Here is a 144,179-nt window from a genome sequence, read left to right as displayed (position 1 = left end):
AATAAATAAATAAACAAACAAATAGAACAAAAACAGACTACGAAAATAAAACAAGAAGCAGAACTTGAAGTCAAACAACCTAATGAACAGAACAAAACCAACAAAATTAAACTTTTTTTTTAAACTCATGACAAAATGAGGGATGACTAAAGACTTTTCTAGCTGCCACATGTCTGTCTAGGATTGTGAACAGACTCTCTGAAATTAAGATTTTGAAATTTGGAAATGATTAAAACAGCTAAATTGCAATGTTTACATCTGTTACTCACAGCAAACTGACAGTTCATTGCAGTGCAGTGGGTCAGCTCACTGAAATCAGTTTCTTTTGAACACTCTGTTTCCAGAACAGTGAACTCTACAAAGTAAGACGGTCCAACAACCCACTGGCAAAACACACAAAAGCATAGCACATACAGTATTAAATTGACATTCATACTATCTTTCCTGACACAATCATATAAAATTTTAAAATTGGGGAATCAATTTTACAATTATATTTTATTGTTTGGCCTCCCAAAATACATTGAATTTTGAGGTTGAAACAATATATGATGCAAGAAGTTTTAAGGATAAGAATATTTCTCAAAGAAACTTGTCCTGGATCTGAAGTTTGATTTATTTGTAAGTTTGGTAAGGTCCATGCACTTGTTTTTACCTGTAAGCTGGCTTTTGTAATATTTTCTAGAGTGAAGTAGTTGACAAGATGACTTTCCTTATTAAACTTCTGTAAAGCGAGCTTGGCTGTCTCCTTGATTACTGGTTCATTCAAATTGTCAGCCATAGGGCAATCCGGACACACATGCACAACAGCAGTAGCTGCAACTAAACAGGGATTAAAGGTGCAAAGTCAAAGAAACATAGCAAAAGAAACCAAATGCACCACAGTGATAGGAACTCAAGTCTGAAAGGTTAATTTGATTTCTCATCTGTGGAACACAAAACATGAATAAACTCAACACAAGAAAAAAGAAAGCTAAAACCTAAAATATTAATTACCACAATCCTGCATTGCAGATTAATTTTTATGATCAAGTTCCTGGAGCAGAAAATACAGTAAATTTTTCCCACAATATAATTATGTTTCAATTGTCTCACAAAAAGTTGGAAAATGGCCTTGGTATTTTAGTACAAAAGGCCTAATTACCAGTTGTGATTTCAAGTAGCTGCGACAGACTGGCGACCTGTCCAGGGTGTACCCCGCCTCTCGCCCGGAACGTAGCTGGTGATAGGCACCAGCAACCCTCCCGACCCCATTAGGGACATGGGTGAACAGAAAATGGATGGATGGATGGATGGATGGATTTCAAGTAGTTCTTACTTGAAAACACTTTCTTACTGAGGTGATCAGCAAAGCTAAAATCATCAGTTGTCTATTCAGTCCAACTCAAAAGTGCAAATTGTATTTTAAGTTACTTGCTCAATCATCTCACAAGGATCACATCAGGAGCAATCATTTAGAGCAGAGTTGCAATCAATCTGAAAAAAAAATTGATGCTCAGAACTAACTGATGTGTTTGTTTTAAACCAGGGGACTTGAACCTATTTCTCAAGATCTACTGTCCTGCAGGTTTTAGACTGAATAAGAATTCTTATTTTTAAGGGGATCTTCTTTTAATTTCTCTCAAAGGTTTGTATATATTAAAGTTTTTCTTAAACTTTCTTTCTGGGGTTTATTTTCTAAGCCAGGGAAATTCTACTCCAGTCTCCAAGGGCCTGTGTCCTGCAACTTTTAGATGTGTCCATTGTTCAACAGAGCTGGGTCAAAGTGGTAGTTCTGTTGAACATTTGAACAGTTGTGATGGTTTCTTGGAAACAACTTTGTTGTCTTTCAGCAAATTTACTACTAATTTGATGTTTAATAATGGCTATGATCCATCTGCACCAAAAATCTTTTGCTTTTGATATGATGCAATCTACTTTGTGAATTAAAACTTTATTGTGATTGTTTTTTAACAGCTCATCACAACCTTTAACTTGAAATGACTCAATAGGTCAGTCTAGGAAAAACGTTGTTTTTCAATTTTGCAACTGAAGAGGCCCACTGATAACGGCTGTTTGCTATGTCTGGAAATCTGATTGCATCAGTAAAAGTTCACAAAGACAAGATATAAAGACTTTTTTTCAGTTTTAGCAACCTAGAGCAGATGTTCAGTCTGGAGTTGAAAAAAGTAGAAATTCTTCTGTTTTGGTTGTTTATAATATTCTGAAATACTTCATTACAATATATATATATATAATTTGCATTAACTGCGTATTCAGGAAAAACAAACAAACAAACAAATCAGTTTCAATATGATTACAACGAAATGTTTGCAGAAACATGTTTCTGTCAAGATTTGTATCATTGTGTGTTGTTCATTTTTGGAACCACTAGATGGCGCCAGGAAGCGTGGACGGGACCTATGCAGGTGTGCTTTTATTATCACTAACCAACTGCTGTATATGAAGAGCTGGCTGCCAGCCCTCCTTTGACTTAATAAAAATAAAGCCCAGTTGATTTAGTTAGAGGTGACATTGATATTTAGTTTTGTTGTGTACCATCACACAAAGGAGTAAAAGGCAATGAAAAGGTAGACAAATTAGCTAAAAGGGCTTTAGAGAGCATAATAACTATTACATTTCCTTTTTTGGGAACGGGGAAGGCAAATTAATTAAGAGTAAATAAATAGAAATATGGCAAAAAAGGTGGAATGAAGAAAAGAAAGGAAGGTGTTTAAACAAAAGCCAACGTAAGTTAAAAAATATTAATGAGGGGAAGGGAAGATATAATGAAATTAAGATTAGGTCATACCTGTTAAATGTCATTTTATGTGTTACTGGTAAGAAAAGTGAAAAATGTGAAGGATGTGGAGAAAAAGAAAATGTAGAATGTGTATTGATGAATTGTAAAATATGAGACTGAAAGAGAGAAACTGATAAAAATAGAATTTAATAAATATAAGGTAGCAATGCTTCACAATCGATGGCAGTATTCACCTGAAAGTTGCTTGTGATTAGCCATAACAGAAAAGGAGAAGAAGAAGCCTCTGATGCCTGAGTGTTATTCTTCATGATAAACCAAACCCTCTGTTTACTTGCTTGTTTGAACCTTTTCAGGATTGCTGTGCTCATTTGGTCACTCCATCTGAAGTATTCTGGATTCCCTTGTTCAAGACCTCATCTGCACCATAAATGTCGGAACCCATCTCTGTATCTGGCAGCTTTTACTCACCATCATTCTCCTGTGTTCTTAACCTGTCTATCTTTCCACTATCACTGCTTTCTGTCTTGTCATCTGTCTGGCTCAAGAGTCATCTGTCACTGTCAATACACAAGGAAAAACAACACTCACTTGTCCCTGGCGGCTCCACCTACAATGAGTCAAAGTAAGCTTGTTTCATATTTTATAGTGCATCTCTAGTCAATTCTGATCTAACCTCTCATGTCTCAACAGTGTTCTTGTTGTCAACTTCCAGTTCCTTCCAGAACAGCCTTCATGACTAAGATTCGTTATTAATATTCTTGCAATAAAATTTTTAGATTTTACTTGTCTCCTGCGTGTCTGTGCATATGGGTCAGAAGATTACATACTAACATGACAATTATGACATGACATGATATATTTACTAGAATTTGGGATAATTTAAAATATTCTGAAATACTCCATTACAACATTTAAAAAAATGCAAATGTAAAAACTGCAATTCAGAGTTTAAATGTTTTGTGCACAAAACAGTTTTAATCATGCTGCTTGGGTAAACTGGACCAGCTCGAAGCACAAAGCAACAAACTAAGCAAACTATCTGTTGTGAAAATTATCAGGCAGATGCAACTATTTATTTAAACCCTTGAGAGACACTGGATTTTTTTTTCATTTCAACTCTCTGACACACATGATTTAAAAAATCTAAGTCTAAGTTTTGTCAGCGAGCTTAGTTTAAAAAGACATTTAGGTACAGTCAGCTGTACTGTTGGCGTTTTTACCAATGACCCATTTACAGATTCTGATCTTTTGTTCAGAAGCAAATGGCACAAATTAAAAGAAGTTTAATTTTGTACACTTTGTCTTTATTAAATGGTCAAAATAGGTGGCATTTCACAAGTTGGGTATTCAACAATAACCAGGAAAAGTAGTTGTTACAATACTAAGACAATTAGTATATGAATTCTCGCAGAAGTTTTGCTCTCGTTCAAGAGCAGTTAAGTTTCATCATGCAGCAGGCTTGAACAAGGGATCCTCTGTAAAGAGTTTGTTCACTAAACTGGCTCCTGGTGGTGGATTGGCACACTCTGCTGAGCGAGAGGTAGGGAAAGGCAGGATGGTTGGTTCAGTCTGTCCCGGAATACTGGGGTCAGGTCTGAGGGGCAGAGTGACTCCAGCTTTAGGCCCACCTGCGGGAACGTCAGGGAAAGAAGGCAGGATCATTGGTTGGTCAATGGCAGGCAGAGTCCTTATCAAGCCCTCTGGTTCATCGTGTGGTTCGGCCTCATGTTCATGCAAGTGATGATGGTGGTGATGTTCATGCTCATGCAGGTGAGCATGCTTGTGGTCATGGTCCAAAGCAAGCTCATGGTCATGCTCATGGGTGTGTGTGCCCTCAGGATGGCTGTAGTTATGGTGCTGATTGGGAAAGCCACCAGTGTGGTTTCGTGCCTTGGCATGATAGGCATGAACATGATCATGATCGCTGTCAAGTCCATGGTCATGTGAGTGGGCATGCCCATGCCTGTAGGCACTGCCTGGATTATGATCATGGGTGTGGTGATGTTTGCTGTCATCAGGATGTGGGACATCATGGTGAGAGTGATCCTTGGTGTGGTCATGGATGTGATCGTGTTCACTTAAACGTAAATGACCTATGCCATGTTCATGGCCCCGCCCTTGTCCACGGCCATGACCGTGTCCGCGTTCCCCACCTTGACCATGGTCATGGCCCTGACCATGTTCGTGGCTCCCGCCATGATGACTTTGTCCACGGCCCCCGCCCTGACCGTGCTCGTGGCTCCCGCCCTGACCGTGTCTATGCCCATGTCCATGTGAGTGACCTTTGCCATGCTCTTTGTCATGGTCATGGCCTTTTTCATGTGGATGTGTGTGTGTGTCATTGTGGGGGTGGTCAGTTGCATCACCCAGTAGATGTTGTTTTTTTTCTCTGTCAGCAGCCTGTGAAAAATCAAGAAAATAAAGATTTGCATCATGTGGAATATTAGAGCAACACATTCGAAGCTGGTATAAAAATGACACCAGTAAAAGCCCGTTTAAAATACAGAAACTGTAGGTTACCTCTTGCTCATAGATTTCACATTCTACACTAATGTCTTCTTTATCACCTGGGATTTTCATGAGAGATGCCTTACAGAAGCCCTTGTGCTGAGAACAGAAGCATATTTTAAATGTAGCATTCCACTCCATTCAGGTCACATAGTGAAAGCACATGTAAAAGGACCAATACAGATTTATAACCACATAAATTTTAAGGAAAATATTTTGATATGACTCACTGAGAATTCACATGTCATGATAGGACACTTTTCACCTGCTGGTGGCTGTTTATACTTTCCGCATTCAGTCTCTTGAATAGTGTATTCCACATTGTAATACATGTCCATTGCCATCTGGAGACAAATGTAAGAAAAGAGAAAAGGTTTGTGTTTAAAAGAGGATACAGCAATAGAAAATATATATAATCAGGAGATTCTCGTAGACTGTTCAATTGATGTAACTTGTCAAATTTTCAACTAAAGGCATTTTTTACCTTGCTTTAACTAGAATACACAATAAGATGGGATAAAATAGTATACAATGCGATGTTTGTTTGGTATTACTGTATTTTAATTTTTTTTACTTACGCCGGCAGAAGCGCGTAAGATTTTGAGCAGAGCAAAATGATTGTTCAGTCCACTTTCATTGTTGAACTTCTCCAGTGATTGAGACACAGCCTTCTGAACCTGTTCATTGCCAAAGTCGATGAAAGTTGAACAGTCGGGGCAAATCTCTGTCACCCTGGCTGAAGGAACTGAGTAAATATAAAACGTCCTTTTAGTGATTGGATATTGTAATAATGTGTTGCATTTGCTAACCTCGCAAAGTTCACTTTTATAAAAAATCTTAACTTTTGGCACAAAACCACACACACACAAAAATATTATTATTTTCTTTTTCATACCTGGCCTAATAACACAGTCGTATTTGTAGAGACGAACCACTCTGTGTGGCTTATTGATGTAGATGGCAGCCTTGCATTGTCCATACACCTGCAAAAACACAGTAATGTAGATATATACAAGTATATATGTTTGGATTTTTTTCCCCAAACAATTTTTTTCTGTATTCTAATGGAGTAAGAGTAGAGTCAAAGTAGAAAACAAAAAATATCGTGTGAAGTTTTGTTTTAAATCCTCAATTATTAGGTTGTTTGACAAACAACTTTAAAATTAGAACCATGGTGTCATAACTGTTTTTATTTTTGCTTGAGGCATGCATTTTCATCTTCAACAGCAGTGCTGTTACTTTAAAGATGGATAGTGGAAGGAGTCGTTGTGCAGGAATTGCCTTCATTTGTTTCCAAAGTGGGAATTTGGGTCTCAGAAGGATGTCAAACCTAACTTCATCTAGATGCAACTTGCATGGTAAATCCATGTTGTTCATTTCTTGGGAATTAGTTAGATGTGTTACTTTAAATACTGTAGCAGAACAATACAAAATATTGATTGAGAAGTTCTGTATATACATCTGAATTAATGGGGTATAAACTAGCTGAAGTGCAACAAAATAGTTTTCTACTGTGGCTATGATATAAGAAACAGCCGCTTTTCTTTCTTTATCTGCAAATCTACCAGGTTGTATCTGATGAAACCCAGCACACATAGTGTTAGATTAGATTTTTAAAATATGGATTTGGAAATGCTTATGTTTTACTTCCCCTCAGGCAGAGAAATAAAGATTATTAATTTTTATGCCTGTTCTGCCTATGTACTTTATAATAATTCACTGAACTGCCATTAAGTTGCATCCGTTGCATCTTAAACAGATGACATGAAAGGAGCCTGCTTCTGCTGACACCAAAAGTTAGCTATGAATGAATATGTGATAAAGAACAAGTTGCAGGACAGAATTTACTTGTGTGTTTATGTGTTAAGAGTGAAGATTCGAGTTCTAACCGGCATCTCAGTTTCGGGACGAGCCTCGCATTTCTTCCAGTCCCTCCTACTGAGAACACTGCAGTTGGTCTCCACTACATCCAGATTCAGATAATAAACTACTCCGTTTTCTCCCTGTAACACACAAATAACAATTATTATGTCTGATTTCTACACAGCGTTAAAATGAATATATATAGCACTAATAATGTGTGATTTGTCATATCTCCTAAGTTTTATCTTTCAATCAATGTAAAAAAAAAAGAAAGAAACTCATAGAGTGCTTTATATCTTAGACCAAAAAATACTCATCAGTGGGGCTCAGTTGGTTTTACTTACATGTCTATCCAGGTGGACATTGGAAAGCCGGTGCAGGCTGAAGACGTAGCCATCCACTCGATCAAGGTTGATCTTGCTGAGAGCTAAATGAGCAGCACTCACAACTGATGGATCTTCACAGGAACCTGCCTGGATGCCACCCTGCTCAACAGGCGCGCTGTAGACGCTCCCCACTACCAGCAGGAACAGGACACAGGTCTTCATCACAAAGCCCTGCCTTGACTCTATCTCTGTCAAACTTACTATGCCTCTTTCTCACACACCAACCAAACAGAAGAGAGGTGCCAGGAGAGAGGAAAATGATGACCCTTTATATTCTTGCTCTGACTATCATACCCACTAGAGTCAACACAACCCTCGGCCTCTGTTTCATTCCTAAACAGATTGTCACATCTAAGACTTTGCTCCTGTCTCTCAACCAACCAATCAGCTACAGTACAGACTTGCACAATGGAGTTTATCAGCCCTCTCTCCTCTTTAGGATCAATATGGTCGGAAGGTTGGGAGACCTTTGGTTGATTGGTAGAAGTCACATGATCTCCTCTTGGCACTAACATTTAGTTTACTCAAAGGCAAGGCTGATCCTAAAGGTCTAAAAATTTACATGTGCAGAAAGTCTTTAAAGCTTTAGTCAAAATTCAAAGAGAAGCAAACTGAAGTCTATGAAAGTGATTATTGGTAGTCAGTAGGAACAGGAGACCATTTTGGTTCAGCACATTATCAAATTTTGACTTATTCCTTGCTGATTATCATCTGAATTTGGAAAACAAGTTTATAATTATTTTCAGACTTTACAGAGATATCGTTGACCTTTGTCCAAATAAATAAACAAGACAGAAAACCACCTATTAGAAAGTCAATATTTTTGTGCTAAAGTACACCCATGTAGCAAATTGGTCACAAAGACCTGTTTATGTACATTTTTGAATGGCTCAATTTTGACTGAATGACTGGTAAACATAAACCTCTGAAAACAAATAGCCTATGTGCATTCTACCATCATCTAAATGACAGAATAGTAGAACATCCTTATGGCACTATACTTTTTTATCTGTTCACAAAATTGTATTAGATATGTTTATTGAGTCAAAATTTTTCAGTGGATAAATGCTGAAGATATAATTTCTCTTTATTCATTTAGCAAATCTGCCATTTAAATCGGAGCAAAGATTTAGAAGGTGCAAATTTCTGTTATCAATAAAATTTTCAATCAAATTTTATTTGTATAGCACATTTCAGCAGCAAGGCATTTCAAAGTGCTTTGCATTATATCAAACACAGAAACACAATGCAACATAGAATCAACAATCAAAACACGACATTAAGTCAGGTTCCATCAATAAATTTGTAATTGATTACATTTCAAATACAATCCTAAACAGATGGGTTTTTAGTCGAGTTTGTATCCATCGAAGGTTTACCTGTTACACTCCTACTGTGTTATATGGAACAAAATACCTATTGCTATTTTTATTCCCACTCACGCTCACAATCACACAGTTTAAAACGATGTAAACAGCATTTTAAAGGCTCCTGGCACAAGGCTCCGTACAGCTATCACGGAATTTCGAGCAGGGACTCTGCCATCCCTCATGGATTTTTGTGCAATTCTATGGTACCTGTTAGTGTCTAGAATTTACAGGGTTTGTGTTACGTGCAGTGACCCTCAGTCACTTGCCGTTTTTCTTGCGGCACCAGGCTCCGTACAGGTCTCACGGAAATGACAAGCTATATACAGTGCACGCATAAAGTATGCGCAGTGCTTAAATTTTTTGACATTTTATTTTACAGCTTTTCCAAATTGTAATAAATCAATATTTTTCATCTAACTTCTGACACACACAAATACTCCATTATGACAATGTGGAAAAAAGCTTTTGAGATTTTTGCTAATTTATTAAAAATAGAAAATTAAGAAATCAAATCTAAGTAAGTATTCCCAACTGTTGACAAGGAGATCAAAATTTAGCTTCCACTGATCATCCTTGAGGTGTTTCTATAGCTTACATCAAGACCACTTGTGGTAATTTCAGTTGATTAGACTTGATTTGCAAAGGCTCACACCTATCTATAGAAGGTCCGACAGTAGAGAGTGCATGTCAGGCTGCAAACATCAGGCATGAAATCCAAAATTGTGTATAGAGCTCCAAAACAGGATTCTATTGAGGCACAAATGTGGGACAAGAGGTGAACTCTTCAGTGTGAATGACAGACATCGTGTTTGAAGGAAACAAGGCACGACTCATCACCAGACGAAATACCATCCCTGCACTGAAGCATGGCAATGACCCAAATCACAGGGGCCACTCAAAGGAGTGGCTTCAGAATTACCTGGATTGGCCAAGTAGGAATCCAGATTGGAATCCGATTGAACATTTCTGGACAGATCTGGCTGTGTACAGATGTCTACATGGAACCTGATGGAGAAGTACTGAAAAGAAAAATAGGTCAAATTGTCTTAGGTGAGCTAAGTTTGTAGCATAATATTCAAAATGACTGGAGGCTGTAATTGCTGCCAAATGTGGATCAGAAAAGTATTGAGTAAAGGCTGTAAATACTTATGCAAATGTGAGTTGGTGTTTTTATATTTGTAATAAATAAGCAAAGATCTATAACTGTTTCCCACATTGTCATAAAGGGGTATTTGTGTGTAGCATTTTGAGGAAAGATTAATTTATGCAATTTGGAAAGGCTGTAAAATAACCAAATGTGGGAAAAGAGAAGTGCTGTGAATACTTCCTGAATGTGCTGTAGAAGCTCAAATACAATTGGAAAAAGAAAAATCAACATGCCCTTTTATAACTGTGAAGGCATTGAGTGCCTGAAGCTTAGAACCAATGTCCATAGTCAAAGACCAGGTTTCATTCTCTGTAAATGTTTCCCACATTTTCTGCAGCCGTCTCCAGTCTTTTTTATGTTTCAGTGTTTTTGCTCTCAGATTAATGTTCAGTGGAAAAGATGCAAAATAAAACTCCTGCAGAATATTTTCATTCATCTTATACAAATATTCTAACCTATTCTATTAGCTTGTTTTTAGTAATTTCTGTTTATGCACACACAAAAACAGATTTTTGTTGCTCAATAACTCAAATAAAGAAAAAAAAAGCATATCAACTTTGCTAACCTAATCTGTAAAAATGTTGCTGTTTGTACGTGACTGAAATCACAAACCTTGAGATAAAACCTGTTCAGAGTTAGAATTGCTCAATGGCCAGACTTTGCTCTTTTCACTGATCATTGTGTTTTTCCTCTCTCTGCCATAGTTCCATTGCTTAATTTAAGTACTGTAAGTCTGCGGTTGTTTGTCTGTTTGCTCTGTTTCCATCATTCCCACCAACTTCATCCTGGGTCTGAGCAAAAACACAGCTTCATAAAAGAGCTGGAGGTCATTTGCATCATGTGTTAGTATCCTTCCTTAATCCTGCTTCAAGTCCATTCAGAACCAAATTAGCACAAGGCAGTGTTTCAACATTTTAAAGTATTCTGAACAAAATAAATAAATAAAATTTTCTTTCCTATTCCTCTTGTCATGTAATGTTGGTCATTGGACTGCAAACACCATAAACATGTATCAGCTTAACTAATATTACTTGCCCTCTGCTTTTATTTATTCTAAATCCAACTCAAAAAATGTACAACATAGATCACCTTGTTCCTTCCTTCTGTCCATTCATCCATCTGTCCATCCATCCTTCCATCCATATGTGGATGGATAGATAATTTTGTGAAACTTGTTTCAGAACAGTATTATATCTTGGCATTTCCATGGTATACATACATAATTGTATAAACAGATGATTAAGGCACCTTGTCCAAACATCCATTGCCTGCTGTAGTATCATAAAGATACAAAAGCAACTATTTTGCTTTCCTTGCTTTGTTAACTTCCCACTGAATGGCTTTCAGAACTTCCTCCACATAAGCTATCTGAAACTTACAAAACAATGACATCATCTGTTTTTGCCAAATAGCTTAAAAATGTAGTAGTCATAGTAAACATCCCAATTTAACAAAACTACTGTGAAAATCTAAGGGTTTTTGTCATATCATAGGGATATAACTTTAGTTTCAAAAAGACTTATTTCAAACACAAGATGGTGCTGGAGTCTAAGTCCCTGTGAGACATGCATTCAACATGTTGCTGACAGATTTAAATCAGTGTTGGAGTGAAAAATGATACACTTGTTAAGGTCTACAGTTAAAACACACTGAGCAATATTCACTCCAGAAAAAAGACAAATAACAGTTTCTGTTCTACTCATCAACTTTACTAGAGAGACCAATGGTCATCTTAGGAGAAAAACACAGACGGAGCCCAAATTTTCCCCGCTGAAAATGGTGATTAGAATCGTTTGAGTCTACTCCAGTCAGCATATGTTCAACATTTCAAGCATTCAAAATAGAGGCAGCATCGGTGGTCAGGGGCGATTTGCAAAAAAGGTCTGTATGTGTTGAAACCAGAAATAATGATGAGCTCAGGGGCAGATGAAGAACAACTGTGGCTCTTGGCACAAAGTCGTGACTGTGAAACAGTTTAACTCATCTGAGTTTCAGCTCTTGCTGCTTGCTGCTCACACAGGGAGTATATAATAATCCCCTCACTGTGCCCAAGACCTGGACAGTTTTCAGGCACATTCTGTGCAGTTTATACATCACACATTTGGTTTTCATTGCTTTGTATTCAATTTAAAAGCTAAAAACCCTTTCAACTAATATGAGTGGTAATATGAGAGAGAACACATACATATAGGGGATTGTTCCTTAACCCACAGGTCAGATATTTAAATAAAGACTGATTTCTGCCTTTTTATAATGAGACCTCCAAAAATATTTACAGTATTGCTGATTGTGAAATGACGGCATGGCAATCTGAGAACTTCAATCACTCCAGCAAGACTCCTTATAAAGACATTGTGATGCTATCTCAGAACCTTTAGGCTCCAATTCTTGCCCACATGCCACAAAGTCTATCTGAGAGATTGTTCTTGGAAAAGAAATAATCAAATTATATCACTGAGGCATTTAAAAATAAGTAAATATATTTTAGAAACTAGTGGTTTAGTCTGTGTTCCATTCTATATCAAAAAGAAAGCTTCTTGTTTGTTTCTATTTTCAGAGAAACAAAGAACAGAGTCTCACAACAGATGGTACTATTCCTCTAGGGGCTTGATCAGCAATGAGTCAATCAGTCCCGGGTCAGAATAGCTGACAAAAACTCATTTTTGCATGTTTGCTCATTCCAGATATAAATGTAAGCTGTTTATTTGGTTTATTTAGAATCCAACAATACAAATAGAGCAAATGTGATTGGATTTTTTTTCTTTGTAATGCTGCAATACTTCTACTCTTTCTAAGATTGTTCCCATGAAAAGCCTTGGTACCAAGCTGATTAAGATCACATTTGTCTGACAGATTCTGATCTGCTCACATTATATATATATATATATATATATATATATATATATATATATATATATATAATTTTCATAACAACTGAAGTTAACATACTGTAGTTATGCTTCATTATTCTATAAAATGACACTATGTGCTCAGTTAATAGTTAACATATAACTTAAACACTCTTTTCAGTTGCAATACAAATTTAAACATATATCTACTGCTTAGACTTTAGAGCACAATATTTTTTTGAAATAGCTAATGTAATATGTTGGGTAGGTACAAATAAGAATTTCTAGTTGAGCAACTATGCTGACGATATTTTGAACAATTCTTATCTTTATACTAAACTCTACATTTTGGGCACAGTTAAGAAAACTTCAAAGGGTCAGAAGATACAGCTAAAGATATGCAATACAAGTATTATATATCATGGCACACATTTATTTGAAGAAAGTCCATTGGGTCACAAAAACAGCTAAAATTGAAGAACCATGAGGTGCAGGATTACATGACATCTCTTTTGATTACTATTGCTCCTTCATAATGTCCCTTTGGGATCTGGTGTGCTTTGTGCTGGTGGACGCAGTCTGTTCCCCAAAGGAGACATAGCACCGGTCATTGAATGTTCTCTCTATGTCACTAAAATATCACTGAGTCCCACACAGTTCTTATGAATGTTATATAAAATATCTAGGCTCAAACAGAATTTATCCATGTGAGTGTAATTAATTTCATTAGCCCGGTGACGCACTGTAACCGTAGCCCTGAGCATAATCTGGTTATCTCCCATGTGACTTTAAAAGAAGAAAAACTTCCATAAACAGTGTATAGTGTGCAGTCTACATGTGCTTCAGATCATTTCCACATGTGCTAATTAACTGAAGCGATGTTTACTACTAGCAGTTGCTTACCATAAATATACAGGTTAGTAGTAAATAAAAAAGGTAAAGCAACATTTAGTCTCGAAGTAAAACGTGTTATTTAAAAACAAAAATGTTTTTTTATTTAATACCCCTGTAATATTGTGTATCTTTCTTGTGTTTTTAATTATGTTTATCTAAACATAGCTGTGGGAAAATAACTACCCATTTCCCTTTTTGTGCACCTAAATTGTAGCATGTATAATGCTACTAATCCAGGAGCCACAAGTTTTTTGGTTGTGTTTAAAATTTCAAACTTGCTAAACTTTTTGTTTATTTGAATTGCATTTTAGGAAAGAACTGTTTCATACATATGAAACAGTTCATGAACAGTTGAGTCAACAGTTGAATCTAAAATGATTGATTTCTTAAAAGAAACATGTCTTTTTTTAGTTCATACTCATGAGATGTACATCACAACTCTCACTTGCATTTTATTAAGCTAGTTAAAGTATTTATTTTATCATCTGAACTGTTTTGCAGTGGTATTCACCTGAGCTCCTCTGAGCACCTTTAAAGATTTTGGAGGAATCCATGTGTTGATGGAAAAAAGGGAAGTAGACTTTGTTCTATGGGGTTTAACGTAGATTAAACAAAGAAACTGAAATATTTTAAAAATATTTAGTCACATTTGATGCTGTTTACACAATTATGTTTTTGTATATTGTCTGTTAAGATTATTGTAGGGCTTTTTCTTTCAATTCACAATTATGCATTATTTTATGTAGCTCTAATTCATAAAATTCCCATATATTACACTAACATATATAACACGAAAGACAGTTAATAGGATTTGTTTGTGAATCATTTTTACTAACAACCCAATATTTTGTTCATTTTAAAATGTTTAAAATTACTTTTTCTGCATCAAAGTTTTGTGTTTCAAATTAAGTATATACTGTTATACAAAATGTTCTCATCCAGGTCATTAAATGGAGATATTTAACAAGTGTTCGGAGGAAAATGGGTTGAAATAGGTTTTTTCCATTACAACAAAAGAGAGCCAACATCATCACTGTGGCTTAATGTTACAAATTACACACCTCATGACAGGCTAATGGGGGACTTTGTGTGGCTATTTAGTTGATTGCAAATGGACAGACACACACACACAGCAGCACCTTACCTTCAGGAACAGCAGAGAAGATGCTTAAATGGCATTTCCCTGTGAAAGATATATCCCAAAACAAAAATGCATTGGATTTTTCAAAAATTAGCACTTATTAATAATCATAACTTCAATAAAAATTTTAAATATGTAATTTTTCTTAGATTTACAATAAGTCAATGTTGTTTGTGACAGTTTCAAAATTAGGTTTCTGTCACTGAAATTACCAAGCTATTCCCTGACGTCAAAGTTACTATGATTCAAAATCTTAACATTAGCTGTGAGTTACTCCCCTCACTGATCCTTCCTGTCCCAACATGTTGCTTGTCTTTAACCCGGAGATTGATCTTGTGCTGGTTTGTCTCTCTTTAGCCTGAAGACTTTTGAGACAACACAACCACTTTACCAGACTCATAAATAAAGAAAACTCTATTTTTTGGTGTTCGTTGATTTGTCTCTTTGCATGCCAACTGTTTGCTTTTAAATATTTCCAGAAGTGTTCCCAGTCCTCTTATGTTGTTTACACCACAATATTGTGTTTGTTTCCAATAAAAATGTTTGTGCGAGATAATAAAATAAGAAATATTTGTAAAATAGTCTGGCCTCTTACCCCAAGAAAAACGTTTTGTTTCAGTTTTCTGGTTTTTATTATGATTCAATCATAAACTCTTTTTGCAATGTGATGAGTAGTAGCTTTTGTTAAATCATGAATGTTTGCTTCTGAAATATTCCTAATTTTGTGGAAGCTCTTTTTATCTCTGTTCTGGTACAGAGCCTTCGCACTGGTTTTAAAATGTAATAGATTTAGTTGTTTGTTATTATTACCACCCATTTTCCCTATCAACAAAATATTTTTGACACCCATTACAAAACAAATTCCTCCAGTAATATCTTATCAAACAAAGAAACTATATTGCAGATAGCTTAGAAATAGCTTTGTTCACAAGGGTTTGACAATAAAAAAGCCACATTAAAAATATGAAAGCTTGCAGACTTGTCCCCATATGATTCATATATGAATTCATCACCATATATCTTGTAAACAATGTGCATATGGTTTTGGGAACGAGATAAAATTCTCTTTGTGGTACTTAGTCTCTTTACAAACACAAGCAATTACACATAAGGCTTTCAGGAAATTTTGAGGCTTTTAAACACATTTTTATCCCCAGCAACATGTACTTAAACACCAATTACGGTTGCTCACTAACACTTTGACTCATTCATCATCGCACTGTCACCACGTGAGATCAAAGCTGTGAATGCAGGCCATTCCAGTAGCAGCATTTTTTGATAACTGAACCTACATGCTGTTCCTCACGTAGCCTCATCAGAGCTTATTATGGACGGACATGAATGACTTACTGACAGGGCCAGTAAATAATCACCGTAGTCGCCCTGTATGCAAGCACAGTGAGTTCAATGCCACAGGTCATTTAGCCGAGCCTGGAAAACTGTACCCCGTTGTTTGTGTTCGATATGCCTCTCACAGCTGAAAGGACAGAATGTACCTTTCTAATCAGCAGCTGTGTTTCTCTTTTCTCAAAAAAAGAGAAAATCCTTCCAACTGTGTCTTGATATGTCCTGTAGCCCCACCCACATGTACAGTATGTGAAAGTACAGTGCAGTGAAACTACTCCTAAAAGTAATTCTTTGCACCAGAAAGCGCCTGTGCTTAGGGCATCAAAATGACTAGCAATGACCCTGTTAGTACAGGTTACATGCTAAAATAAAAATAAAAAAAATAAAAATAAAACCTAGATATTAGAGAGTAGCATATTGTACCAATATGCTGGAAGTGCCCTGCACATCAGGGGTTAATGCACAAAGGTATCTGCAAGGGATAAATGTTAGCATACCTGAGTTTCAAAGTGGATTAGAGTTTAAAACTAGATTCAAAGGCAGAACTGCTCCTAAAGTCGTGGCTCATTGCATTGATACACTCTGTTCACATGTAAATAAGGCACCTTTTAGATGAAAAACTGACTATATTTATTTCAACTACCGACAGCATTTTATCATTCTTGCAGATGGGAGCTGTTTACATAATTCAAGTTGCAAAAAAAAACAAAAAAAAACTTTATTGTCAACATTTTTGATAAATTTTAATTCCCTTTCTTGCTCCTTGTTAGCAATTGATGTTTGCAACTTTTTCACACTCTCTGATAAAAAGCCGAACAACAACAACAAAAAAATCTTTAGATTATTTTGTAAACCAAACACCAGGACTCCCCTATCTTCAACTAACAATGTCACCTTTTCCATGGACTTGCTTCCTGGAAGTTTTTTTTTTCTGTGTGTTGACGGAGCTCTTTTCCTATTTTTGTTTTAGCAGTACCACAACTTGGCAAGATTAGATGTTAGGTTGCCTAAGGCTATCTCAGTTTTGCAGCATTTGTATCCTGTCAGAACTCTGCAGTCTTTACATGTCTCTCTTGTTTGATCATTTTGGCCATGTGCTCCTTTTAGTATGGCCTTTTTTCTTTTCTTGAGATTGGAATAAACAGGTTCATCTGTTTACAATGCAGTGTTTTTCTGCGTGTTTTCAGCAATGTGAAAAATTTAGTTCTAACTTGTTTCATCTGACAGTTCAGACAAAGGCAACAACAAAAAATAATCCTGTGGCCATGTCATTCCTTTTACTTCCTTTTAAATATGTAAAATAGGAAGATGTAAAATTCCATGACGTCAAGATGGATGTATTATGAGAGAGGATAATAAAGTGCTTCATGCTCTGACGCACCTTTCAACTGTGTCATAGGTGGGAGGATGTACAGCTCTCTCAACATTTATTACTTCCTTTCCTAAAATTATGTGTAAAAAGTCTTAAACTACATTCATCCTTTATTGCAGTAGCATAATCTCATACTGTTCAGTAGGTAAAGAAAAAATTGTTGTATGAAATAACTGAAATATTGTCAGTCTATAAGCACAAGTTCTTAGAATTCATACTGCCATGTGTAATAGTATAGAAGAAGAAATACAATTGTTCCGCAGTGCAGAAATTTCATGGTAACAGCAACACCTGTGATGAGACAGACTATGGCAGAATGTTTAGAAAAACTTCTGAAGATAGCTAACTGGAGACCTGATGGACACAGTGTAGAAGCTGAAGAGGAACAGTGCAGGCATAATTACCTTCATGGCCCCCATACTGCAGACTAGCTTGTCTGAAACACAGACTTGTGTCCTCACATACTGTGGGTAGTTAGTGGGGCAGGCCAGGATCCACTGGGTGGTAGTCCACTGCTGACATCTCCAGCTTGTCTCTCAGACTGTGGGTGCTGTGCAGGGCTGGACAGGACTGCAACCAAAAAATGGTCCTGGCATTTTGGCCATGGTGGTCCACCATAATTATTTACATGACATGCAAAGGTACATGACATACCAGAGCATATGTTTTGTTTCAGCCTACAAGGAGGAGAGAAACCATATTAAAAACTTGATACATTCTCTCACCACACTTTTCATCTTGGGTCACAATTCTCATCTTGAAATGGATGTCAAAGAAACTGTGCTAGAGATCTCTTTTCAATGTTATTTGAAATAACTGAATGGGCATAAATGGCATATAAATACATTAGCCCCCTCAGCAATAAAATGTCTTAAATATTGCTCTTGCTCCAACTTTAATTGCCTAAAATTTAGTATCATGGCCAATATGGACAGAATAGCTTCATTGATTTCCTTTGCTGCCATTGCCAAACTACAACCATATAGGCAGACTAAAATTATAAACACAGAAAGTTGACTACATTGTTCACAACTTCTCCTCCAAATTCAGTCTGAAAATTGAGCACAATGGGAGAAATCCAGATGGAGTAATGAAGAGAGATGAGAATCAAGCAGAAATGCATAAGGCAGCAGTGTCCAGGTTGGACACCAGACTAGGGAAATGAAGTGATAGAGAATGGAAGCGACTTTTAAGAGTGTGATCATTCTCTAAATGTTAAAAAAATAATAATAATATTTTTTTTAAATCAGTATTTTAAATTCAATGTATCTAAGCTGGAATTTTAACATTACACTGGAACTTGTGGCGGTGTTTCTTTTATTTCCTCATTAATTCTCAGTGTTTGTCTGGTCCTCACTATTATCCTTTCATACCCATTCTCTGCAAAACTGATGACAATAACATAGTATACAAGAGAACTCTATCATGGCGCCATGCAGGAGCAGTTGAATTGAAGAGAGGCGTGCAAAAGATAATTTATTGAAACAGAGCGACTTTACCAAAGCCATCCCTTGTCACCTGATGTTGTCTATGATAATCTATGACCAGTGAATGAAGCTACAATAATTGCTTTTGACCTTTGGCACCATTTAATATAATACTAGATGAAATGAGACCCTGCAGCCTCCATCCATTAAACACACTGTACTTAAACTGATACCTAACTATTACCAAAAAGAAGTTCATTGTTCAGTGACAATAATTACTCTGAGTTAATTTGTTTTGCTCAATATATAAAATCCTGGAATGGTTCAACAGAGATACTTTGCTTTGGATACACAACCTACTGCAAATCTCTTCAAAGTCACATTTTCGAGTATTGGGAAATATGTAGTGATTTACAAAATACCGGTAATGATTTTGTGCCCCAATTTTTGTACCACTAAACAATATTAAAGTTGATCCATAATTAAACAATATCTATGTGGAAAATGTATATTTCCCTTTTTTAAAGATTGTTTTGTAAGAATTCATCCAGGGTTCAGAGATAGATTAAAAAGATTTTTGTCAAAGAAGTTTACCTCTTTAGCCTTTGCACGTTTTGTCCAGGTACATGCATGTAATTGTATTTTATTCAGATTCACAAAATCTAATAAGTAGTCAAGGTTATTTGAATAACAAATTTCAGCAATTTAGGCAGGTCTTCACACTATGAAAAGATAATACAGAAAACACCCCTGCTGTTCCATGAGCAGAGCAGTGAAGGCTGCCATGAGCCGTCCTAAGCACTGCAGTCAGTCTGACACAGTCATCCATCGTGTAGCCTACTGTCGCCAGAGAAGAGACCCATTCCACTCCATGTCAATATTGAAAATGAATCGCTTAATTGCAAAGCTGTGTAATGCTATCGATCAATACTCATCAAGGTCATGCTATTTCAACTCCTGACTCTCCACAGGGTGGACAGGGCTGTATGCCTGAGTGAGATGAATGCTGGACTATGACAAAGTTGTTTCAAGCTGTTGGGCTGCAATCAATAGGGGAATTCAGCTGGTTAGCATTATTCTGCATAGCTCAAGTCTATGGGCTAGCAGCCACAGTCACAACAAACACATCATCAGAATACATATAAGAGGCTGCATGGAGGTTTAGTTAGAAGCGTTATTGCCTTGCAGTTGTGTTTGAGTCTCAACCTGGAGTCTTTCTGCATGGAATTGTTCTCCATATACATGTGTGGGTTCTCTCTGGTTTTCTCCCAAAGTCCAAAAATATAACTGTGTTACAGTGAAGAGATAATAGAATTATCCTTGGGTATGAAGGTGTGGTCATGTATGGTTGTTTGATGTGTGTGTCTCTGTTGCTCTTTATTGGACTGGCAACCTTTCCAGGGTGTACCCTGCCCTCAGTGACAGCTAGAGAAATGCACCAGATAAGCACCAGATAACTTGCAAGGATAAGCAATTGTAGACAATGGATAGATGAATAGGATAACTGTGGGGGTAAATATTAGGGAGCTATAGTCTCATTGTTTAAGTCTCAGTTTTTTCCACATATTCAATATATTTTACTTGGGTTACATTTGCTACAGAAATATAACGGTCAAATATGGAGTTATTTAATTACTTTAAAAAGTAATCTGTGGAAGACGACTTATGCGTTGTACTTAGGGATATGACATAAAAAACAAAAACAAAAGAAAAAAAGAAGAATGCACACTTTATGGTTATGGTTACAGACAAGAGTCAAAAGTCATTTGATCAATGAATATCTATTCTATCAACCTGACAAAACTATCCTGTTGTACAGCACCTGAGAACAGAGTCTCTTTTTTAACAAATAAAACCTCTCACTGGTTTTCAATTTATTTCTCATTTCAAACAAGTAAAATAAGTACTTTTTGGCATTGGGTTTTTTTCTTTTGGTATCAAACCCACACTTTACCAAACCGAGTTATGTACCAAATGTTGAGTATTTATTTACCAAACCAAATTATTTATTTAGTATTTATTTTATATCCAAAAATTATTAACAAAGGAAGCTTAAAATCCTGTTCAAGTTCAAAATTATCTGTTATAATTGTTTTGTTATACAATGCTAATCCATCAAAACTGAATGATAATCCTTATACAAATACAAATATAACTGTTTGCAAATTGTATAATCTGGAACATTATGGTTACTTATGCTTCATTTCCATTTTTTGTTGACAAAAATTCCCAAATTGGATGTTTTTCCCAATTACTTTTCTGTTACACCTGCATGATTGTGTGTGACTTTGTAAGAACCACAACCACACAGAGGCATCATTGTCTGCCTGCTGCGACTGCCTGGCATCTGGGGCTCTAATTACATCCTGCTGTCTGGATCAGTGCTGGTCAGCTGCAGGGGGCTGTGAGGGAGAATTCATAAGCAGCTCTGTTTTGGTAGAAACTAAGCAAACCTCCATTATGTGGGCCCTGCACATATATCTTGAATATCTAACCAAAAGACTGTGAAAAAGACAAAGTGGGTTGTAGACTGTCTCATACAAAAACACACACAATTCATCTAAACCTTGAAAGGCTTGAAACAGTAAAAACTCTTTTGTAGACTTGCTCTAAAGCTGGTGATATGTTGTACATTGTTACAGAACAAAGAGAGATTATAAGAAATACCAAATAAGAAAGAAAAATTGAGAACATGCTTTTAGTTTGCTTCATGGGTCATAATAATCTCTGTCCAGGGTGTGCTGACACCCTGCCAGAGGGTCATTTATGTCCATACAAGCTTTTATTTCTTCTTTCCATTATCAGATAATTGGGATAGAGTGACCAAAACAAATTGGTCACTCTATCCCAATTTGTTTGGCTTGGGAATGATGCTAATTTAGTATCTGAAATGTGTTGTCTAACTCAGGGGTACTATTGATTTCAATGTAGATGCTTGTACAATCAGAAAAAAAACTGCACAAGTTTGATGGAAGATGTACGTTAAGAAAACATTCTTCCTTGAAGATACACATGACAGTAAGGCAAATATTTACCACAAAGAATGAAGACAAACTCTGCACATTTGAACAAAAACCAAAACATTCGTTCTTGAATGGTGCTTATTATTGACCTTTGGCCCAAGATGTAATAGTTTTAAGCACACTTATGCACTGCCTTTTGTTTGTATGTGAAGTTTGTTATGAACAGCCCATGCCTACTGCAGAAGTCAAATTACAAAACACAGCTTGAATTCAGATCGATAAAGATTTTTTTCCCCCAATCAAAAACGAACCTTTCCACATGGGTATAGAAGTCCCTCAGGAATACCACAACATACCTAGATAATACACATTTCAGGACACATCCAGAGACTCCAAGAAGCCGCTGTAATCTGAACTACTGTGTGGTACATAAGCCTGGAGAAGAATCAGAACCATTCCTCTTTTAATATGAAAGAGCAAAGTAAAAACCCTCGAGCTTATTGGAGAGAACTCTAAAATCAAGAAAAGTGACCAGGGCATTTGTGAGTTTTTCTACACACAGGTGAGGCAACTTTTCTTCTCCTACTCAGGAGTTGCCCAATAAGCCCCTATCTATTCATCTTTCTCTCCTCTATCTTTTTTCTATCTCTTCCTTTTAAATTCTTACTCCATCGCCCTTCCTTTACATTTTTCTTTATACCTTTCTTTTCTGTCCGTGTGTCGATTGCATTTGAAATAAGCCGAATAATATCAGTGCATACTAAGTGGAGCATTGTAGTGAAAGTAAAGTCTGCAGAGAATCATTAAAATGTAAAAATAATAAAAATAATTAATGTACTCTTCCCTCTGTTTTCTGTTTAGAAAAGAAAATGTATTTAAATAGTGTGAATTTACAACATGCTATCTCAAGCCACCTTCATCACCCTTGCTTTAAGTTTATTTAGAGAAAAACACATTTTTACTCATACTTAATCTTATTGTGACAAGTTTCACTCATATGTTCTATCAACTGCTATATACATGTCTTTAAGACATATTGTTGGCTGATCACACTTGCATAAGATGAACAAATAATCAGACAGCTAAACTAACTTGGGAGTGAAAACTCACATGTAAATATACAAATCAGATACCTGATAACAGGAGAGATTTTAAACACATCTAATATTGTTCAACAACAGTTTATATGTGCCGTTTGAAATGGGAAGATATTAATAAAAAGGTTAGCCAAATGTTGTAAGTTAACATGCTATTTTGAATGGATTATCCTGACTAAAGCACATACAATGTTATTGAAGGAATTTACCCTTATGTATTTAACTGTGAAAATTCACTGCAGTGACATTTATTGAAAGGGACTTCTTCAATGAAAACAAATGACAATGGTTTTGCAGAAATACCTTGTTAAGTACAATAAAAAGAGCACAAGCATATGTCACTGTCAAAGCTTAGGTTAGATTTACGAAGGACATAAATACTTTTTCTTTTTCTTTCTCCTTCATATGAACACCTTCACAAGTTCCTCAAACACCCGAATGACCTCAATAGGAACAAATCACCTTTTGTTCAGGTTGATTTGAATCCCATCTGTTTTCAGTTTCTATTGTGTCTTCTCCCTTTTTTTTCCCTCCCTCTCTCGGCTTCTACTTCTCCACCTCTCTCTTCCTCTCTCCATCTGTTGTGATTGGCTGCTTTTCTCTGAAAGCTTTCTGCTGGTATAAATCACTGTTGGGGGTGGAGATAACTTCAGCTTGCTGTCTAATGCTGAAGGACAACGCTATAAAAACTCTGCTGGTCACAATTGCTCAGTTGGCTCTCTTCTGTAATTGAGAAAAACAAGTCGTGACTTTTGGATTTTTAGAGTTCCATCATGTGTAAAGGACTTGCAACACTCCCTGCCACCTGCTTGAAAAGGTAAGATCAGTGTAATTAAAACAATAAGAGGAAGTAAGTTGTTATGCTTACGGAAATCAAATCAAATACTATCTGCTCTTTTTCTTTAACTGTTTATTTTTAGAAACAGGATACTACTATTTGAAACCAGTTTGTATATTATATTCATCAATAAAATATAAGAGCTCTTGAACACTTCTATGCTTCTAAGCCATTCTTTTGATGTTTTTTTTTTATGCATACAGAAACTGAAATCTTTGAAATGCATGTTTCCACAGTGCTAAAGACATCAAGCACAAAATAAGCTTCCTACTCCAGAAGCCTGAACCTCAAGCCGCAGATCAGAAGGAGATAAAGGAGAAAACTGCAACCACTGTTACAAAGAGGTCAGAATAATTCAGATGGTTTAGTTTTCTTTTTTTTTATTATTTGATTTGTCCTAAAGTTTAACATGTTCCTTTTCCAGAAGATAAAAAAATATATATATATATAATGCTCATTGTAATACACCTGTTGCATTAAGAACAATACAAATATTAATGTAGGAGAGAGTAATGTGAATAAACATATGTGTTGGTTTGTTTGTTCTATTTTATTTCAGTCTAATATTGTTTAAACACAATTTGTTGATGAACAAAATTACCTGTAAAGTGCTTTCAATGCTTTCTTATTTCACAAGATGTTTTTGCCTCTTTCAATAAATAATTGAAACTGAGGATTCTTTTCAGTAGTGAGAATGCCTTTTATTTTGTAATTTTGGGAGCGATAAAGAGAATTGATTGATTGATGCGTTGATTCATATTACAAAAGACCTTGCAACGATGTACTCAGCCAGAATGCCATTTTATTTAATTAGAAAATCAGTGCTCACATGTCTGAGGTTCTTTACATTCATTTAGTCTACTTGCTCTTTTGTAGCTGTTTGGACCAAATATACTCATACCTTTATTATGATTACTGGTGTTTTGACTGGAGAGTTAAATTTAACATCAACAACTTGCGGAACAACAGATCTTGTTTTGATCCTGATCTGCCCGCAGGTGTAATTCTCACGGGAAGCTTGTAATTGTTCTTTATGAGAAGGTGATGGTGCTGACCTTTCCTTTCCGGTAATACATAACCAATAAATTAACAGTGATAAATAATCAATATTTAGTTCATGGAGTCATTTATATGAATACAAATCATGCTTTTTCCCCCTCTGGACATAGCTGTTATTATTCTTATGACTTTTGGTTTTGCGAAGGCAGAGAGATTTTTGTGGAGGTGTAAGTTTCCATGATAGAAAGGTCAGATGTTATTGTCACTGGTGTCAACACTGAATTCTGAATAATACACGCAATACTTTAAAAATACTCTGGGACAAAAGAAAGCATATTTCATTATGCAATATTGAAAATAAATCATTCATTCTAATCACAATCATATTAAACCTTATTTATTGAGATGGTAGTAATAGAGTTGAAGAATTTGTATGTGAGATAAAACAAGTCTAAAACAAAACAAAACAGTGGAATCTTAAGATAAACCTGAATAAATATCTACCAATAAAAATCACATTTACATTTTTTTGCACATATATATTCTCTGCCAGCTTTTAAAAAAACTATTTGTCATCTTCCAGAGTCCCTAATGCTGCTGAGGTGGAGAAATGGAAGGAGTCTTTCTGTCATGTAATGAGCAGTGAAAGTGAGTATAATATTACAGTTTCACATCTATAAAAAAGACTTTAAAGTAGAACAAGGTAAAGGACATGAACAGCTACAGATATAAATGAAGCTAAAAGCTGATGTGATCCCAATTACATTGCCTCTGACTGTCATGCTGGACTCATTAGTTCTCAGCAGGAGGTCCTTGGGGTTTATGTAAAAGAATAAACTTGTTTATATAAGCTGAATAATGTTTCTCTTGAGACACAGTTGTACTTCAGTCATGAGAACACTATCAGACAGCAGCCTGACAAATACTTTACTCATTAATGGTCGTCAATAGGGTTTTTGATGAGAGCAGCATGCGTGTTATCTCTGCTCCACATTTTGAAAATGTAAACCCAAAAAAAATCCCCAAAAAGTGGAAGTTTGTTTTTAGGGTTTCATTGTCATAATTATTCATTAAGTGACATAATTCTGCATGAAACAATGAAACACTATTTTTCATCAAATGGAACTTAGACTTCACGATGTTGGAGGAACAAATTAAGTACAAACATGCAGAGGCACTTTCCAGTTAATTCTCAGGCTCTGGGTTTTTGCTACGTGTCACGAGGCACAACTGGATGGCCCCTGTGGGTGTTGTGACTAGTGCAGAGTTTGTGTGTGTGTGTATGGGGGGGAAGCAAATGTGGGCGTGTGTATTTGTGTTTGTGCATTTCAGCACTCTGAGAATCTCGTCAAGCGTATGCAGTAGACAGTAGAGCATTGGCCTTGCGGGAACCAGCTGAGTTCTGACATGATGCATCCCATGAACCTAACTACTGACCTCCAACATTGTCATGTCTTCCTTCTGCCTCCAGTCGTCAGCTTCTAGTGAACTGATCTTCTTTTAGAAGACTTTGTTTATCATAAACAGTTTCCACTATCTGTCATTTTAGTTGTGCAGAAGTTTGAAGAAGCACAGCTGTGTCTGTTAAGTCTTTTGGCATTATGTCCCCAGCAGAGGCTCACATCTATTTGCTTTCCGTCTTTAAATACTTTAGACTACTTAACAATTAGCTGATGTTTAGCACACAGATTAAACAAATGCTGATGCAGATGGATTAGTCTTTGTGTGAATACTAATTGATTATGATCAAATGACAATTCATTTTATTCCTTTTGTTTGAACACAAATGATCAGTACTACATGAGCCTACATGGCTTCCTCTGGATTTTCAGATTTGGACAGTAGCAATGCTTTTACTTGCTTTAGATATGCTGTAAAAGTTCAAACTGAGGCTGTAGCACATAGTTATGACAATTACGTCTTCGATATTTAATAGCCAAATGTCTCCATTGTGCATTAGTCAAAGTCAAGAACGGCTTATCTTGTAAAGTGTGACATTTTCTAAAGAAGCCCATATGAGCTATTTTAAGGAGTTTCATTTCCTTAGTCAAAATAGTTTTTAAGATATTTCAAAAAACTTTGTAAGCTTTTCTACCTTGCAATACATTATATATGACCTTGGTTTGGATAAACTGAAAAGTAGATACTGGCTACCTGCTAATTTTAACCTTTATTTGATGAGTTAGGACAATTAAGAACTAGTTCTCATTTACAAAACCAACATGGGTAAGGACCAGCACAAAATAGACATTTTCCATCTTAAGCTATTAAAAGTGTAATTTTGGTTATTTCATTTAATTTGGCATTTACTAATTTTTTATTGGTATAGTCACAGATATGATCTTTTAGTCATGAATTGAATTTTCTATGTAAAATTTGTATGATCCTCTAGGTACTTTGGCTTTCTCCTACAGTTAAAAAATATGGACAGTCCAGAAACATAACAGTCATTGATTATTATTTCCCTTAGATGTTAGATTGTGTCCAAATGGAAAGAAGAACGGATGTTAAGTTGTGTTATCACATGTCTATATAATTTCTTTCTTGCTCCTAGTGGGTCGCACAGTTTTTACAAGGTTCTTGAAGTCAGAGTTCAGCCAGGAAAATATTGACTTCTGGATTGCTTGTGAGGACTACAAGAAGACTCCACCTTCCAAGATGGCAACCAAAGCCAAGCAAATGTACCAGCAATATGTTGAGGCAGATGCTCCAAATGAGGTAACGATTTTTTAATTATTTGATAAAAATACTTGAATGAAATCAGTAAGTTTGCTTATGTAAACATTATACAACACTTACTGTTTTAAACATAATTTAAGACAATAGGTTTTAAATTACGACTTACTCTTGTTTATTTGTGAATGAAGTCTAAAGCACTAGAAAAGGCAACTAAATGAAAAAAACAAAATAAAAAACAGCCAAGGGTAAATATCTTTTGAAAGTAGAAATGCACATAAATGACATGGTAAATAAGTATTTAGTCTATCTAATTAAAACAAGAAAATCTGATCATTAGGAAGGACTTTAATTCCCCCCAGGAAATTCAACAATGAACAGTGTTACCAATCTTGGTGAAACCAGCTTTCTGCTTAGCTCATTATTTTTCTTTGGCTATTTCTTTTTTTTTTTTTTTTACTACATTCTCTGAAAACATAGTGTTTTATGACTTAGAGCAAATAACTATGAGATTTTTTTTTTGCCACTGTTGCATTCCCCCACCCCCTTAAAACATAGTTTTAAGATTTTTCTGGATATGGTCAGCAGTTTACTAAGAAGATGACGTTCCATTTGCACCTGTAAAATTTAATCCAAGTTTCCAGATTTTTACTTTGCCTCTTTTTTTTATTCAAGGTAAACTTGGACGCAGCTACTAGAGAAAAAACAAGGCGGGAAATCGAGAGTGGCAGCCCATCCTGTTTTGATGAGGCTCAGAAGATGATCTACAATTTGATGGAAAAAGACTCTTATAGAAGGTTCCTGAAATCCAAAATGATTCAAGAAATATGCCAGAAAGAGAGCTGTGCTGCTCAAGAGAAGAAAGGCTGTGACTGGCCTGACAGTAGGCAGGTTTTAGCTGGTGGGGCCTAAACACTGGGGTGACATAAAGATTTAAAGCAGGAGCCAAAGATGGAAAGTGCAACAGAGAACTAGACTGAGAGCGACAGATTATCAGAAAGAGTTTATCCTTAATGGCGACTCATGTAGGTTTATCTAGGATGCCTTTTTTTTTTTTTTTTTGACTTATTCAACTTGCTGTCATTCACTTGTAAAGTTTAGTAGTCATATATTTGACAAAATCTAATGCTTTCCATCTCTGAATTCACAATCTGCTGTGTTGTGGTTTTCTGGAGATTGGTATGGATAGACCTTGCATTGTATTTCCATTAATATAAAAAATACAGATTTCACAAATATATGTACTGTATAGTGACTCCAAATTATAACCCTTGTAGGAACTATAGGTCAGACATTAAAATGGATTACGATCAATCTACCTCCAACCAACAAACTAACCTTTAAAAAGCTCTTCACTTTGAAAGACTTTGAACACTTGAAAAAAGGTTAAAAAGACAAGTAAGTACCACAGACTGCTTAAAGACTGCGGGCTGAATTTTAGTGCAGTTCCAGCACAAAGTTAGTACAAAATCAAAACTTTCAGTTTATCAACCTGCCAAGACACTCCTTTGCACTTTAGCAATTTTTTGACTTTTCTTTGGAATTCAAAAACCTAAAATCTGACAAATTTTGAAATAGAAGCAAAAAGAAACATCAATCAGATCTTATGACAATATTACTATTGACATATGGTCTGATTGATTACAAAACTTCAGTATTTCAGATACAGCTAAAAGCACTGTGCAAATACAGTATATGTTTTGTCACACAGTAATGTTTGAATACAGCCCAGCATAACATTATAACATTATATTTGTGTTGACAAGCACAAATATTAAGTATTAAATATTAAGTTGGTTGGTAACTATTCACAAACAAAACAGTTTTACAACATAAAAATATTAGTATAGTGCACCTTAACTGAATGCAAGAAAGATAAAGCCACTTGCTTCAAAATGAGTTTTAGTGGCAACAGTAAACAGAATGTTAGATACAAACACTCTCTATGGCTTAACAATTTAAGTTTTTCATTTTTATAACTTATTTTTAAGTCTATAATCAATGTTTATGGTGGCTTGTGCAACAGCAAATGAATGTCTCTGATGCCTGTTCTCATTGCTTTGTAATTCCCAAAATTCAACAAAACTATCAATTGGCTGTGCTGTATGAACATCTTGACATGAGCTATACACTGTGAAAATATATAAAACTAATATCAGAATAATATTTTCATGCTATATACTCTCTAAACATTTTAGATAATAGCTAATAGCTAATTGTTTTTTATTGAGGTGTTTTCAACATTTATATGTAAGCCATGTTGCATTGCCAAAAACATGGATGGTGACTTGCTAGATATAAAAGGAGACATACGTGTTAAATTAAAATGTATACAGTGATCATTTGAAAAAACTATTGATTCTGTATGTTGATATTATTCAATTGTGGTATTGTCCTATTTATCTGTCTGTGATTGTTCAAAATAAAGTTGTGCTTCAAAAGTTGTGATGTTTTGCTCGCTGTGTATTATTCAATTTACATAAATCCTTCTTTAGTTTAATGGCAATGAAGGTAGTCATTCATTTTTTATGCATTTACTTGTCCTAAACTGCACATTGCAGTAGGAATAGTTGGGCAAATGTTGGCCATGTTTGTAGTCACAATGCTCCCCTTGCTGATTAGACTCTGTTTTTTGCTGTGCATTGTACACAGGTGTGGTGTAACACATAATCATTTGTGGAGATATTATATTAATAAAATATTAGCTTTCACTCAATGCTAAGTATAAGAAGATCAGGAAACCAGTTCCTTCAATTTGATGCATATGAAGTTGTGTCTTCACACTCCGTTCTGCATGCACACTTTTAGAATATTTGATCATTTAGTTACCTGACACATTGGGGTTATACCTGTGGATGTATTTTTAGGGCCACACCCTGAACACACTGCTTTCTTGATTGACATAATGCGAATGTCAAAAGAGATCAGCCAAGATATCAAGAAGAGAATTATGGAGCTGCACAAGTTTCCAGACATTTCTCCCATGTCATACAGTTCACAGGCAATGCAACTAAATACTTAGGAAAGTAAACTCCCGATTTTGAAAGAATTAAAACACTAAAAGTTAAATTGTAGCAGTTATTCTCGAAGAAACAGGCAGCCAGTGTAAAGTGGATAAAACAGGGATGAAGTGCTCTCATTGAGAAAGGCTTCATTTTGTTGATGAGCCTCAAATATGTGTGTACTTGAAGCTGGTAACAACCCATCTCTCTATCCAATGGATAAATATTAATAGGAAAACACAAAGATGCGCTTTGTTAACTTTGCTAGCTCAGGTAATAAGCATCTCCTGACACGCAATCATGGTCGGAAACGAGCAATAACAAAGCATGGTGATAAATTATAGAAAAAGTTGCTGTAATATTTAATCAACATATAAAGAAAAAATAGAAAAGAGATTGAAGATTTTATTATTTGCAAAATTTTCAAATCAAAATGTTTTTAATCTGTTACTGTCAAAACAGGTAATTAGACTCTATTTCTAATGCAATTAGAAATCTAATGCAAATAGAAATTACCAGAAATTGAATAGGCTGTGGTAAAACACAGCCTATATCTGAATAGGCATTTACCACAGCCTATTCAGAGATTTGTTTGCTGCAGGAAAGTGTCTAAACAGAAGACTGATTGATGTTTTGACCAATTTATTAGTTATTAAAGTGTGTATGTACGTGTTGGGGTGTATGTTTGCAATTTAATCAGTTTTATATTACAAATTTCAATCCATCAGTAAATATGGGTTTGATTTGTTTACTTGAAGGTCTTAAAAGTAAAATTGTTCTTTTATTATTACAGTAAATTTCTGTCATTTGCAAACCTACATCATTTCCTGTAGTGACTGTGCAGTGTTTTCAGATTACAGATCATTATCAAAATGTAACAGTATCATCTGATAATAAGCAGAGCACAGGGCAATTTTTGTCCAGAGGAATAAGTGTAGGTGTATCTATTTATGCATATCCCTGACTTACACATATCAGTTGGTTTAATGTTAGAGCACTAGTTTAAGGACAGTAACAGTGGATTGACTTACACTTAAAGCACTGCTTTCATTTAATTTCCTCAAGCCGGTTGACATCTCCATTAACTGTTCAAAAATGGAATAAAATATGCCTCGGAAGGTTTTTAGCTTCTGAATCCTTTTGAATTATCCAACAAAGAAACTTCTACTGGAGCTCCAATAGTAGTTTCTCCTCCATGTTTATCAGTGAGTTATTTACCCTGTTTCAGATTAATTTAAATGACTGCAGTTGCATTTAGATCCAAGCTCATCCATTCAAAGAGCTATGTACAGAAAAATAGAGCGATCTGAGCAAATGTGGTGTTACATCTTTCTGATATGCATCACATCCACTGGTCACATCCACTCATACTCACATCATAGACTGCACATGACTTTACTTCTAAGTAAAAAGCACAAGCACTACTCACTACTGCCCCTATCCCACAGAAGACACCAAATTAAACAAAACAAAGCAAGCAAAACTAGTCATTCCAATTCCTTAGTTAGAAAATTAGTTTTTCTAAGAGTTGATAAAAGTAACTAAAGTAGTTGCAAAATCACCTACTGCATTACTTGCTAAGTTTCTGAAAATAGGTACATATGCTTATTTTGTTTTGTTTTTTTAATTTGAATTTAATTATAGTAAACAATGTTAAATATGGCTTGTGTTTATTTTTAGTCACCCGGGTCAGGTCTACTACAACTTAAACAACTTACGCAGAAACTGAGAGAAATGCTACTCAACTTTAAGTTTAAAACTGTTGTAATGTCTGATAGAGGATTAATTTCATAAAGGTAAAGTCTTAAAACTTAGTCTTAAAACTTTAAAGACTTAAACAAGTCTTAAAACATGTTAAAGAAAGACAAGGACAAAAAAAAGTAAACGATTTCTTGGAAATCGTTTTATTTATTCAGCAGCATGTATCTGAACCCACTGAGAGGGACACTTGGGGTGGATTTCCGTGTTATTTTCAAGGACACTGCGACATTTTCAGAATGGTGGATGGATAATTTTATATAATAAGTATGATGAATGCTCTAAGCCGTCTTAGAAAATTAAATAGAAAATGACCCCAATCCCCCATTGAATCCTTGATAAATGTATTGTAGATTGTTGAAAAGCTTTTTATAGGACCATGATGGAATTGTATGTCTACACAGTTAGGTAATTGTCAATTCCTCATATGAAAAAATAAAAAAGCTGGTACTAAGAAACAATAAAACAAAATCTCTCTCTCTGTGTGTCTTTCTCTTTCTTCCTCTCTGTCTGTCTGGACAATGCTAGCTATTGAATGTTTGTTTACCATCAGGGTAAGTTCACGGACCAAGCTTCATTTCCAAAAGCCTGGATGAGTCTCTGTTAACTGGACCAGTAACTTTGTTACAAAAACATAGCAACACTGAAGACCAACATGAGTTATAAATAGAGGTAATTCTTTTAGCTGAGGAGGTCAGATTTAGGCAGGTGCCAAACATCTAATCTCTTTTAGTTATTGTAACCACTACTTAACTTAATTAGCAATAAATTCAGTAGGAAAGTTACTTTTGTTCTAAGGTCACACAGGAGGATGATAAGCATACAAGTTTTAACAACTCAAGTTTACTTTTCTTTCCCCACAAAAAAAAATATATAATCCAGGTAACACTAGTTACCTTAATGAAATTAAGGTATAAAACTTAAATTGTCCACCCTTATATAAAAATATCAAATTAATATATAGAAAATTGAGGTTAGTTTTTTTTAAACAGTAGCTTTAAAGCTTATTTCAACAAAAGAAATTACATATTCCAGTTAGTCCTTCAATATAACAGTTCAGTCAGTCAGTTCAGTCAATGTGGGTATAAGTTGTCCGTTATGAAAATGTTCATGAACAAATAGTTTGTGGAATAAAAAAAAGATTTGGGGCCCCCTTTTTGTTCAATAAGCTTATCTGTTGTCCACGCAAAACATCCAGCTCCAGCGGCACCAGGCCCTCCGTCTTTCCAGGCTTCAGTCCGAGTCACAAAGATGGCGGAGGAACCATCCTGGTTCTGGAACTCCACTGGCTCGTTCAGATATCGGTCGTCCAAAAAAAAAAAAACAACCGGAGAACTCTCAGAACATTATGTACATTATACAGTTAAAAAATAAACAGATTTCTTTCATATCACAGCAGCACTTATGCGTAGTAACTTCTCTACTTCTGCTGAAATGTGCTTAGTCTGCATAGTCTGCCATTTCTTTTTTTCTTCTTCCCTCTTCTTTACTCTTCTTCTCGTACCGACACAGGAGAAATGTGGGTCTAGTGCCCTCTACAGGACAGTCTAAGAACTAACAAACAAACACATTAAACATACAGACAGATCAGCATAGTTTATGGGGGTTACACTATATATTCACCTTTTAAAGAGGCAGAAAAAAGGGATTCAGCCTTAATGGTTTGCTTTACTTTGTGACTAGGCCAATGCATTTCTGCGTTTTGAACCTCAGCTCTGAGTGGTACGGCTTGTGTAATCCCCGAGACTAATCTTGCGCAAGTCCTGCAGAACACCACAAAGGAAAAACCTCTGATGACCAAAGCACAACAGCAAAGACTAAATGAAAAACATTTTTTACCTCAGGCAACGTTTAGCCCACAGGTTATCAGTCAATGGATGATGTGAGAAAAAAAAACAAATCAGTAGGTTTGAACAAAGTTCAGAAACACTAAACAATATCTAGTTGCTGTTGGGGGGGAAGGAAAGCTTTACAAAGATATGCTTGAAAGAGTTGACATATGGGGAAGGGAATGTTGGAGACAAAGGTTACATTCCAATAGTAATATGATGATAAATTGACAAATACATCATACCAAAGAATTTCAAGATTGGGAAAACAAAACAAACATTTTTAATAATGCCTACCATACATAATAATTTACTTCATGTGTTGTTGCTGTTTTTTAGGTATGTAAGCAATTTAATATAAAGTTGTGAAAAAATTCAGATCTCATATGGTTCTTTTTCAGATTCCACACTTCAAAGATAAACAAGTGAGATGATTAAGTGCAAGAGATGATGTTATAAAGAAATCATCCACTATCTTGGCGTTTGGTCAAATGCACAACAAATACTAAGAACAGCTATGGCTCTTAGTATTTGAGCCACAGCACACAAAGAACAAAGAAAGTAAATGGTATGTGACTTGAAATGAGCGGTGAAAAAACTAAGTTTAAAGGGAAATAATAGGACACAGATGTGACTATTCAAGGCAAGGTCAAGCAATCATGGAGGCATAAAGCACATGAAGTGAATGAGTGATTATGTCTTGTTAGCACAGAAAACCATAAACCCAAAAAGAGACAGAAGAAGAAAGACAACATTGAACAGGACACAAAGAAATTAATCTAGCTTTTTTCAAATACCTTCCTAAGATTATAGTATGCTTTTTCTAAATGTTTCTGCTTACACCTAAATAGTACCAAGTCAATTTATCCAATTGACAAAACTGATTTTTTATTTTATTTTAACATACTATCTGCTTGTAAAAACACTTTCAAATATTACACTAGATAATCATTGTCAACTTCCTTCCCTCACAAGTATTAACATTAGGCAATTCCCCTGGCAGGGTATTGGAAGCAATAAAGAGCCATGTGAAGTTTAAAAACACAAAGTGAATGCTACAAATTAAAAGGAAAAATTATCATGTCAATGTACTGTTGGGGATCCAACCTCAGACAACAGCAGGAGGTGCGTGACTGAAAAAAAGATTTTAATAATCAGAAGTCAGAAAACAATATTTACACTGGAAAGTCTGAGAACTGTATGCTACCTTAGGTGACTAAATCAAGAGATGAGAAACAACTGTGGACAAATATGAAACTAATGCAATAAGGCATAAGGCAGTGTTTTTCAATCTTGGTCCTCAAGGAAAACATATGTTTTAGATGTTTCCCTGCATCAACACAGGCTTTTGCTGAACTACATTAATCTGAATCAGGCGTATTAAAGCTGGGAATGATCTAAAACACGCAGGGCAGTGTGCCTCGAGGATCGTGGTTGAGAAACATAGCTTTAGAGAATTTTCAAAAAACATTAATGAGCAAACAGCAACATGAAGACCAAGGAACACAGAAGACAGATAAGGGATAAAGTTGCAGAGCTTAAAGCAGTGCTAAAAAACATAGCTCAATCTGACTCACTGAGAACTATTCTATCCATATTTAAAAAAAAGAAACAGACAAAGTACTGTAGTATGTACGTTTCCAGCTGCAGTCGCTTCAAAGACTCTACAGTTTTTGAAGGGACTGCAGAGATGCACACCTCAAGCAAGACAATATGTTGACAATATGAATTACACGTGTGGTCGGACAATTTTGTGTGTATTCTGTACTTCTCTTAAAGGTGCCGTGTGTTCTTTTTAATATGTTTTTTTTTTTTTTTTTCACAGTTTGCTATAAAGTTTACCATGTACAATATGAGACAGATAATCTGTGAAAATATTGATCTTCTCCACCTCTTTTCTGAGCTACTATTGCCACCTGAAGAAATTCACCAATTCGTGTTTTTCTCCTCAATATGAAAAACTACACTCAAAGACAACCACTTGAATGAATGAATGAATAATTTATTTACTGGATTAAATGGGGTGCAAGCTAAGGAAAAGGAAGAAGCAACTTTGGAATTATTCATACACTACTACGTATAACAATTTAGTACTGACGCATCAAAGTTGAAGGAATGCAAGATCTTTTTCTGTGCACCTCTATGGTCTTGCTGCAGTTTTTGTTCTAGATCGCCAAGATGCATACAACAACTGGATGAAATCTGCCAGCGGTGTCTCACTCGTGTGGCAATTTACATCAGGAATGGTCAATATAGTTTTTGAGAACAAACTGCTCTAAAGCTCTTCCCCCCTTTTTTCCTAAACATGTAACTGTTCTATTTTGATTTCATTAGGCAACAGAATGTGTCTTGAAAATTCCTTGTTCCTGAGTGCATTTGCAAACTCTAATTTGTCTTTACATATTGCTTTTGGTTCAATAAATTCCCTTTGATGAGTTCTTTAGGCCACACAGGAGTGTTTTTACTGCACATAATGACAATCGTATACGAGGTATCCTGTGTTATCTTTTGCTATTGTTCTAGGGTTAAAATCCTTTTTTGGATTTCTATGGGTGTTTTATGCACTTCATGTGAACACCTGGTTTTATCTGCAATTACCATTCCTTCTCTCTGATGACAAATCAGTTCCCTACAAAGCTTCCTAACGTTGTAGGAAACTGTTTGACCTTTGTTGTAATTTTCTCTTTTGTATTTTGTAGCATTCTCCATCTAATCAGTGTGCTCTGTTCTCCTCCTCCTCCTCTGTCTCTGACTTGTATTGTGATTAGATTAACTTCTCTGTAAACAACACATTGATAAAGAAGTCTGATTTAATATAATCAAGTAAAAAAATCTAACAATAATTACCAGCATTAGTTTGTGGACAACAGAAAAAAGTATAATGTTTTTTTTTCCTGTTGTTTTTCTCTCGAAAAATTTTTTAAAATAGAATTCTAGAGGTTTTGTCTTGCAAGTATGTGTGTTTCTTTGCCTGCAGCTGTAATAATGCCCAGGTCCTGGACGGGCTGAGACACTCTGGCCCTAAGCGGTACTCCATTTTGTATTAACCTGCTTATCGGTGGATTTTTTTCTCCAGGCTTCCAAACGCTAAGCAGCTGTGAGCTTTGATAATTGAAACCTGACAGGAGGGTCTGGAGCTCTAATGTCATCATGCGCACAAGAAAGCACGTACCCTCTGATACACATGGACACAAAGGCACTTATCTCTACCACACAATTATACATGCACCAAGTACATACAAAACACACAGCCCTGCTGCCACATGTCTGGATGTGTGGTATGATGTTTTATTTCTAAACTCTACAGAATAAATTTGATATTCAGAATATGTCTGCACCTTATTGTTAACTATAGAACTGTTGCATAACATTCTTGCAGTCATATTTGCTAAATTATAACATTATTAAAAAGTTTAATTGTTCCCACAACTCATTCCTTGAGGGGAAATAAATGATCTGGATAGCGTGCAGACTATTGTTTTCAAGCCTTTAGTTGTTTTGTTTATATACAGTATATATATATATATATATATATATATATATATATATATATATATATATATATATATATTCTTTTTTTTTTTTAATTAGAATATTGCCTCAGACTTACAATAAGAAAAGATTTGCAGTGATGTAGCCTAAATTACAAGCACACTTAATAACACTTAAAGTTTTATATTTTACTTTGTACAGAAATAGAACTAAAAATTAATTACATGGCATTGTTGGTGGCAACAGCACAGACAAGGAAACACGTTAGGTACTCTCTATGTTAGGAGTGTTATTAAAGGCATTTTCTTTGACAATAAGTCTTGAAGTATTTTAAAGGGTAGAAGTAAGCCACTGGCATTGTAGATCATTTTACTATGTCATAAGCATAGATGAAAACAGTCTGGACTACAACGCATATAGGGAAATCAGGCCCACAGGAATGTGGCATGCCATGCTGACTTGTGGAACTTTATGTTGTGCTACTGTGGATGTTGAGCCTTTAGAAAAATGAAAGACACTTAATGAAACTTAAAGGAGAATGTTTAAGCACCCATAGCGCGACCTCATAAGGGAGTCAACTGCTCCTAATTTTTTTGTTTCCGTAAAGTACATTTTCAAAACAATCTAAAATTCCTAGCTTTTTTTTTTTTTTTCATGAGATCAATGTTTATCCTGACAGAAAAGGTTGCCATAAAACTATGGTTGCAATAAAAATTAAAGCTGCAAGCACAATTGAATGGGTATTTCAAGTCAGTGCCACTCCTGTCTTGTGGCGACCACACCACAAGGCACCATCTCCATCATTGTCGCCCTTGTCAGGGTTCTCAATCTTATAAGTTGTTGTAACCCGTCAGTGCTATTCCTGAACCTGTCCACAAGGTGGCCCTTTATGTGAATGTTCCAAATCACCTTCAGTCCACTTTAGTTCAGGCCCAGGTCAAGCCTTAAAAGATTGGAAGAAATCGAACTTTCCATTTTTGTCACTTTCTGTTTGAGGGCGAATAATTGGCGAGGACTTTCTGTAGGCTTTGGAGCAGATGCCATCACGTTCTCACTAAAACGAGAAAAGAAGATCATATCACCCCAGCTCTAATGTCCTTACATTGACTCCAAAAACAAACTTACATAAAACTCCAAAACAGCTGAAAGACTGACTTCGTTTACATTTAAAAAACCCTCCCATTTAGAGTTGCCTTTGATTAATAACAGCTGGAACATACGTTAATATATTTGATGCATACTTGCTTGATGATGGCATTTGAAGCAATGTAATATTTGCTTGTTTCAGAATTTGTTATGGTATTATATTTGTAAAGAACTTGGAATTCCATGTTGCTGAAATATGCTATGTAAATAAACTTAACTTGACTAAAATAAGGATGATGAAAAGTAATCAAGCAATGTTTTGGGTTTGGGGGTATTTATCCTTTGACATTTAAGCTCAGACAAACTTAAACTGATTTAACTGAATGTATCTTGGGCTTTCTTAAAAGACACATGAAGGTTAATCAGACAAAGAGAAGCAGCTGGGTAAGCTGTAAGCAGTCTGAAGCTGATAAATGGGAGGCGTTAACAGGCAGGTTGACAAACAAAGGACAGCTGGTCAGCAGGTGAGACATTACTGAATATGGCAAACAACGCATCTGCTCAATGCTCTACAGAACGTCACTCCACACTAGGCAAGATTCACATCAGTGACTATCAAGTATTGACTGTCAGCATAGAATCAACAGATTAACAAGTCATGTTCTGCACCAAACATGAATTGTTTGTCACCATAGAAACTGAAAAATATTACACTCCTGATCTTGAGTTTCATAATGTGCTCTTTGTGATTGTGAGATTAACAGACATTGTTTAAAAAATTTTCAGTAAAATATTACACTGAACTTCACAGAATGACAGTGAAATTTAATTTAGACTTGGCCGTCTTTATCTTCTAGGTCAAGTACCTTAATTACTGTGACAGACAAAAACGAATTTTGTGTACGAGGGCCAACGTCACTGTTGATCACTGTGTAAGGGTTTTGAGTTCATCCTATCCACACCATCTGCTTTCAATCAATCTTGCAAACACTAAATAAAGGGAAGATTAGGCAGGGTGTCATTCTAAACCTGACTGAGCACAAAAACTTTGTGAGTTTCATAATTCCATGTGAATTTATTAAATAACATGAGGACATGATGCTCTGACTAGTTTGGGAAAAGCAAGTGGCTTAAAGATTTTGAATTCAAGTCTGAATGAACTTTAATTCAGACTTGAAAAAAATGTGATAATACAAACAGAAGACAAAGCAGCATGTTGATTATTTAACATACATTAGAAAACAGAATAACTAAAAAATACAACCACATCATTCACATGATAAGTCAACTTGTTTTTAAAAGAAGGTACATTGATAACATACTGTAGATTTTACTCGGTTCATAAAAATCAACACTACAATTAAGGTTCTGATGTTTTTTCCTAGTTCAATCATTGAGGGCTTAAAAATTTAATTAGGATTGCCCTCCTGATGTACTGTTGTGACTATAATGCTGAGGAATATATTACAGATTAGAATGCATAGATGTATAGATGACATATAGTGGTGTTAGATTATACAACTATGTGGTTCAAATATAGTGTTGAGAATGGCATATTAGTCATAATTATTGTGGGCATAAATTAACAAGATGCCTTACACAAGATTTGACACAAGAAATCACTACCTCTTCATTTTTAGGGTGTTATGTTGCATTTATGTTTTAACTTTACTTTTCCAAAGGGTTTTAAATCTGACTAGAAGTCTACTAAGCTTGATATTTTATACTATATCATTAGTAATTGCACTGATTAAACTAAAATGGAAAGATAGTGACATAAAATATAGATTCCAACTATGCTTGAGGGGCTGGGTTAGGTAATAATGATGCCTGTAGGGTGGTTCACCCATTGCTTCAAACAGGCCAGCACCACCTCTGGTGCTAGTATAGATGGCGTTGGTGTGTTTCACCACTTATTTCACAGCAGGGAGCTAATTTTGAGTGGTTGAGGGATTTTTTTAAACCACTCTTTCTTGATTGCTTTTCCTCACTTGTGCTGACATTCTACTTTGCACAACTCTCTTTATATAAATTTTTGTCATAAAGTTTAATAAAGACAAAACTTTATGATATAGGCCTTTTTGGATGTGGGGTCTCTGGCATTTGGGTAGCCAAATCCTGTAATGGCCCAGATGTTGTATGTTTTCTCGTGTGTTTGCAACAGCATGGTGAGGGCCATTGTCTCACCTGCCAGGGGATTGGTAAGTGAGTTAATCCTCTCCTGGTGTAGGGTCAGGGCATTTTGTGTGTCTTGGTAACATCTGGTCTGTTGAATATGGTGGCTGGAATGGCATCACATATGCCTTGCATTTGCAGCATTCTATGTGGTGGAGTGAGGGAGGAGGAAGGGGGCTTGGAGTGGGCTCATGGTCCATGGTTGTGTTGGGTTTGGAGCTCTCTTGTGGGGGTGTGCCCTTGGAGGTGGGAGATTTAGAGCTTTGGATGTCTGTGGCTCCGATTTCACCATATCTACCTCGGGGAAACCTTCTCTGTGTCGATCTTCTCCTTGGTAGTCAGGCAATTCTCAGAGCAACAGTCCCAGACAGGATACTTTAAAAGAAACATAAATTTTGTGATATCTGGATGATGTCTACTTGTAACAAAACACATTTTATATTGCAAAGTGAATTCAATAATAATTTTCATAGGAATTACCTGTATACATGAAGTTTATGAATGAATGAACTGTAGACAATAACACGAGTGCTATGGCAGTTTCACATGCCTTGCAAGCCTTAGCAAGATAATAGATATATTGTATACTGGTAAACACAATTACATATATATATATATATATATATATATATATATATACTTCACATTACCAGGTTTCTGGAAATATGTCACTGTACTGTATATGTTGCAGCTAAACAAAGTTTCGGTCAGATAGTCATCGACCTCCTTTGGGGACTAACAGTATGTGACCTTTTCCATTAGGCCCAAGAAATCTTGTAGTAACTGATGCCTCCCTGGAACTTGTAACACTGTTTACAGCCAGTTCTTCAGTCGCATCTGCTTCCGCTCTGCTCTTCGAACCCTCACTGACGTTTGAGTTGCGTACTTCTTACATGCAACATTGTGCTATGTGCAGATTTTGATTTTTGTTCTGTTCAGGCCACCATTTAGACAAAACTAAAGGAGGTGTTTAATTTATTTTATTATGTTCCGACTAAAGTTGTCATAAAATTTGCAAAAGACATTGAATTTTTTCTCTTTTACTATTTTGATAATTATGGTGACATTCATTTAGAAACAAGTTAGGTTTAGTCTCCTTGTAAATGTTGAGAGTAAATGTTGGCGTCTACCTGCAGAGGAACAATAGCCTTAAAATTCTTCTCTAGGTTTTTTTATTTAAGATAACTGCTTTTTCCTTTTGAAGATCATCTCACCAAGTCTTCCAAACCTGCTATAACATTTTCATCCCCAGGACAAAAAATTAAGTCTTTGCATCCAGAAAACTTTATAGTTGTCTAGTGAAGAAAAACAAAGTGACAAAAGAAAGTCAAATTTTGTTTTTATAACAGTAGAAAGATTCTATGAGCTCTCTGCAGCTCTCCATGAAAAGAATCATTGACTCCATTGTTGTATTTAGAATAACTTAGATAGATATTTACAAATATAAATAAATACATCTTCAACAATTGTATGCATTATATATATTTTATGTGATCCACTACAAAACATACATGCAAGGCTACATGCAATTGCATATATTCAGCATTATTAAAGCTCTTACATTATATATTTTATGATATTCCAAGGATTTCTCTGCTTGTAGTTCTAGGGTTCTGAACTACCAGACTGGTCAATCTGTGCTCCTATAGACCCTCTAGTCAATTCTCTCCAAAATGATTGGATAATTGTTGTACTTGTACATGTTAAGAACTTAAAATGCTGAATATATCAAATATAGATTTGTTTTCAGTGGTGGTTAAAATATAATGATTTCTAAATTTAAAAGGAAAAAAAAGAGTACATATAATCACACTTAATGATGAATACATTTGTCAATAATCAACTCATTGCAAAACACTTTACACTTAAACATTGCACTCTTACAACAACCTCTCCATTATATCAGATTATCTTGACCAAGTGTACCTGGGTGATTTATGATTTCTTGTGACTTAAAAAAATTGATGACTTGTGGTTTAAATGCTGTATGATGGAGATAATTGTAAAAAATAAAATAAAAAACTACAGGATTTGCATTTTTGATAATGTTTCTCCTGTGGATATTCATTTGAGTCTTAAAGTTAACTTGTAATAAGTGGATTTGCAAAAATAATTGCCTACATGGCGTGGCGTTATTAAGTGCTGCAAACCTTTAAATTCCTTCTCCCATGTTTTTATTAACTGGACCGTTTAGGAACCTGGTATGCATACTTGCAGTAAAACTTTAGTTTTATCACATGGGAAAATAAAAATAACTTTCTTCATATAAACCCACAACTCTGTTTATACCATTTATAAAATTGAGATTCCCTCCTAAATGATTTTCCCATCTTAGCAACTTACATTTTAGTGGCAACCTAAGGGTTGCACCACTGGGCCAGCTAAGCAGCACTGTTCTCATGAATTGCTCCCACAGGAGGAATTACAACTAAAAGGTGGGTTTGGTAATAATCCAAGTGTGCTAATAATGGAAATGTGAAACAGTTATGTGGAGAAACAGGAAAATTCATATTTGTGCACTAATACAGCTTCATACTTGTAAGTAAATTGTAATGACAAAGGACTTTAAATGATTTTGCCCTTGACTTGCAACAGCTTCCTTTGCATATCTTTCTTATAGATAAATGACTCATTTCTCTCCCAGATACTAAAATATATGTAACATATGTGTTTACTGAGACTTCTTGTTAAAATCACATAAGCATGATATAGTCGTATACTTTCAGTTTTAGAAAACTTTTAATGCATTTTCCTCATGACGACTATCTAAACTGGCCATTATCTGTTAAGAGGAATTTTGTTGGTCAGTAAGAATGAAAATAATAATGTTTGTCAATTTGCATGCATATACCGTAGTCTTTTTTGTGTGAAATTACTTATTTTATTAATTATTTGCTCTGAAATTAAACCAACTAACAATCTCAAGGCTTAGTTGAAGTTGCAACTATTTCCTAATAAGATTAAGTCATCGTCATCGTTTCGCATTTTATAAATGTTTACAAACAAAATAACTGATGTAGAAAGTTTTAGAACTTAAAGTTCTAAGGCAAAAAATGATGGATTTGTGGCAAAGCAACTTTTGAAATATCTCATAAATTTTAACAGATGTAACAGATAATTTTTTAGAGTGTATTCAGATATTTTCTCATCCCAAATTAAAGGAGCAAATTGAAAAAAAATGTAAATGCTCCTGCTTTTTTTGTTTCAGTTACTTTGAATATTGAGGAGATACATCTGACGAATATACCAGGGGAAACTTTAACAGTAACAGGTTAAATCAACTTCCCCAAAATCTCCAGTTCAGATAGAAATTCAGGAACATGTGTTATGTGGAAAGATGGGGCTGTTTCAAGATGCAGTTTGTCATTTTATGTCAATTTAGAGCCAAATTTTGAAACCTAATTTTGAGATTAGTTAAATTCTTTACTCAGTCCTATGCAGGAGTGCTTTATAGATATTTGCTTGAATCAAATATGTGAATTTGGCTTCATTTTTACAAATCAGCTGCTGTTTGAAACCTCCCCACCTTCCTGGACTCTTTATTGGCTTAGTTGACCAGAAGCTCCAGGTACTGGTCAGAACGGAGGAAACGGCCAAAGGAGTCTTTCTCCATCAGGGCATAAATTCTCTTTTGAGCCAGATCAAAGGTAGAAGATGACAAAGTCACCAGGTTCCTCAGGGTCACATCCTTGGTGAAGTGGTCAATGTTCACCTGTTGAGGAACAGTTATAAAATCTGCAGTTAGCAGAAAATAAAACAGACATGGATAAAGTCTAACATTGCTTAATGGTCATGTACAATATAAATAACCTATTCTATTAATGTAGAATATTATATTATAGACTATAACATAGGAATGGGCATTCTCTGACCTCTCGGGGTCCCTCTGACTGGATGAAGTCTTCATAGATCTTTTTGGCCTTAGCAGCCATCTTCATAGGATTCTTTGTCTTCTTGAAGTCCTCACAGGCCACCCAGAACTCGATGTTTTCATCACTGAACTCAGACTGAAGGAAACTGCGGAAAGCAGCCAGGCCGTCTGACAAAGACAGAGGGTGTTAATAAAATCAATGAGGAGAACACAATAATAGATTTGCTTTAAGCATTAACTATACATCTACATGACACTTGAACAAAGCATATCAGTTTTCAGCCACATTAATTACATCACAAGAGGAAAAAAAAACTAAAAATCTTTGGGTTGGTTGCTAGTTGAATTTATAGAACAAACGGATGGATGGATGGATGGATGGATGTAAGAGCTACTTTGCTAATGTTGATGGAAAGTCATTAAACAATCATGACACAGTGGGTAGCAGCAAATGAGATATAAATCAGCCCTGTGGACTCTGTCTGATGTCTCCCTAGAGATGTTACCAACACACGAGTAACCCTCATGGGCAGCTTTAAACGCACGGACATAAGTGCATACACAGACTAACTCAAGCATGCAAAGGCTGTACAAATATATCTTTGAGCCTCAAACTGTGCTAAAGAAGTCACTTAGGAAGGTCTTTTGCCACCCACTGACCTCTTCAGAGAAAATGTTTCAGTGTACACAAATCAGCTGTTCAGTGACATCTCTATGTGGTTTTAACACAAGTGACTTATTAGCAGGATAGTTTACATGTATGGCTAAATACCATTAACTGTTAGAGGTAATCATCCGTCTCACTGGTTAGGCTTTCTGAGCACTTTGTGAAGTAAACAGTGGAGCAGGATGTCTGCTTGTGGTATGCACGGAGAATATAAATGTGTTTTCCCCCACAGAGCGTTGCTAACATTTCTTCTAGTTTAGGTTGGCACCTAAACTCCTCCGGTGTTAACATCATCCTTAAACTTATTCCAATGTAAATATTTCCTTGTGGATTGCTTTTTTGCAGGCTCTTTACTATGCATAGAATTAGTCACTGATTTTTGTGTTTTTCTGGGTGGTTGCATGGAGTGAATGTTGCTACAACAGATGCCTGATTATTTTAATACGTTGCCCAGTAATAAGAGTTTCTAAAGCTTTCTTCTTTTCTTCATCATTATGTTCCTGTTTTCATAGTACAACTAGAATAACACAGAACTTTTTACTTTTCAAAAAGTTGCTTTCTTCCTTTCAGCTGCTCATCAGTGGACACAATTCATTGAGCCACATTGAGCTTTCAGTTGTTTGAAACATTGACCCAAGTTTTGTCTTATACAGTTAGTTGTTGAAGATGTTAAGCTACTTGATCAATTGCACATGCAAATTTATTTAAATGGTTAGATCTAAAAGTATGCACGAACTGGTTACAAATCTAGATTTTAAACCTTTTCATTGCTGGACCATTTTTGCACTCACAAATTGAAAAACTGCTCTTTTTAGTCCTGTAAGCCTTAAACAAACTTATTTCGATGAGATACTAAAAGAAAAATATCCTCATCATTATATTTTTCATTACTAATTTCAATCCTAACTAATGTCATTCAAGTTTTTAAACAACCACACAAGCTGTAAAACGTTTATGGAAACCAAGCCTTGCTTGGTGTGCTGAACCTGATTAAAACAAGATAGACACTGGGCATCAGGAAAGGAGTATATTCTGTTTAGATATATGTTGCTCTAGATGCTGTGTAATGGTGTGTATAGAACAAAATAATGATGCTTTTTGCAGCATCTTTGCTTGGCTGCACTCCCAACAACTCAAACCCGATTGCTGCACTATGTCATTTTAAAATTGCTGTGTTATGTGCAATTTCTAGATTTCAGACACCAAAACTGTTGAGATCAAATATGCAAGTCACACAGTTTGGAGAAAATATCATGATAAAAAAAAACAAACAAACAAAAAAAAACCTAAAGTCTTTATTAACCAGTATATACCAATATGTTTTTTGGGAAACAATTTAAAAACACTACTTGCAATACTTGTTTTTAAAGAGACATAATGTTTTCCTACAAATCTGTTTGTGGTTACAAATAAAATTCACAGTAACTAACATAGCCACTGTTAGAGATCAAGGAAAGAACAAGACCTACAGCTATTGTTCAGGACTCCTTCCAGACCATCACGCCACTCAGCAGCCTCCTCAGGAGTAGGCCTGCATGGAGAAAAAAAAAAGAAGTAAGTATTGAATTTATGGATATTTGTGGTGGGGGTGCTTAGTAAAATTTGTAGTTTTTTGTTTTTTTTCTCAGTTGGAGTACAATTTTAAGAAAAATCTGCTGAGAAACCATAGATCAGTGTGAGATGTGAGTTTTAAAATAAAAAAAGAAGCATTGGAGGACAGGTCTGAAATTTTGGTTTTGAAAAGATGTTTCAACTTCCACACTTAAGTGTTGTGCCTGAATCTAGTGCCTGTAGTTTCAACAAAGCACCAAGGTGATATTATCCAAAAACACACAAGCAAAAATACAATGTGCAAATTCAGAAGGAAATTCTGATTTAATTTAAAAAAAATAATTAAATGACATAAATATTCACATATGTAGTGCATATATTTTAGATCCACAAAGACTCAAACCTCAGATATGTTCTTCCAGTTGATTAAACTCTGGGAAACATTTCCCCAAAGCAGGTTCCATCTGGTATTTAGTGTGCGTTCACGAGAACTATTTCAACTCTGACTTTAATCTCTAAAACAAGATAAAAGGGGTACAATGGATACCTAAGTTTGTGTTTGATCTTAAAATGCTGTGGCCTTTCTGCCCTCTCTATGCTCTGTTTTCTGCACAGTTTTTCAGAGCTTCAGGTCTTAAATACATCTGGAAAGATTAGCGGCAGAACTGTAAGTTGTTAACTGACTCAACAGCCAGTGTTTATCTGAGCACTCCAGTTCCGTGATTGCTCTGAGATAAATTTTGATGTTTTTTCTTGTCAATTTAGCTAAGATAAGTACAAAAATATTTAATACTTACAAGGTTGTAACATAACAGAGTTGAGGCAAAGGAAAGACAAAACAAACAAACAAACAAACAAAGCAAGGTTGAATGTTTCCCACACAATTTTGTCTCCTAGAAATCTCTTCAAGGTATCTGCTTTGTAGCATTTGACATCTGAGCCAAATCAATGTCTGGGCATGTCTAATCTCTTTTGATCAGCACCTCTTTGTGAATGCTCAGGGCTCTGTTCTTCCACTTCACTTTCACTTATCTGGTTAAGGCAACAGGCAATACACAGGCCACCTAACAGGCACAGCCAATCATTAGTCGTGTAGAACAAAACAGAACACTCACTTCTGCAGCTTCTCCGGCTTCTTGTCAACCTTCTCCGGGTATGGGATGATGAGGTCGATAGCATTATCAGGCTTCTGAAGCAAAACTCCCAACTTTGACTTGATCTCTTTGGCCCTGGGTTAGGCAAATCAGGAGCAGATGTTACGTTTTTGGTTTGACATCTTGGAAAAAGTCCTTGGGATATAAATCACCATCATGCCAGTGTGCTGATAACGTTGTTTGAAACCAAATGTCTAATAAAGCTGTAGTAGACAAACAGACTGTGTTGATCTCGGGTAGTTGCAAAAGTTACTTAAAAAAAATTATATTAACTTTAATGTTGTTAAAAAATTAAAAAATAATAATTTGAAGAGCCTCATAAAACCAGAAAAAAATACTTGGGATAAGATGTTAATCTGAGACAGAAAAAAAAACAGATCTGAACTTTCCTCAAAACTTTTCAGTACCCAAAGTAACAACACAGTTTACATTTTGTTTTGTACAGTTAAAAACAGGTGAATAACGATCTTACCTTTCAAGACAAGTTTGAGGTAATGCAGCTAATCCTTTGCACATTTTCAGACGCTTTCAGTTGCAGCACTTAGAAGAGAATTGTTATTTCCTGCTAGCTCTCTGAAAGTCTCCTTGAGCTTTGTTTGCTGTCTGTCTCCGGGTTTCGCCACTTGGGGAGTTTTTATACAGACGCCCTTTGGGACGGAGGCCAGCAGCTAAGCCAATCAGACTGGAATGTCTACAGCATGGGCAGCTGAGCATCCTGGCTGAGGAAGGGTGGGTTTTCAGAAGTGAATGGGTGTTTACCTAAAGGTTTCAATTAGCTAAAACCTCCTGGACACTTCTGCGGGATGAAGAAACAAAATTAGTTTGCACTAATGTTAGTTATTCCAATTTTACCTCTTGTGCAAGACATATGCTTTGTAACAATTGCACAATTTAATATTTATTTAACTATTAGACTAACTTTATTTAGAGAGTACTTTTTATATACTTCCTCAGAATCAATTATAACAAAGTGCTTTACATGACTGTATACATGAATATGTTTAGAGCTCAATATGTGTAGTATTTTACTAGACTTTTTCTTTTTTTTCTTTCTCTCAATAAAAATATTTCCTTATAATTAGACTACCTCTCCATCTTTAAAATGTAGATATAATTATTTTAGAAATACATGAAATAATTTCACCCAATCTCACCGTCACATAGATTGTATCCTGCAGGCTTCAGCCGCTTCCTTCCAGTGTTTCTACTCATTTACAAAAACAAACATGGTTAAACAGTGGTTTAATCGTATTTAACTGCATATTGACAATTAAGAAAACATAATTAAGAACAGAATTTAGCAAATCTAATTTAATGAACAAAGAAATGCAAAAATATCTTTACCAAAAAAATTGTTTTTTATTAAAAATAATCAAATCATAAAACACTTTGTAATGTCAAGTATGCAAAGTTCGAACACTTTAAAGCATCAAACATTTTGAAGAAGTTAAACAAGGAATAAATCAATCCTGCTCATGAAGTGTTGTGTGCTGTTGATGCAAACCATTTTGATTTGACCAGATACATTGGTCTCATACATCAGTCAGAGCACATGATTATTTTTTCCTGCTTTCTGTGACATCCAACCTCTCAAATTTTCAACAGTATTTATTTTGATATCTGCCAGTTTGGAAGTAAAAATATTTTTAGAATACTTCCGCATAAAGAGTGAAAAACCTAGTCTAATCCTGCCAGTCCTCTGAGTCTGATAGTGGCTGTGTTCATGCATGTCTTCAGGCTTTTCTACATCACCTAAGTGACTCAAGTTATATTGAAGGGAGCATTAAACTATGTAAATAAGATCTCTTCCCTGAATAATTCATAGCCTTCTCAAGCACATAAACATCCGTGCGTTATTTCGTTCATTAGTTACTGGACACACTCATTGAATGTGAGAAGGGGATGGCAGTGGCTCAAGTGAGTAAGGATTTGTCCTGTAACCAGTGGGTTTTCTCAGCCGTTGTGTCCTTAAGCAAGACACTTCACCTCTAATGCCCATCTCCCCTGGAGCTGGTGGTCAAAGGGCCTGGTGGTGCAGATTATGGCATCCTTGGTTTCTGTCAATATAGCTTACTACCATAAAATGCTTGATTGTGTGTATGAATGGATAATGACTTCATGTAGTACTGGAATTCTTGGAAGGCTGGAGAAGGTTTAACACTGATCAATGTTTTCCCCATTTGAGAAGATTTTGGCAGTTTGTTTGAGTCCAAAAACCTTTCTAAAACAATAGATCTCTATGACTTAGTTTTTCATGTTTTTTTTCTTCCGCTTCATGAATTTCTTTTTAGATCCTTTAGCATATTTTGGGTTGCAAGATAGATGTGCTGCATGTGGTGACTGTAAGCAGAATGATTGGTATGTAGTTAAAGTATAAAGACAGGTCAAAAGGGTTTCACTTGAAGTTTGTGAGATCATGTCAAATTTCCTTCCCATTTTCAGCAACTCAGCATTCATCTTAAATAATTCCAAAGAGTTTCCATATAATCCTAAATGTATTAAGTTTTGTAAAATTCAAGATTGATGAGCATCTAAAATTCAACCTAAAATATATTTGCATAAAATGATTCAGGAAATTTATCAATATCCTGATATTCACTAAATATTGGAAGGTCTCTTACACTCTGAATGGCAAACTATGGTACACTTTTTATTTAATATTTGACATTATTTAATAAAATATAGACCTTAATTCATTTCCTTTAGACAGCAGCACTTTTCATTTAACTGAATCAACATAGTTTCTTTTTCACAACATGATGGAAATGTCATGACTTAATCAGTTACCACATTTAGATTCTTAAATACTTTCAAAATAAGTAACACATTGAGTCTTTCACAGAACTTCTATGAAATGTAGAACTTTCTTTTCTAAAATACAAATAAGTATTTTAATGTCTCATTTCAGGACTAGAAAAAAGGGATAAGATTTTCCTTCTAATGCCCATTTTTAACGTTGGTTATAAAACAAGTAAAACGTTTCTGCTAGTCAGGGGAAAATGGTTTTCATTTGACATATTAAAATCAAGAATAGCAAAGCAATTACAAGTTTCTCACCATTACACGTATTGTTTAACGAATGTGTAAATGTAAAATCTCAAATTTAAAAAGTATGGTATAATGGCAGAGATTGTTACGTTACATGGCTTTAATTTTAAAATGACTTGTGTTTTGTTACTTTTAATGAAACAAGACAAGCACATTTGAGTGTTGTTAGTCATTGGTCTCTCGGCTATTTTTTATCTTTATATCATTACTGAGCTATATTATCTTGGTTGAAAGTGCTACTCATAACAAAGATAAAAACGAGAAAGCAATTATCTCTCAGCTTCTAAGCCAATAAACATTTTGATCTTTAACAGAATTATTAAAAAGCGGTTTTGATATATTTGATGTCAAATTTCATTGTGTGTTGGTTGAGTATGTCATTGCACCAACTTTATTAAGATGCAACTCATTAATCTTTCTTGTAACGTTTTTTTAATTAAAGTGTCTCCAGCCAACTGAAGGCAGACAAAAAATGAAGCTTTTAGGAAACAAAGGAAGATGAGCCTGGCTCAATGCTGCTCATTACATGGACATATATCTTCTATAAATATTCAACAACTTTTTTTTTTAATTTTGTAACATTCACTACTTATTTCTGACATCAGATGTACGGAACCTCTCACTCACTTCAGGTGATTTTTCTATTTGGGTTGTTAATTTATATGCAACACACAGCATTAAACCGTCCTTAAAATTTGCTTCAGGGATAAAATCCATGAGATGTAAATCCAAACATATGAGCCAGAACAACCTAGGAAATTTTCTAATTTCACACAGTTTAACTCTCCTAACAGATTAATAAACAACACCCTGTCTAGAGAACATTTGGGACCCTGCAATAAGATTTAAGTTCAAGCTTCTCAAATGAACCTTGCCTGTCTTTTTAGTCATGATTTTTAGCCTTGAGCCTTAAAGGGGATCAGCTTTATGGGCACAGTGGTTTGTTGGGGAAAGTGCCTATTCCAGCACTGCCTGTTCTGTAGCCAGACAATAGACTCTTGTCAATTACGTAACAGGAGCACTTATAAAAATTGAACAAAATGTCAGGGTGACTAGGTGTCCTTTAACTCAGGAGCGTGCAAAACGTCTACAGGTAATTTCATACACCTTCTTTCATTTTTTGTAGGTTGACTGCGAATCCCTAAAGCACATAAATATGTGAACAAGCTTTTTTTTCTACATTTTGTCTCCAATTTCAAGTGCAAAATCTCAAAAAGTACAAAGTACCTCTGTTCACTTAAAACGTTTGCACCCTTGCATCTTGCTCAGACTGTTTTCATGTTGGTAACTTTGAATAAAAAAATAAAAGTTTGTGCACATCATAATTTGCATCACTATGCTGACAGACAGATGTGTGAATAAATTTCACTTGGAAAATCTGAGGAGTGCTTCCGTTTTGTGACCGCTTTTGTATTTCCTTTGCAGACGGCACATGCAGAGAAGGGAGTTATGCTTTCTTTATAGAATTTCCTGGAAGCAAAGGTTCAGGAAGGGACAGCCCTTTGAGTGAATGAACGCTAAAGCTAATGGCAAGAGCTGGACCGTTGTTCAAATAAACTGGTAACAGCTGGCAACCGGGTGCTTTGTTTATGATGTTTACAGAGGCTTTATTTATCTAAATTAACGTTGAGAATAGACATGTAACAGTAGGGAACTCTCAATAAAATCTGTTTTTCAGGCGTAATTGACTCAAAATGGCTCAATAAAAGTTTAACCCATGAAATAGTAGTTGGCTGGTGTCAACAAGCATTCTAAAGTCAATATAAATTCATTGAGCTGGGATGCAATACAAAAGTGCAGGTCATACAGTTTTAAAGGTTTTAAATTCATATTTAGCACGACTCAATATACCTGTTTCTTCTGTCTGAAAACACATATGAATAACCTCTTCAACTGCTTCCAAAACATATGAACTCAGAACAGATATTAGACAGTAAACTAAGTTTGTTTTCATTGTGTTTACAGTAACAAACACCTAGTTTTTGTTACAACGTTTTGAATTTAACTCAATGTATTTATTGCTACATCTAAAAAAGAATGTTCCATTTGAATAACTTATTTTGTCTGCTGGTATGGTTGTGGGCTATCAAAGCTGAAGACACTGACAAAAGAATGGTTTTGTTTAGCATTTCAAAAGTTTGTGGGAGTGCCAATATCGCACACTGTTAAAGTTTTGGTTCCAACAGAGATTGCAATTTCTTTGGCAATGCCCCTCATCATACATTGCAAAAGATCATGGTTATGTCTACACTTGAGCAAAATAATAATAATAATAATAATAATAATAATAATAATAATAATAATAATAATAATAATAATAATAACCTGATAGGATTTCCCAATAAAATAGGGTTCAGTGCATCCCAAAAATGTACTGATAATTCGAAAATAAGGCAGAAAACAAATTATGGTTCTAAGATTTTTTTATTGATTTTCTTAATAGAAATATAGATATATAAAGGTAGAAATGAGGCTTAAATATTTATAAATCTGTAAAGAGCAGTTGACATATTAATTAATATTCATCCATCCATCCATTTTCTAACACCCTTGTCCCTAGTGGGGTCAGGAGGGTTGCTGGTGCCTATCTCCAGCCAGCGTTCTGGGCAAGAGGTGGGGTTCACCCTGGACAGGTCGCCAGTCTGTCGCAGGGCAACACAAAGACAGACAGGACAAACAACCATGAACACAGACACTCACACCTAGGGAGAAATTAGAGAGACCAATTAACCTAACAGTCATGTTTTTGGACAGTGGGAGGAAGCCGGAGTTCCTGGAGAGAACCCACGCACAGGGAGAACATGAAACTCCGTGCAGAAAGACCCCTAATTAATATTAGTTTAGCCTGTTTTACCTGAATCATACAAAGCTTGAAGAAAAAACACACAATTGGACATAAATGGGCAATGAGATTGGACATTTTTTTTTAGGAAGTTCTCTGCTTACTCTGCTTACAAGCAACCTGCAGCTATGAACAAATTGAAAGGTCAAGGTCTTCCTTCAATTGAGCATTATTCCTTACTGGAAGACACAGCTCAACAAAATACAGAAACAGCTGTTTAATTAGTAACAGGAAATGGGATTCCTTTGAGACCTATAACAGTATTTCGAGCATCCAGAAACAAAACTTTGCAATTCCAGCATTTAGATAAAGCTGGAATTTTGTAAAAGACTTTTCATGGTATGCTGCTTAATAATGTGCTGTTGTTTTTTTGTTGTTGTTTTTTGTTTTGTTTCTGTGCCAATCGTCTGTATCTAATATATTTTGGTTGATTTATTGTATATTGTATAATACATACGTATTTACTTGTACAGAAGTTGCTATTAATTCTGATAACTAGTTAAATTATTCTGTGGGATTTGAGCTTTTGGAGCACTGCTGGGTAAAAACAAACAAACAATCAATCCAATTTACTAACCCAGGTCTGAATTTATTAAGAACATTTATGCAAATTACTAACTTTTTCATCAAAGAGTTAGTAATCAAAGTTTAAATCCCAAACATAGCTAGTACAGTCATGTGCTAAATACTCAGCAAATAAAGGCTAATATTGCATTTGTGTGAATTAAAGTCATTAACACAACCCCGTGGCTTTAACATTGTTGCACAGGATCAGATTACCATCTTGCATTTTTTATGTAACCCTGTGGTTTACTCAGTTCTGTAGAGATTATTGGATAGTTTATTGTAGTTGTCTTTGATGAATGATAAAGATTTTAGTAATACCCAACAAACTCCGTTTTGAGATGTATTCTTTCATGAACGTTTTATCTGTGATGCCCTTTGAACTAGCAGTCCATGCAGGGTGTATACTCTACATCTTGTCCAACAACATATTGGGAGATTGGGAGTTTGCCCATAGAATTTCTTTAAGCTATGGGAAAACTTGTGTTCTAGCTAATGAAAACAACAGTGAATGCTCCACGATATGATACAGTATATCCATCCTAAGTGTTGGGGAAGAAAGGAGGGGGGGTGGTGAGTGACAAAGGTCGTCAATAAAAACAATGAAGCTGTGACACATTCAGTAGATTCAATTTAATTAAATTTTATCTTCATGCTCTGATTTTCCCTGTTATGGTTTTCCAGATTAAATCTATATTAAGAGCAACTTTTCCTCTCTGTTCTCATGCTGAACCTCAGAGACCTATGCACATAGTCAGTGAGAGGAAATTAAATCGCTTTTCCCACAGCTTCATTAATTATTTTTGTGAAGTTGTTTGTTTGCTGGGACTTTTCCGGTCAACCTGGCACTAACACGGGGCCGAGTAAGGCTACAAAGACTGTTTTCTCTTGCATCATCAAGGATTTGTCTGCGACTGACTAGTGCTCTAAACAAGCAGCGGAGAGAGTCTGAGGATAAATACTCATGCATCCGTTAGCATTCCAGCTTTAGAGAAATAAATTGCATTCTTCATTATGAGAGAAAATGGATTTTCCATTGGAAGGTCAGCACTGAATGTTAGTAATGGAACTTTTGTTAAGCTGCTTCTATAACACACTTCCTCAAAACTAAACCCAGCGCTATTTTGGTAAAAAATACTGGCACATTTCTACATGTAAAAGTACTAATATTAATCTGAACAAAACATTGTGAAATCATGAAGATTGAACAAACATTGAAAATATTCAGCATCAATCTTTTCCTGTGTATTTTCACAATCAAGAAGCTTCCTTATCTGTCCTATCAGTTAAAATAGCAAACACAAAAAACATTGCTAATGACATCATTTAATTTAGTACTGTGGTTTATTTGGTATTCGAGGATATAGCCATTAAATCAAACCAAATAGCTTTAAAACTGAGAACATTAAAGCCAAATCAAACATTACAAAGTTAGACCTTGGTAAAAGAAACATTTGTGGTGGGAAAGCCTGTTTCCTATAGAGCTCACGTACTTCATGTTTGTCATGTTGACATTTTGGCAAGGTTAATGCACTGAGGAGCACTTCAGGATGGGGTGGGGGGCCAAAATTGCAACTGATGGTTGCTTCAGCACTCACTGTTGCTTACTGTAGGCATGTGTGTTATTGCATTTGCCACTAATGGGCTTTAGATGGAAGCTCAAACAAGGTTTTAGTAAAGCACTGAGTTTTTCTCTTACAGAGACAGTTATACTCAGTTACTGTATATGTCTTGCATGATGGACACTTGAGTAAGCTTGCTCACATCACATTTTACAACAAATATAATTTTTTTAACTTTAATTGAGGTTTAAGCTCTGTTATTTTTCAATGTTTTGCTAATAATATTCTAAAAGTACAATGAACAAACTAGACATGATGGTCCAAATGATAACTTACCAAGAATGAGACAAAATTGTAGCAATGCTTTGTGAAAACTAGAAAAGCTCTGTGTTGTTTCACAAATAAGTTTAAACCTCTGTAATCAGTGTAAAAATTGCATTTTAATGTTTTAAAAGTAACAAAATTTGAGTTTTTCAGTGATGTAAACTGTTCTAAAAAATCCTCCATTTCTCTTTATAAATTTCAACATTTTATACCATTATTACGATACTGACTGCGCATTTGACACCTTACTTGTACTTATGTTTTACTTATTACATAATTCTATTTTTCTTTTTTGTCAAATTTAAATGATTCAGATTATTAGATCAATTTTAATTTCAAAGAAATAAATGCAAAGCTCAGTTTCCAAATGAAAATCCTATTATCAAAGGAAAATCTACAGACTAGCATTTTTTCCCTCATCTGCTTGTTCTTTCCTTGTTTTTAGAAACTGCCATCAAGTAATGAGAATGAATATAGCTCACATTAATAATGGAAGTAGAGTTGGTAATCAACAAACTGTCAGTTCTGGACACAGCCAGATGGCCCAGTATATTTGCAATTATGACAATTTCTGTTTGGAAAATGAACATTTTAAAAGAAAAGAATTGGTAACATCCTTGAATTACACAAGGTAAAACTGAAGTAAAAATATAGTGATAAAATATATACACATACTTTTTAAAATAAAAAATAAAAAATAATTTTTTCAAGGTCTTAAAAGTAAACAACGCAAAAGTGAGAATCCAAACTTTAACGCCCTCTGCAAGAAACTGGAATTTGGAGACCACTGGCTAAGCAGATGTTACTAATTAATTGTATTGATTAGCAGATGCTGGTAATTAGTTGCATTGATTAACTGATTATCATTCTGTGTGAGAGGTTTTACAAAAAAAGAAATGAATGCTGCAATTCATCACCAGCTTTATGGGATAGCTTGGTGCGAGGAGTAGAGTCAAAGTACCAAAGAAATTGGCACACTAAAAAAAAAAATCAATGTTGAAGCATTTTGTTTACAGAAGCATAACTGATACTTATGTTACAGCCCAGAATCTTGCACACCTTACAGTCATTCAAGGTGATCATAATCTCCTCTGTTTATCGAAGCATTTCTCAGGTCAAATGAGTACTGTACTGACAGCAGTGAATGAACACTGCTGTCAGTACAGTACTATCAAATATTGGCCAACAAAATAGCTAAAAATAAGTTAAGAACCACAGTTTGTTCTGTAAAGTTCATGCTGTGGTGTGACCTCAAGAGGTTTCTGCAGAAACAGACATAGAGACACTGTGGAGGATAGTGAAGCTAAATTTCTTCTTAAAGGGGCAATATTATGGAAAAACTGACTCTTTTCAAGGTCATCTAAAGATGGTATAAAGTTCAAACTTTAGATCATGTTATAATGTTATTCCCTAAAAAAAATGCATACCTTAAATGTTGCTTTTATTCTTTCATATATGTTTGAGAAATAATTTAATCTCCTGTAAAATGACACACAAAGATGACATTGCTCTGCAAAATGCCTGGGGGGAGAGGGGCCAAAGAGTAGCTCCTCCTTTTTTAGAGACGCATCTTCGCCTCGATGCTGGAGTTTCTGAGCTTCCACCTCACAGAGCACCCCCCCAGCCCCCGCCGCCCCCATAGACGCCGCCACTCAGCTCCTTCAGAATAGCCAACAGCAATTAGCAATCACCTGGTTGACCTTATTGTGTCTGCTACGCTCATTATAAGAGCTACTTCTGAGTGTACCGCTGGGAAAAATGTTGTTAAATGGTTAATAGAGTGATTTGTAGAGATGACAAAGTGACGTTTCAGAAAGGAGTTTTTAAAGAGAAAGATTTACACAAATTACTCAGTCAAATTTTTTTTTAAGTCATATTGGATATATGCAACATTTTTATTATAACTCAAGGTAACAGTTTGTGCTGTTAAATGCCACTATAAGCCTGGAACATACATACTACTGCTCTTTTAGATAATAAAAGACAGAAACTGTCTAATTGCATTGTACTTTCAAATTTTACCCGCATTTATTTAACTTTAAGGCATATATTTTAATTTGTGCTGAGACTTAAAAGCTGTAAACTGAAAGAGCATGTGCATACATTTAAATATGTATACGTATCATATTGAAGCACACACAGGTTCAAATCCAGAAAACTGCAGAAGATGGATACTTGAAGAAAAATTATTAAATTGTCCTCATTTCTCTGGTAAAATTCCACTACTGTCCTCATTTTCTGATGTGACGTGTGTTACAAGCTGTCAGACTTTTCCAGACCACTGGCTTTTGCCAGATTATGTTACATAATCATGCATTTTATGAACTAAATAGAACTGCGGACAAATTAAACAGTAAATGTTTTTACTTTGCCTGAATTTTTCCTGGATATTGTCTGTTTAATCTCACTTTACAAATTGCTGCATTTATTTTCTGTCTGACCCGGTTTGTGACTTGATGTACTAATTGTGTTTTTCTGATCTTGAAGGAATCCAGCACAAAAATGAAATAATGAGAAAGAAGGAGCTCTTTATTCTGTCTAAGATCTCTCAGAATCATAATACGTGTAGGAAAGGGTTGTTTATTGTTGCACAAATATGTTATCTTTGTTACTAAAGTTTCAGGGACATAATGTATGTAAACATTAGCGATGATAAACAACTTGTGATTAAATTTGTTACTCAAGACTGTTCATAATGTATACATGACCACTAACATTATAAGGACACACAAATTGTGTAAAAATATCTTTAAAAATTGTGTAAACATTTCCAGAACATTAGGAAGTTCAGAAAAGCGTAAAGGTGGAATGTAGGGGGAAAGTACAAAAACAATCTCAGATGGAGAAACATTGCAGTTCCATCCAAAGTAAGCTGAATTACATTATAGAGATATAGAAGATTCCAGCATGAGAACTTATTTTTAATCAAGAATCTATGAAGGAAAAGGGCGTTTTTTTCTCTTAGTGTATTTCACAACTACATTTTACTGCATTTCATTTTTCTAAATCTTTTTTTTTTTTATATCTTTGACGTTCTTTTGTGTGTACAAATATGCAGTTGATGATATCTGTGTTTTATAAATATTAGATGGTTATAACTTGTGAAAAATAGGAGAAAAAAATTTAAACACATTTGTTTTAGTTTTTAATTGATCATTACTTTTATCCACTTTGTATAATATACATTTGGTTTTTCCAAACACATCTACCTAAGTTATTCATCATTCAAAGAAGTATTGTTGGGAATATTTCATTAAAATGACAATCTTAACATTGAATAACATTCAAGTTTATCTGACTTGGAGTTAGAAAATGTACCTAAACATTATGAATGGTCAAAATACTCATTAAATAATTGTGTAAATAGTGTATGGCAAAACATGTGTGGCTTTAGAATTTCTTTATAAAAACTTTGCAAGGACATTACCACATTTAATTTTAAATACTGTACAATTAAGGAAAGCAGTAACTGAATGTCCAACAGCTTGCTTTGCCTCCAGAGCTGAGCTTAGTCCTGAGGGGACAAGAGGATGTGAACCCTGAGGAACTGAAAGTCATCAGAAAGGACAGTTTTGTCTTTTCACCAGGGACCCACACCAGGAGATTTCCCACGCTTGCAGGATAATAACTGTTTCTGTCACATCCCTTCACTCTTGTCGCTCTCTTCTTGCCCACTCATCTAATATGGTTACATGGAACCTCTCCTTATCTTTTTCTTCTCCTTTTACTCTCATGTGCCTGAATTTGAAGTCTTGATTTCTTTTCCTAGCTGTAATAATCAAATAATTGTATGAAATGTTCCCTCAATATTTCTCAATACAATATGAAGGAAAAATATTATGTTCAAGGTTTTGTGCGAATTTGTCAATTCAATTCAATCTTTGTAAAATAAACTCTCATATTGGAAAGAAGCACCTTTTTTTCAAAAATAATATCACTGTATTCCTCTATGTTTAAAGTGAAGCTGTGTGTTGGTGTGTGGTCTATTTAGGCTACGTGTCAAATATTGTGCCAGTGTCTTTATTAGATATGAGAGATAGTTTGAGGGCGCAGACTAAAGGTCCTTTGAGGTTCAGGCCACACTGAGGTACGTATGCACTGCACATGTCCGGCCCTGGGGGAGACAGTGAGGAATGTGCACACAGGGTCATCTGCTTCCGGTTTGCTCTTGTCTTTATGACCACGATGGGAGTTGCTCTGCATCCCCAATGAGAAGTATGGGACTCTGTGTGCACCGCATGAGCAACACCTATTTTAATCTCAAGGACAAGGGGTACAAGCACAGCCAGATGAAGATGTTCATGGCTTCTACTATAATGGATATGCAGTATGTGCTTACAAATATTGGTTAAAAACAGTCAGCATAGAAAAAAGATCCAGCTTTCTTCTTTAATATATATTCTCCTAACATAAAATGATTCTGTTGTGGTTGTTTTAAAAAAGAAGTCTGCAAATGTTTTCCCTGTAATATTGAGCTCTCTAAATACACACTTTATTATTATACTTTATTAAAACACCTGTTCAATTTCCTACAAACACAATGGCAACACCATCTAATATGGCAGCAACTTCATGTATTTCGACATTTAGACGAGGAAGGTGGGATTTAAGTAACATTAAAAATGGCAGAGTGTATGGTGTGAGTGATGGGGAAGGGTCAGCACACTACTAACATCTTGTACCAAACAAATTGCCCTGTGAGATTTTATTCAAGTTGAAGATTCAGCAGTTTATGTGTTTCCTTCCCATGTTTTTCATCCTTACCTTTTAATTTTCTGTGTTCCCGCTCATCCAAAATTCTACTTCTAAAGTTATGACCAGCAAAAGTGGAGCATTTCATACCAATCCTTGTGTCACTGTAGTGGCTTCTTGCCATTTGTGAAATATTAGATTATAAAATCTTGTTGAGGTTTTGTGAGGCACTGAAAGGGCCAAGAAAATGTCATAATGCTAATGATAACCATTAAGACTACTCAGGTCACCAGAGACGTCTGTACTCAGTATTTGCAGGACCAGAACTAAACAAAAGGAAACCGTACTTAGTTTCTATGTTCTCCATATGTTGAACAAGCTCCCTAAAAAGTGTTACTAAAAAATGTGCAAAAAATGTTGCTTATTTTGAATCAGGACTGAAAACATGCTGTATTTTGCACTTTACCCATATAGGCCCAATGTTCTCTTGCCAGGTCACATTTTTTATGTCTTAATTTTTTATTTTCCTCAATTGTGCATTTTATTTTTTCTTGTGTGAAGCTCATATTTTTGCAGCAGTTCTTTTTTTTATTTATGTTCCATTTGAGATGTATTTTGTGTGTCCTTTCTCTGTTCCTGTGTTCCAGCACATTGTGTGTGAAAACTGCTGCACAAATCAATATTTCTTCCCTTACCAAGCATGATTGGTAAGGGAAGGAATATTCGAGGTAAGAAAAACAAATCAAATGCTGCCACCTAGTGGAGATCATAAATATGGAATTTAACATCCAGTTTGGGGGGCGTAAGATATATTCTTGTAAATTCCATCCATCTTCTTGGACCCTTATCCCATCGGGGTTGGGAGGGGTGCTGGTGCCTATCTCAAACCCAGGACCTTCTTGTTGCAAGGCAACAGTGATACCAACCACGCCACTTTACAGCTTTTAAATTCACTTAAAAATAAAAAATCTTGCTCAAATTCTGTAAGAAAGTATTTTCAACAAGGTATGTGAAATAAAAATGTGAAAGATTTTTTTAACAAAATTATTTTTCTCTTAGCTTAGCATTATTTTATATAAACAACTATTATTTTATTCATAATTTGACACCCAGAGAGCAGATATACATTAACTTCATTCCTATTATACAAGGTACAATTCATATGAAACATGAACTTTTTCAAAAACCCAAATTGGACAATGATGTTTGTGTAAGCAAATAGAGCGCCTTCCTCCATTATTGGCACCTCAACTAAAGATGAGTAAAAAGTAGGTAAAGGGGGATATTATATATTTTCAAGGCTTTTTACAGCAAAATCAAGTAGATATGTTATCTTCAGTTATGTAATTATTTTATATTTCAAATGTAACTTGCTTCTGTCTCTTTAAAAAGCTCCTGCTCTTTCCGATGCTCCACCTTCAGCACGTCATCACAGCACCCTGAATGGCTACGACCAAACACTGGGATTTTTCAAACATAAATGAAAGAATCAAGGCAAAACTCCTGGTATGTTTTTGATGTATGAGTAATATTATAACATGATATGACGCTAAAACAAAAAAATTCAGTTTTACATCATATCCCTCTCACCCCCTTCAAACCTCTTAACTGTTATGATGACACCTGTGTCATCATGAGGGTAACATTTTGAAGGTAACAAGAGGTTAACCAAATAGACTTTAGTTAACCCAAACACTATCTTTTACAATCTGGAAAAATTTAACCTTTAGGTATATTTAGAAAACTGAGAAAACAAAACGATATATAATATATAAAAAAAAAACAAAGCAACTAATAAATATTAGTAGTCAGATGATGTTCTAGTTTGTTTTGTTTTAGCTCAGAGCTGTCTAGAAATAATAATATTTACTAAATATATCACATGAGTGTGGCTATAAATTAGTTTTGGTCACACATTACAAGAAAAGAAATATGACAATTTTCACTGAATTTTTAAAAGAAATCATTATAAATACCTCTAAAAGTGTCTCGTTTATTAAATTGTGTCTAAACCTTTAATTGATCATATAGATTTTAGCTGATAAAGTGGAATTTGAATTATAAATTAAACATACGGTCTTCCATTTAATCTTAAAATTGCAAAGTGTTATTTAGAAAGCAGAAAGATGTCTTTCAAACGTGTTCGTACCCATCAAACACTAGATGTCAGTAAAACGCTACATTTAAAAAAATACAAGTACTGTAAACCTTTTTGAGTTAAAACAACATACAATATGGAAATGTATTGAAACAAACAGTTGTGTAAAATCATGTCATTGAAAAAGCAAGGTTTTATAAAACTTAAAGCAAGCAGTTAGTCGTCTTCAGACAGAATTAATGTTACTCGTTTATATGGACAGAGTAAGTGAGCTTGAATGTAACTTTGAGTTATGTTGGCTCCATGTACCTTTTTTTCTTTTCGTACTATTTTATGCAAAATAAGAGATAAAATAAAAGCGAGACAAATTTACAAAGTCTGAGGTCAGTCATGAGATTTTAACTTGTTGTCTGGAGAAGTCAGGCCAGCCGTGTGTTAGCTTAGGGCCCAGTGCTATTTTTATTTATATACTCAAAGAGAAGGGGAAAAATGTTTAATTGTGTTGTATTTATTACACTTCTCAAATAATATGGATAAAACTTAGATTTTTACCGGTGTCGGTTGTCAGAGGAATCTACCACTTTTCTTTGCATCTATTTCAAATGAATCTTAATATTAATAATAATGTAAACTGGGCTTTGTAAAACTGGATGAAACTGGTAAGGACTCAGAGGTCTGAGGTGCAGTGAAGGAAAATGCTCTTTCCTGGATTGGATGGATTCTTTCTGTGGAAATGAGATCTAGTGACATCTGTCCTCATGAAGCTTGTGGTTGGGTTGAGGTTTAGAGTTTCTCGAAAGAGATCAAACGCTTTGAGAGTCTCTTAATTAATTTCCACAGACATGCAGCATCAGCGGAAACCTCTGTGGATGAAGTCACAATTATTTGGAAGACCACTCTGAGAAGGAATTCTGAAAAAAGCTTGTTCATGCTTTCATATGAGGAGACATGTTGCAACTTTGTGATCAATTACTATAAATGTTTTGAGGCAACGATAGCTGCAGAGTGAGTGTGTGCATCCCAGTGTCATGCCGGTTCACAGCAGAAACTGTAGCTTTTTCAAAAATTTCTTGAAAAATCATATGTACATTTTAATGTAATCCTCATTAAGGCACATTTTTGGGACGTTTGGACAAACCACTCACAAACTATGAAAAAGCAGTAACTTTCTCAGAAGTAGCCAGACAAATAAACTTTTAATTGCTGCAATATTGTAGCAGTAATCAGATGAAAAAAAGTATATATGTATGAGATTGAGCTTAAACTACCACTTGATGGTTGTTGTTGCCCCCATGGGTGGTACCGCCAGGTGTTAGGTTTATGAGAAATTGCATTTTTACCATTTGTATGCCCAGTTTGGTTTAAATAAGGTTGTTATTATGTATTTATTCAGATTTTGTTTGATATTAAACTTGCTAGACTGTCCGAAACACTTAAATGTAAACAAAAAAAAAGCAAAATTAGAAGAAATCCTTTACCTACTTTTAAGCCATTACAATTGTAATAAATTTTAGGTTGTGTTCAGACAATCTACTAATTAATTACTGCTCTTCGGAAATTAGATCGTCTCTCTTATGTTGCAAAGAGCTGTATTCAGAGATTGTTATGCATGGTGCTCGCAACAGTATGTATATGCTGAAAACCATGAGATTTGGAGCCAGTATTGGATGGTCATTGCTGTGCATGGATCTGGACAGAAATGTCAGAAGGTTACTATAGGAAAGCAGGCAGCATTATGACATGTACATATGGATGAGGTCCCATGGACCAGCTGTTGTCCACCTAATACTGGCTCCACTCTACGCTGATGACATCTGAATACACAAACCTGACATTCAGCCTCATTCTCTGCTCTGAAGAAAATCTACCTCAAAACAGTCACAACAGGAAAAATCATATATTTTATCTAAGAAACTACATGGGAATCCACCTTATTCTTTTGCGCTATTTTGTGGTTTGTATAAGGCTGTGGCTGTGTCTCATCCTGGTGGCAGATTCACTGTTATATATTGCCTCTTGTTGATGACCTGTGCAAACAGTCTCTAAGGTACTGCTAAAGTTTACAGCCATTCCCATTACGTTATTGCAGTCACATCATCAGTTCTTCTTCCTGTTTGCTAGAAAGCTCCTTCTTATTTATAAGACATGGGACAATGGCCCATAGCAGCAATGTGCCACTGTCTGAGTTCTTTATGGCACTGAGTTGAGCTGTTTCCAAGGTGAACAACAGCTATGCATGACACCGTCGACAGAATAACTCATAAAAGTTAGTAAATAATGGATGTCATTGTCATTTCTTTATCAGATAATATGAATGATTACATGGGGAATTCTCTGTATATTTGCACAATGTGCCCAGTCAATATTTCATCTGTCACCTGGCTAAGTGAGCTACTTAAATCAGCCCTAAACTGTGGTATCTTTTAACAGTACTGCTTCTCTGTCAAGACTAAATATTTAGCCCTGCTAAGTAACGCAATTTCGAATCTATAGACACATTTTTAAACTGTAAGTTTGTGTAATGAAGACAAAAAGATATATTTTTTCACAATTTATTTTCCAAATAACTTATATGATTTGTTTGTGTTTTAAAAAAGACAAAGATATAAAGACAACACAATTGAAACAGACATTTTTTTTATCTTTGCTTTGTAAAAGTACAGCAATAACATTGAAGGCAAATAAATACTAATAAATACAAATTTATAAAGTACCGTACAAATTAAAAAACAATGTACATTTCATTGCACATCACTACCAGAAAAAAAGTTTGCCTAATGGCTAAAAAAAGTGCTTTTTCCTTATTGTCCTCTTTGATTGTCATTCAGCCAGTTAAGTTTAACGTTCTAATGACAGTGCTTTTAAACTTCATCTGTATTGGCACATAGCGCTCAATTTCCTCTTCCCCTTTCAGTGTCATCCTGTCTTTGCAAGAACAGAATCTGCACCACTGGCCCATTTGGTGACATTTTCCTTACAGAAATCTTTACTTCTGCTGTCATGTCAAAGCACTATCTTCTTTATACAGCAACAAATGCTGCACATTTCATGGGTGCTTAAATTTTAAGGATGCTTAAAGTCCCTTGTAAAATCAGAAAAAAATCGACTTCACACTTTTTTGACCAGATGGGGAAGATTGGTGAGTTTTGTGCTCGGTTTAGCTTGGCACAGTAGATCCCTATAAACTGGAGAGTGGAGAAAGCGAGGGTAGCAGTCTTTGGCCATCAGCATGTAGATCCTGTGCTGAGCTTGGTCGAAACAAGATGGCGACGGGTTCATCAAGTTGGCTTTGGTTATGTCTCGGGTTTCATGGTCAATATTTACCTACAAAAGACACAAGAAGGCAAAAAGTCAGTTTGTCAATTTTTCTCTCAGACATTTCAGAGACTGTCATTAAATCTGTCTCTTCTTACCTCTCGTGGAGCTTCACTGCTGATGAATTCACTGTAGATCTTCTGGGCTTTGGTGAGTAACTTGGTAGGACACTTGGTTCTTCTGTAATCTTCACAAGCAAAGTAGAATGCAATGTTCTCCTCGCTAAATTCAGAAACCAGGAAGGCTGTGAAGGCACACAATCCATCTGCAAATGGAGGAAATTTGATTAGTAATTACATCAGATGGAGCCGTGGAGGCTGCATACGTAATCATGTGTATGTAAGTAATTTATGGGAAACCAAGCACACTGTTGTGTAAAAATATAATAAAAGCATTAATTCAGAGGTGAACTTACATCTACTGGACAGAAGCCTTTCAAATGATTCTTTCCACTTCAGGCATTCCTCCAGGGTTGGTCTGAAAATAGTGAGAAACATGTTTAGATAAAGCTGGAATTTTGTAAAAGTCATCAAGATATATTTTTTTAAAATACAGCAATGTCATATTTGTGTTAAGCTTACTTGTTTTTCCCTATTTTGCAGCAGGATAAAGTGCAAATGGGCTTTTGCAGAAGAATTCCCAGCCTTGCTTTCAGCTCCTTGGCTCTGAAAGAGAAAGAAGCAAAAGGTTGGATACAATTTTCTAAGTGACATCATTTCATATTCACAGAAAAACCTACATTAGAACTCAAGAGCTGAAAGCATCGATAGTATAAAACAGCTTAAAACGACAATCCCATCTGAGCTTCTCAAATGCCCACATGCATGTGCAAAACCTGGTCCTCTAACACATAATGCAAAGAATCAGTCTTTTCATAAAAGTGAATGCACCTTTCCAAGCAGCAGGCAGGCAGCGATACGAGTCCTTTACACATAGCAGCAAGTGGGAGCTGGCGAGGGGAGGTTTCCTTTCAGCAAAGCTCAGCCAGGAATGAAATTGTTTGTCTGTGCCTGAGTTGAGACAAGGCAGAGGTTTTATAATCCTACTGCCCACACCTTCTGATGTGTCATCAGCTCTGTCAGCCAATAGCAGAGAGAGTCACAGGCAAAGAGAAACAGAGAGGGAGAGATGATGAAGTCAGTATATGGGGGAGAACATGCAAGGTCGAGGCTGGGAAATTATGGTTTAATGATAAAAGCCTCTGATAGCTGATGGACTGTTTTTTTTTTCTACTTCTAAAACAACAAAGGGATTTTTCTGTGTTGTTTTCACTATTTTTGTGGGTCTCTTAATTTACAAACAAAACCCACAAAACCTCTGTTGTTTATATACTGTAGTTTATAATGTCAAGTTGACCAATTCTTTAACATTTCCCTTGGAGTTTGTGACATAGTAATTTTTAGCACAAAACCCCAATCTGTTCTTTTAATTATATAAATTCTCAAAGAATTAATCCACCCATCCGTGGTCACTGTCTGGAAGTCGATAACTAGCATACTGAAATAAAGTAACTTGTCCAGTCACAATTACTAGGATATGATCATTTAAAAAAGACCAATTTAGCTGACAAGGAACAAAAATAAAACATTAAACATATTTTACAAAACAAAAGTGTTGTGATGACATAAATGAAAAAGAAAACTGTAAAGGTGAACTTTTTATGCTGGTTATTAGCTGAGGGCAGATTTGGGGGAAAATCAAATCCCTCTAACTATGTAAAGTAAATTGATCATAATATCATGTTATATAAATTGTAAGTGTATTGGGGTGGATGAGGTAAAATGTACAGTGTACATATGCTTATGGACAGAATAAGTTAATTTCATCATAACATCACCTTCTCAATTCTTCTTTTTTGTCCATCTAAAGACTGGCTGACTTGCAGGCTGAACAATCAATGCATATAAATGTCAATATTTCTGAAAAGTTTATTTATCTTAGTAACTCAATTCACTATTCACTTTTTAGTTCACTTTCAGCCCAATTAATGTTCACAGCTATTTCACAGCTGTTGACTTCTTTTTTTGTTTTCACAATGAAAGCACTTTCAACTGTCAGGTTGTGAAATGTGCTATGCAAATATGTTTGGGTGTATTGATTGATTCAATAAATTAGAATATTGTCAAAATATTTATTCTTGTAACTTAATGCACTAAGTGAAACACAACTACACACATTGATAACACAAGATAATGTTTTCAAGCCTTAAGTTCTGTCAATTATGGCTACTAAAAACAATGCCTAGAACATTACGTATTGCAATATGGCAGATCAATAAATAAATCCTATTTAATACAAAAAACTCACAGAATAAACATGGATCCTATGATGAGTGAGAATGAAATCAGAGTAATGCATAAGTATTACATTCTCAGCACAAGAGGAAATTGGAGAACATTCAGAAGCTCATCAGCTGCCTTTTGCACATGAAAACCCAGTGGCCTTTTTGGCATCCTGTGTTGTCCTCTTAACAGCTGCTTAGTTTTTATTCTTTTAGCAGTAAATGCACTCACACAAATGTGATGAAAGTGTTCATTCCAGGAAATTATATGAATGAAATGTTTCTTTAACACCACTACTGAAAGTAGGTGGGGAAGATGTTCAGCTGGTGAACTCAATAAAGACACAGGGAGAGTGTTTCATAGTTGGTGTGCAGTAAGTTGCTAATCTCAACTTGTTATATGATTGAGATTAAAGTGATGTTTGAGGAGCTGAGGCAATACATAACTGAACAGTGGCAGTGGCATAGTTTCAGACAAAAAAGGTTGTGCTTCCTAGGACATGACATATGTTTGTGATTCTGAAACAACCTAAAATTTAAAAGTTTGAAATGATTGATTGATAACTTTTAATTTGGGATATACTCTGCAGGTCTAAAAATGTGTTTGAGTTGTTTGTATTTTTAACCACCTCTAAAAATACCCAATGAGACAGAACCATAAAGCCAGATACTCAGAAGAACTGACTGCATTTTATTGTTCAAATTTAGCAGCAAAACTATTTCTGTGGCATTATGTTTATCTAATGAGGTTTGCCTTTGGGCGCCACATGAGAACTGACCTTGGGGCGTTTTTCCTTAACCAAGCACTCACTGATCAGTAGAGATGAAAACAGTATCTTTTTTGTTATATTTTAGAATTAATGCTTCCAAATCCAGATAATTAGAATCGGGGTGGGAAAAGGCCTGGAGCCACAGCCACATAATAAAGGTTTCAAAGGAAACCTTTATTATGCCTCTTATGCAAGGTTTCGGCCGGAGGTATTTCAAGGAACTGAAGACTAAGTTTGGTTATTCTGAAAATCCTTTTTTTCTTTAAGATGATCACCAGGAACTCTTTTAAAGTCTGCTCTGTCTTCCTTTTGTTTCACTCCAGCATTTTCTTCTTCAATTCACAAAAACACAACAAAAAGAAAAGGAAAATTGTAAAGTACTAATGCATAAAAATGAGATTTAAAATTGTATGTCTAAAAACTAATCCACCCAGTTTAAATTATCTAATCTTTGCACTTTTGTAATTGTTGCTCATAGAATTTGGATCAGCAAGGAGTTACATGTGTTTAAATGGGAAGATCATGTTGTACGTGCCTGCGACAGACTGGCGACCTGTCCAGGGTGTACCCCGCCTCTCGCCCGGAACGTAGCTGGAGATGGGCACCAGCAACCCTCCCGACCCCATTAGGGACGAGGGTGAACAGAAAATGGATGGATGGATGGATGTTGTACGTGCAACAATCTTAAACAAAAAAATGTAGAAATTGTTAACAAATTTAGTTGTTAAGAGAGAGATTCATTGTGTAGTTATTTTACAATTGTTATGCATGTATTAAAAATGCATAACAATGTTACTTCTGACATGAAAACATGTGCTTACATCTACATCTGACACCAAATATTTACATGCAGTGTATTTTACTTAAGTTACCAATTTCCAAAATGTTCTTTTTTCTGAGAACCAGATAAAACAATGGTACCAGTGCTACAATGGTCAAACAATGGAAAGACAATGCTGAATTAACATTTTGCTATCTCTGGCAAACTCTGAAAATTACAAACACTGGGGTAACTATTCCTTTAAAACAGTCTGGGAAAGTCCATATGACAACATCATGGCCTCATAAGCTTCTGCTGTGTAAAAGTGTGTAACATTTCCAGATGTCCATCTGTGGAAATATTATATAAATATAAACTTCTCAGAAAAATCCAGTAATTTTATTGCTTGGGATGGCTGGATTTTGTCATCACTGGTTTTGTCACCTGGTGATGAGCTGGTTTTGGTCCAAGTTATGCATATCAACTCTAGAACAGCACAGACCTTGTGAACACACTGGCTGAAGCTGATAAGAGAGTGACACTATCCATAGTATTTCTGTAACAAGAGCACATATTGAAAAAGCAATATGAAACTTCACAGCATGGTTTGCAAATGAACACAGGATAAAGACATTAACTTTTGAGCCTTGTCATGTGATCTAATAAAAATGCATACAATTAAATAGTGAGTCCATAATGAAAAATGTGACATTTGCGAAGCTTGCAAGCCTGAAAAAAAGATCACCTATAAAGTATAAAAGTCAAAATTTGATTAGTATGTAGAGTTCATGTTTTCCAGGAGGAAGAGTTATTCTATTACTTCAACAAATAAATGCTGTGTGAGGAAAGAACATTGTGTGAAAACACTAAGGGGACATCAGCAGGAAGCTAAAGCTTCAACTTGGAAAATGACCCCTAACCGACCGCCAAATTATTTACAAAGTGGCTTAAAGACGACAGGCCAATGTCTTGGAGAGGCGGTCAGAAAGCCCTGATCTCAGCTTCATAGAAAAGTCTGCAGAGCTAGAAAAGTGACCCAGAAAAGGCTGATTCAGTTACAGCAGTTCTGTGAGCAGGAAATTCAAGTGAATTTAAAAGGGTCTTATACTGATTACTTAGGTAATGTATGCTAACATCTGTATTTTAATAAAGGTCTAGAAAATGTTTGGATTGACTTACCCATGCCTCTTCTGTTCACATGGAGGTGGGGTGTCCATGTAAAAACATTACATTGTTTGCTAAATGGTCACTTCTACTTCAACAATTAAGTGTTCCCTGCTGGTAGGGGATATCACAAGGATTTCTCCATCATTAAGTTCACATGTTCTCCCTGTGCATGTGAGGGTTCTTACCAAAAAAAAAGGACTGTCAGGTTAACTGGACTCTCTAAATTCTCATTAGGTGTGGGTGTGTCCAGGGTGTACCCAGCCTCTAGCCATTGACCACTGGAGATAGGCACCATCATCCCTTGCGACCCCACAAGCATAAATGAGTAGAAAATGAATGGATGGAAATATATGGATATGCAGTTCTGGAAAAAAATAAAGAGACCCCTTAAAATGATCAGTTTCTCTGATTTTACTTTTTGTAGGTATGTTTGAGTAAAATAAACATTGTTCTTTTATTCTATGAACTACGGACAACATGTCTTCGAAATTCCAAGCAAAAGTTTAGTATTTATGTGCAAAAAATGAGAAATGGTCAAAATAAAAGTTGCGGTGCTTTCAGACCTCGAATAATGCAAAGAAAACAAGTTCATATTCATTTAGAAAGAACAATACTAATGTTTTAACTCAGGAAGCGTTCAGAACATACATAATATTTGGTGGAATAATCATGAGCTTTTTGATGGGATTCAGTGCAGTGATCTCTTCATTTTTTCCATATATTTACATAACATTACAATCTTTGTCAAAATCAAGAAAAAAAATACGTCAATGACATTTAGAGAATGCCAGCCAAGTATGCAAACGACAAGCACGACTGATTTTATTGAGTCAGAGCAGTGAAGATGGGAAGACATATTTCTGCCTGGGGTTTACCTGTCCTTTGTGTAGTCATTGTACTGATGTGGGGGATGTAATTGTGCCATTTGTTGCCATCTGAGAGGCAGAAATTGCCTGAGGCGACGGGGGGAACCTTGCCACCCACTCAACCACAGAAGACAGGGTGATGTCAGGCCTCTCCCACCAGTACCGATGACAAAGCCGGAAATTGCAATAAATGTGTAAAAAAAACAAAACAAATATGCATAATATTGCTTAACAAAGGGCACTTCTCTCAGAAAATGGTCACTGTGCTTACAGCTGCCTTCTGACTTCCATTAGTGCCTTTTTCATTTAACTGCTATTACAAAAAAGTACATAGTTTTTGCTCCTTTAGATGTTTATTTCTTGACTTAATAATCCAGCTGACTGCCCTCTGGTTGTGGTATCTGGGAGAAAGTTATGAAATTGGATTTTAACATGTGATTGTTATTTTCCATTGTTCCCTTTAAGATATTCTTTCGGTTATTAATAGTATGGTTATTCTACACATTTTAATTTGCCATATTAAGGATTTAAAAACGAGTAGCAAAACTTGAGTTTAACATAAATGCTAAATTAGAAAACTCTGTACACATTTGGTACATAATACAAAACTATTAACAAAAAAAAACTTCAAAAAGAAAAATTGATTAATTTTCATCCTTCAAATTACAAAACAAATTTAAAAAAATAGGAACGTTTAGAAGATGAAAAATTCAATGAATCCAGAGTGACCTTTACGTGGAATAACGAGTTTCAGGCTAAAGGTCAGATCTCCCGCTAAGCTTATTTAATCATCTTTGGAACACAATTGTAGCTGGAGCCAATCAAGGACACTTAAAAGTCATAACCTTACTTTACTCACTGTCCACAGTATGAGCCAGCATGTTCACCTTATGTTACCTCATATGCTCGAGCATCTTAAGATTCGGGCTCACCTTTATCAGAATAAAAGGCTCATCTACAACACAGCGTGCTACTTTCGGAAATGAAGTTCATGTGGGTTCTGCTACGCAAAAGAGAGGGTGGGATTTGGATCATCCTCTCATCAGGTGGGTGATGATATGATGTCCTCCCAGCTACTGTTGCTTCTAAAGAGTAAAAAGATTAAATAGTTGCTCTGTTTCACCTATTTCCACCCCCATGTTGGAATCAGAGCAGTTAAGGACAAAAAGTAAAGCAGCATGCTGCATTTCCTGTGCAGCACGCTGCTTTACTTTCCCTAATTCTGAACAGGAATATTTTTCACCATCAACAAGTCTTCTGACCCGAGGACTTTTTTAAAAACGGCAAAGGTCAATGCAAAAAATGATTTTCTATATAAAAGGATTATAAGAAGAGTTTTGAGTCTGAGCTCTCTTCCTTTGTATTTGCAATGTGGAAAATGATATTATATTTACTTTGAAAAACATATGCATGTTCAATAAATGTTCACATTACTGTATGCAATCATGATGTAAATTGAAAATTGTAACATAGAGCTGAACAGATGGCTATGCTCTTAAAAATGTTTTTGCACAGAATATTTCATTAAAGATGAAGTGAGGATTATTCATGTAGCCATTGTGGTTGTGATCCTTGCCCTGTTGCAGCTTAACACAGATTTAAAACCTAAGAACTGGTTGAATGGGATTCATCGTCCTTCAGTACCATCTGATTTTAGTTCATGAAACTGTCAAATTATTTCACCAGTTTCTTGTTTTCAGTCAGGGCTTTCTGTGTACAAAATAAACACTATAGATAAAACAGATTTAGAGTGTCGATGTCGCAAGACAATGCTGAATATTAGGAAAATCACACATCTGCCAGACCATCTGACCATGTTTGTCTGTCTATGCAGTGGTATTAGCCAGTCTCTACTCTCACATCTGCTCTACCCCTGACAGATGTCCACAAATGAGACCACAACTTGTTGGACTTGATTTTTTTTTCACTGGTTCTTTGTTTATTTTAGAAATAACATCCTGTTGTTTGTTTTTAAGGGCTTTAATGGGTTAGCGACTTCTTATTGCACAGATATTCTGACTTTGCACTCTCCTACGAGGTCTCTGAGGTCAGGTGAGCAGATGCTCCTGGATCCATTAAGGAGCAGAAGATGGATTGTGATTTTTCTTTAACTGCACATGAAAAATCATCCAATTTCACATTAGAATGACAATTTGAAAAACATATTTACAAACTGTTCTTTATTCCTTACCATTTAATCGAGACAAAGTTGCAACACATCTTCATTCTTAGTTATTGTTCTTAATTTCTATTTGTGCATGTTTGCTTTTTATTAATATTTTTCTTGCATGTATTTCATAACTAACATTGACAATTGGCAAACAGCTTTTGTCTGGGATCTTCAATAGATTACTCAACAGTATAATTAAAAAGATCCCTCTTGACAATGCGGTCTAGATCTCAATGGGCTTTTACCTGGTTACATAAAAAAAGAAAAGATAAAAATAGAAAATTGATGAAACATAAAAAGAGTGTAATATTACAAGTACAGTTCAGTATTTTAACAGTTTGCAGCAAAATGCTGTCTAACAGTCTGGTTGCTTTTCTTCCCTTGTGTGGGTGTAAGTCTGCAATTTTCAGCAAACTGTTCCTCTGGTGGCTCTGAGATGAATCTCGGACAGAAGGGACAGTCCAGTGACCTTCTCAACTTCTTCACTTTCCTCTGCTGGCTCCTCTTGTCTGCCACTTTGCAGATAGAGAGTCTTACTGATACTCAGTGTGTCTATAGACTCTCAGCTATACCCTTTCTTTATGAATGCTGTAAGGATGGAGGTAAAGAGAGATATTTGTTTGTTTTATATTACCATGCAAGTTCTCTCTGACTATGAACATACAGTTTGTGCAACACAAGCTGAAAAAATGTATTGGAAAAAATGTCACCAAACCACTTGCACAGAGTAAATGCTTCACATAAAGCACCCTGCAGACTTATTGGCAACTATAGCACAATGCACAAAAAGCTGTCAAACTAACTGATCTTGCACTAAGAAAAATAGCTGGTTAAGTCCAAGAATTTAGATTTTAGTTTTCATTTTTATATTGATCAGTGTGCCAAGAAGCTTTCAATTAGTCAATTCATGATGGAAACAGTCTGGCAGTTATTTTATTCCCTATGTGTGCTGTTGACTACTATGTGTCACAGGACTGGTATTTGTTAAACACTAGAAAGTGAGATAAAATCAACAACAAAAAATAACATCCTAGCCTGAGATCAGTGCCACAGGAAGTTTCTAAAAAGTTTTCCTGGCATTACATTTTCACGTTGTTGTTGTTGGCGTGTGTGTGTGTGTGTGTGGGGGGGGGGGGGGGGTGCGCGCATGGAGGTGTGTGTTTGTGTAGGTGTGTGTGCGTCTCGTGTGTGTGTGCTTGTTTTGTTTTCAAAGGTCCTCCAAAGGAGTGACTCAGAAAAGAGCGGAAAGGGAGAGCTGAAAGCTCGTAAATTAAGAGAATGGGAAGTTCTTGGCAATGAATAAGCCTGACATTTTTTTAAATAGAATAAAAAAACAAGGTAACAAGGTTATTTTGGGTTCGATACTTGGAACATATTTGTTGACTTTGTAGATACTGTGCAGTGATTCTAAGCAACAGTCTTTAACTTTTCTTAGAAATGAATAGCTATTCAAGTCATTCAATTTACATTTATGTATAAATTATGAACTAATTGTTCTTTTTAACAACTGAACATTCAACATGTCATTTACAATTTTAGAATTAATAATCTCAATGATGCTATCATTTTGGTGTTTTAGTCTCTGTATTGTAATATAACATTTGGGAAAATGATATATAACAATGGGAAGGCAATAAACATTTCACATTGCTGAAGATTCTTAGAAATTTAAAGTGAGACAGGTTATTCCACAATAAAATAAAAAGTCAAACAGGGTCATTTGTCAGTTCAGTCACATGTAGGACACAATACAATAGCAGTTTGTCTATAGTTAGGACCTTGACACAATTGAGCAAAAACATAAAGTGTAACATAATGTGGTGATCTGCAGTTTTATTATGCAAAGATGCAGTAAAAAGGTTCCATGGATCACTGACATTGCTCTGCACAAAGTAAAGAGGGCAGTAAACCAGCTACATTACATAGCTTTGCATAGCTAAAGTTACATGAGCTATTTATAGCTGGAGCTACTGAGTCTAATAGGCACTGTTTAGATTATTAGACCATTACTGGTTGACTCAAAGGGAATCAAGTATATATTTTTTTGTAATATACCTAACAGAATCTAGACCAACTCATCAGCTACTGTTGTAGTTGCTGGGAAAGCTGCCACGCTGGGGAATCAGGAAGCTACTAATCAGCACATATCAGCGTTATCTACCAGATGTTAATAACATAGCAGCATGCAGAGTAAGGAGATAAACAAGTGTCATACCACTTTGTTGAATAGTGATATAACAACAATTCTGACCAATGCACAGATAAACAAATTATTAAATTTAAATGAAAATATGTCTGATTGTGTGATATGTGTGATTTTTATTTAGTCTTCTTCACTTAAGATTTTAATTTTTCAATATTTAATACTTTTTTCTTACCTATGGATGTACTAGAAACGAACAAACAATAAATGCCTGTATCTTCTGTAACTTCCCTTCTTTGATAATTATGAAGTAACAAAAATAGATCACGTTTTGTTTGCGTTAGCCAATGTGTGTGCATCCTAATAGCTGCAAACTGTCCAAGCAGAACTCTATCAATCAAAGAGCTAGAATTTGTGCAAGGGCATTCAAACATTTGTGAAGTGGTCATGCTGGGTCTCTGTGGGACTTTGTCTGACAATGTGCATGAGTGAACCTCAGGTTGCTCATCTGTCTGATAATCCTCTGGGGCAGAGAAGTACAGCCTGCTGCAGGCCTGAGCCAGATGCTCACAGAGATTGTTAAATAATATCCACTGGAGTGCCTTGTCTTTCAGTAAAATTATCATCCACAGATATTCCCCTAAGGCTTTGCAGACAGTGCAGACCCGAGCCTAAAAATACAGAAGGTTCTGGGATTAAAATGATCCCCATTTGTAGCTGATTCATTTCATTTACTCCAAGAGCTGTTGTCTTCTTTGTGATCTCAGTCATTTGTTGTGCATTCAGTGTGTACAACAGAAAAAAAAAAAATCAAACTCAAGTTATTTTTTATCTGAAAATTTAAGTTTCAGAGGCTTATTCAAAGCATTATTTCTGTTCAAATCTGGTTAATTTATAAACTCCAGAATGCTTATGCAAATCTCAAAAAGGTTTAAGCTGCACAACCTTCACATAATGACAATAAAAATACATGATTTTTCAAATTATTTGAATTTTGCATTTGTTTAACAAATACCGTAAGCATTCATTCATTCATTTCTCTCACAATGTCAACGTTAGCAGTCCAAAACAATTACTGTTTCTGCACTAAAACACTATCTCCCATCTGTTCAGCTTCCACAGAAGTGTTAAGATCTGTCTTGCTCTCAAGTGCCTCTCAAGATTTCAAGTGATAGACTTTATCATCACACGAATGTAATTAGCATTTTTTTCCTTTTTTTGTTTTCTGCACAAAGACCGTCCTCTTACTGCTGACAAAATCATGCTAAAACAACTGTTGAATTGGTCTTTATCCAACTGACAGAAGATAGTCTATTCAACAGGAAGTAGGAGAGAAACAAATGACAATCTGATTCTTTAAAAGCACTTTTGTGTAATGAAACAAATGTCAAACAAAGCTAAAATCAACTTGCTTCGTATCCAATTTCTCAAGAAATTGAGCCTTTTTAACACTGCTACCAAACAATGTTACATTCTTCTTTATACTACTTAACTTTACTTCTGAAAACCACTTCATAATGTTTAACTGCTAATAAATGCAGAGTGCACCAAACTTTAATTTGAATTTACAGCGTACAGTCAGACTAAGAGAAACTATATCTTATGCGTGATGCAGTGCCTTGGAAATGTATTCATGTCCACAAAAGGTTTCCAATTTTTGTCATGGTACAGCCACCAAATTCTACTTCAATTCAAATCAACACAGCAGCACATCACAGTGCAATGAAACGAAAATGATCCATGGTTTTAAATTGTTCTTCCAAATAAAACTGTAAGAAAACGTGTTGCAGGCTTTTGTACTCACTCTCTTAAGTCTTTATGGAAACACCTTGTGCTGAAATTATACACTTTTTTGGGATATGTCTCTAACTAATTAAAACATTGGACTAAAATATTTGCATTTTTTACAAAACAGCTCACGTTCAGCCATACCGGATGGACATCATCTCTGGACACCAATTCATCACAGACTCTCAGTTAAATTTAGGTCCAGACTTCCTGACAAAGTTGAGCATCTGTATCTTTGATAGGTAGAGCGATCTAGTAGGGGCCTTGGAGAGACTACTTCACATCTAAACAAAGGGAAATACCTTAAATTAAGAAAAAATAAAAACACCAATCTATGGAAACAAGTCTAATGTACAAATGATCAAAATAATGAACCAACACATAGAGATAAACTAAAGTGGCAAGATCTAAGTAAATAAATAAGAAATGATCTAAATAGAAACTCGGATAATACCCACAGTTGCAGATCAAAACAGGAAAACAGGGGAACCTACACAAGCATTTGTAGGTCACATTATGTTTTGACTAGACGTTGAGCATACACACATTTACCCAAATCAAAGTCATTATTGAGTTAATGATGAAACTTTGTGGAGCAACTACAAAAGACCTTATAAAATACGTTTGGGTGTGCATCTGTGAAACGCTGCATTTATGGTATGAAATGGAGGGGAGTGAGTTGAAGAGCAATCAGGCTGTGCTGAAGCAGATTAGAGTCATGAATAAAATATAACCATGCTGATATTCTGGACAAAAACACTTTCACACATTAAATGAGTGACAAAAACATAGAAGTTGTCCTTATATCAGCAGGACATGTTCCAGAGAAATTGCTCATACCCAAAAGGTGGAAATTTTCCGCTAAACGACACAACCGACATCAGACCCCTGGTGTCAGTTAACAGCATTTATATGCTATTAATGTAACTATTGATTTAGAGATTTTGATCAAAAAAATATTGACATAAGACAGTTTTCAGTTTCCATGGTGTGTGATTGCAAATATGATGATTCATCTATCGTTGTGTGATGGAACAGAAATTGTGTCTTCTTTAAACACCTTATCAAAGATTATGTTAAACAAAGGATGAACATTTACTTGTCTCAGTTAATGTCAGTCATTACACAGAAATAAAAAAGGTAACAGGGAAAAAAATTCTTTCAAAGCAAAGTTCAGAGGCTAAAGCCACTGCGGAGGAAAATCAAAAATAAATCCCCTTTAAAATATATAAAAAAAAAAGAAAGAAAAAATATTTCTTTGAGATTAGTTGAAAGACTGACTGGTGTTGCAGTTTGTTTGTTTATTTGGTTTGGTTAGATAAATTTTGATATATCAGGCAAGCAGAAGTAAGGATGAAGTAAATAGTTACATAACCCATTCTTACATTTGACAAGCCTTCACAATAGCACAAAAGCAAATCCATTTGTTCAAAAACATTTTCTAGAAAAAAAAAAAAGATTTCGTTTTGACCTGAAAGAACAACTTGCGAGAAAAGGTGAACTTTCAAAGTAATAAGAAGTTTAGGGTCGTAAAAAATGTGAAGGGTAGAAAGTTTACTAAAATACAAAACAAGAAAGATGACCTTTCAGTGTATTGTGCTGGGAAAATACTACGTTTTCTTTAAAACAATAGTACAACTAGTGTGCACATAAATTAGTACAACTTCACAATATTAAAACCTTCAACCAAACACCAAAATATAGTGCAGTGTTTATCAATGTAACCAGTTACCAATAAATCCTGCTGTGGATTTATCCAACAAAACCAAAACCAGAACCACTTTCCAGAATGAACTGTCACTTGTGCCAGTGTTCTTGAGTATGTATTTTTGGAGGTTTATCACAGCACACAACTGAGCTCAGCAATTATATTTGGAAGAACTTATGAAAAGAAACAATTGTTGATGGTGTAAATGAGTTGTTTGATTCAACTGGTTACTAATCAGACAATTCAATATTTTCTTGTATTTTCTCCACATCCTGCTTCTGTTGTTTGGCTCAGGACAGAACAGTAGGAGCAATCAAGTGTCCCCTCTGCAATGACTATGATCCATAGTCATTGCAGAGCTGCACAATAGGCATTGTGTTTACAATTGATTGAGACACAGGGAAAAGCAGAGAAATAACAAAGTAGCAGCAATAATTGTAAAGCAACAGAAGCGAGATGGTGATATCCAGGAAAGATGAACAAGAAATACAGAGCCTTACAATTCATACCCATTGAATTTTGCCTCAAATTACATTGTTTCAAAATATTTGATGCTTTTTAGTGTGATTTTTTTGTGTGGAGGTGTGTGTGTGTGTGTGACAGGCCAACAAAAAGTAACACAGGATTATGAGATGAACGTTCTTTAGTTTGCTAAGGTTGCAGGCTCCTGTTTGATAGAAAATATAAGTGATCAAAAATCCTTGTAGAAACCCACCAGATGGCTAAATGATGAAGCTGTGAAGAAACGTAAATCAGGTGAGACTTATAAAAACAGTGTAAAATAACTTTGAGGTCATTTGAGCTTTAATAGCTTATGCTTTATTTTAAACTGAACCCATAGACAAATCTGTCAGCTGTCTTTGCCGTCTCCTGGCCCAGATAGGCCTGTGTTGTGTCTACTCAGAGGATGTCCCACATTCACCCTGCTCTTTGTTTCTAGAATGACAAACACATTAAAACAGCAAAAATAATAGAAATGCTCTGGCATGTGGGCAACTTCATCCCACCAGTGCCTGATATATGCATATCTATATATGTAATGAGATGTGGCTTCTTTCTTTAATGATGGAAAGTAAAAATAGTGAAAGAAATAATACATTCAGATTTTATAATGTTCAGCATCAGGCAATGGTGGTTTAAAAATAAAAATCCAGTCACTACTTCCTTCAGTATGAGTCACTGCTTCTAAAACAGTGAACATAACAAAAGGCCGTGTCAGGATGTGAAACAATGTTCTTTACAATCTACTTACATGTACTTTTTATTTCAATATTTTTTACCAGTAAACATACATTAAAAATTGGGGAAAAAATAAAATAAAATAAAACAAAAATGTATCTTTTACATTTTTGTGTCCTCTTTATCTGAAGACATAAAATGTCCCAGAAAATTAGGTCGGTATTCCAGTTTCCTAACAGTAATACCTCACTGACTTTATAAGGACAAAAACTCCCACTCTGATTTATGTATACTCTTATGATTTTTATTCATAAAATATACAGGGAGGTTACATTCATGTGAAACTCAGACACATACATCTTTAAACATGTTGGGGTATTTGGTACATATATTGTAAAGAAAGCAGTTTTGATCTGGTTATTTCAGGGGTAAGAATATAGTTTTTATAGCACAGTGCACGTAATGGAGCAAAGTCTCATCGACAACACTACTCTGGATTTATTTTTAAACTGTCATTTATTGTCTATCCATATGACAACAAACATATATAATAAAAAAGAAATACATAAAAACTAAAGAGTATCCTCATGCTGTTACTAGATAACATCCATATTAAAAAGAGGTGAAAATACAAAAGACAAGGATTCTGATTTCTGAGTACACCTAGTAAGTCACCCACAACAAATGCAACACTTAAAAAAAATATATATACTGTTTTCCCTCAGTAGTTTACCATTTCTTTACTGACTGAAGTAACTCAAGATAAATTGGTTAACTCATCATTTTGTGCTCAGACATGACAACTTTCTTCAGACCCTTAACCCTCCTGTTGTCTTAAGAAATGGGGTCATTTGGACCTCACCAGCTTTTCACTCTGTGCGTGGTCCGGCGGGGTCACCCTGACATTTTGGCGAGATTTCTTTCTGTGTGTTTTCGGGAACTACTGTCTTGTTTCCTGTCAAATTCTCTTAATGTCTTCAAGAAAACTTTAACCACTCTTTTACTATTGTGAGCTAAATGCCACAATTACTGAATGCAAATCACACTTTACAAATTTAGATTTTGAATCTACTGCATTTTTATTTGATTCGGGATTTCAGTAATATCTTAGTCAGTAATTATAATGTATTAACACTTAATGTTCACATCAGTATTGACCAGCCTAAATAAAAATAAAATATTTTCAATGACCATTGTTTGTGAGTCTGTGTCCTCCTGCTGCAAAAAGTAAAAGTTTTACAAAAATAACAAACCTCCACTTTTTGGAATAGCAACGCTTAAGAAAAATATCAATAAACTCTGCTCACTGTTCTCACTATTATACAATTGTTCCAGTTGAAAATACATGATTATCTAATATGAATTCATAAATAAGTCGTTTGGCATAACCACAGATAACAGGTGGTCATTTTGTTCATTTTGACTACAGAAACTACCAAAATTTGCATACAAGACTTTCTAGCTCACAAAGAAAGTGGGTTTACTTTAATTGGAATGTAAAGTACCTTGAGATGGCATGACTGTAACTGAATCACAAAATGTATAAAATAAAAACACTGATTTGAATAATTGGATGGTTTGAATAATGCATAAAATAAAATAAAAAATCAATAGAAAAACAATATCAATTTCAGTGATGTATTAAAGATGCTCCACTCTCTGTAGTAACCTGACACAGTGATCAGCTATTTTTCTTTTTGACAGCACCAGGAATAGTTTCCATAGTAGTAGCATGTAAATGAAAGGAGGAAGACAACATTTTCAAAACAAAAATACAGTTTAAAGTATTTCTTTTGTCTTTTGATGAAACAAATGAAAAAGAAATATTCAATAGGTTCAATATAAAAATCTCACATTTTCTTTTCAATCTGACACTGCATGCATGCAGTAAGTACTCTTGGCACCATGCAGCATTGCACTAGTATTGCACAAATAAAAATATCCAAATTGAGACACAGTAACACCTTGACAAGAAGTGACAAAAAGGTAAGTGCTATTTCTCCTAGAACACATCCCAAAAGATGACATCAATTCATTTATCTCTATTCAGTTTCAATAAAACATTATTTGTCTATTTTATATCACCTTGACAATTTTTTAAATGACCTATACAGCAATAAATACGTATGTTGATGCAGATTTATATTAGGAAATGAGTTTTCCGACATGTCCCTCAGGAGTCTCCTCACTATATAATGCAATTCAGAGAGATATGAGTTTTCTATGGGAACTGCATGCTTGGAATAGGTGTACAGAAAACAGTCAAGCAGGTCATTTCATTCTTGCTTATTCACAGTATTGATATGGTGTCGAAGGGACAAAGATTGATACACCATATAGGTCCAGTTTTTGGTCCACTGTGGTTTGCAGTATTGGTCAAACAGACCTCCGCTGACCTTGCGCATGTGCCCTGTTGACAATATTCTGGTACATTTTGGACCTGAGAAATCGTGGGTAAGAGTCTTTCTCCATGAGACTGTAGATTTTACCCTGGACTTCATTGAGACTGGTTGGAGTGGGATCTGACAGGCTCAGTTTGGTCTTCTCTCTTGTCCGGTAGTCAATGTTCACCTGTCAAGACAGTATGAGAAAAACGGATCGCTTACATCTGAATTTTAGAGAAGTAGCACTTCGAATAAAAAAAAAAAAGTTTCACAATGTTGTCAGGAATGAAAGAAACAGAACAGTTGTCAATGTTTTATGTGACCAGAAGCAACTAATTTTGTTTGCCTACCACCTTAATTTTTTTTTCTGTCCAGTGAAAAACCACAATTCAGCTTCACACACACACCCACACGCCTAGTGTGACAGTTAGGTGTGCCACCACTATGTGACCATGGACCAAAACAAAACAAAGCCATGGTTCAGCTCTTCAGAAACTGCACTTCAACTTTCCATCCTCTTTTAATGCAATATTTCAATAAGTTCAACAAACTACCAGGTCATTTTATATTAAAATATTTGTTCAAAGTTTCCTATTACAATTTGAAAAACCACTAACATTTCCTAAATACTGATATCAATGCAAGCCAATTTTATCTTTCTCAGCTTTTTATGATAATAAAACTTGCACACCAGGATTTTTTATGCTTCTGTGTAATATTATGTAAACTGCTAGAAAAGTAGTATATTATTATTTAAATGTTGCCAAATTTGTAAGGAAAATGCCTTAGAAAATTAAGCTGCAAAGCTGGACTTATTGATCGTCCATTAAAAACCTCTGTAATGCTCTTGATGTAACAACCATTAGGATTAAAGACAGCACACTTTTTTTTACCATCAAAATAAAACAGAGTGCTCAAGTTCTTAGGTTGACAGGTTGACATTTCTGAAATATAACTTTGTCTTGGCCAAAGGAAGACGGTTGTAATACAGTTTTAATGTTCTATCTATGAACATCAAAATGCAGACATAACACACCTCTCTTGGTGACTGAACCTCAATGAATTCCTTGAATATCTTGTTTGCTTTTGACACAAGTTTGGTTGAGCTCTTGATTTTTTTGTACTCCTCACAAGCCATCCAAAATTCGATGTTTTCATCGCTGAATTCAGACTTGAGGAATGTTCGAAATGCAGCAAGCCCATCTGCACATAACAAATAACACAGGCAGAACAAAAAACATGTCATGAAACACATACAGTGATTAACAATCCTTTTACGTTTGTTTCTGAGGTACAGCAATAATGTCCCTGGGTCAATTTGACCTGTGGAGTGTTTAATCATGCAATAGTGTCAGAAACCAAAAAATTCCTCCAAAACATTTTTGTATCTGATTATTAACTCCAATACTAACCATTTCAATCAATATTTGTACAATGATATTTTTTTATTTCTCACAAATAAAGGCTCAACAACGACAACTTACTCATTTATTCATATGGACATAAAAAATGGAATTACATTTTTTTATGTCCACTTAAAAAAACTTACAAACAACAAAACAATTTCCTTGAAATTGATCTTTTGTAAAAAAAAATGTATATTACATTTAGATATTTTTTTTCAATGGGTGGTTTTTATAATTGAACTTGAGATACGTATACTGTTCAGGGTCAAATTGACCTGTTGATTAAAATCAAGAGAACTGAGTCATGCAGAGAGTATTTATGTTTTCCTCCACATATGCTGAGTGTCCACTCAGCGTGGGTGGAGTTTGCCCACGGGAACAGAAACGGTTCCCATCAAAAGTTGTATGAACACCTGCTTTCTAGTAGTTTCCTAGTGAAGTAAAGAGAATAGTGAGAAAGTGGGCTCGTGGGGGTGTGCATGTAGGGGTGTGGTGGGGTGTGTGTGGGTGTGTGTGTGATATATGGTTCGTAGATGCAAAGAAACATATAGAATTGGACATTATTTTTTAATCTTTTTTACTTGACTGCCAGGTCAAATTGACCCAAACAGTATCTATGTAAAAATTAGATGCAAGGGGGGTTGCAAATGTGTAAAATGAATACATTTTCATTTTATATGTAGAGTACACTTATTAAGATAAATAGAAAAAGTTTCATGCACAAAAATACTTCCAACTATTTAAAAAAAAAAAAAGTAAACTTTAAAACCGGTCAAATTGACCCGCAACATAACAGCAGGGTTAATAGATGGCTTCACTGTGATCCATAAAAAGTGTAGCTTGTTTTTAGATTTTTTTTTTAACTGCATTTTCATGAGACAAAGTTGGTCATGCTTTAATTGTTAAAGCAGAAACAAACAAAAAAAACATGATTTGACATTTTAAATATAGTTATGTTCTCACAGGTGATGCTGACAGAAGAGGAGCATGTTTTTCTACAGGCTTGTGTCATGTTGACCTTTAATTTCCACCCTGTTCATTTCTGTTGTTTGTCTGACAAAGCTAGTAAGCACAAAATGGGCTGTTTTGCTAATTGTACAGTAAGGCAAATGGGCATAGAAGGATAACATGAAACACGGTGTGGTCTGCTATTTAAAGTTCCACATGCGTTGTGTCAAAAGATCGTGTTTCTTCTTAGATTAGGACGACCCAACATCACATGTAAAGGTCATATTTTTAAATTAAACAAAGTGCAAAAGTGTAATCAAAAATTGCACAATACACAGAGACAGTAATGGTTTATGGCTGGTAATTTCCTGTCCTGAAAGTAAAGGTCATTACATGAGTTTGTGATCAAACGTCCAAAAGTGCTTATTTATGTCAAATCAACAGCTTGCTCTGTGTGTAGCAGTTTACTCAGAGATGCTGTCAAACTGTTACTATTGCCATTACCATCTAGTTCTCATATGATTTTAAAGTGTTCAGTAATATATTTCAGACAACAAAATAATAGTTAAATATTTCACTTCTCCACCTTAAGCCAAAGTGCCCAAGTTATTTGAGATAAAATGCTTTTGGTAGCTAAGCATTGTATATGAACATGTTCTGATTATTTTTAAAGGTTAGATTGCAGAGCACTGATTTCACAGCTGAAGGCAGCTGAGCGGCTCAAAGGGACTAGAACAGTCAAGTTGACATAAGGACAGATGGAGAATGAGCTAAGACAGGAATACATAGCTTGTTAGAAACAGGTTATTTACTTTAAATGTGATAAAATAAACGACTGAGACTCTGCAGAGACTTAATTTTATTGCAAATAAATCAGAGTAATCATGAACAGCTTTAAATAGAAAAGACAAAGAAAGCTCAGACAAGTACAAGAGATTCAGAAGAGACCGTTTGTTATTGTAAAGTATTCAGACAGCAACTTTGATGCAATGTGATTAAAAATGCCTGTTAACTTTGTAATGTTCTTGAGTCAAACAGGCCAGGAGTGAACTTTTTATTTATTTATTCATTTAATAAAATAAAGGCTTGCGTGATCGCATTTATTATGAAACACATATGCATGTCTATGCACATGTTGTAGTGGACATCGCTAATGCTCAGTCAACTGTCCAGGACACGCAGGTGTGTCACATCATTCTGCACCAGGGAAAATCTCTATTTTTGCCTCTGTAAAAAGTCCCATGCTTATTTTGTTTGTGTGTTAACCCAGTCTTGTGTTATGTCATAACCTCAGTCAAATGTAAATAGATTATGTCAATATAACACTTTTTTTGCTTTGGTAAGTCTGTAAACCCTTCCCAGGCACAGTCACTTTTATGAAAAGAATACAGTTGGTAAATTACATGAATTCTGTTAGCTAGGAGGATTTACAGAGGAACTCATGAGGCATAGTGAAAACAATTCAAAGTATTAAAAGTAATAAGAAAAGAAGTGATTCATCACCAGGCAGTTTGCACATAAATATATATAGGTTTTGTAGTTGGCTTGAAAAACAAAATTTTGTCACTGGTACTGCAATGCTGCACAAAAGTTGTATACACTGTATTTAGCATCAACATGCAACAATAGGTGGATAGAGATTTGCCTCACAAAAAGCTGCTGGAATCAGAAAATACTAAGGCTTTGTGGGTTATGGAAGCACAATTTTCTTGATGAGTTTCCAAGGAAGACATTTGGTCAATTTCATTAAATTACTTTTTTTAAAGATCTCAACTGGTTTGTTTAATTTCGACAATAAATTAATATCTATTAAAGTCCTTTTCTCACTAAAATGACATTACACAATGTCTGTGAAAATAAGTCCTGATTCATACAGGAAACAGTTAAACTGATAGTGCTTAATCATTTATCAAATGTTTACTACAATTGATTTATTAAGTTGTAACAGATTGATCTTAGGTCTCTGATCATGTCCTTTTTCATTTGTCAGTTCAGCTGGTTTGAGGTCATGCATGCTACGTCACATTGCTTGTTAACTAAGAATAAACACATGACCTGTCAGTACAGAAGGAACTGAGATGACAAGTCTGTCCCAATTTGTGCTTGGTCCAATGGGGAAGGTCAGTGACAAGTATGACTCATTATGTAGTTAGGAGCCCTGACAACACAGAAATAAGACGCTTACATAAGAAGAGCTGGAAAGGGGGACGACTGGAGTTAACTCGTGTCAAGAGTAAACCTCACAAAGAAAAGGAGGGTATTTTAAGGTGGCCTTATTATTATTATTATTATCATTATTTTTACTTTATATTTAACTTTCTTGTATGGTCAGAAATGATTCTAAGAAAAATCAATTAACAGAAACTTACATTTGTGAGCAAGAAGGTGATCAAATGATTCAGACCATCGAACAACTTCGTCTGTTGATAGTCTGAAGGAGAAAAAGCCAGAGAACAGATTCATTAAGATGGTAACAAGCCATTATGCTTTGATTGATTTTTTGAACCAAACATGGGTCTTGACATTTTGATATAAGGATTATTACGTGATCTATCTGCTGCTCTAAATGAATCTTCCTCTCTAGATGATGAAAGACCAAGACACAATAAATTACATTGAACTTTGTAGTTGAAATATAGCTGTCTTGAATACTCCTGAAACCATGTAACATTTTATGTCTACTACAATAGTTCACAGATTCTCTTTAAGTCAAGCATGGTATTTTACAAAAACAGTTCCAATACATAATCACAGAGGAACTCCAGAGACCAACAGCTCAGATGGGAAAATCTGTTGACAGGACAGTTGATGGGGAAAGAAATGAGATAAAATGAAATGAGAAACCCATTCACACTGTCAAACATAGTGGTGGCAGCATCCTCCCATGAGGATGAGTTTCCTTAACATTTAGACCAGTAGGTTGGTCAGAGCTGATTGTAAGATGAGGAGAGATAATACAAATATGAGAAGAAAAACATTTTAGTTTCCAACAAACTCAAGTAAATAAAACCTTATGCAAGGGCTTTATCTGTGGAAATACAGTATTTGGAACAAACAATTTAAAAAGTTGATGATGCAAATTGTTGGCCTAAAAAATTAGTAATCTACTCTAAACATCACACTGGCATAGCAAAAACATATGTTATGTTTAAGTGGAACGGGTTTTCCTTCATTGGCCTGTAAAAGTATTTGACAAACAGAAACAAAACGCTGTCTTTGGGGAGCGGACTCACTTCAGACATCTTGCTGTGGTCTCATGAGCAGGAGGCAGGAACTCCGAGAAGTCACTGTAGGAGTCCGATTTTTTGGAAAGACAGCCTAATCTGGTCTTCATGGTGATAAGCCTGGGGATGAAACATGTGGGTGGTTCACAAGTGACATGGAACATCATATTTCCAGTTTCCTCAAACTTATAAAATATTCCATAGGAAGCATTCAAAGCCATGGCATCTCTATATCTGGGAATTCGGGAAATAGTTTGACTGTAAAGAAAGCAAAGTTAAAAAAAAAAAAATGTTTTTTTTCTTTCCTATTTTGTCATTTACAAAATAAGAAATCTACATCTACAGTCAGCTTAACCAAATGAGGGAATAAACAGAGCGGTTAAAAAACAAACACTAATTCATTTTTATACTAGCTGAAATAATTAATGCAATTTATTAATACGCAATTTACCTTTATGTATAACATTTTATGAAACTAACTATTGGTGTGTGAACCATTAAAAAAAACAAAAAAACATTTATTTAAAAAATGAAATAAAAAACTATTCCCTCACTCCACCTGAGCTATAAATACACTAAAATAAACCATACCCCCTATTTTCTATAACAGCCTGCCTCAACTCATTTGTACACTGCTGCTGTCTTGTTCTGTTTGTCAGCGTTCTGCCTGTGGGACACATGGGTCACAACAGATGGGGCGTGACTATAAAGATGCTGCATCACAAGCCACAGACTTCTTTTAACACTAGTTTTATTTGAAACAAAATTAAGTCCCTTTTCTTGTTGCATTTTATTATGCCAGTTAATATTTTTCAATTTTATCCTCATAAACTAAACTATGTTGATCTTTGTGCACACTAAATTCTCACCATATGTTTTTTGACTGCTTATCAAGGATATAAATGTCAGATACATGTAAATTTAAAAAAGACAATCTGAACATTTTAAAAATATGTATCCATTTTGGACAAATTGTATTTTACTGCTTTCACAAACAGGGGTGCCGTGAAGCTGATCAGGTTTATTTGTTTTTGCAGTCAAAAGATGTGTACTCAGAGAGATAGAAGGGAGGGTGGGCAAATTAACAATTTGGTACATTGTGTGAACAGAAAAGAACATCAGGGTAGGCTTAAAACATAGAAATATACAAACAGCTTGGGAAGAAATCATTGTTCAATCAAGACTGTGCTGTCAAATAAGAGTCCCTACACACCCAGTAGAGCAAAGAACTTAATAAATGATCAATTAATTTAGAGACTTAAATATGTTTTTTCTATAAGTAATACCAATGATTTAATATTTAAGAATATATGCATTTCTATTTAACTTCTACAAAGTGGTAATGGAAACTTCTTTAGAAACAGTCTTTAGAAATTAAATTGCTAAGAAACAGTAACGCCGAGCTACAATTTTGTTTGTATCAAGAACTTGACGATCAAGGCTTAGATCTTTGCTGGATCAATGCTAAATTAAAATTTAGTTAAATAAATTAGACATATTTGGGAATATATGGGAATTATTGAATGCATGTCTGAATTACAATCATAAGAAAAAAATGCGTATATTTTGGGTAGGTATACTAGATCCTCAAAAATACAAAAAATACTCAAAGCAAAAACACGGGCAATCTTACTTTGCACAATGAAAAATATCTACAAACTCAGTCAAGTTGTTATTCTGCTATGTGAGAAATAGTCTTAGTTATTAGTAAAAATAAAAAAGTTGCAGCACAGTACTACAATACACACTAAAACACTACCCTTTTTTCATTTTTTTGTTGACAGATTGCAACATATTTTTAGAGGATAAACATTTTATAAAAAAGATAGTTAAACCAATTTTCAGAGCTCAACACCAATAATGGCAATTGGTATCTTGGTTATGTGCCACTTTTAGATTAAAATCACCTATTTCTATCTAAATTATTACATCTGCCTATGATTCTTCCTGTTTTCATATTTTCAAGATTGTGTGAAGAGAGTGTTCTCATTATAGGAATAATGCCAATACTAAATTGTATGTCTTTTGCTTTATCCATCCGTGCATCTATCTTGTCACACAAAAAAAACTGTATTTTATATATAGTTTATATGAAGTATTTATCCTTGATCATAATGCTGCTGCAGAAAAAAATGAAAGAAAGGACTACTTTGAAGCTTGGAACTTAAATTGGGAACATTGTATCAAATGTACATTTCATTACTCAGCTAAAAGCCATTTACTGAAACTAATGGGCTACACCTACCACCTAAATTCCAAAGCTTTTAAAAATTTCACTTTGTGTTCCCCACTCACTCATGAAAGAATGTTTTAATATACTTGTACATTTGAGAAAACATGTGCATTTGCCTTCAGACTGGAACAACTGTATGTCAGGTTTTGGTATTAGCTAATAACATGAATTATTTGTCACCCTACTTTGTGGTCAGGATAACTGAGAGGCGTAAATATATTCCCACAAAGAACTTTAGTTTGCATCACGAAGAGTTAACCCCCTAGTTTTCCAAACTTTCCCTAACCTACTGCATGTAGACCTCACAACACGCAAACCCACTGTAGTTTTAAAAAAAAAAAAAAAACCATAGCACTGATGCTGCCTGACCCAGAAACACTCATGTTATATATAATCTGTAATGGATAAAACAAGTGCAATGAACTAGAAAGGTAGGTTGCTTGCTCATCAGAATGTGTCATAATCTCAAGGCAGACTCACTTCACTGATGAATAGTTATTTTCAGAGTGGTGCAAAAACAATAGGTAGTGAATACGTATTACAGACTATGTATAGAAACATTCCCCATCAAAAATCATAGGAGTGTCACGCAATGATTACAGAATAAACAGGCAACATAATAAAAATACTAGTGTATTGTGTAGTGTAAAGGGTTTTTGTTCTGAAACAAGGATGCGGAGGAGAAAAAATAGTGCTAAGTATTCCTGTTAGTAATATAAAAGAAAGTGGCCATCATCAATTTAAGATGCAATTCATTTAATGTCGACATGATACAATTTTTTGAAATTCTCAGTTTTGCAAATTTGTATGAAAGTTACTTGTTTCACACCATTGCAGCTTAAAAATGAAATATTCCAGACATAAATAATATTGTGATCTAAAATATTTGTTGTCATTTTGATTTTTAGATCTACCTAATAATTAGGCAATAAACTAAGTAAAGTCCTATAAGAAACTTTTGCCTGTTTTAATAATTCTGTTTTCATGGCATGACAGTGTATATTTTCAAGACTGAAATTGTTGCACAATACCCAAATTTGCCTTGAAGAGCTTTCCATCTGCCACATAATCCACAGACAGCAGCTAGGGAAGGACAGCACAGTACTACTATTCATGTTTTCCAGCATGTCTTTGAAAGAAGTCTAAACTATTGGAATGTTATAATGGAAAGTTTTTGTAGGTTGAACATTAAAACATTTTTTTTAAATAAAATTCATATCTTGTTACCAGTAAACGGCCTAGAACGACTGCTAGCACATCTGGAAAATCATTCAAGTAAAATGACTGGTTCTACTAAAATGATGAATCCTATTTTTAAACATATTATAGGACAGTATGTGCTTTATTTAGAGGACAAGGGCAGTCACAATATAGTTCATGCAGTTTAATATTTTTTATGTTTGTCAATCTCTCAATATCATAATGTGTCTCCTCTGCCTATTTTCTTGGCTTGTCTGTGTGCTAAAAAGTCAGGCTCCATCGCTCCTGAGTGTGCTGTATGCTGCAGACACGTGCTACTGAGCTATTTATAAAAATCCCTGACATATCCATGTAGTCAGGAGGAAACGGCGCATGTTCTATTCAACCATGCAGTAAGACCGACTCCTGGAGGAAAAAATACAGTACATCTAAAAACAGCTCCAGCATTCTAATGTCTCAGACATTCACAAGCACGTGTAAAAGTATTGGTCAACATTGCTTTGTCCTCTAGTTTCTTTACATGCCCGATGAGTACACATTATGACATTATGTGTATGTTTTAGCATCTCTCAACTTGTAGAGTCCATTTCTCCAACAAGTACTTACTTGTGAGGACCAACTGCCTATGAAGAAGTGATGTTTTTGTGTTGGGGGGGTTAGGTGTAGGAAAAAGGTGTGAATTGAGTTTAAGTTAGGTTTGGGGTTAGGCATATACTGGCAATGGTTAGGTCATTGAAATGAATAAAAAAATGTAGTAAATGCAAAGTTCTCGTATAGACAGGAAGACATGTGTGTGCATGTGTATGTAAGTTGGGTATTACCTAACTCAATGCAATACAGGTTATTAGACCTCCATCCCTGTCCTCGTTTTTTAAATGCTAATGAGAAAGATCTGCAAGTTCTGTTCAGTGGATGTGTATTTTTAGCTGGTATTTTGTTAAGAGTTCACAACAAATTCCCTCTGAATTCATTAGTGTGACCTAATTTAAGCAATATGCTAATTTACTCTGCAATATCTACAGCTGAAACTATTTTTTAACCAACAAACTATATTTTCCCTCTGCAGTACAAAAGTAAGATTTTTACCACAAATACAAAAGACATGACGCATGCAAGGATCCTTGAGTGCAAGTATTTCCAGTGATGTTAGTTCTCAGATATAAGGGTCTGGTTAAAAAAAAAGTGAAACAGACATGATGGAACAATTTCTCTGTCTGTGGCTGCATTAGTATTTGTACTATCAGAGTATGATCAGTGGAAATAGAGTATGATCTATTCATTGTAAATACTTTTGGGTTGTTATTGACATCCACTCAAGAAACAAGTAGAACATTAGTTTTTGTCTACCTGTCTGTCATAACCACAGCTGAAAAAGGTATGCATTTATTGATTGGTTTATTTTGAAAGACTGTATTTTTATAGGGAGTATTGTTTTTCCACTCTTAGTTTGGATTCATTCTAGAATGCTCCGGGGCACAAGGTGTTCCCTAACAGTGTTAGCTAATCACTGTTCTGTCACACATACGGACATCCTCCTGAAAGATTCAAATGGAACTGAAGCGACTTGCTCGATCACCGATGAAAACCCACAGAACTGGGAAGTCTTTTCACACTGTGTGAAAACAACAGCCTATCTCTTCAACATTAGTAAAAATAAGGTGATGATTATAGACAGGAGGGGTCTCATCAAAAAGCAGAGATGGAAAAAAATTAAACAAAAATGGAGTGTATTTTATTTTAAATTATGCAATATAAAATTTAAAGATGAGCCATGTTTGGTGATCAAAAAAGATGAGAAAAAGCTTAAAATAAGTGTTATTTCACACTCGACATTACATTTATAGACTGTGTTTCAGTTATGTCATATTTCCTGTTTTATTAAATGCATTTCTTTTTATACAGCAGCTTCCTGGGAGGTGCCTTTGTTTCACGATTTCCATCTCATCCACATTTTGTGGCAATTCTCCAACCATCCTAATGTCAATGTTCTCTCTTTGGATCCTATAGCTTACTCCTTTATCACCACCATTACAAATACCATTGCATCTAAAATCAAATAACAGTTGTGTGTCAGCTGTTTTTAGTGTTTTGAGTTAAGAGTGTGAAGACATTTATACAGACCAATTAAAATTTATCTTCCAATTCATCATCTAAGCTTGCTTTATGTTAATTTTTAATCTATTGCTTGATAAAGGTGAGGAATTCTTTATCATTTGTGCTATTTGTGATTGTCTTTGATATACATTTATTATAAAATCATACTTGATGTCATACAAGAAAACTGAGGACATTTGTCCATTTGTCTGAATATGAGCTTGTTGCAAAAGATAGAGCTGTCAATTTTCTTAACTACAACTTCCCACATCATCAGATATTAACTGTCATCTTTACATCTATTGATTAATCACTTGTTAGGCTTGGAAATTAACTCAGCTCCTCAGGACCTGTTTCTTTGCTCCCTTGCCAACCACGTGTCTCACTTTAATGTTTCTGCATGTGATTCAGATCTTTGGCTTCAGACATAATTAGCTTATTATTTTAACTATTGTGAATACGAAAAAATACATGTGATAAATGCTTCTATCTACAGTAACTGCCTTGTAAAAACATTTTATAGGTTTTATGTGAACAAAAGTAATGAAAAACTATTAATATATTTAGCAAATTAATGTCCTTTTGAGAAGGCTAGGGCTGCTGCACACATGGACAGACACATACAATACTACATTCAAAATAGCTCAAAGTCTGTTAAATGTGGGATGCCAAATTTACGAAGCAGTGAATTTCACCGTAAGCTTTCAATCTATCTTCTTTCCACAAGTGAGTTTCTGCTGTTTCCAGACTAATTAAGATGCAGGGTGACTCAGATGAGAGTGACTGAGCAGTAGCTACGCATTTGTAAGACCTTGCATGTTTCTTTCCTCCCTGCTGCAAAGATGTCAGTTTTTAGACTTGAGTCACAGCACAACAACAGCGGTCTTGAACTTGCGTGTGTATATATATATGGTATGGTATATATATATATATATACCATAAGCTTGACAGCCCACAAAAATATGAATCTAACCATCTGTTACCATCTTTAGTAACAACAAAATATGAAACGGTCTGACTGAGTTCATTTCCATTATCATAGATACTTCCATATCTTCCATGTCTGCAGATATGGTTGAATAATGCCATTTGGGCTGCAGAGATGCTAGCTGATATTCTGGTCCATAATTGCTATTGCTTCCTAGAGAACTTACAATTAATTTCCTTTGTGCATGATTCAAATTGTTGAGTTCATTAAGTGGTTCCCACCACTTCTTGGGTTTAATCTGTATAAATCCCCCACTTGAAAAGACAGTTTGCTTCAGAAGATTTTGCACTTGACTTCACTTAAGGACCAATAATTAATTCTTTCTTTTCTCTCTTTTACTTTGAAAATTGTTGAGGTAAACGTGTATGGCAGTATCCTGCTAGACTTACAATTGTGACATACTTTTTTTATATTTTAATTTGATAAAATGGATGTTTCTCTGTGAAATCTTTGAGGCTTGGAATATTGCTTTTATAACCATTCTTAAACTTGTCCACAACTCCATCTCTGACCTTTGTACTGTTTTTCTTGGTCTTCATAATACTGATTGTTCACTCAAGTTGTCTACCAAATCTAGATGTTCTTCACAGAACAGCTGCATTTAGAACTTCAATGAAATCACACAGGTTCTCTATTTAATAATTATGTCACTTCTTGTGACATTTGTTAGCACTTAATGTTATTTATTGGTATCTTAACAAAGTGGGCCTAACTGCAAATGCACATTAAAATGAGCTTTATGCTTATAACATAAATCCAAAGAATATATACAAGTGGCAGAAACAAAATTTGAGATGCAGGAAAATTAAATAGGTACATCAAAATAATGCAAATAAAAGAGCTGCATTACATGGATTTCTTGTAGTGCAATGCGGTATAGTATAGAGTAAGTAGGTATTTTTTATTTGCATACTTTTGAACTGCATAGAATGATTAATATCTCGACAATAAATCTGTTAAAAGTGTAGAGATAAGTTATTTTTAACTCATGTTCTCTCTGACTCATACCATTTGCAAAATAGTGTAAGTTGCTGATTTCCTCTGTCATCTCATTTTTTCCAGTGTCATGTGATAATGTGCATTGCTGTTTATAGTAAACACAGTTCTGTTGTGTTAATGTCAGCTCTGAAAAGGCTTCTGGGAATACCGACAAATTTGATGCAAAAGACTTGGGGTCAGATATGAATGAGGTTGTAATTCTAAGGTCAGATTATGGAGTTTATGTAATGTTCTTGAGGCACAATTCCTTTTTATTTTTGATACTTTGTTAACATGCTGTTTAGTTATTTTGTTGTTCGGTGAATGTATTAAAAATATCAGAGTGAAAATAGCAGTTGTGGTTGCTGGTAGGAAATAAAACTGCTGCTAAATATAGCGAGGGCAATGAGGAACAGGAGATTAAATTGGTTTTGACATTGCTGGGAACCTTGCTGATGTGGTAGCAAAACTGCACCTCTGCTGTTTTCTTTTGTTAGTAAGGACATTAAAATAATGATGATGTTTTTTATTATTATTATAACTATTATTAATATTGCTAAGACTATAAAAGGTACAGCTATATAGAATGCTTAAAAAAAGATCAGACATTTTGTCAAAAATTTCAAAATAGGGTATACTGAAAGATATTATGGTATTTTCTCACCATTAATCCTTTCCTTTGACCACACATGAACTCTTTGTCTATTCTAAAAGTCAACTTGGAATAAAACCAACTGAGGGATTTCAGCCACATAAAGACCTGATATCATTTCATCAAGTTCATTTGCAGAAAAGTTAACTCATCACATCTCACCACATCAATGTCACACTTCTGCTCCACTGGCCATTTAACTTTCTACTTACTGTACATCAGCATAATCATGCCTAGCTTAAAGCAATATATATATTATACCACTAAACCAGCACAACATTTTTCTTTGCTGCTACCAATGTCACAGTGTTGGTCATCATGCTTTTTCTGGTTTTGTTAGTAGCCTGCAGAGCTTTAAACCATCTGTTCCCTTAATGGTTTTAATTCTACATTTTGTTTATATTGGTGCAATTATTTTCCCAATTGGTTTTGTTTTCAGCTCTCACATGCCAGGTGAATTAATTACAACACTTATAGATATTTATTTTCTGTTTTGGATTCTTTTTGCATTTGCCGTTTGTCATGACAGGATATTATTCCTTCCATCTTCCTTTGACTGTAATTCTGCCATCAGTCTATCTTTCCATTTGTTCATTCCTTTACACATTTGTCTTCAATTTTTGTCCTGTTCAGAGTTTTAAAAAAGATGAAAGCGTTTTATGTAATGTAGCTCAAGATGACTTCACTATTGGTTTTTAGGAGTAGCTTCTATTTGCAGCAAAAGTCATGAATCTTTTAAGCTGTTTGGGATAATAGTTCCGTATTGGCCTTGTTAATATGAATGACTGACTGACTGACTTTTTATTTTATTTTTTTTATTCTGAGCCTTGCTAAAGTACCACCATGGGTACTTCAAATATAGCTTCAAAACCATTGCACTATTTAAATGTATTCTTAGAAAACCTTATGATAAAGCCAAGCTGTGTCAGTGGTAAAATAATATTGACCAGTCACCTGAATCTATTGTCTGCTGATAAGAAGTGTCAATATTTAAAGCAGTTCTAAGTATTGTAATCTATTGGCAGAACATTCATTATGGATTCATTATGTTGATAAGGTTTTGTTTTGGCAACCAGATGCCTGTTTCTATAATAGAGGTGGCTGCTCGTGGTAATAAATGTTTGTAGCTTTGCAGTTATGACTTGCTTCTTTTGGGCAAAAAGGTGAATGCTTTGACATGAATAGGTTTTGTCTGTCCGTGGCTTGATCAAACTATCAATAGCACTGCTAAAGCTGATGAGGGCAAGCCAATGTCTTGCTAGAAGTAACTGCTGGATAACATTTAGCTCCATGATAAAATTAGATCATGTCATTTACTGTGAGCTAAATCTGAACATGATCTGAGTTAACTGGACAGAATGGGTTTTTGCATGAGCTTGCTAAATTTAACCTTAGAGGCACTGGAAGATTGGTTGGACAGCAGGGACTCAGTAGTGACAAATCACATTAATGTGTGACTATAACTGGCACAAAGATAAAGAGAGTTTAAGGTAAAGCTACATATATGTCTTAAAAATATTGAGGTCAGAACATATTATGGCACTTAATAAATTAATGCTCAGTAATTAGCAGAAACAGAAAACCACAGGTGTGCAGTGTTTTTCCAGTTAAATGGGTCGTTTGGCCAGGGTGCCAAAGTATGTTCTTATGTATGGCTTTAACTGTGCTACAAACTGAGGATAGGTCTCTTACCACTCATCCCGCCTTTAGCCATTTATGTAATCAGTTTGTGCCAGGGATTTATTTTAGATTGCACACAGTGGCTTTACTCCAAGGGCTGCCACTAAAAGCATTTCTCTTCTAGGGGATTTACTAAGTTTCTCATATTAATGTAAGCAGTACCCAGTCATTTAATATTATGTTGCCAAGCTTATGGTGCAGTTGCTCATTTACATTAACCACTGCGTTTGGTTTGAAAATTGGAACAGAACCCAAATCACAGATTTCTTGTTGGATTAACAAAACAGTCTGAATGACTGTTTTCTTAGTCATCGGTCATAGAAATAATTTTCTATATTATTTTTGGCTTTCAACACTGCTTGTCTTTGCCTATGAAGAGTTTTGACTTTTACTTTGCATATTCATAACAGTCTAGTTCATTTATAAAGTAATAATAAAGAGCCTGCGGAGAAAATGACTTTCTTTCCCTGGAAAATCTTCAGAGGTGACACAAACAGAGACTTACTTAAAAGTAAAGTTACAAATAAAAAATGTTTATCTGCACAACATTGATTATGAAGCACTTGGAAGCAGAATTAAACCAAAATGCTTATACAACCACAAAACATTAGCAAATCATTTTTCAGGAATTTTGATACTGTTAGGATTATGAATTGCCTCTTTATTTTTAGATTTTCTTTGTTGTTAATGGGTGGGATGGGAGCTAAACGAGGGGACAGCAGTGAAATTGCATGCCAAAATAGGGCATTAATACCATTAACCTCAGCCATCAGCACCATCAGCCTCCTGGTTCACAGGGGCACTCCTGGATTATGCCCTGCCAAATACTCAGCAAAAGTACAAAATGCACACTGAAAATATTATACAGAGAGACACTGTCATTAATTTATGACAGTTACATTTTAAGTACACAACTGCTAATACCAATTGCCGATTACAACAACTGGCACAAATAATTTGAAAATCACTTCAAAAAGTAGCATAATAGATGCAACAGCACCATAATGAGTATAGTTTCAATAAGACTTAGACAATAAGTGTTAGTTCAACATACATAGGTTTTCATTAAGGGATTAGGGTTTAAAGTAAAACATTTTCTAAACATGTCTGTTTTGGCCACTGATTTCAAATAATCATAAAAATATGCAATCTTAAATCTGATCAAGCAAAATGACTTGCAAACCTATTAAACAAGCCCCTCTAACTCCACAAAGAATATAAATTGTTTTTCCGATACCCAGACTGAAAACATATTGAGTTTATAAACTACATTCTATTGTTGTTCTTCACTTAACACAGGCCTATCATAAATTATTTGTAACAACCTTAATGAAGTACTTTTTGTTTCCCCAAATAGAATTGCTTAAATATGTCATTGTACATCTCTTGACTCAATATTCTATTTACAAAAAGTAAAATGTTAATGAAACCAGTTTCCAACTTGCATGTTGTACCAAAGGCCCCACTTATACCAGATCATGTCCAGGACGAAGGCTTTAATCAACTTTAAAGCTGATTATTATGAACCACTCTATTGAAAAACAGAGTCTCTGCTCACAATATTTGCTCCTCATCAATGTCCTCCTTACTCTTTTACACACCCAAATACCAGGCTAGGATTCTTGAGCCTGTTTTAATTTGAACTACCATTTGGAAAAACTCAAAACTTACTACAGACAGTTTGGAGTTTGATGCACTAAAGAGCAGGACACAAGATTGTACCAGAACCACTGTGGGAATCAGCTGTTTTGCCAAGACAAATTACATTAGAATATTTGGAGTACTGCCAGGTTTGGTGAGGGCATGATTAGCTCTTGTCCCTGGTTAAAGGGACAGCTGGTGCATCCATTCTACACATCATGAATAAGTGACCATTGTTTTTTAACACTCAAATACATCAAACACACCTTCCTGATTTGGGCGGTCTGTTTAAGCTTCACAACCTCTAGCTGCACTCTGTGTTTCATGAGATGCTCATGCCTACTGCAACCTGCTGTCTTCTCCTCCTCCTCCCAGTTTCTGCTTGATTCTCTTCTGCCTCTCCTCCACCCAACAACCCACCTTGGACTTCAGAATCAAGGGTAATCTCCTCTCTTCCTGGCATGTTAACTTATGGGCTAGAAATGCACTCATCACTCTGAGACATTGAGTAGCATGGCCTTGGGGTGATGAACTCTGACCAAACTCAAACTGATACTATATCAGTTATTGAAGAAGCATTTGAACTTTTACACAAGTTGTCTGAATTGAACTATAGTTATGTGTAGAGATGCATGTGGCCATCTCAATATTTAGTTTTTCAAAACAAGATGATATAGATTTCATCTAATTGTTTTTTTATTAAAGACTTCATTTTAAAAAAGATATTAAAACAGCATAAAACATTCCTAAGCCTTCCTGCCATTAATTGTTCACTGATAATTCTTAAATAGTTTAGCGAGGAGGAGATATAATTCTACAACAGGTGTAAGAGAGAGCTGTTAAAGTAAAACATGGTTTCTTCCATAGCATATTCGATGTGCAGGAATCTACAGAATAGCGACACTTACTTCAACTCTGAAATTTTCAGAATTTTACCAACATCTCCAGGTTCCATGCAAACAGGGCATGAAAGCTCAAAAACAGAATAACTTTGCTGTAGTTCATTCAGCTTTCCTGCTATACTCTGAAAGTCTTTTTGAAAACTGAGGCGTTTACTTTATAATAGAATTTATAATAGAGTTTACATACATGCTAGGATTTGAATAATTATTTGCATAGTTTTAACTTATTTTAAATAACATTTCTGCTGGTATCTGAATATCCCTGCTGTTGCATTTGTTATTGTTACTTATTGTAAGTCACGTGTCTTTAATCCCAAATACACATGCACAGTTTTGAATATTTTTAAAATAGCCTACCCAGCTGAATATTCCTTTGGACTGTAGTACGCTATCTTTAAATAACTGCACAGTATTTATGTTGCAATTTTGCCTTTAAAATATTTTATTCTTTATTGTGTTTTTAAATATTTTATTTTTTATCTCTGTGTTAATCTTCTTGCTTTGATTGCTTGTCACTTTGCTGTAGTTTCATTGGAATTTCTCCATCATGGGACAATAAAGTAATTTCTATTCTATTCCTGCATCTTCCTTCTTTTTTTTTTAAACACTTATTGACATGAAAAATAGGTAACTTTGAATCTTCTTCTCTCTACACCAGAGAGTGTTATTACACTCACACTGGGAGAGTAATAATGTGGAAATGTGCAATGTGGAACGTACTGTATGCATTGCAAAAGATCTCTTCTTGATCATGTAGAGAACATTATAAAGCCAGTATCTTAGGTAAAAGACATGACTCACCACAATACTTTTTGAAGACGCAACTAAACAATTATCCCTAGCTGTCTAGGCTATAAGTACAGATAAGTTTCAGCCAAAATTGACTAGTGAAAAATAAAAAAAGAAACTAACATACATGGGATTACAAGCAAACAGACTGGGACATTACATGAGCTCTTGTAAATGTTTTGTTGACATTGCTGTGCATTTGGCTGCCTTGTTTTTTTTAAATCATATTCCTCATTTAAGTAGTTATATTGTCAGGACAACTCACTCCTTTGATATCACAGGATATAAGAGTATAGAGATTCTGGTTGGAAATTAGAATCTAAATTTAATAAACTCTATCTTTGGTGGTATTTAGAAAGCATTTTGTTATCTCTGCACACTCTGTCTAGCGTGCGTGTTCATCTACACTTGTTCATGCACTTGTAAGACGTTTTAATCCACCGCTAGAATATAAAAATGTAAATGTGTCTTTATGTGTACTCATATTTTCTGAAATGTTTGTACAGAAGCAGATAAAACAATAATCTCTTTCACTCATTGTTATTATTCCTGCAATATCGAAGCATTATGAAATTAAGCATCAGCACATTCTTTCTGGCATTTGTTTGTGGTCATTATACAGATTTAATTAACTGTGTGGTACATGTTAATACAATTATGAAAAAAATAAACCAGTCTTGATGTCGCCCCAAAATAGGCAAAATATATATTTAAATTGAGATGACATAGTATTGACATCTGTGTAAATTAGGTGTACCTCCAGTCTTGGTATTGAAATCAGGTACGTCCCTTCATGGGTAGAAAAGTTTATTTTTTTAGATAACTTTAAGATCAAGTTGAATTATTCAAAATAATTGAATAATTCCATGTGTTGTTATTCTGCACATGGATAAACTCTACAAGAAATAAGCATTTGTTTTTGTAATTCTGATAAATATACCCCTTAGGAATTTTGCTGACAAAGAACAGGGATTAGGCAAGAATGACTGAACCATGTGGGTTCTACGTGGAGATTTAAAAACTCATTGCCCAGAGATGGCACTTGAGTAGGCTTCAAAGAATGGCACAATCTTTATTTAACACAAAGTGAGTGATATTTATTAAACTGAAAGACCACAGAGTATTAGCATCAAGTGAGGAAAGTAGGGGGGATTGAATTGATGATTAACTGTATTAACCAGAAATCACATAATATACAATACAGAATTTTGATTATGCGGCATGCACAGAGTAAGATGGATGAAATGTAATTGCGGGATATCAATAATAAATGCCTGCCATGCATTTATTTGGTTCATATTTCAATGTTAGCAGCAAAGACAACAAATTACTTTATTAAGTGTTTTCCTGCTTGAACAGTAAGCATGCATAATATATAAAGATAAACACGGTAATCACTCGTGAATTCTAAAGGTTAATCAAGCCCCAAACGTTGCTCAGAGTTCAGTGTCAATAGAATAACTACATAACAGTGTCATACAATAAATTAACATGGATCATTTACCTTGAGCCTGATGTATGAGAGATCAGCTGCACTCTCTTCCCTTCCTGTTTTACCACTACCTATCTATCAATGTGCGTTTTGGCAGAACGCAAATTCTGTCTAGCCAATGCTGTTATTTGTATGAAATTGTGTAGCTCAAGACTAAAGATATCTCGTGTTTCTGATGCCAGTGAGTGGGAGCTACATGCTGCACTCTCATTGGTGTGAAATCGAAGGGAGAAGAGAGAGAGTGCGGACAGGCGAGATGGATGGAGGCAAGGGGGGGGAGTGTAGTCAGAGAGCGAAACAGAGTGGGGAGAAAGCTTTGTTTGCTTGGGGAAATCTCCAAGGACAACCCTGAACACATCTGTGAGGTGGAGAAGTGTCATTTGGTGATGCAGTGTTTGAAAGGGTGAAAATGTGAATATAAACGGGGGATGGAGAGGGAGTAAATAGGTTGAATGTTTTTTCTCTGATGAAGCAATACCATCAGCATAAGCAATACATTTTTTGACAAACATTTTTCAAGTTGATTAATTGTTTTAGTCATGACTTATTTGCTTACCTACATTAATTTAAAAACAATCTGGTGATACACAAAAATCATTCCTGAAGATTTTCCTCCCATGATAATCTATTGTGTTTATTTTATTTTCATCAAACAAATTTTATTTGTAAAGCACATTTCAGCAGCAAGACATTTCAAAGTGTTTTACATCATACAAAAACACAAAGTCATGCTACATAGAATCAACAATCAAAACATTACATTAAGTCAAATGCCATGGTTAAATGCGTAATTGACTGTGTTTCAAATACAACTCTAAACAGGCGGGTTTCATCTTTCAAATGTGGCTAACATCTTTTTTATCTTCATTGTGTGCAGAGAAAAAAGATTCTCTGCACACATTGCATAGGATTATTGTGGTAATTGCATATTCCTCTCACAGCCAAGACTTAGTTTTTTCTGTGCAACAACTGATTATACTTACGCAAAACTATGGTGTTGGGTCGCTACTTGGAAAAGTACCTTTCTCCCTGTAAACGCTTCTCTTGGGCCACCTCATGCCAAAATGTTGCTGTGTTTCTTATCAATCCCATGACAGTGATGCATATTTCTACATATACCTAATAAGAAACTAGATGGATTTCAACCGTTTCTAATTAAATCAACTATATGTTGATTTAATCTGATTTGCTTTTGGTGTGTCCTAAACTGTACTTTACATGCTATTCCTGTACCTCTCTCTATGTTCATCCAGAAACAAAAGGTGGTGAAGTGAGAGGAGACAATTTCTGATGTCTTTAAAATGTGTCCAGTGTGCAAAAAAGTGCACACATTCTGTAGGATCAATTGCACTCTGAAAAAAAAAAATACCGTATTTATAAGAATTGCCAAAATTAGACAACAACTATAGCTTACAGATGCCCATTATATGTAATAATAACTCAAGGAGGTTCGAGGAGGTTCCTTTCAGTTATGTTGATGAAAGATAAGGAATGAGAAAATCTCTGACTTTACATTCTAGTCTTGCCTGACTTTGTGTGGCTAAAAATGTTACGGTAAAGTAAAAAAAAAAAAAAAAGCCCTAAGGGACACAGTGCAAATCAAGCTGCATGACAAACAAATTACAACAGTAGGATCACCGTATTATAACATTACAGAGCTCCATGAGGTTGTAAATAGCCTACTTTAAAGACTTAGATTTGTTACTAATTCAGCAACAAATTTACTAAATTGGAAACACTGCCTTTGGAATGATGGAAGAGTATCCTGCAATGCCCTTCCCAAAGTCATAATAGGAAAAATTTCTGCATCCCAAGAACAACCAGTTTCTATCCCTCATCTTAGTCATCTCCATTAGCAGCTGAAAGTTCTTGCAAAGTTGTTATTTTGGGATAAGTCCTTTACTGTATTGAATTAAATTGTGATATTGAGTGTTGAGCATGTTTTTTTTGTAAAAGGTTTTTTTGTAATCTGATTAGAAGTCAAATGCTTGGTCTGTTGATTTGTGTCAATCTTGCCCAGCTTCCTCAAGGACATGCAAGGTTGTTACATCCTTGAAAGAGGGTGTGTAAAAGAATAAAATATTATACATTTTTACAATATTATAAACTTTTGATTTTGTCTATATAGTTATTATTGCATGCTTAGTTATTTACACACAGCATACCAATAAAAATCCTAAATCTTATACAACTAAATACAGCAGATGGTAATTTATGCCTCAGTGCAAAAGATTTTATGCAATACAGTATCCATGATGTATTCATGCACAACTGGCTCTAAGTGATTGGTTACCAACAGCAACCAAATCATCTCACAGCATCATTCATCAGCCTTGGTGTCCAAGGCAATATTGCATATGCACAAAGAAAACAATCTTGTTTGCACCTTATTTGTTTGGTCCTAAAACAGATAAGGTGGCAAACATCAAGCACTGGGCATATCACTGCGTAGATTGAAGAGACGGTGAACATTAATGTTATTGTGATGTAGAAAGATATGATCTGCAAAGAACTGTGAGGACTGCAGAGGAGGCACTCTGGCAGAAGAACGATGATTTCTACCAAGGAAGAGATAACCAAGTGTTATATAAAATTACATGCACACACACAGGCATACAGAAGAGCTGCCTACACACAAGCATCCTTGTCCATCAGCCACTCTCTCCCTCAGTTTCCAGACATGCACACACAGAGTTAAACTTTGGTGAAATGAACACAACAGCACAACTTATGTAATTTACAGTTGGACACATCTAAAAATGTGAGAGATATCAAAGGCATTTAAAAAAAAAACATAGGGTTGAAATAAAAAGATGAGGATAATTTAAAAAGTGTATTTTCCTCCAGGAACACGTTTAACTTGAGTGACATGTTTTCTCTGATTGCAGAATTCCTATATCTTAATTTCAAAGTCAGTTTGTTTTGGGGGGGTTTTTCAGCATTTGGGTCCAAGCTATTTGCTTTTTTTTCTTCTCACAAATCACAAAAAACAGTTCTGAAGGTGAATTAACAGTGAATTAAAGTGCTTGTTCTCTGTGTTCCAAAACCAAATCCACCTTAAGATGTGTATTTGGTTTGGAAACGCAAGAGAAAAAAAAATTTCATCTAAATATCAATCATTGAAAGAAGCCTTACTGGTCCCAGAATTTTTTTTTTTTTTTAATCCGTTAGGTTCAAGTTTATTTTTAAAAATGGGATTTTAAAATTCTGGCATGTGCTCAATGTTGAGATTTTTGCCTTTCTAAGAGTTTCCAGTTTTTAAGATGTTTTTTTTTTTAAATCAGATGAGAAGTGAAAGGTCCCTAATATCTTGTTAAGGCTGAGAAGCACAATAGTAAAACATTATCCAAAAGCAGTTAGATAACAGAATTACAGATACAACTTTTATGCAATATGGATTTAAAATAAACTGTGCTGTACATGTGAAAAGAGCATATCTGTATATTCAGAACTAATTTAAATTGTGAGAGGTTGTGGTTAAAATGTAAGGCTCTACACTACTTGAATAGTACATGCTGTTCCAAGCCATTTTAATTACTGTGGTGGCAAGTCATTTCTAAAACAAAAGAGCTGATTGAGGATTTGAGAAAAGGGCCATATTTAAACACCTTTGAGTTCTAGTGGCTGAGGCATAAAACATTTTAATAAAATACAGCATTTTAAGTCCTGGGTTGTTTTGAGATTTGCTTATTCTGTAGTCTCTTTCTTTGTTTAGATCAGCCTTATTTTTGTTTTTACTTTATTTCAGCTGTTTCCCACCACTTTCTCCTTAGAATTAACCCAATGGTTTTTTTTTGTTGGGTTTTTTTCATAGCAAAACAGTATTAAGTTTGACATATAAGACATGTAGAGTGGAATGCCCACCAGTACAAGATAAACAATGAATGATACAAATTCACATAGATTTCTTTTGTTACTCTTTGCTAAATAAAAAAAAGATGGAATCCAGAAATTATTTCTTTATACAGAAATCTAAAGCTGATAACATCAGATACTAAGTGTATACATTCCCATGGAACAGTTTTGTGCCTTCTAGAAATTTTCAGTCAGGGATAAAATCTGCTTAAGGAGGACATGTGTCTCAATGGATGAAGCAGCACTGTTTTTGCTGGTGGTATGTGTCATGGCACCAGTGATGTCATGACCTGTGTCACACTCACATTTACAACTTCACACCAAATTGGCTCATTATATTTTGACACTGCATTTAAGATCTATTTCCTTTCCAGGTACGTGATGAAGCAAAACGTGGCACTTCACGAGATCTGAAAGGAAATGTGATCCATGAGACCTATTTTCTTCTGACACATAGGATACTTAGTTAAGGTAAGAATCTTGCAACGAGCATTTTGTGATTCGTTTTAATGACATTGTACTAGAATAATGCAACACCTCATTTTCTAATTTGTTGCCGTGTCTCTGATACTGCTGTGTTTCGTGCCCCAGGTTTAGTCATGATGTATTCATGCACACTCAAAACTCTTCAGCCATTACACAGTGTGTGGTCTTTTTTACATTTACTAACTTGTACAGTTTTAATGAAAGCTTCCTGCTTCTTTTGTAAAGCTTCATGGAAATCTTGTTTGCCTAGATAATATGTTTCAAACTTTGGACATGCTGCCATGTTCTTTATTTTAAGAAACTGCAACGTCATTCATACTTTAAACAGGTTTCTATATTTGATTAAGTTGTTTTGTTTGGGAACTCTCCACCACCAGTTACAAAGCACAAATCCCAACAGAAGTGGAATTATTGGATTCTAATTTTGTTGCCAGATCAATGTTTATTACTTTGATCTGCATTGTGGTTTCCACAAGACCACACTATGGTACAGTGTCACATTATGTGCTGAGGTCAGTAACACCAATAGGAACCAAAAAGAAGGCATGTACATACCCCATATTTCAAGTACTGTTCCTTTTTCAAACTTTTCTAAGTGAATCAAGAAAAACAGTGATCAGAGATAATATGCCTTAAAATAACAAAACAACAATAGTTTGCTGTAAATACAGTACATGTATTAATGGACAAAGTAATATATTCTAAATAATTTAATGAGTATTTTATTGATATAAAATAAAATAAAACTGAACATTCTAATCTTAATGTAAAGATAAGTTTCCTATACAGAAAATGTCTATAATTTTGAAAAATCCAAGCAGTGCAATAATTGCACATTAATTTGACACATTAGAATCTATTAGTATGAATAAGTGTCCTAGTTGTCAAGGTTGAACAACCTATGACCCATATTCTCACGGATTTTCATCAGCAGGCATTTCTGAAGCCTTGGGAAGAAAGCTGAACTGACAATGAGGTTCAGTGATAAAGAAAAGACACAGAGCAAAGTACCTGTATTATGCTTACTTCTTTTTCTTCTTGTAGATCCCATTAGAGTCATCATAAATGAAGTCAGATCCCTGGAAAACAGTAAATAGATCTTTAAGTAAACTATTCAATTTAATGAAATGGATATTGAATGACTGAAGAGAATTTTAGGGGTTTCAGTTAAGAAAAACGCTTTCAGCATCTCAAGAAGTGTAGTTATTCCAAGCATCACAGCATAATGCCAGAGAAAGTTGGCTGCATTACAAAATGTGTGGGATAGAAAGTGGTCAAATTCTGTTACAAGAACTGTTTTTTCCAGCACTGTTTCTAAATAATATCAAAATTACTAATACTATTGCCATTTACAATTATTAATTTCTCCTAATCAAAAATGTTACATCTAAAAGAACTTCTAAAGGAGTGTCAAAAAAATGAAATTAGGAAGTGGAATTTGATGCATTTAATCAAGATAACTTCTGATTATAGATAAGGCAAGTAGAAAAAAAGTCATGTTTCCAGTAATAACAGTGCTAAGAAAAAAAGATCTTATCCTGCACCATGCCTCCAGCTAGGCCCATGAGAAAATGTAAGGGCATGTAAACCCATGTGAGGGCGTCTAAACCTTGATAAACATGGATTTATTCGTAAGTAGCTTTTATCCAAAAAGTAGCTACTTTTTCACATCTTTTTCATTTCCCTCTGCAGTTTATTTCAATCCCCCCAAAGTAGCAAGTCTTTCTTTTCCCTTCATCAAGAGAGGAAATGATGTCTTTATGACCTACTAAGCAAAAGATAAGATGTCTGATGAGCTGGTGTTTATTTAGCAAATGGTTATCACCATTGTCAGCAGTAAATGCTGTCAACTCATTTATTTTATCATTGAGCATTATATAGATTGACTTTTTTCCTCTCAGACTGATGACAACTAAATACTGCTAACATGTTAAAACAAAAGTGCTGTAATGTGAAAGCTTAAATTCACACTTGTTGCAAAATCTGCTTGTATTGTGCTTGCAGGAAGTCTCAAGTGTTTCTATTATATCAGCTCATTTCAGAATTTACCATTTAAGCCCTTTAAGAATATGTGGCCAATTAATTAATTTTGTGATTTCACATTTAAATTAGTTACCTGCTCACATCTTATACGTAAAAGTAAAAACAAAAATGTAAAATAACCTGATTTTATTTCATTTTATCATTCTTTTTTTTTTTTACAACAAACAAAAGCAGACTGGGTTATTTTTGTGGGTTTTTTTGTCAAATATACCAAACTAGGTAATATAAGATCTTGGATTATTTTGGTATAATCCCAAATCTCAATATGTACAATTTTACAAAAAAAAATCAGCAATGAACATCTTTTAGACCAGTTAGAAAAATTAAAAGATTATGCAATTTGTAATTTTTTCTAACTTGTCTCACAGATGTTCATTGTTCATATATTCAGATGTTCATATATTCGTTGCATGGACATCAGTCACCCGGGCGCATGTGATTCTAGACCAGAACGACTGGACAACTTTGCTCAATTTCTCTGAATTTTTAGTTTTACTCCACTGCATGTCTTCCTCCCTTCTCTTTCTGCCCACTTCTGTCTGTGTTACACTGCTGAAAATGATGGACCAACTCATCTCTGGTACAACATTTTGCATAAACTGTAAAATAGAAAACACAGCAGGTCACAGAAGCTACTCGGTCTGTTGTCTCTGAAACTGCTTCATCAAGCACTGGACAACTTCTTTTGCTTAACCATAACAATAGCACAATACAGTTGCACTGTAAAACTCAATAGTGAAACAGCAGTTTCTTATAACCAGCTACATTACTGTCTGTATATTTCTACAGTTTTATTTCCATATATATCCCATTCATTAACTGACTAAGTCACCAAAATATATTTTTCTTACATAAACTACTACCATAATAAATTCTGATTACCATTTTAATGCTTTGAATTGTTTAACCAGTTTTAAATAATTTTAAATCACTTATGAATTGTATTTAAATTCCTTTTTTTTTTTTTTACCCCTCCAGGGGGTCTTTTGTGGGCTCTAGTGTCCCTTATATGACAGTAGGCTGATATGAAACGGGAAAGGAAAGAGGGGAAGACATGCGGCAAATGTCGTTGGGTCCAGGAGTCGAACTCGCGACGGCCGCGTCGAGGACTCAAGGCCTCCAAATACGGGTCACGCTAACCGCTACGCCACCACGGCACGCCCCTAAATTCCATTTTAAATGAATTTCCTTAACATATTTCTATTATATTGCATCTTAATAAAATCAATAATTAAAAAAAAAAATAACTAGAAAAATTATATGGAAAATTTAGTGCAGCTTTAAACCAAAAATAGCTGAAGGGAAAATACAGGCTTTAATCACATCCGATTAACTGAGTTAGCACAAGAACTGAACCGCTGTGCACCATGGACCTTACCACAGGGGCCGGTTTTTATTGGTTGATGCCCATTCTACGTGGTTACATGCGTGGCCGTCTCACAAACACACGCTTCCCGTTAGCTAAGTACAGCATAATGGCAGCACTGATACAACTTCTACACCTTGAAGCCTGTCTGCTACACAGTCTTACGTTAGCTAAACAGATCAATATGCAATGTGTGCTGTATCTGACATACACTAAAGATTTTATTTTCGCAGAAAAGGCTTTGGACTAAACTGTTACTCGTGTTAGCCACTCTAGCACCAAGTACAGCTAGTCAATCAACCATCGCTGTGTTCAGGGAAGCGCTGATTAATAATCGAGAAATAAATATCAAGCCTGGAAACTTGATATCGTAACGGACTGAATGTTATGTTTTTAACGTAATCTTTGCTCGTCTTGCGGGGAGCAGGCGGTTGTAACAGGTAACAGGTGTACTTAAACTACAAAGAGAGAGAGAGAGTAACAAGGTAAGAGTGGTTTTGAGTTGATCACTTGTTTGGGTTATTTTACCTTTGTTTCCCTTTGTGAGTATACGTCATTCACAACAAACACCAGATAGAACAAATATATTTCATAAAATTTTAACAAACAAATGGCTTCTACCGCGATAATAATGTGAAATTAAATTAATTATATTCCACCCTCAGAAGATTTGCCTTTACCTTTACAGAGCTCTTTGGTTCCTGCTATCAGTCTGTAGCTTCTCATATTGAGGTCATCAAACCAAATGTCAGATCTACCATAACTGACTGACACCTGCTGGCCTCAGGTTTGCAACCAGCTTGTGACTGAGAAACCAGTAACCTCCTCCCAGATGATGACATGAACTTGTTAGTTCCTCTGTCTATTGTAGTAGCTGATATATTGTGAAAATCCGGTAGAAATGATGCACTAATGGAGTCATGTTTACATAGAAACAACGTGCCGCGAGGCTTTGTTTGTGAGACTTGTGGTCACGTGGGTCGGTTGTGGGCGGAGCTTGGTAAGGTCCATTGTCCTAGCCTAATGCGAAATTTGGCTTCACATTTACCTCAGCAGTCTATTTTATACAAGCATCTCATTACATAACACATTTACTCCATTTAAGGCAGGTTACAGTCATAAACTCGTGCTTTTACTGGTGCCACGAGCATTTCGATAGTTAGCTTCTGCCGCTTACGAAAACATAAAACGTTTCTGCGGCCCGACACCGTGACTGCCTCGCACCACCAGGCCCACAGTTTCACCTCAGTGCAGAAAAACATCTTCATAAATTCTTAAACGTGTGATTTCACTCTAGCTTGTCCTCCTTCCTGCCACAAGGTATTTATGAGGCATCGTTACAGTTATCTGTCATTTATATATTATTGACCACCCAGCTTACCTGTAAAACAGAAAAAACAGAACGCTGCCAATGGCTGCGTCGTGATGGCCAACTTCTTCTGCCGGCTAGATTGTCAGCAACTGGTGCATACGGCACTGAGCGCCCTCTGCTGGCAAAACGTACTACACTTTTAAATAATAAAATAGACTAACAGTAGTTTATCAACAAACAAGTAAGCTTCTACAATAAAATGGGGAGCTTCTTTTTTATGTACCCATCTGTCATAGTGTCATTTCTGCATTGCAAAGTTCAACTAGTCGCACAAAAATCTTGACAAGGAAATAGTCAGCATCAGAATATATTTTAAGCTACCATTACCTCCTGAAGTCTGTTGCTATACCTTGTTCTGTTATGAAGTTGCTTGCTTTTTAGCTACAGATACAATTGCAGATATGCACACAAACTCTATGTCCATAGATGTATGGCATGTCTTTTCTTATACAACACCATGGCTGAAAAACAAAAATAAACATTTTGTTAAAAGTGATTATAAACCCTAACAGTCATATATGGAATTCTATACTCCTAACTCTCTCTCTTTTTTAAAAATTTTTTTACAAACAACAAAGAAACTAGTCAAAGCGCCTCTAATCATAACACCGTTTTTTCATTTTCTCTTTTTTTTCAGACTCACCTGTATTTGAAATATGACATATGTTCAGATGGACACTGGGTGAGTTCAACATCTGTCATCTTACAAGGACCTGAATGCACATTAAAAAACATAAATATACTGTACACTTTGTTCTGTATTAACAAAGTGTTAATACAGAATCTTCGTAGGCATCAAAGCATATCACTGCATGATGATTACCTGGATTTCTGATCAAAACTCTGACTCACTACACGCAGACTGAAAGTGCTGTATATAAAAATAGTTTTTAGCCATTTTTTAAGTCTTTTAGGTGATGAAAACACCCTCTTCAACATCCATATCATGTGGGTATCATTTGCAGCCCCATTCAAAACTACTGGACAACCAAGTGTTTGTTACTTAGTCTTCGTGACACATATGAAATGCCAACTCATTCCAAGTAATGGCAGCACCTGTTATTTATCAGGTAACGTAACATTTTGCAGTTATAAATTGTGGGTCAGACGTGACTGTACATGCATTATGAAGCTACTCACACTGGGTCATTTCAATTTCTTTAATTAGCCATTATAATTCCTGTGTGTTTCTTACAAATGACGTCAGAATTTGTTAACTAGCTATTTCCATGAACATTCAGGATTAGAGCATCAGGTTTAAACAATACCTGCTAAGAATCTCAGTGTGATACGGACATTAGTGCAGTCATTTTTCCTAGAATAGTGATTACATAACATGTTTTCTCACTTTTTGGGGATTTTTTTATTTGCAAAATTTAAAAACAAAAAAATACTTGTTGGTCAGCAGGTACCAAAAAGCTAGAAACTTTGTAAATAAACTGACATGAATGGGTTGTATTTAGGTTTTTACCCCATTTATATTTATTGCTATGGATTTTGCAGTCAATCACAATCACTAGATTCATAATAATTAATAGTCTTTTTCTAAATAAATATATTTTAGAATTATTATAAATAACACTATGACCTAACAGAGCCAGAGCAAACTGTACATATGGAGAAATATTTTGTTCTAAAGCATTAAACATTTTTACATTTAAAAATATGTGACAAATAATTAGATCATATGCCATGTGCATTAAAAATGAAATTATCATGTATTTGACATGTCTTTCGTGAATTAATTTGGTGCCCATAAAATGTACTTTAACTTATTTGAAGTGATGCATCTTTTTCACATTGAACTTCACAACCCTAATATTTATTGACAAGAAGCTGAAAAAAAGTCAGCAAAAGATTACAGATTAAGAATATCAGAGTACCCTGAATAAAAAAGTTGTAATCTACTGACTTTAAATGTCAACATTTCTAATATTGTTTTACACTTCTTTTCCCAAATGAAAGTAGCACAATTGGGTCATGCAGATTTTTACTTGTTTTGTACTGTGCTTATACTGCCATCAGGTGGCTGAAAGTAGGTAAAGCATTTTTATAGTTTTGATCAGCTAAATCTTACTGCATACAGGCTAAAACATAATACAATCAGTGGCGGAGCTAGACTTTTAAAGTTGGGGGGCCAAGGGGGGGTTAGGGCTAACTCGAGGGGGTTCGGGGGGATGTGGCAAAAATGAGAATGTGTGTGTATATATATACATCTATATACAGTATATAGTGCTTTATCTTTTTTATTTATTTTTTGCTGTCTTCAAAGTCAGACGTTTCCTTTAAAGTCCTTAACATTTTGCGGTATTGCCTCTAAGCTGTAACACTTGGATCACATTTAAACTATAGTTTAGGTTTCCCACAATAATTTGTGGCAAATTTTTTCAATTTCTCACGGCAGAACTGGTGTGACTGTGATAGGTTTGTAAACCGCTTTGCTCACACACACCCTTTTAGTTTTCTTCTAGTTTTTCTATTTTTCTCCTGTTACTCTCGAATCATGGCTTGGTAGAACAAATAGTCATGTATTTGTTTTAAGTATTTTGAGCAGCCTTCTTAAAGCAGTCTACTTAAAATTAAAATATTTTTATTTTCAAAGTCACTATTTTTTAGTTGTTTCTTATAGGACATTCTTACTTATAATTCCAAATTAAAAGTCAACAGTTAAATTTCACACAATTACATGGAGGAAAAACATAATTTCACCCACTTAACCTTTTCATCTAATATTATGTTTTGCTAAGATCTTATCTTATTTGCTTGTCAGGGTACTTAAATTGAATAAGTAAAACCCATTTCCTTAGTATAATTTGCTAATAAATTCATTACACAGAGTATATTTCAAAATTAAAAAAACAGAACTGCAACACCATGCAGCTGAAGAAAAAGTCACAAAGCTATTTTGAAAATATGCACATAACTGAGAAGAATTGCATTTCAGTTTACTAAAACATTAACTTTCCAACTAAAGTTATAACCTTTAGTTATAAAATAACTAAAAGACATTAAATGTCACTGAGTTAGCATTTAAAAAAATATATTTCTATCCATGTTTTCCATTCATCTTTACTGCCTGAATAGTTGAAATAAGCCCAAATATATATATTTTTTAAAAGAGATATTATTGACTTTTAAATGTGTAATATTGCTGACAACTCTTTTTTTTTCCTGTGGGGTGCTAAAGTCCACGAAAATTCAAAGCTGAACAATGATTTGGGGTAGTGATGTTTTTCTTTTAGCCACAAGATGGCACAACAAAACCCTAAAATGTCCAAAGTTTTTTTTTTAACTAGATGCATTAAAAGATGCATGAGACCTTTATGTCTGGGTATGGACTTCAAACAACTGATCGTTAGAGCATTGATTATTTTAGGTCACCATTATCCTTTTTTATCTTCTGGCATTTTCCTCTGTTTTTTTCCCCTCTGTCTCTGTGCCTCCTTCTCACATTGATTAAACATGTTTTCAGTGCATTCTTCTTGTTTCCCTTAAACAACAGCCTAGAAAAAAATTTCACTCTAATTGCTGGAAGTTAAATAAAAACAAACCTGAGTTACTATCAGTGACACCAATAAATACAGTGAAGCTAGACTCCCGAAAGATAAAGATCCCCTTGTGCTCCTTATTTGCTCAATTACAAACAGTCTATATCTTTTGATTTCTGGTTTGTAACTGATTAATCAGTGCTAACAGTTCAGCATAAACACCACCTGGGCCAATGCAATCATCTGAGAAGTTCCTAATCAATCCCTATGGTGCTGATTTTTGGTCTAAGGTCATATGTAGACTGAATAATTAGAGCAGTTTTCAAAGCTATGTCAGTTGGAGGCATAAGGGAGTCAGGAGGCACCATCTGTATGGGTTCACAGGGAGGAATCAATATAGCAAGGTTGTCCGATATGTTTGCACTGCAGGACTTCGTGTGTAATTGATAAACTTCTCATTTTAATTGGAGGTTTTTCAATACTGTAAATGATGCTGAATGTGGAAGAAGATACTGAGGCTCTTAAAAGGTGGAAAATTCTACAAAACCTTATCCCTTTAAAAGCTGCTACTAAACTTCATGTTTAATTGTGCTTTTGTTTTGAATTGATAAAGATTTGTTCTGGATTTAAATTACTCCACATTTTATGAATGATTGCATAGCAGATAAACTGTTTTGAGAGATTAGCCAAACAAATAAAAATCCTAATTAGGTTTAAAAATAGCAGAAGGCTTTAAATTAAATCATTATGTATATTGATTTTGAAAAACATACGAATATTAGCATTTTTCAAATCGTCATTGTGGCAAGATCATGTAAGTTTTTCTTAAATCGATGAAAACTCAAAGTTTTGTATAGCTGGTTAGCTCAGCTGGTCGGTGAGGTGCCTGTAATGCCAACTCATGGGTTCAATCCCAATACTGGCCAATTAAAATCTTAACTCTTTAAAATCAAATAAAATTTTATTTGTATAGCACATTTCAGCAGCAAGGCATTTCAAAGTGCTTTACATCATATCAAACACAGAAACACAATGCAACATAGAATCAACAATCAAAACATGACATTAAGTCAGGTTCCATCAATAAATTTGTAATTGATTACATTTCAAATACAATCCTAAACAGGTGGGTTTTTAGTCGAGTTTGTATCCATCGAAGGTTTACCTGTTACACTCCTACTGTGTTATATGGAACAAAATACCTATTGCTATTTTTATTCCCACTCACGCTCACAATCACACAGTTTAAAAACGATGTACAGTAGACAGCATTTTAATGGGCTTCTGGCACAAGGCTCCGTACACCTCTTTCACGGAATTTCGAGCAGGGACTCCGCCGTCCCTCACAGAGTTTTGTGCAATTCTATGGTACCTGTTAATGTCTAGAATTTACAGGGTTTGTGTTACGCGCAGTGACCCTCAGTCACTCGCCGTTTTTCTTCCGGCACCAGGCTCCGTACAGGTCTCACGGAATTTCGCTCTGGGACTCCGCCGTCCCTCACCGATTTTTGTGCAATTCTATGGTACCTGTTAGTGTCTAGAATTTACAGGGTTGGTGTTCTTTAGAAAATCAACACTTCAAAATAGCAGAAGGTTTTAAATTAAACCATCATGCATATTGATTTTGAAAAACATTAGAATATTAGCATTTTGTCAAATCTTCATTGTGGTAAGATCATATAAGTTTTTCATATATCGATGAAAAATCAACATTATGCATGTCCGGTTAGCTCAGCTGGTCTGAGTGCGGTGCTTATCGAACAACTGATCATGGGTTCAATCCCCATACTGGCCAACTGAAACATAAAGTCTTTCAGAAAATCAACACGTCAAAATAGCAGGAGGCTTTAAATTAAACCATTGTGCATATTGATTTTGAAAAACATTAGAATATCACTGCTTTTGTGAAGATCATGTAAGTTTTTCTTAAACGGATGAAAACTCAAAGTTATGTATGGCTGGTTAGTTCAGCTAGTCAGTGTGGTGACTGTAATGCCAAGCTCATGGGTTCAATCCTAATACTGGCCAATTAAAATTTTAACTCTTTAGAAAATCAACACTTAAAAATAGCACAAGGCTTTAAAATAAACCATTATGCATATGAATTTTGAATATTAACTCTTTTCTCAAATCTTCATTGTGGCAAGATCATGTAAGTTTTTCTTATATAGATGAAAACTCAACATTATTTATGGCCGGTTAGCTCAGCTGGTCAGAGCGTGGTTCTAATAAAGCCAAGGTCATGGGTTCAATCCCCATACTGGCCAATTAAAATATTAACTCAGAGTAGAGCTGCTGCTCCTTCATGAGAGCCAGTTGAAGTGACTCCCTCTTGAGGCCCTGGGGAAGACCCAGTACACGCTGGTCTGGGAATGCCTTGGGATTCCCCTGGAGGAGCTGGAACAAGTGGCTGGGGAGAGGGAAGTCTGGGAATCCCTTTTGAAGCTGCAACCCAGGGCCGGGTTGCAGCTTCAGCGGAAGAAAATGGTAGGATGTTTTTTTTTATTGATCTTAAATTTATCATCTTTCTATGTGTAATAGAAGCCTAATGAGCCAGACAGATATGGGCTAAATGGGCAGTTACCCAGGGCAGCATTAGAGAGGAACAGAGTGCCCATGAACTACTAAAATGAAAAAAAAAAAAATCTTTTCTGTCAGTTTTACTCTGAGGAGGTCTGTTTCTTCTTGAATGAATGTAGAGTGGAGTAAGTTTCCCTTGCTTACCTCTAAGTGCTGGGAGACTACGTTACCTGCATTCTGCCAAAAAATAAAAACCATTATGTGGTTGGTTATAGCATTCCAGAGCTAGTTCACATTTTCCTTGTGAAGTACACAATATGATGTTGAACACTGTGGTGATTATAAAAAAAAGGAAAATGTAATCTTGTTACATTGCTATAAATATGTAAAAAGATAAATGTAGTCAATCAATGAATGATGCTAACAATTTAAATGTGAACAAATACATTTGAATGTTTAGTTCATAATGATGCTGAAATCTATAAATAAAAATCCACAGAGCAATGGATATATTTCTAACCTGAAGTAATGAATGTTCTACATGCATTATTTATGGTAACAGGTGTTTGATATGGAAAATCACTTGTAATTAATTCCAAAGACCCCAGATAATCAAAATGATCGAAGAAACTCAGCAAAAGCCTCTTCTGTATGAAAAACTACACCATGAGAAAAATAACATTGCTCTGTGCTGCATACATATTTGGTTTTCTCCTAAAACTGATGAGATACCTAAAACATCTTTTCAAACTCTGGGGCATCCAGTCATTATTATGCTGAAAATAAACATAATAAATTTAACTGTTCTGCATTCATATTTTTTCATGTCTTCAATTCATTTTTTGTTCCCTATCAGTTTGCACCACTTACCCTCCTTGGGGATGTTTGTTAAATGTGGAATCTCGGAAAAACTGAACAGGAATCTTAAGGGAAATATCAGCCATGGGCCCTACAGCTAGACGGCATGTTGGGCAAAACCATTTACAAGTGAAAGGCATACAGCTGGATGTGGTTTACACAGAGTAATTGCCTTTGGTTTCAGGGGAATACAGAAATGTTTCTGTACTATAATCAATAAAAATGCACTGGCTGGATGTCAGCAGCTGTTCCACTCATATGGGGATAAGAATATTAAATAGATTAATTAATGCTCTTCCTATTGTCTGTGGTGCTTTGGGGGCTGTGCAACATACATTTCACAGGACTGTTCTTTAGTCGCTCTGTGTTTATTCAGTTCAAGTTATACAGTGAAATGTTTTTCACCACCTATGCGTTCCAAAAAAAAATTCTCCAGAGGTTTTTAAACAAAAAGAAAAAAGTTTGTGCACATTAATTATCGTGCACTCTAGTTAAATATCATGCACTATTTTTCATGCTGCTGACAAAAATATATAAATCATTAAGAATCTGAATACTGTTGCAAAAATACACTTTTTTGAAGTTAGAAACAAAGATTTTGTTTGAGGTGCTTTCTAGGTCTTACATATAATGACTGGTTCTATTGTCACTTTTATATAAATCCATTTTGTGATTAGTTATTTTCTTGTGCTTATTCAATAAAAACAGTATACCATGACAATGGGTTAAAATTGATGTACTTCTATAGTAAAACTAAAGGTTTTCATTAATGTATTGTAGTGGCTATATACAGTATATATATATCCTTTCTTAGTTCAATAGTTTACCTTACTCGTTGGCTGAAGTCCTGAGGAAACTCAGCCATGGAGGCCTCTATGGAGCTAATCATACAACAGAAACCATAGATCCGAGAGCACACTGGGGCCCACCCATCCGGCATTGCAGGACATATAATGGGCTGCCCAGAGAGACCTGTTGCCACACTCCCTGCTCCAGAGTAAAGCTAGTCGTTCCACTTCTACTCCCTGGGGAAGCCTGGCTGCAGCCAGTGAAGGCACAGTCTAATTTAAGCTGTTTAATCTGTTGAGATATAGAAGTTCCACATAAGGCCAAGGTGCGATAGACTTTGAGGACCAAGTCCCCTGCATTGCCATTATTATTTCTCTCCTCTGAAGATTTTCTGGCTGCAGCAAGATGGTACAAAAAAGATACAAGAGTGAAGATACATTATGACGAAATATGAATTATAATATGTGCTAGTTACCTGAGTGCTAGCACATTATAATAAACACTTTGTCCAATTCTGTCATCTTGCAAAAACACACTAATTCCTACAGAAATTCTGAAACATCTGAAAGTCAAGCAGAGTAGTATGAGGGGGTGAATATGTGGCCTTGTAGAAAGTGATGTTTTTTGTTGCTGTAGGGAGTCAACACATGCACTGAGCAGCTGACTTTATTAGGTATTCCAACAAGATTCAAATACAGACTAATTGGAAATAATAGTGAATATTTTAAATTAGGGCCAAAGTCACTGCTTGAACCAGTCATAATTATCTTAATATTTAGTCTCTTATACATGTGACCTTAAACAAAGTTTCTATCTTAAAAGTGAGCTTACTTGTTGGACTGGTTCTGAATTCTTGACATCGTAGGGAAAAGAACAACCATAATGAGAATTACTGTTGCTCATAATTTAAAATATCCAGCAGTGAAATATGAGTCATCAGTAGGGTATCAACAAAAAGCTCTGCCTTGGCTTAAACTGTCAGACTGCCTCCAGGACATCACTCTCAATATTCAAGGTCAGCAGAGCAAAATGTAATTCATATTCATACATTTCTCATTCAATGTCATCATATTTATTTCTTCTGCTTATGCGACTACGGCTAAAAGTTGTAAATAAAATGTTGCAATTTATTATGTTATCTTTTATTATTTTCTGTTACTTGGTTTGGTCCAATTTTTTCAATATAAACAGTTTTGTTCAAAATAATAGAACACACACATCATAAACCAGATAAGTCAGGTTTTAGGCAGATATCATTTTTGTGCACGTCAAATAGTTTTTTACTAGGTTCCAAAATGCTTCCAATTTTGTTCAGAAGAATGAGATACTTTGCTTGAATAAAGGCAAAACATTATAGGCTGCTGAGCAAATATAATCTCCAATTCTTTGAATTGAAAACCAAAAATCAGAAACCTCTGGAAGAAAACAGAAAAGTACTATTAGCCATCCCAAGTGGCAATGTCTCCAAAGATCAGCTAACTATCAGCTTCAGGGTGATCAAACAGAATCCATAGTTATTTGTGAGTACTGTAACAAGAATTACATATTAGACTTTGTGAAGCCAGCTTATTGACTTGCACAGAAGAGGTTATAATTTGCCAAACATCATATTAACTTTCTTAGAGAGAAATTGGAATGAGAAAATGGAATGTTTTCTCTAAATTGATTTCTTCAGTACATAAACCTTGAATCCATGGACCTAAATTTAAATAAAAGAACCAAGATCCCACAATACCCTAATATCACCACAGTGTTCAAGCTCCTGCGACAATGACTTACAGGTATATTTAGCATTTAGTGGAACCCATTGTTCTACATCTGTAAGGCTTTTAATAATTTTGTTCCAGAAAATGTCAGTAGATACGGTGCCTATTGTCCCCAATCATACCCAGCGGTTCCTCTGATCACCCAGTTGTACCTTGCTCTAATCTGAGGACTCGAGAGAATTTTGTCACTGCTTTTCTAGCCCCCACATGATAAACTGGGCCCCTCTGGGAGACAGATTCAGCAGACTCCCCTTGGAGTTTTTTTTTTTTCCCACCATAGTCACTAATGAGACCCTATTACTAGTCAAAGTGTTTCTGTGTTTGACTTGGAGGGGTCATGACTCTGCTTGTGTAGTTTTATAACTATTTGTTCATCACTTTTTTTCTCTGCCTTTTATATTTATGAATTCTTTTGTTAGATATTTAGTAAAGGTGCTACAAATGTAGACCAAAAGCTTTCCCCAAATCTATTTATTTTGTAAAGAAGAAAACTATATTAATTCACAGTGATGACACAGAATAGTAGGAAAGCTAATAACTTGATTGAAAATAATTTTAAAGTGACAGTATTATGTATTATCCAGTCACATAGTGCCATTTTATAGCACAATAAATTAACTATGTTACCTTTGCTTGGTATAAAAATGCTGGCTATATCAAACATAGCAAAATATACAAAATAACTTTGCAATTTAATCTGTCTCTTTAAGAAGCTCCTCTTCTTTCCGATGCTCCCCCTTCAGCATGTTGTCACAGCAATGATCCTCCTTTAAGCCTTTAGCATTGTTCTTAGGAGCATTTCACTGAGGAAAAAGTCCACACAATAAGCTCATCAGATGCGCAGTTCCACCAGATGTTTGTCAATTGCTGTAGCCACTAGTCTCAATAAGAAGATTGGGAGAATCATGGAGGCCAGGTGCTCTGTGAGGCGACAGCTTGGTTTTCAGACTGCAGCTCCAGGAAGGAGCTGTGTGGAATAAAACAGCGCTTGGTGAGACCAAGGGTTTTGCACTCCCAAATGGCTGCCATGGGAGATTAAAGGATTTCTCAAACATATTCGAAAGAATCAAATCAACACTCCAGGTATGTGTTTTACCTGGAGAGCTATTCCTTTTTATGAGGGAATGACATAACATGTAAAGCTCAAGAGTCTATTCACCCAACACAACCACTTAACATGTACTAAATACTTGCTACTGAACATTAGATAGCTAAAAGAAAGCAATACAATTTGTTTTACTAATTTAAAAAGCCACATGGAAACCTCAATTATTCTACAAACATTTTAAGAATGGTTGTCAGGTTGTTGATCTCTCCTTACCAGACAAACTGGATTTTGTGTTTAAACTATTTAAAAACTAAAAATTTTCTTGCAACTCAGTCAGTCTGAGTTGAGAGTAATTTTCAAGTTTTGACTAGGATTTATGCCTGGACTTTGACTATACCATTCTAACATATGAAAATGGTTTGATCTAAACCGCCCCAATGGTTAAAGTTGCTGTCTCGCTGAAATGTGTACCTCTTGCTGCAGCCCTAGTTTTATTTTTGCTACCGTTTACAAGTTTTACACCATTTGACAAATATTTAATTTTATCCAAAGTCAGAAAAACTGACCAGCTCTGTATTCCCACAGCATAATTCTGCAATTACTTTGTCTTATTGTGAGGGTATTGTATTTTGGGAAATGTGCACTGTTCAATAAGATATTTACTGTTGGTGTTAACTGACCATGTAGACCAATCTGGATTTTATTTTGGAGGAGCAGAGAAGAGGGGATGAATACAATGCCATGCAAACATTTCCTAATAAAAAAAGCATTTTGAAAACCATAAATCATTTTCATTCCACTTCACAACTGTGTGCTAATTTGTCTCAGCTCATCACAATAACAAACTGTCATGATGGGTCCTAGTTTCTTGAACCCACATACAGACCACCACCAGGAGAACAGATAATCAGGTGAATAAAGTTTATTTGAACAATGATGAAAAATGAGAATGTGTAGATCTTGTTCTTGAGGATGGCAACCGGGGTAGTCTGTACTCTGAAGAGCAATGAGATAGAGATGGTGGAAGAATTAGACAGGTCTTACTTGAAATGTAGATCATCTTCTGCCAGGGAGTTGGGGTGGGAGGGTAATACAGTGGTTTCCAGGGTTTGGTCTCCTTGTGGAGGTCCTCGAAGTGGTCTCGAAGTGGTCCGGGTTCCAGAGTGGAGTTTTGACGGAGTGAGTTCTTTGGTAGATGGTGGAGACTGCGGTGGAGGGCGGACAGGTAAGTTCAGGTGAGGAGGAACGGGGAGCAAACCGACTGCCAGCTGGGAATTCAGGAATGATTTAAGGTTTATCTGCAGAGATGAAGATGGAACTCGGGCAACCAGTGGGTAACGATCCAAGGCGTCACGATGGGAGTAAATCCAGGAAGCCAGGAACTCGGGTTTTACAGCGGTATTTCCAGAGCGTCACAAGGAAGCACCTGAGAGAGAGGCAATAAGAATATATTACTATAAGCAACTTCAGAGAAAATATTGAGCGCTAGCTCGGAAGGGCGCAGAGTACCATTACTGGCAGACACTCAGGCATCGAAGTGCTGGCAGCCTGCTTCTAATATACTCCTGGATGATTAGGTGATGAATCACAGGTGTGTAGGACCCAGTCACGCCCTCCAGGTGGAGCAGCCTCTTGGCACCATCTAGTGGAAGGAGGGGGAAGCAGCAGGCAACAGAAAACCCCCACAAAAGAGGACCAAAACCCCGGTTCTCAACACAAACATTACTGCATGTGAAAAAATTCAAGTGGTGTGAATACTTTGCAACACACTGTAATTTTCACTGACATAATGATGGACAGATGGACTTTTATATCATTTTACAAAGCCTGGTTATTTACTCTTATTCTCTCCCTGTAAAAGTTGGGGTTGTTGCAAGAATGTCAAAGTTGCTGTCCAACTGCTTTCTCATATGTATCATAAGCTCATGGAGAAAAATGTGCTCTGGTGTTTCATAATGACTCTCACAGAGTCCAAACCATAGGAAGCGATGGTAGGTACGTAAATGCCTGAAAAGGCCTGCTGTGCACAGACAGGCCAAATGGAGCACAGCATGGCGAAGGACATCTAACGACTCACAGCACTGTATTCCTGTTTGTCTCTTGCACGTCTACTGAGAAAAATCCATAAAAGTGGCCATGCGAAACAGGATTTTCAGCCTGAACATAGTGTGTGACTGACACTTTATTGAGCAAGCTCTGAAATACCCTGGTTGACATCTGTTAAGTTCGAGTTACCTAACAGACTTTTTATTTTTTTCAAATAAACTCAATGTAAAAGCACAGCACAGATATAGCGCAACTTGTCTTTGAAAGCTGCTCCTGTTAAAAGCTCATCTTCATCAAAGAAACCCCTTTCTCTGTTTCCTTTAGGATTGCACTCAGCTTAAGTTGTTTCTTAGCAATGGCCTCAGTTAAAATTTCAATTAACCTATTTATCCTTTTGTGTTCAGCAGATGTTCAAAGCAACCCCAGAAACATTGATTGCCAATGCCTCCTGTGCCCAGGCCTTTTCCTACAATCTCATTTTTTCTCATAAGGTTGGTGCGGTATGGCGCTCAACTTTGAAAATGATTATGCTTTCAGTACGGATGGGGCTGAAGGAATATATATTAAAGTGTTTGTGAGGCAAAGATAAGCTAATTTGAGCAGCATTAACCATAAAAAGAAAAACAGAAATCCCACTGTGTTGAGAAGATAAGGTGTTGAAAAAACATTTTCCTCTATTTTTTGGAACATATTTTCCAAATTTATTGCAATGGACTAAATGTCCTCACACAATGGTAGGTGAACCAATTCTAGTTTTGTTTTTTTTGTTTGAATCTTAGAAATTTCCCAAGATATGATTATATTTCTTTACTAATATATTTAATGTTTTTAAAGTCTCTTTTAAAGATAGAGGTCAGTCATAACGAGTATAGCACTAGATGGAGCTCTTGTATCATACTCCTGTGACATCCCTGCCCATCTTTGTGAGTTGGGGCGCTTGGGGCACATTAGTGACAGTTTTGACAGCTTCAAGCTGAGAAGAGCAGCTCATGATTGACATGCTGATGGACAGACAAACAGTGAAAACCTCAAAAACCAGCTGTCCTTGCCATGTGGCCATCTGTCGCTTCCTGTCTAATTGGAGGATGAGAGCTCTGCATGAAGTGCTGGCCCGCTTGCTTAAGAATTTATTCCCATATGTTTTAAGTAATGTGTTTTTTTGTTGTTGTTTCTATACAATGACAGGATATGAAGCAGAGTCGTTATTAGTGGTGTCAGTACAGGGAGAACCTGTCAATAGAGCCGTGCTTCAGCTGAAAATACCTACAATCTATTGACATGTCTGCGGCGAAGATATAACCTGGATCACAGAATCAGATAAAAAGCTGAGTTGCAAGCTTATAGATAAGCCCCTCTGACATTTGGTTCACATAACTACAGAATTCAGGATTTCACAGGATGCTGTGTTCACCTAGCGTAATGTTAAAAAAAAAAAAGTAGGTTTTTTGCCCTTACTATGACCTGAATCCATAATATGATGGACACATCCATTTAGGCAGCTTGACTATGATCAATACCAGAAAAGACATGAATCAAGCTGTGCATCTTCTATATATACTGTATATAATCTTCCACCATATATAAACATTGATTGCCAATGTTATATATATATATATATACATACACACACAATGGAAAGGTAATGCGTTCCTTAAGTTTAAAAATGAGGTAAAAGACGGCAAACCGATAACAGTGGCAGTGAATCATTCCACTGTCGTGCACGCACAGCCACTACACAGAGCAAAATGATCTGCTAAAGTGGACTACAGGACCAGAGAATGAACCAAGGTAATGAGTGTGTGTGTGTGTATGTGTGTGTGTGTGCCTATATGGCAGGTATGTTTTTTATACATACTTGCCATATACTGTAGATATGGCAAGTATCTACAGTATATGGCAGTATACTTGCCTTATATTGTAGATATGGCAAGTATGTATAAAATAAAAGATATGAATGGTCTGTTGCACTCGCTTAGCAAGTCATCAAAATAACCTGAATGCCTTCAGATGCCATATATAAATAGAAGCTCTCAGTTTTCAGCATAGGCCCTTCTGTGCCAAAATCTGCTGTATAATTCTTTTTTACTGTGGACAAGCAAGTAAATCATGAAATGCAGTAGCATTATGTTGCAGTGCATCAGGAATAAAAGCCACCAATCCAAATGGATATTGGTTAAACAGAAAAGAGAAATTTGTGGTATTCAAATGTCACTGAATCTTAATAAATCAAAAGCACTATGGAGATTATGAGGACCTGCTTCCGGTCAGTACTTCACATTTAGGCTGAGTGGACTGATGTCTATGAGAGCTAAACCCCACTCCTTGACATTTTAAAAGAAAAATAAAAATGACAGTCTTTGTTACCCTCATAGCACAAAGATACAACATCCCCAATATGTACTTTTTGTTTAAAGAAAAACTCCCCTCATTTGCCTGTCTTCTGCTAAAAAGTTTTTGTTATGATCATAGCAGTTAAAATCAAAGGGAAAACACACTTGGATCTCACAAGGGACACATTGTTTTATCATCGCCTAAGATCACATAGAATGAGGTCAGCTGGAGGGAAGTCCAAGAGAAATTTAAATGGGTCATCCTGGGATCTGGTTGTATAGCTTGCATTGTATGAAAGAGCTTCCTTGAGTTGTTTAAGTGCATTGGGAAAATTTGTGTAAGCAAAATAAAAGCTACTGACTTGCAAAGGTAACACTGGGTAATATGGAAGATATGTCTATCTTTTGAGATCAATTAGTTTATGGTTTGCAAGATATTTCAACCTTCAAAGAACATCTAACACATATCTTGCATTAAAAGTGAGGTGTGTGGATTGTATATTATGATATTCTGACATCCAAATAAGACAAAATTAAAGTAAACTGAAAGAACTTAGTATTGAGCTGTAATTTGTACATCAGAGATATGAAACATAACACTGTGTTTGCAGATGATTCTTCTTCTACTACTACAACCACTATTCCTGTTACCCCTACTACTACTCCTAATAATTATAATAATAACATAAAATGTATGCTGAAGTTATTTTCCAGATAATTCTGCAAACCGTAATTATGAAATAAAATTTTCAGAGTGTTACTATTTTAAGAGTGTATTTAACCTGTGTACTGTTATTATTATTTCCCATTGAAAGGAGAATACTTTTTTTGTATGGACTAAACAGTTTTAGGACAGTGTGTAATATCAAGTATTAAATACGTAACTCTTAATAAGTAAATAATAAATGCCAAGTTTGCACAAACTGATCATAATTTCAGAAATGTCCTGTAGTTTGAAGGTTCTGTTACTCATTTATTTATTGTCAAGGCTTTGCTTTACAAAAGGATGTCAAAATAAAAGCTATCCATGGAGCAATCTTAGACAAATAGCTTTGTAGCTCTATAAAATCAGACATTACCTTTCAGTATACTCTAAAATAAAATGCATTATCTGAGTTAACATAATTTTATCTGGCACAATAACCACTGTAATATCTACTGTGACGTGTTCTGTTATATTACATTTGGTTTTACAAAAATACGTAATACCAAATAAGGAAAATGACTTATTTTCTGGGTATGAATGGATGGATCGATGGGGTAGGTGTGGTGCTACAGCACTAGGGACAGTGATAGGATTTGGAAATAGTATTCAAAGTGTTGAACACTCTAAAATAAGACTGGACTGAAAGTTTAAGCAGAGGCGATCCTAGCCTGTTTGGCACCCTAGGGGAATAACCCCGCTGGGGCACCAATCACTGCACTTCAATGGTACTGGGGTTTGGGGCGTTGGTACTGGATACATGAAACGCTGTCATAATATTCACATCCCGGGCATTGGTGGAGGACTGGGATGTCCCCCACAAGATTCCACTCTGGCCGGTTTCCCATGTTGCTCCTAGCAGGTCTGCCACGGAGTTTAAGGCAATGTGAACATTTTGAAGCTGCCTTATAAGCAGATGATGGTAACGTGTTGCAGAAAAGAAATTCAAAACAGAGGTGTAAAAAATCCAAATATTAGTTTTCTATGAGGCATTGATGTGAATTTCCAAGTTCAAGGCACACAGACACTATCAGATTCAGAATGAGAAACAAATCATCATCAGGTAAAGTTCATCAATTAAAAAAACAGTGATTCTTAGTTGTGAGCTCTTTGTGTGAACAGAAAATTCATCTAACCTGTGCTTGGCAGCTGTACAAAGGCATCCACTAATGGTGGCAGAATGAAAAGGTTCTCAAAGCAGGTCACTAAGATTCTGATCTCTGCATTCACTAACAGCAAGAGACATCAACCTGTAAAGACCACCTCCATTGTCAGGAAGATGTCCACCCTGCAGATGAAATAAGTGACAAGACTTGTCACCTGGGGAGAATATTGGCAGAAAAATAAAAATATAAAGCTTACAGAAAAAGCCAGACAGTAGATTTAGTTGAAGATGAAGGCTCTGGAGCAAAATGTAGTTTATTGCACCTGCAATGCAAGCTGGGGACTCATCATCACCCGCTGAGTTGTCAGCAAAAAGGTGTGGGGGTGTTGAAAAAGTCACAGGCCCCAATGTTCCCCAGGATCAGTCAGTAGTGATGTTTCTAAGATCATCTCTACAGACTATTCCTGTATAAGAAATGCCCTGCTTATCATTTACAGCAATGATAGAGGATTGAAATATAAAATGGCATCTGACATGATAGCAGATCTATCAAGCAGTGCTTACACACAGTGTTGCTTTGTGATAAAGATTATAAAATTTACAATGGTGAAACAACATAAGCATTTTTTAAAACAGCGTTTTTTAATATTTTTCTTGGCTCCACATTATAAGTAAGATTTAATTTAAAAGTTTGGTTAAAGGATACCATTTTTTGAAAATCAGTTAAAAGGACTTAACAATGTAAGTAAAATGTTATAGTTATCCATTGTGTTTTTTGTGAAGTTTTGAAAGTATAAAACAACTTACACTGAGGATAGTCTGTCTTGTCAGCAGATATCAATGAATACTGTTGCATTAAAACTCATTAGAGCTCATTTTGAAAAGATGGGGAGTCTTTGGCACCAATCAATTAAGGTCAGTGCTAAGATAATGCCATGCCATAGCTGGAGGGCTCTTAAACTGATGAGTGTCAGCAGCTTTGGTGATCGCTGGAGGGCTAATGTTCACCAGCCCCACCCTTATTCCCCCACTCCTCTCGGATGAGTGCTGCTCTGACAGAAAGAGCTGGAGGAGAAAAAAAGGAAATAAAGGCTGACATATCAGCATGCTCTCTACATCTTGTCAGAAGTGTCCTCTTGTGCACCAATATCTAGAACCCCTTGCTCTCTCTTTTTTGTTCTGTCTAGTTCTCCTACTTTTAAGTTATTCAAACTAGTTTTGGTGACAATACACTTCATTAGATCAATGTGTGGAGGGTATAGGTACAAACTATGTACACACTTTTGAACGTTGTTCAGTAAAGAGCATATCTGTCTCTTTTTAGACGTTCAACCCCTTTTAATTCATTAGACCCAGTCAGAGTGACAAAAAGTGAATTGGATGAAGAGGAGGAGTTCAACAAGGGAGTACATAATATTATTTCAGTAGTTCATTTGGGTTATGGGATGTTTTTCTTTAGTCTCGTTTTGCATCAGGCATCCTTTTCAGTCTGTTTTACTCCTCTTGTTCTTGTCCTTTCTTTAAAAGTTTGTATCCAGACCCTTCAGGGTACTTCATTTGACAAATCAAGTAATATTTTTTCTCCCCCTTTTTATGCAGTAGTACTTTTGTAGGACTTTATCTTGGTGTTCACAGGTGAATGAGCTACACTGTTAAAGATCAGCGAGTTTATCTGAGAATCATACACACTTAAGCAGGGTTTGAACTCCAGTAATAATTTGCATCATTTCCGGCAGCAGAGTCTGCTCAGTTCTTACTAACACTAGATACCTCAAGCATCATATATTGCTAATATTCAGATTCCTGCTGCGTTCCCAGTAAATTTGTCACATTACTTTGTCTTTTCTTTGACAAGCAGTGCAATTTGCAGCCATCCCAATTAAGCCTTATATGTTAATCGGGAACAATAAAGACCACAGAAAAGAAAGTCCAGGAAAGCTAATCAACAGTACATTTCAGGAAGTTAACTATAAGTTCACTCCACTCTAGATTTAGGCATTAATTATTCTAATGAGAGCAGGGAGTGTATTTTAAGGTCAAACCGAGCTACTGGCAGATACGTTGGGACAAGAAGTCATACTGTATGTTAATTAATTCATTCGTCTAAGAGAGCTAATCGCTGCTTTCTGATGACCTTGCCGATTATGTTAGTTTTCACTCCTAACAAGAACGCTTTATTATGATTTGTTCTGTATCAGCCACCAGAAAAAGTAAATTGCTCATTCTCTGTGAACATCAGTATTTAAATAAACCTAACTTTTATCATAACAATAAAAAGATACAAAATGTATATTGCTTTTTTTCTGTTTCAGATATTCAGTTGTAACTGTACTGGTTTTCTTGGATTTTTTTGTAATGCTACTGACCCAATTTTATTCATCAGACAATACAGTTTATTCCAATTTAGGTTATTTATATAGCAGTAATTTTCAAGCCACTTTACAAAGTAACTTGAGATGACAAAGTGGGATGTAGTTTTGCATTTCATGTAAGGTCATCTGTGACGTAACCACCCTTGGATATTTTTCAGTTCCCCTAACCTTATGATTTTCCTTTTATAAACTTGACCATACTAAGTGAGACCTGCAGAATCTGAGATGCGGTTTTTAAGAGGCTGAGGTTGAAGTTGCTGGGAACCATTCATGTGAGGACTAGCAACTGTTCTGTACTTATAAATAATCTTTCTCACTGTACAGTAGAGTGCCAGATTTTAAAATGTAAAGATATGGAGTTGTAACTTTTCCCAGTTTGAAGGAAAACAACAGTTGCTTTTGATTAGCAGCAGTTTGTGGCTACTTTCCCTCCAATAAAAGTACTCACTCAGTTTTTCTTACTATGTAGGCAGTCATGGACATTCCTCAAACCCTGAACTAGAGTTCTATAGAAGAACTATTTCCAAGCTTGCTCGAGTGCAAAAAAAAAAAAAATTAAAAAAATCACATTACATGTCATGATCAAGGCAGCAACTGCTTCATTTTCTGAATGACTCACCACTCTGGTTTATGGTTTAATCCATGATTCACTGGCAGTGCTTCATCTTTGTTCTGACATATGACAAGCTGAGATATTTTTGATTTGAGAGCCCATGTTGGATTTCCCAAAGTAAAGTATTTTCATCTTTAACAAATAAAATGGGAATATTGTTTGTCAAATGAAAAATGGTGTTAACGAGCAGATTAGTTCTCTTCTTACATGGTAAAAACAACATAAACTATTCTGTTATTTTTAGGAGTGGTTGGTTGTTTTTCTATTTGATTGATAAAAAGGTTTATTTTAGTTCAATATTGAACAAGATTCTCCTTTTAGACAGTGAAATGATACACAGACACAAACTACTACTGTATAAACTGTGCATCTTCACTCTTTCCTCACACTTCACTTTAAAAATGCACATTATAACACATCTTTGGAACTTGTGAATGTGAATATCATCACCTCAGAGAGCACTAGGTTGCTTTTTTGGCAAAGGGAAGAAGTGTTTATGAACTTTGTGAACTTATAAAATGTTAATTTAGACCACTATACTGTTCACTTTGGTATAGGTCCTACTGTTTACTTCGGTAAGATCCTACATTTGTGCACTTCTGCCACTTCTGATGGGATAAGACCAAGATCTTATCCCATCTTTTGTAATAATTCTCTCTGGAACTTTACATCTCAGAGGGTCAATAAATCCAATCCAAATTGTAAAAGACAATAAATCCTAGCCAATTTAGTTTCAAAACTAAGCTACACTGTTAGCCTTTGCTGTATTTTGTACAGTTAAATACCACAAAATGCCTAGTAAAACTAACATAAGACATCTTTACAAGTAGTTACTGTAATTTGCATTGCATTATGGGTATAGTACATAGTATTACAGTAACTTACTGTATGTTTTGAAGTTGCAGTAATTTACTGTTTACGCATTGCAGTCGTGGTACTGTACTTATAATGTCTTTGCGCTGCCCATATAAGAATTCTATTTGATTTCCAACGGTCATCATAGCTGCTTCATCGTGGTTCCCTGTTTCTGTATTTTTACTCCTTTAGTGGTTAACATATTTTTAATTCAGAAAGAGAGCATGTACTTTTGTTTTTTTCACATCCTAACTAACATTAATATGCAGTTTATCTAGCTACGTCATCAAGGGTGGCTTCGCTTCTATGGCAAGCCGTTTTAACATAAATTCGGTTTCGTCTGACCCCTATGGCAAGCCGTTTTAACATAAATTCGGTTTCGTCTGACCTCTATGGCAAGCCGTTTTAACATAAATTCGGTTGCCATAGCTTCCAACTTGTTTCTGGTGACGTTTGTTTTAAACTCCGAAGCTTTTTCTCTCCAAGTGCAAGTGCAGCTCAGTCGCCGTGCTGTGGGCTCACACTGCTATAGCTCTTCGCAAGACAGGTAAAAAAACACTTCTTAGAAAACTTTTTGAAGCCAAAACCTAGTCTGGAAATGTACATTTTAGATGGAGTTAACGTAACTTATAGCATCATGCTATAATGCTACACTTAGCATTATAGCATGAGCTCGTTTGTGCTGGTTAGCCTGGTAAATAACGTTACCTTTACGTTACTAACTCTGGTGTATTATATAACTGGCATATTGCAACGTTATACAGTAAGTTACGTGTCTGTAAATGAGGTGGAAGATAGGAAAATATGATGGTGTTATTTTTTGAGCTGGTTCGGAATTAACGTTAGCTAAGGTGCTAATTTTACCGTTGAAGGTTTTAGCTTGACTTTTGCCGCTTAATCTTCCTCGGGCGGCTTTGGGTTGAGATAAGCTCAGTGCGTGAGTGTCTGTTAGCATTGTTGTTACATCCTTTGTGGAACAATATAACATTAACTGATAATTGATCACCCCCCCCCCCCTTTTTTTTTTTTTTTACATCTAATGACCATTTGTTTAAACCATGACCTTGCAAATAGTGATGTGTAATGGAGGGGGCGTTTCCGTAAAGCGCGTATCGAGGCTTGCTTCATTTAGGGGAGGAGCCGAAAACGATGACGTCCGAAGCCTCGCTGCCTGGCTGTACCACGTGACTGCTTCGGGAAGTGGCTCAGAGTTTGGCGCGGGGTTTGACAGCTTTAGAAACCCCACAGGCTCCATTCAAAATGTGGGTTGTTGTAGGCGAGTTGCGGTCAGTTGAGAGAGTGGATAGAGTTTTGATAGTTTGGATAGCAGAGTTTGGATAGTGGTTATTTAGTTTGAGACAGTTAGTTTGGTGTTTGGAGAGTTTAGGAGATAGATAGATAGATAGGAGATTTAGGAGCGCGAGGACAGGATAGGAGAAGGATGGAGCCAGTGAGAAAGAGGAGGATTTCCCCTCCTCTTTCGAATTGATAAGCCCTAACAAGGTAAGGTGAACTGAACATTTGCAGATGCATTAGGTTTGCTTATGAGGAACTGTATTTTTCACTGTTTCTTATTTTCTGTAAAGGTGAGGTGTTTATTGTGCTCCAAGGAGTTGGGGTACAATAATAACACCTCATCCATGTAGTGTCAAAAAAGAGAAATCGTTTGAAACCAAAAACTGTGGAGAAATTGTTGTTTCTTAATAAAAATGCATGAAATCATCCAAGTTACACAAGCATTAGCCTATTCACTACCCCCTCCCTAGTTCCACAAGCACTTTCACTGTCCTCTGCCTGATTAAGCCCATGCCATTTTTCTAGAGTTACAGAAAAACATTATTACACAACATGCCATATCACATGGCACTACTATTTTGGGAATAATTACACACAGAGAATGCATTCAAACAATATTTTATTATACACATATGTGTATACATAATTTATGTAGACAAATGATTTCGTCCTACACCTTTTGTGAAGTCCTTCCCAAGAGCCATAATAGACAAAAATTCAATGCATCACACATGTTAAGATACAGCTGGCTGTGATTATACACCTGGCCAGTAGGTGGTTTCGTGTGCACATGAAGCCTCAAGAAATGAACCCTTTCTCGAATCAATTGGCTCAAGTGGTTCAATGCCTCATGAGGCTTCATCTCACCATCACTACTTGCAAATGTTAAAAGTGCAGATTAGCTACGTAGGTCAGCAAGGATGAATTTCTAACATTGTTCTTTTTTTTTTCTTTTCTTCAGATGACTTTTTTTTTCACTCCCAAGCTATTTCCCTCCAAGTGGCTGTGCAGTTCTGTCCTGCTGACTGCTAACATAGCTTCAACTCTTCAAAAGACAAGACAACAGGTAAAAAGACAGCTCTTCAAACATATTTGAAGCCACAAAATAGTCTGGAAATGTAGAGGAGCAGCTAACCTAATCTATAACTTGAACCTAATCTATAACTTGAACCTAATCTATAACTCTATAATCTATAACAATAATTGCTGTCTTTTTTGGGTCATATTATGTCTTCAATAGGAGTATCAGGAGTCAGCATCCACCACGCTGGAGATGATACAACGGTAAGTACTCTACACCAAGCCATTTATGAATTAAATTTAATGACAGTTTGACTGATGATGAAGAACCATAGCTGATTGCACGTCTTCATTTTAAAAAATGCAATTAATATATTTTATTTCTGTTAAAAGATTCTTTGTGAAGATCAATTCAGATTGCACATATGCTGCACATTGCACATATGCTGAACAGTGACAAGACCATAAAATTATCAGCAGAACGCAAACAAAGAACTAAATAAAACCAGCTAGCACAGTATGATATGAGGCTGAGCACCAAAACATCAGACTGGTCATTAAAGAACATGTGACTAGAGGAGCAGGCTTTTGAAAACATGACACATTATTTTTTTAGGTTTAAAATAAAAGCAGTGCAGTGTGTCCAACAATTATGTTAAATGAACAATATTTGTACCATTATGAGTCACAGGATGACCGTTCCAAATAAACTCCGGTAGATTTTAGAATCCAGTAGCACAAAGATGTAACTGAAAAAGCAACTTAATGAGAACAGTGAACCAAGTAATACATCACAGATGCAACCCAACATTGACACATTATAGCAATGTTCTGTTAGAAGAGATTAGGACAGCAGCCTATTGATCCATACCGTACTAAATTATAGAAACAAGCTAGTTTTAAGTTGATATTAAATATTACACAATGTGGCTAGGAATAATTTCAAATTAACTCAAAGATCAACTAAAAATCTGCAAAAGGAATTCTGTTTGACCAAATTACTCTTTCATGATGGCAGCAACACTAAAGGTCATCACCCTCAAGTAAAACTGTAGCTTTCACAAACATGAGCAGTTTTGAATGAGGCTGACTTCAGGCTAACTTCACATGAAAAGTCTTGTTTTATAAGTATCTTTCTAAATACTACTACTCAATTAAAAACATCTGACATGAAAAACCTGGGAACGTTACAGGTCTGTTTACGTTTATAAACAGACCTGTAACCTCACCTCACCTGGTAGACATTTTGTATGCTTTGAAATTCTTCACTTGGGTGGGGGGAGGGCTGAATCGTGCATTCAGGAGTACGGAGATAAACTGAGCTTCTAGTGATTTAGAATCAGATATGCAATTGTTATTATGGAAATTACTATACAAGATATTGTAATTTTAAAGATTCCCTGTTTGGACACAGCACACTGTATCATTGTATATGCATAATATTCAATATACCAGCCTGTTGCAATTTATCCTATAACTGTTAGTATTTTACAAACTCATTTAGTTTAGTGACACTTTGACCAGTTGAAGTAAGACTGTATTTGTATGAATAGTTATTTCTCATGGACAAAGCAAAGCAAACTTAATATATTTTACATTGTCATTTAAATTAATAATGCTCCAATTTTACATCCTGAGAGTAAATAAGATAAAAGCTTCATCTTTTCTGACTCTTGTATAAGAATAAGTTGTGCTCACTTTGGGTCTATCTGAGCAAACAGTCAACCTCAAATTCACCTCTAGCACTGCTGTTGCAATTGAGGATAAGTGCTCACACCTTTTGATAGTCTAGAGCATCACGTCTGCAAAAAATAAATAAATAAATCCTCAAAACAGATGTGTGTTTTGCTGGAGAGGATTTCTTGTTGTGGTGTAATGTGTGTGTGTAAAATCAGTTTTCAGAAAACATTTTTGCCAGTGTGGTGGGTTGACCCAGAACAACTGGAACCAACATCTAGTTTTATACTTACTAATAGCAACCCTGAACAAGAATCAAATATGGCGAACCAACATTGAATTTATACATCAAGAAACTCTTGTTAGTTTATAAATTGTGGAGTACTTATTACTTAAGACCAACATTTAGCTTTGTATTTTTAATATCGGAGCAAGACCTGAAGAAGCTCCTATTAGTTTATAAATTGTGGAGTGCCTATCAACCCAGAACAAGAATCAAACAAGGAGAACTTACATGCAGCTTTTTTTGTTGTTGTAATCCTTACCCGTTTGTCTTTCTTTTGGTTCTGTTCTTTTGTTTGTAAAATGTGATATATAAATAAAATTGCCTTTTACCTTTTTTTTTACCTTTTCAGCCCTTATTCTGGCATTTTACTAATCTAGACACCAGAATTGTTTGGTAGTCCAAATATGTAGATGTTATCTCAAATTTAGTTGAGATTTTATGTGAAAAATTTGCAAAAAGGTTTTACACTGAAGAAAATGCCTACAATGTAGAGTGTTGTAATTTGATTTTTCACATCTCTCCGTTTTGTTTTATTTCTTACAATGCCAGTAAAGACACAGATACAAACTAATCCCATATTGTCCAATGAAGGACATGAACATTCTCACTTAGGTGTTCTCACTTACTCTGGCTCATATGAAGCTGTTCTCCTGCCACTTTGTTATGTCTTGGACAAACTCCTCAGAAATTAAAATGAAGCTGCCAACATTTTAAGATACTTTGCCCTTAAAATTTCATCCCTTCAAATTGTTGGATGAAGATGCCAAGTTGGCTGCTCCTGTGGCTGGCATATAGTTGTTTCTGACTAGAGGGTTAAGAGCACAGCCAACAGACTGGGTTATTTTACATGATGATCTCAGGGTTCCATTTCCTCAGATAAAAGGGTATGGAATATAGAGGCAGAGCCAAAGAAGACATCTATTAATAATTAGTCACTCAAATAATTTCACTGCGTTGCAATGAAATATCCTGGTTAAGGACCAGTGATAAACAAACAGTAGCTTATATTAATTTTGGCTATACCCCACTTTCTGACATTCATCTAAACACTAGTTTGAAATTTCCTCGTAAGTCTTATGCACTGGGCAAGTCCATTAGGATGGCACCAGAGTGGAACATAACATTTTCGGTTTCAATTAAGTCTATGAGGGCATACCTAATGCACAGCAGAGGTTTAGTCTCTTTGGAATGCTGAATCTATGAACTTGTGGAGAAATTATGCCACGGTGGTCCAAGGAGCTGGCCTGCGTTGACTGTTTTACTTGCATTAAGCTGTTAGATTTGTCAACCTTAAGTGAATTAGTATGTGCTCATTGGAATGTGAAGATAAATCTGAAGTGGACATTAGTGTGAGTGTGTGCTCGTTTGAGAGAAGGAAGAGCAGCGAGCAACAAAAGAAGGAAAACTGCACCAGACGGAACAAACTGAATTATACTAAAGCTCATCAGGCTAAAGTTGCCTTGCACTGATTTTCAGTGTATGTCACATAATGCTTACCTCACTCCTATTGAATTTTATTATTAGAATTATTGATATTTGTCTTTTTTCCAATTTAGTCAGAGGATCTGTGACATTAAAGTTTGTATATTGGCATCAGTGCTTGAATCAATACAGGGCACATACCATTTACTTTACAATTAAAAACTCAAAAAAGCTAGAAAGATCAGCATTTGTTTTTCACATGGGTGTTGGTATTTAAAGAGACACAGCTTTCTGTACTGGGAAATTTCTCTTCCAAGGCATCAATATATATTTGCAAGTGGAGAAAAACAACTTCTAATCATAACAAAGACGCCAAGGTTTTTATACGCCCCCTAAATTACTCCAGACCTCAAAGGATTCACTACTAATCAGACACCTGCATAATTTTAGGCAGGTGGCTTTCTTGCTGTTGATTAATATATTGATGGTGGAAAATACATATTCAAAACTTCGTGAAAAGAGTCTTAGAAAAGGTACCTTCTGGTAGTAGCAAGTGTGACTTTACCTCTAGTACTTGAATCTCTATGTTTATTTGTTTAAGTATTAAAAGTAATAAAATTTAAACAAAAATATGAATTATGGCATCTCATATTGTCTCATGTTGTTGTATGCTAAAGAGCACATACAACAACATGAGACAATTTCTCATGGATCTACAACTGTAAAAATCACAAGCAACTGAGAACACTGTAAATGCAATAATGTAAAATGCCTAATTTTAACAATACTGTCTACTTTGATGCACCTTTACTGAGATCACCTCGGAAAGGCCACAGATTTTCAAAATGTGTTTCTTTGTTGGTCTGGATATGGGATTTTGAAGCTTCCACATATCCAGACCCAACATTTATCTGCATATCATTTCAGCAGTTCTATGTTCTCCACTCAGCAATCTGTATCTTGTTCGAGTGGCATGCTTTCCACCAAGATGTCTTGATGTTTTGCAACATCTGACTTGGACCTTACTAATCCAGTTGACATAATAATGGCATAGAATGTGTGTGACTTACTTGTGACTGCCAGGTTTAAAGCACATCTCCTATAACCAATTCATCAACTGTCCATGGAGTTCTTTACTAGCTTAGCCATAGCTAAGAACTGAACTGAAAATCTGTGGGGTCATTAACATGTGCAAAACCTTCGGCAGGCAGAGTGTGCATATATTCCTAAGTAAAGATGCGAGTTGCTGATTACTCTTACCAAAGAAGATTGAATTTAAAATTGGAATTGGAATTGGAAAAATACTTTCCCTGTCAAAGTATTTGTTAAAGAGTCTGTACATATATTTTAGATGCAGCCAGGACTTCCATGTTTTGTAGTTTTCAGATTTTTTCTCAACAGATTCATTCTTTTTTTTTTTTTTTTTTATGGATTTGTACAGGATAAATGTTGCATTAAAGATGGGGAAATATATATTTTTTAAATAATCTATTGTGGTCCTATTTTTTGGACCACAAATCCGTTAACATCCCAGGGTTGTGTTTATGTTTTCTATCCACTCCACATGGAATTGATGTGAATGACTAGCAATTTGCAACTGCCAATACTTAGCTAACTCAGCACGCCATCGTGAGAAAATATCCTGAAGAGGACAATCACTAATGATAAGTCTGTCTTGATATGATGTCTTATATGAGTAGCTATGGTAATTATAATATGGCTTCTCACCTGATTATGGACCTTTTTCACACTTTGAGGTGGTACTTAATCCCAATCTTTCATTGACGGAAGATAGATGTAAGGATTTTCAAAATGTGCCAAAAATGTTTTTTTTTCTTCTTTGTTTTTACAAATCAAGGATTGACTTTTTTAAGTTTGATTGCCAAAATAATCATCATTCCATTCCATTATTTCCCATTATTTTAAGCTTAATATTTTAAATGTGATATGTCTTTGGTCTTAGACTGAACCATGTCTTCGATGTAAAAAAAATCAGTTTGTCTTTTTCTCAAAGCAATCCTCATTTTGATATCTGACGGTCCACAGACAGAATTGACCCAACAACATTATGAACAGGCTACGGGCCAACTAACCACCCATGGCAGGCTCTCAGTGTTTGCATTTATGTCTTCAGTCAGCCCAGAGAGGCCAAGTGTGGCCAAACGCCTGCCTCGACCAGAGCAAACGAGACAGGACAGAACAAGCCATTTTCTCCACCCCCCTCTGGTTAAACTCCCTATTTTCACACAATTTGCTTTAGAATTGCTTTGTCTCTCAGTATGAACAACATCCTGATGGCACAGTGAGGGAGTGGGGGAAAGTCAAGCATGAGGAAGAAGTGGGCAGGCATGGGTGATCAAGTCAAATGCTAGGCCACAGAGAAGAAGCTGATACATTTCCAAAGGCTTAGTCAAGGTTTTTGAAGCTCCAAGAACAAACTATTTCTTGAAACACATAAATAAAATTTGGTATCCTAAGTACTTATTTTCCCCTGCTGTTGTTTACTTAGTTTAAACAAAGCCAGGTTGCATGTTCTTCTCCTTTCATGTCTCAAAGGTACATGTGACCTTCCTTTGACCTTTCACCGAGCCTGAGTGGGCACTGGCTGCATTTTTGCTCTGCAAGTTGAGCAGTTTTCCCTCAGATTTCCCCCAGGTCCAGTTCACTACCAGAGGATTACAGGGTCAAATACACTGACTTTATTTCACACCTAGACTGAATGTCCCGAGGGCCAAATTGTTATGAGCTCTCCAACCAGTATATTACTCAGATTGCAGATCATGATGGCCAAATAAGCACTGGTAGGTGCCAATTATACTCATTATGCCATTGTAAAATCATGACCCTTAACTATCATGACAATTAAAAATGTACCCCAAATTTATTTGCATAATTTGAATTTGTTTATAGCATGCATTAAATAAATCATAGTTTAGATTTTTTATCAAGTTTTTAAATGTGAACATCACAATCTCATGTACCGGAGTTCACAACAATAACTTCTCTTAAAATCTGTAGTATTTACTACTTTATATAGGCTTCTTTAAGTTTAGCTTAATTTTAGCATAGGTCAGTTTTTCAATGTCCTCAAATTTTCTGCAGAATAATAAAAAAATCTAAAATGTAAAGGGGAATATTCAGAACTACACTAATTTTTTCAGTTATTTTTCTAGGAAATGAAAACCTTGACATTGAGCATAAGAAGCTCTGCAGCAACATATAAGAATAATATTTGATGTAGTTGCTGGCTGTGCAGTGGTAATGTATGGCTTTTAGAGTTAGACATAAATATGACTTGTCAAAAATGGTTGCAAAGTTGGGGTGCAGAATTTTGCTGTCAAGTATTTTCCCTATGTAGACTCTGCATGTAAAGTTTGACAAAGAGAAACAATAGGTACAGAAAATAGTCGTTAAATACTGATTAGATTTATTAAAGAAAACTGCCACCCAATTAAACCTGGCTTTATATACAAATTGAATTGTCATCCTTGTTAAATCATAAATTAGCTGAGATGGACCACATTTTTTATGTTCAGTTTCATTCACAATACAAAGATTTGATTGCTGCTTGACCTTTACCTTGAAGAAATGAAGGTACAGGGTTCTTTAGAATTTTTTTTAAAAATTATAGCAGAAATTCACTGAAAAATATGGATAATTATTTTATAATATTTACAAAAATTCTGATAGTAAATAAAACCAAAGTGAATAACTTGAGTTGCACCATATAATGGTGTACTGGACAGATCAAGTTCTCTACCTGCTGATGTTCATACCCTCTATTCAGGACATTCAAGCGTTTTGAAAATTTACTTTTCCTTCCACTTCTCAAATAGGCAGTGCTCTGTGTTGGTCTAACATTTAAAATTCTTGTAGAGCAAATTGAAGTTTGCATGAAGTACACGGACAAATGTGAAGAGGTAAAATAGGTATGAAAACTCCCTGTAAGGCTATTTTACTGCTGTAAAAACATGGATGTTGAGCTTTAGCTCAAATTCCTTTGTTAAGTTCTGCTTCTACCAAATGTTTACCAACCCACTTTTTGAACCAATGTCTACTTCTGACTGCACCTGCTTTGGACAGGTATAAAAGATTTATTTATCTGATGGACTGTGAAGGCTGAGAGCCTCTTTCTACCAAGTTTAGGAATGTGGGAGCCCTCATAAATAAAAACTGTCTGACAGTCAATGAATCTTTATTTAGACTAACTTGAGAGGCAACTATTTGCTGCTTATTTGTATTTTCTCTTGGCTGCACAACTTCTAAAACCCCAGACTATATGAGAAATATATTGGAATGCATAGGCCTACATAATTTAAAGAAATAAAATAATCTTGAAAGGAGAAAGACATTTACAAAAATGCAGCTCTACAAACCTTTTGATGGAGAGATATTGTCATCCAGCCCAAAAATAAAATCAAACAGCACTTCTGTGTAGGACATTCATTGAGACATTTTAGCTGGTCCAGTTTCTTTTCCATTCTGTTTTCTCTGAAATACAGTATATTCACAGTTCTCTGTTGCTTTTTTGCACATATAATATTAAATCTAAATGACTGTAGAACCTGGTCTACCATTAATGTTTCAACCGCTCACCACTTCATGTTGTGCATAATTCACTACAAAATCATCATTCTGTGCAGTTTACATACCTATAGGTTACATTTATGTAACCTATAGGTACATAAATGTAAAGCATGCTATATTAGCACTCAAAGTATGCTAGTTTGTTTTGCATAGCAAGTTATCTAAAGTGGATGACACCACCTA

At 35.4% G+C, this 144,179-nt stretch overlaps 6 protein-coding genes, 2 long non-coding RNA genes and 1 other non-coding gene across 12 annotated transcripts in view; 2 read left to right on the top strand and 7 right to left on the bottom strand.

Moving 5' to 3' along the window:
• Positions 1-1,002, bottom strand: part of LOC114151553 (fetuin-B-like) — a 2,411-nt gene extending 1,409 nt beyond the window's left edge. The window contains exons 1-2 of the mRNA XM_028028829.1: positions 656-1,002; positions 270-383 (exon numbers count right to left, since the gene is read on the bottom strand). Of these exons, the coding sequence (XP_027884630.1) occupies positions 270-383; positions 656-781 (240 nt within the window). The 5' untranslated portion in view covers positions 782-1,002. The remainder of the gene's footprint in view (positions 1-269; positions 384-655) is intronic.
• Positions 1,003-4,025: 3,023 nt separating this feature from the next.
• fetub (fetuin B) lies at positions 4,026-7,804 on the bottom strand. Of its 2 annotated transcripts, XM_028028828.1 has the most exons (8): positions 7,459-7,804; positions 7,141-7,254; positions 6,147-6,234; positions 5,830-5,996; positions 5,482-5,595; positions 5,264-5,350; positions 5,066-5,143; positions 4,026-5,035 (listed from the first exon to the last, which is right to left on the bottom strand). In XM_028028828.1, exons 1-8 carry the CDS (start codon positions 7,660-7,662, stop codon positions 4,190-4,192), a joined length of 1,698 nt encoding a protein of 565 aa, XP_027884629.1. In that variant the 5' UTR covers positions 7,663-7,804; the 3' UTR covers positions 4,026-4,189. The 2 variants fall into 2 exon arrangements, with proteins under 2 accessions (XP_027884629.1, XP_027884628.1); XM_028028827.1 differs by having other exon boundaries at positions 4,026-5,143.
• A 15,945-nt stretch (positions 7,805-23,749) lies between these two features.
• On the top strand, positions 23,750-30,066 carry rgs4 (regulator of G protein signaling 4). Its single transcript, XM_028028755.1, has 5 exons — positions 23,750-23,924; positions 24,182-24,289; positions 25,528-25,592; positions 27,499-27,662; positions 28,296-30,066. Exons 1-5 carry the CDS (start codon positions 23,881-23,883, stop codon positions 28,530-28,532), a joined length of 618 nt encoding a protein of 205 aa, XP_027884556.1. The 5' UTR covers positions 23,750-23,880; the 3' UTR covers positions 28,533-30,066.
• Positions 30,067-41,801: 11,735 nt separating this feature from the next.
• On the bottom strand, positions 41,802-53,968 carry LOC114151320 (uncharacterized). The gene is made up of 3 exons (XR_003596920.1): positions 53,802-53,968; positions 50,187-50,191; positions 41,802-41,813 (listed from the first exon to the last, which is right to left on the bottom strand). It is a non-coding gene; the product is annotated as an uncharacterized LOC114151320 (long non-coding RNA).
• LOC114151319 (regulator of G-protein signaling 5-like) lies at positions 42,289-48,828 on the bottom strand. The gene is made up of 5 exons (XM_028028457.1): positions 48,678-48,828; positions 48,167-48,280; positions 46,970-47,031; positions 44,835-45,001; positions 42,289-44,674 (listed from the first exon to the last, which is right to left on the bottom strand). The coding sequence occupies exons 1-5, from the start codon at positions 48,719-48,721 to the stop codon at positions 44,510-44,512; spliced, it is 552 nt and encodes a 183-aa protein (XP_027884258.1). The 5' UTR covers positions 48,722-48,828; the 3' UTR covers positions 42,289-44,509.
• Positions 53,969-65,969: 12,001 nt separating the features above from the next.
• rgs16 (regulator of G protein signaling 16) lies at positions 65,970-67,668 on the bottom strand. Its single transcript, XM_028026824.1, has 5 exons — positions 67,541-67,668; positions 67,232-67,315; positions 67,066-67,127; positions 66,749-66,915; positions 65,970-66,659 (listed from the first exon to the last, which is right to left on the bottom strand). The coding sequence occupies exons 1-5, from the start codon at positions 67,582-67,584 to the stop codon at positions 66,444-66,446; spliced, it is 573 nt and encodes a 190-aa protein (XP_027882625.1). The 5' UTR covers positions 67,585-67,668; the 3' UTR covers positions 65,970-66,443.
• A 14,096-nt stretch (positions 67,669-81,764) lies between these two features.
• Positions 81,765-113,265, bottom strand: LOC114151635 (regulator of G-protein signaling 8-like). Of its 3 annotated transcripts, XM_028028973.1 has the most exons (7): positions 113,225-113,265; positions 109,446-109,513; positions 108,990-109,025; positions 89,454-89,564; positions 88,590-88,651; positions 84,903-85,069; positions 81,765-84,053 (listed from the first exon to the last, which is right to left on the bottom strand). In XM_028028973.1, exons 3-7 carry the CDS (start codon positions 108,992-108,994, stop codon positions 83,859-83,861), a joined length of 540 nt encoding a protein of 179 aa, XP_027884774.1. In that variant the 5' UTR covers positions 108,995-109,025; positions 109,446-109,513; positions 113,225-113,265; the 3' UTR covers positions 81,765-83,858. The 3 variants fall into 3 exon arrangements, with proteins under 3 accessions (XP_027884774.1, XP_027884775.1, XP_027884776.1); XM_028028974.1 differs by lacking the exons at positions 108,990-109,025; positions 109,446-109,513; positions 113,225-113,265 and adding an exon at positions 104,106-104,298; XM_028028975.1 differs by lacking the exons at positions 108,990-109,025; positions 109,446-109,513; positions 113,225-113,265 and adding an exon at positions 100,024-100,112.
• A 5,631-nt stretch (positions 113,266-118,896) lies between these two features.
• Positions 118,897-118,970, top strand: trnai-aau (transfer RNA isoleucine (anticodon AAU)). The gene has a single exon. It is a non-coding gene; the product is annotated as a tRNA-Ile (tRNA).
• Positions 118,971-124,591: 5,621 nt separating this feature from the next.
• Positions 124,592-126,377, bottom strand: LOC114151352 (uncharacterized). Its single transcript, XR_003596924.1, has 2 exons — positions 125,194-126,377; positions 124,592-125,110 (listed from the first exon to the last, which is right to left on the bottom strand). It is a non-coding gene; the product is annotated as an uncharacterized LOC114151352 (long non-coding RNA).
• Positions 126,378-144,179: the final 17,802 nt, after the last annotated feature.

This window comes from Xiphophorus couchianus, chromosome 9 (genome assembly GCF_001444195.1).
Source record: "Xiphophorus couchianus chromosome 9, X_couchianus-1.0, whole genome shotgun sequence".
Taxonomy (NCBI): domain Eukaryota; kingdom Metazoa; phylum Chordata; class Actinopteri; order Cyprinodontiformes; family Poeciliidae; genus Xiphophorus; species Xiphophorus couchianus.
This window is presented reverse-complemented; position numbering and strand designations above follow the sequence as displayed.

Bases quoted from the DNA above. Each gene is read 5' to 3' on its own strand.
- rgs4 (XM_028028755.1), top strand. From the start codon at position 23,881: ATGTGTAAAGGACTTGCAACACTCCCTGCCACCTGCTTGAAAAG. The intron at 24,290-25,527 runs GTCAGAATAATT...GTCATCTTCCAG, and splicing joins GCAACCACTGTTACAAAGAG to AGTCCCTAATGCTGCTGAGG. The intron at 25,593-27,498 runs GTGAGTATAATA...TCTTGCTCCTAG, and splicing joins TCATGTAATGAGCAGTGAAA to TGGGTCGCACAGTTTTTACA.
- LOC114151319 (XM_028028457.1), bottom strand. From the start codon at position 48,721: ATGTGCAAAGGATTAGCTGCATTACCTCAAACTTGTCTTGAAAG. The intron at 48,281-48,677 runs GTAAGATCGTTA...TGCCTAACCCAG, and splicing joins CCTCAAACTTGTCTTGAAAG to GGCCAAAGAGATCAAGTCAA. The intron at 45,002-46,969 runs GTAGGTCTTGTT...TGTCTTTGTCAG, and splicing joins AGGAGTCCTGAACAATAGCT to ACGGCCTGGCTGCTTTCCGC.
- fetub (XM_028028827.1), bottom strand. From the start codon at position 7,662: ATGAAGACCTGTGTCCTGTTCCTGCTGGTAGTGGGGAGCGTCTACAGC. The intron at 5,351-5,481 runs GTGAGTCATATC...TTCTGTTCTCAG, and splicing joins TCATGACATGTGAATTCTCA to CACAAGGGCTTCTGTAAGGC. The intron at 5,144-5,263 runs GTAACCTACAGT...GATTTTTCACAG, and splicing joins GTGAAATCTATGAGCAAGAG to GCTGCTGACAGAGAAAAAAA.
- rgs16 (XM_028026824.1), bottom strand. From the start codon at position 67,584: ATGTGTAAAGGACTCGTATCGCTGCCTGCCTGCTGCTTGGAAAG. The intron at 66,916-67,065 runs GTAAGTTCACCT...CTCCATTTGCAG, and splicing joins AAGGCTTCTGTCCAGTAGAT to ATGGATTGTGTGCCTTCACA. The intron at 66,660-66,748 runs GTAAGAAGAGAC...TGTCTTTTGTAG, and splicing joins GCAGTGAAGCTCCACGAGAG to GTAAATATTGACCATGAAAC.
- LOC114151635 (XM_028028973.1), bottom strand. The intron at 88,652-89,453 runs GTGAGTCCGCTC...TTTCTCCTTCAG, and splicing joins ACCACAGCAAGATGTCTGAA to ACTATCAACAGACGAAGTTG. The intron at 84,054-84,902 runs GTGTGTTATGTC...CTGTCTTGACAG, and splicing joins AGGTTCAGTCACCAAGAGAG to GTGAACATTGACTACCGGAC.